At 43.5% G+C, this 122,223-nt stretch overlaps 2 protein-coding genes, 1 long non-coding RNA gene and 1 pseudogene across 13 annotated transcripts; 3 read left to right on the top strand and 1 right to left on the bottom strand.

Moving 5' to 3' along the window:
* Positions 1-37,977: 37,977 nt before the first annotated feature.
* LOC311102668 lies at positions 37,978-40,680 on the top strand. The gene is made up of 3 exons (XR_014610025.1): positions 37,978-38,176; positions 38,558-38,698; positions 38,974-40,680. It is a non-coding gene; the product is annotated as an uncharacterized lncRNA (long non-coding RNA).
* Positions 40,681-43,676: 2,996 nt separating this feature from the next.
* LOC311102890 (E3 ubiquitin-protein ligase HECTD1-like) lies at positions 43,677-84,533 on the top strand. 10 transcript variants are annotated; one of them, XM_084144357.1, is made up of 41 exons: positions 43,677-43,886; positions 46,292-46,574; positions 46,812-47,046; positions 48,668-48,895; positions 50,726-51,007; positions 51,521-51,791; positions 52,088-52,164; positions 53,001-53,099; positions 53,352-53,466; positions 53,617-53,791; positions 54,780-54,918; positions 55,190-55,360; positions 55,528-55,750; positions 55,973-56,236; positions 59,739-59,815; positions 61,007-61,141; positions 61,487-61,633; positions 61,850-61,944; positions 62,049-62,154; positions 64,911-65,045; positions 65,140-65,279; positions 65,405-65,728; positions 65,844-66,010; positions 66,269-66,445; positions 68,430-69,119; positions 70,023-70,244; positions 70,501-70,682; positions 70,962-71,118; positions 71,282-71,504; positions 72,108-72,162; positions 72,873-73,055; positions 73,452-73,668; positions 73,837-74,041; positions 79,075-79,276; positions 79,767-79,904; positions 80,158-80,789; positions 81,040-81,118; positions 81,214-81,307; positions 81,423-81,573; positions 81,891-82,035; positions 83,462-84,533. In XM_084144357.1, the coding sequence occupies exons 2-41, from the start codon at positions 46,435-46,437 to the stop codon at positions 83,597-83,599; spliced, it is 7,635 nt and encodes a 2,544-aa protein (XP_084000483.1). In that variant the 5' UTR covers positions 43,677-43,886; positions 46,292-46,434; the 3' UTR covers positions 83,600-84,533. The 10 variants fall into 10 exon arrangements, with proteins under 10 accessions (XP_084000483.1, XP_084000481.1, XP_084000479.1 ...); XM_084144355.1 differs by having other exon boundaries at positions 68,289-69,119; positions 70,501-70,637; XM_084144353.1 differs by having other exon boundaries at positions 68,289-69,119.
* Positions 84,534-84,703: 170 nt separating this feature from the next.
* LOC311102893 (AP-4 complex subunit sigma-1-like) lies at positions 84,704-88,370 on the bottom strand (annotated as a pseudogene). The gene is made up of 5 exons (XR_014615786.1): positions 88,288-88,370; positions 86,762-86,922; positions 86,246-86,332; positions 86,058-86,127; positions 84,704-84,930 (listed from the first exon to the last, which is right to left on the bottom strand). The product of XR_014615786.1 is annotated as an AP-4 complex subunit sigma-1-like (transcript).
* LOC311102892 (striatin-3-like) lies at positions 87,473-108,523 on the top strand. The gene is made up of 16 exons (XM_084144361.1): positions 87,473-87,940; positions 93,905-94,008; positions 94,199-94,272; positions 94,385-94,466; positions 94,867-95,043; positions 95,354-95,489; positions 95,898-96,039; positions 103,755-103,891; positions 104,367-104,542; positions 104,684-104,731; positions 104,909-105,030; positions 105,264-105,431; positions 105,768-105,908; positions 106,172-106,279; positions 106,676-106,762; positions 106,918-108,523. The coding sequence occupies exons 1-16, from the start codon at positions 87,692-87,694 to the stop codon at positions 107,085-107,087; spliced, it is 2,121 nt and encodes a 706-aa protein (XP_084000487.1). The 5' UTR covers positions 87,473-87,691; the 3' UTR covers positions 107,088-108,523.
* Positions 108,524-122,223: the final 13,700 nt, after the last annotated feature.

The following is a 122,223-nucleotide window of genomic DNA, read 5'->3' as shown; positions in this document are numbered from 1 at the left end:
CTGAGCGGCCTTTCAGGTTATGTCGATATAGGACTCTTTTTACTGTGGATATAGATACTTTTGTACCTGTTTCCTCCAGCATCTTCACAAGGTCCTTTGCTGTTGTTCTGGGATTTATTCACTTTTTGGTCCCATGGTGTTTATACTTGCGTACTATTGTTATTTTTATTTTTTTTATTTTTTTGGGGGGGGGGGGGGGGGGTGGATCAGCTTAATATTGCAGATAGACTGTATCTTCTATCAATGTAATTGTCTGCGTCACTTCCAATCCCCCATGTTTTTTATATATATACTCCCCTTTATTACTTTTCAACCCCGCCATCCTTTCCCTACTTGGAGTTAATTAGTGAACAACAATGCCCAGGCCTCTACTTCCGGTCTATACTTACTATCTACACCTTATTGACACAGTTAATTTTACAATAATTCTATTATATATATATATATATTTTAGCTCCTGAACTTCTTCTACTCTCAACCTTTCCGATCATTTTCATGATGTCCATCCGGTTTGCTTCTATATGCCATATCTTTCTAACTGTGCTCTTTCCCAAAAGCTCCCAACATACAACCTATATACTTATTATGGACATAGTATGCTTACATTATTAGCTATTTTTGTTATTATTTGTTGTTATTTGTTATTAGTCCCATCCTTCAACTCTATTCAATACCTCCCATCTATCTCTTAACACCATCCATATAGGATTTCTAGTTGCCATATATATTTCAACCGTACTGTGATGTTTTACAAAAGTTCTGAACCTTTCTATTCTCATTGCTTCTACAGATTGTAAATTAAAAATAAACATTTTTGCTAAAAGTATTATTATATTATTGATCGATTGACTATGACTTTTCAGATCACCCAGTAATGCTATCTGCAAGGTTAGCTCCAGGTAAATATTGCAATCCTTTAGCCATACTTGCGTACTATTGTTTGTACAGATGAACGTGGTACCTTCAGGTGTTTGGAAATTGCTCCCAAGGATGAACCAGACTTGTGGAGGTATACCATTTTTTTTTTTCTGAGGTCTTGGCTGATTCATTTTGATTTTCCCATGATGTCAAGCAAAGAAGCACTGAGTTTGAAGGTAGGCCTTGAAAGACATTCACAGGTACACCTCCAATTGACTCAAATTATGTCAATTAGCCTATCAGAAGCTTCTAAAGCCATGAAATCATTTTCTGGAATTTTCCAAGCTGTTTAAAGGCACAGTCAACTTAGTGTATGTAAACTTCTGACCCACTGGAATTGTGATACAGTGAATTATAAGTGAAATAATCTGTCTGTAAACAATTGTTGGAAAAATTACTTGTGTCATGCACAAAGTAGATGTCCTAACCGACTTGCTAAAACTATAGTTTGTTAACAAGACATTTGTGGAGTGGTTGAAAAACGAGTTTTAATGACTCCAACCTAAGTGTATGTAAACTTCCGACTTCAACTGTATGTGGTAGTGGTGGAGTAGGGGCCTGAGGGCACACAGTGTGTTGTGAAATCTGAGAATGTATTGTAATGTTTTTAAAATGGTATGAACTGCCTTAATTTAGCTGGACCCCAGGAAGAGTGGGGATCCATAATAAATACAAATACAAACACAAATGTGACCAACCAACACTTTACATGTTGCGTTTATATTTTTGTTCAGTATAATATTTTTTCCCCCCTACACCTGCCATGAGAGACAAGATCTAGACAAGATCATATTACTTTTTTTCTGCTAAGATTGCTACTATTAACAAAAATATGAAATATATACAGTACCAGTCAAAAGTTTGGACACACCTACTCATTCCAGGGTTTTTCTTTATTTTTACTATTTTCTACATTGTAGAATAATAGTGAAGACATCAAAATGATGAAATAACACATAAGCTTGTAACGCCAGGGTAGTGGGTTCGATCCCCGGGACCACCCATGCGTAAAAATGTATGCACATAAAAGTGTCTGCTAAATGGCATATTATATATATATATTTTTTTATTATTATATGGAATCATGTAGTACCCAAAAAAGTGTTAAACAAATCAAAATATATTTTATATTTGAGATTCTTCAAAGTAGCCTTGATGACAGCTTTGCACACTCAATCAATCAATCAATTTTATTTTATATAGCCCTTCTTACATCAGCTAATATCTCGAAGTGCTGTACAGAAACCCAGCCTAAAACCCCAAACAGCTAGTAATGCAGGTGTAGAAGCACGGTGGCTAGGAAAAACTCCCTAGAAAGGCAAAACCTAGGAAGAAACCTAGAGAGGAACCAGGCTATGAGGGGTGGCCAGTCCTCTTCTGGCTGTGCCGGGTGGAGATTATAACAGAACCATGCCAAGATGTTCAAAAATGTTCATAAGTGACAAGCATGGTCAAATAATAATCAGGAATAAATCTCAGTTGGCTTTTCATAGCCGATCATTAGAGTTTAAAACAGCAGGTCTGGGACAGGTAGGGGTTCCATAACCGCAGGCAGAACAGTTTAAACTGGAATAGCAGCAAGGCCAGGCGGACTGGGGACAGCAAGGAGTCACCACGGCCGGTAGTCCCGACGTATGGTCCTAGGGCTCAGGTCTCTCAGTTGGCTTTTCATAGCCGATCATTTAGAGTTGAAAACAGCAGGTCTGGGACAGGTAGGGGTTTCGTAGCCGCAGGCAGAACAGTTGAAACTGGAATAGCAGCAAGGCCAGGCGGACTGGGGATAGCAAGGTGTCATCATGCCCGGTAGTCCTGACGTATGGTCCTAGGGCTCAGGTTCTCAGAGAGAAAGAGAGAACGAGAGAATTAGAGAGAGCATACTTAAATTCACACAGGACACTGGATAAGACAGGAGAAGTACTCCAGGTATAACCAACTAACCCCAGCCCCCCGACACATAAACTACTGCAGCATAAATACTGGAGGCTGAGACAGGAGCGGTCCGGAGACACTGTGGCCCCATCCGAAGAAACCCCCGGACAGGGCCAAACAGGAAGGATATAACCCCACCCACTCCGCCAAAGCACAGCCCCCGCACCACTAGAGGGATATCCCCAACCACCAACTTACAATCCTGAGACAAGGCCGAGTATAGCCCACAGAGGTCTCCACCACAGCACAAACCAAGGGGGGGGCGCCAACCCAGACAGGAAGATCACGTCAGTAACTCAACCCACTCAAGTGACGCACCCCTCCCAGGGACGGCATGAAAGAGCACCAGCAAGCCAGTGACTCAGCCCCTGCAACAGGGTTAGAGGCAGAGAACCCCAGTGGAGAGGGGAACCGGCCCGGCAGAGACAGCAAGGGCTGTTCGTTGCTCCAGCCTTTCCGTTCACCTTCACACTCCTGGGCCAGACTACACTCAATCATATGACCTACTGAAGAGATAAGTCTTCAGTAAAGACTTAAAGGTTGAGACCGAGTCTGCGTCTCTCTTGGCACACTCTTGGCATTCTCTCAACCAGCTTCATGAGGTAGTCACCTGGAATGCATTTCAATTAACAGGTGTGCCTTGTTAAAAGTTAATTTATGGAATTTATTTCCTGCTTAATGCATTTGAGCCAATCAGTTGTGTTGTGACAAGGTATACATAAGATAGCCCTGTTTGGTAAAAAAACAAGTTCATATTATGGCAAGAACAGCTCAAATAAGCAAAGAGAAATGACAGTCCATCATTACTTTAAGACAATGTCAGTCAATCCGAAAATTCTTCAAGTGCAGTCACAAAAACCAACAAGCTCTATGATGAAACTGGTTCTCATGAGGACCGCCACAGGAAAGGAAGACCCAGAGTTACCTCTGCTGCAGAGGATAAGTTCATTAGAGAGGTAGCTCAGTTGGTAGAGCATGGTGTTTGCAACGCCAGGGTTGTGGGTTCGATTCCCACGGGGGGCCAGTATGAAAAAATTAAATCATGTATGCACTAACTGTAAGTCGCTCTGGATAAGAGTGTCTGCTAAATGACGTAAATGTTAACTGCACCTCAGATTGCAGCCCAAATAAATGGTTCACAGAGTTCAAGTAACAGACACATTTCAACATCAACTGTTCAGAGGAGACTGCGTGAATCAGGCCTTCATGATTGAATTGCTGCAAAGAAACCACCACTAAAGGACACCAATAAGAAGAATAGACGTGCTTGGGCCAAGAAACACGAGCAATGGACATTAGACCATTGAAAATCTGTCTGATGAGTCAAGAATGAATGTAGTACAATAGTAGTACAATGAATGTCATGAGGACTTAATGAACACTTGGGATAACTAACATTTATGAAAAAGTGTGAAGAAGATTATAATTTGGTAATAATATATATGATTTGAACCACTAAATAACAGAAGAGAGAGTGGAGGGATGGCAATTGGATAATGAATTACCAATATTACCTAAGTGATTGTTTAGGTAGGTGGTAATATTGACACATGGGCAAATCATGTGTCAAAAGGGGAGTGGTAGGATTAAATAATAAATATATACAAAGGAGAGGACAAAATACAAAAAAAAAAAAAAAAAGATTAGAAATTGAGAGCTGAACATGTATGTGTGAAGATAGTTTATTAACCACACCCGTATGTCAGAGGTTTTGTGCCCCACCGGTGAACTAAAGGAGAAGGTGACCCACTCTATCTAACCAGGAGACTGGGTGTGGATCCAGTCCCTAAAAGAAGAAAAACTGGAAGCAGGCCTGTTGGGAAGGGCCCTACCAAGTCCTATTAGATCCACCTGGGTGCATGTCACACACTGCAAAAAGGTAAACCCAGTTACACCTGACGAACAAACACAGAGTTAGGAGAAAGAACCGATCACCACTAGGGCTCGGGGGTTGGCTCCTTAACGAAGATTCCCTTACCCTGTCTGATCATCCCTGTGTGAGTTCGATAGAAGGTAAAGCAATGGGTTGGCCTCTGGCGTCTGACATGTTCTCAGGGCGAGGGTGGGGATTCACAGGTCTCCTGACGGTAGGTAGCTGTCTGATTGTGGGGGCCATATTCCTAACACACTCAAACCCTCCTGATCAGCCAGAAGTAGTAGTTAACCTAACACAAGTTGATAAAATAATACCGCACAGTCTACGAAGGCATAGGAGACAGCTAGACGTAGGGAAAGGGGAAGTACTAGGGACTGTAGGGACTGTAGGGAAGGACATCACCATATGTATGTCACCATGTACATCCTGGGACTATGTAGTTGCTCATACCAAGCGGGGGGGGATATGTCAATCTCCATACACAGTTTAGGGACAGGTGTAGTATTGTGAAAGTAGGGAATTACCAGAAAATGGCAGTGCGACCCATATAAGGGTAGGTACTGTCTGAAAGTCTGAATTACGCTAAAACAGGTTACAGACCTGAACAAGTGAGATATCCTCTTCAACTGGGGCACCCTATAGAGTAAACCTCTCTGAGGGAGGTAGTGAGACCGGGGCTGTGGTGAAGATAGTGCAAACTATAGACCTGAAGGAAGTAGTACAGGTGGAGACGGGGTGTAGAAATCTTGACCTGTGGTTGGAATGGATTCAGTATACGGCAAGAACTACAGTGGGGAAAAAAAGTATTTAGTCAGCCACTATTTGTGCAAGTTCTCCCACTTAAAAAGATGAGAGAGGCCTGTAATTTTCATCATAGGTACACGTCAACTATGAAAGACAAATTGAGAAAAAAAAATCCAGAAAATCACATTGTAGGATTTTTTATGAATTTATTTGCAAATTATGGTGGAAAATAAGTATTTGGTCACCTACAAACAAGCAAGATTTCTGGCTCTCACAGACCTGTAACTTCTTCTTTAAGAGGCTCCTCTGTCCTCCACTCGTTACCTGTATTAATGGCATCTGTTTGAACGTGTTATCAGTATAAAAGACACCTGTCCACAAACTCAAACAGTCACACTCCAAACTCCACTATGGCCAAGACCAAAGAGCTGACAAAGGACACCAGAAACAAAATTGTAGACCTGCACCAGGCTGGGAAGACTGAATCTGCAATAGGTAAGCAGCTTGGTTTGAAGAAATCAACTGTGGGAGCAATTATTAGGAAATGGAAGACATACAAGACCACTGATAATCTCCCTCGATCTGGGGCTCCACGCAAGATCTCACCCCGTGGGGTCAAAATGATCACAAGAACGGTGAGCAAAAATCCCAGAACCACACGGGGGGACCTAGTGAATGACCTGCAGAGAGCTGGGACCAAAGTAACAAAGCCTACGATCAGTAACACACTACGCCGCCAGGGACTCAAATCCTGCAGTGCCAGACGTGTCCGCCTGCTTAAGCCAGTACATGTCCAGGCCTGTCTGAAGTTTGCTAGAGTGCATTTGGATGATCCAGAAGAGGATTGGGAGAATGTCATATGGTCAGATGAAACCAAAATAGAACTTTTTGGTAAAAACTCAACTCGTCGTGTTTGGAGGACAAAGAATGCTGAGTTGCATCCAAAGAACACCATACCTACTGTGAAGTATGGGGGTGGAAACATCATGCTTTGGGGCTGTTTTTCTGCAAAGGGACCAGGACGACTGATCCGTGTAAAGGAACGAATGAATGGGGCCATGTATCGTGAGATTTTGAGTGAAAACCTCCTTCCATCAGCAAGGGCATTGAAGATGAAACGTGGCTGGGTCTTTCAGCATGACAATGATCCCAAACACACCGCCCGGGCAATGAAGGAGTGGCTTCGTAAGAAGCATTTCAAGGTCCTGGAGTGGCCTAGCCAGTCTCCTGATCTCAACCCCATAGAAAATCTTTGGAGGGAGTTGAAAGTCTGTGTTGCCCAGCGACAGCCCCAAAACCTCACTGCTCTAGAGGAGATCTGCATGGAGGAATGGGCCAAAATACCAGCAACAGTGTGTGAAAACCTTGTGAAGACTTACAGAAAACGTTTGACCTGTGTCATTGCCAACAAAGGGTATATAACAAAGTATTGAGAAACTTTTGTTATTGACCAAATACTTATTTTCCACCATAATTTGCAAATAAATTCATAAAAAATACTACAATGTGATTTTCTGGATTTTTTTTCTCATTTTGTCTGTCATAGTTGACGTGTACCTATGATGAAAATTACAGGCCTCTCTCATCTTTTTAAGTGGGAGAACTTGCACAATTGGTGGCTGACTAAATACTTTTCTTCCCCACTGTATGTCTAAAGAGGACTGTTATGCCTGTGGGACAGCCAAACCAAGGTTAACAACTACTCCGTTCCCCATGACAGGCTTTAATTCTCTGTCAGGTTTATCCTCTATGATTAAATTGTTCAAGCCACCTGGGAATGTGGTGAAAGAGTCTTGTAGTAACTTGCACTATCTGTATCCCCCGATAACAAAGTCACCCCGACCTAGGTTGCCTCCGTTTGAAGTCTCAGGGGATTCTTATTGTTTTTCTAGGACTAATAAGATAGGATACAGGGTAGGGCGTCTTAGCTCCTGCTCCCACACAGAGAATGTCACAACTAAAGAGACCATGACTAATCTCTCCTCTTTGTTGCAGCCAGAGGATTTTAGGGACCAAAACCAGGCCCGTGCTGACATCTGATGGTTGTGTGGTGTTAACAGATTGTGAACTCACCTACATACGCAAACAATCAAACGTGTCAGAGACTGGTGAGTTGTCACGTAGAAAGTAGGACCTCCTCCCGGGATCCTTTGATGAAAGGATATATATTGATGGGATAGGAGTACCTCGAGGGGTTCCAGAAGAATTCAAAGCTAGGAATCAGATCGCAGCTGGGTTTGAATCAAGTATTTTCTGGTGGTCAACAATTAATAAAAACGTAGATTGGATAAATTATATTTACTATAACCAGCAAAGATTTATAAACCACACTCGTGATGCAATAAAGGGATTAGCTGAGTAGACAGCTGCAACTAGCTTAATGACATGGCAGAATAGAATAGCTTTAGATATGCTTTTGGCTGAGCGGGACGGGGTTTGTGTTCTGTTTGGATCTATGTGCTGTACTTTCATCTCCAACAACACAGCACCGGACGGGTCCGTGACCAAAGCGCTTCAGGGACTCAGCACGTTGGCGAACAAACTGGCTGAGAACTCTGGTATTGATAGCTCCATAAACGGTTGGTTTGATAACATATTTGGTAAATGGAAAACTATTATTGTAACTATTCTGGGTGAAGTTATAGCTTCTATGGGTATACTTGTTCTTTGTGGATGTTGTCTTATTTCCTGTGTCTGAGGGTTGGTGAGAAAGGAGATGGAAAAGGTGGTTTCCCAACAGATGGTGAGATACGGCCCAATCCCGGACTCCGACCTAAGGAATGAAGGATATGACCTACCAGGCTTGGTGGAGTGACACTCTAGGGGGTGTCTAAAGGGGGCCAAAATTTACTTCCCTGTTTGTGTTTTATGTTTGAATAATCTTATGTTTTGTGTTCTATTAATCTTGTGTTTTATGCTTTATTAATCAAGTTAACCATTGTGAATGTTTGTCTTTCCTTATGTGAGGGTTTGAAGTTCCTGGGTGACTGGTAGCCAACCGTTTGTAAGTTGGGTGTAGATGGAAGGACTGAGGGTTTTTATTTTTTAGTATCATTATTGCCTATTAATAAAAGTGTGATTCTTTTTGTTTGTATTGTATTTTAATGAGTGAAACCCTGTGTTTTCTTATTTTGGGTTCACACCCAGTGGGTGTGAAAAGGGGGATTGTGGGGTTCTATTTTCTCATAATTGGATCTGTATGTGATGAATAGCTTAGAAGGAATGCATTAATGATAAGCATAGGTTTGTACTATACTGATATAAATTGTTTCACATAACAGGCTGTGATTCATGTGAGGAACGTTAGGGTGTAGGACAGATAAGACTTGTATTTCTTACAGATACGAACACTGCCTCTTTGTTGTCTGTGAACCGTTGTCTGTGAACCGTCCTTGAACTAGGTACTCACAGTACAGTACAGTGGAATGGTGTCTTTTGGGTGCTAACTCCACAGGTTGTTATGATAAAAACTTATGCCTGGCAACAGGGATGCGCCAAGGGGCTGGGACCAGCCGGTGCGCCAACGGATTGGCTGAGTAAGTCTAAACCACGCTCAGTCTCTACTCTGATTGGCCAGCAGGGAGTGGGAAATATCTCTGTCAGAGTATTTGAAGAAGAACCTGTAACAATGGATTAGTTCTCTGAGTGCCCTGCGTGGTATTTCAGTGGACCCGTATATACGAACCTTCATACTTATCATACATACATTTTGCCTATAATAAATTTAGCTTGGATTGAAGATCTCTTGATTCTTATTCCAATACCAGATTTGAATTACGCAATTTCTAACACTGGGTTGTTAGTGCTGGCATCGGATGTAGCTGAGCTTCTAGCTAAATCCAACTCTTTGTTTCGAATCCTCTTCGCTATATTCTGGTTGAAACATGTATTGTTGAATGTCAAAATGTAGCTTTAAAATGCTCCCATCTTCGAATTCATTCGTGTTGATGAGAGGAATCGCTTGAATCTTCTTATTCTTCTTCAGTGGGGTTTATCGGCGGTTGGCATCCAACGTTATGGTGCATTACCGCCACTTACTGTACTGGAGTGTGGGCTAGAGACAGGGATAAACTAAATCCTACCTGCCAACCCCGTTTCTCTTAAAAAAGATAACAAAATATTTGAGACTATATCTAATGACTCTCTACTCGATATACTCTTTAAACTAATTTCCTGTATCCCCTTCTCCCTCATACTAAATCTCATCCTCTCTCTTTCCCTCTGATACTGCCCACACTGTAGCAATACATGCTCCACAGTCTCTATTTCCTGACAATAATCACATTTTCCTGATGGATGCTTTCCTATCATGTTTAATGTCTTATTCAACTGGCTGTGTCCCACCCTTAATCTTGTAAAAATAGCCTCCTCTCTTCTGTCCCTTCCTGCCGTCCTCCCCTCCCCGACTTTCCTCTGTACTAAATAAATGTCTTCCCTTATTATTTCTATTCCACTGCTCCTGCCATCTCTTCACCATCACTGTATATATCAGTCTTTTTGCCTCTGCCTTGCTCATTGACACTTCAACATCAACATCCCCACTACTAAGTGCTTGTTTAGCCTGTTCATCTACTGCCTCGTTCCCCTCCACCCCCACATGGGCTGGAACCCAAGTAAATCTTATCTGAATACCCATCTGTTTAATCCTGCCATGGGTTTGTAGCACCTCATAAAGCAGGTCTTGTCTGCTACGTGAGCTAAAGGACTGGAGACTCATTAACACTGCACTTGAGTCAGAGCAAATAACTACTCTGTCTGGCTTAACTTTCTCCACCCACTGCAAGGCCAACAGTATGGCCATCAGCTCCGCCGTATATACACCCATATGATCTGTAATACGTTTCCTGACTTCGACCCCACATTCCTGCACTACAAATGCTGACCCAGTACGTCCTGTCCTTGGATCCTTTGAACCATCTGTGTAAATGGCCACAAAATCCTGATACACATTTTCCAGAAGTATCTTAAAGAAATCAGCTGGATCAACACCCTCCCTATCTTTCTGTAGTCTCTCCAACACTTCTAGATCAACTACTGGAGACGGGAGTAGCCATGGTGGAATAACTACCGTTGGACTAAACTCCCTTCCATACAGTCCCATCTCCTTTGCCTGGGTATTACCCACCCACCCAAAGATTGTGTTCGGTCTTCGCTGATGTTCCCAGCATGCCTGTAAAATCCCTTTCGCAGGATGAGACACCCCATGTCCTTGTAGGTTGACCCAGTAATTCATTGCCAGCTGCTGTCTCCTAATCTGCAACGGCATATCCCCCATCTTCACCTGTAATGCAGCCACTGGGGACATCCGAAACGCCCCGCTACATATTCTGAGTCCTTGCCCCTGTATGACATCTAGCCTTTCCAGTGAGGTCCGGGCTGCCAAACCATATGCTATACTTCCATAGTCTATTACAGATCGGATCAATGCAACATACATGTTCTTCAATGAGGAACGCCCAGCCCCCCACTCCTTCCCCGTCAGACAGCGCATCACATTTAGCACCTTCTTACACTTTCCCACCACTCTCTCAATGTGTTCTGCCCAGGTCAGTCTAGTGTCAAAGTATACCCCAAGGAACCTGAAGGCCCCCACCCTCTCCAAGTTTCTCCCATATAACCTCAAGCATACCTCATCTCCCACCTTCCTCCTGGTAAAATCACTTGAATCCATTGTGGTCTTCTTCTTTGAGGTTTATTATTAGACTACACTCATAAGGTCTATTGCCGCCACCTACCGTACGGGGTAGTAAAAATCCCCCTAAAACAAAATATGTTTTGGATGAACAAATTCATACTAATTACCAAAGCCATTGTGGTCTGGTCAGTTCTTTCAGTTTTTCCCAAAGGATTGTGTTGTCAGTGTCTGTCTCCCGCCCGGCCAGGTAGGTAGGTCCGGCAGGCCAGGTAGGTAGGTCTGGATGGCCCGCCAGGTAAGTAGGTCCAGCTGGCCGGTCGGCCAGGTAGATATGTCCGGCTGGCCGGCCAGGTAAGTAGGTCCGGCCGGGTAGGTAGGTTCAGCGGGCCGGCCGGCCAAGTAGGTAGGTCGGGCCTGGTAGGTCCGGCCGGCAGGCCAGATAGGTAGGTCCAGCCCGGTAAGCCGGCCAGGAAGGTAGGTACAGTGAGGGAAATAAGTATTTGATCCCCTGCTGATTTTGTACGTTTGCCCACTGACAAAGACATGATCAGTCTATAATTTTAATGGTAGGTTTATTTGAACAGTGAGAGACAGAATAACAACAACAAAATCCAGAAAAACGCATGTCAAATATTTTATAAATTGATTTGCATTTTAATGAGGTAAATAAGTATTTGACCCCTCTGCAAAACATGACTTAGTACTTGGTGGCAAAACCCTTGTTGGCAATCACAGAGGTCAGACGTTTCTTGTAGTTGGCCACCAGCTTTGCACACATCTCAGGATGGATTTTGTCCCACTCCTCTTTGCAGATCTTCTCCAAGTCATTAAGGTTTAAAGGCTAACGTTTGGCAACTCGAACCTTCAGCTCCCTCCACAGATTTTCTATGGGATTAAGGTCTGGAGACTGGCTAGGCCACTCCAGGACCTTAATGTGTGTCACACCCTGGCTATGGGACTCTAGTTGTTGAGCCAGGGTGTGTTTGTTCTATGTGGTGTGTTTCTATGTTGGGGGTTCTAGTTCGTCTATTTCTATGTTTTGCCTGAGTGACTCCCAATCAGAGGCAACGAGTGTCAGCTGTTGGCTGGTTGTCTCTGATTGGGAGCCATATTTGAACTGTCTGTTTTCCCTTTGTGTTTGTGGGTTTTTGTTCCATGTCGGTCATTGTTACCGTAGGACGTTACGAGTCGTTTATTGTTTTGTTTCGTTTCGTGCTTTAATTAAATAAAGTAACATGTTCGTTCAACACGCTGCGCATTGGTCTACTTCTCTCCCTGACGATCGTGACAATGTGCTTCTTCTTGAGCCACTCCTTTGTTGCCTTGGCTGTGTGTTTTGGGTCATTGTCATGCTGGAACACCCATCCACGATCCATTTTCAATGCCCTGGCTGAGGGAAGGAGGTTCTCACCTAAGATTTGACGGTACATGGCCCCGTCCATCGTCCCTTTGATGCGGTGAAGTTGTCCTGTCCCCTTAGCAGAAAAACACCCCCAAAGCATAATGTTTCCACCTCCATGTTTGACGGTGGGGATGGTGTTCTTGGGGTCATAGGCAGCATTCCTCCTCCTCCAAACATGGCGAGTTGAGTTGATGCCAAAGAGCTCGATTTTGGTCTCATCTGACCACAACACTTTCACCCAGTTCTCCTCTGAATCATTCAGATGTCCATTGGCAAACTTCAGTAGGGCCTGTATATGTGCTTTCTTGAGCAGGGGGACCTTGCGGGCACTGCAGGATTTCAGTCCTTCACGGCGTAGTGTGTTACCAATTGTTTTCTTGGTGACTATGGTCCCAGCTGCCTTGAGATCATTGACAAGATCCTCCCGTGTAGTTCTGGGCTGATTCCTCACAGTTCTCATGATCATTGCAACTCCACAAGGTGAGATCTTGCATGAAGCCCCAGGCCGAGGGAGATTGACAGTTATTTTGTGTTTCTTCCATTTGCGAATAATCTCACCAACTGTTGTCACCTTCTCACCAAGCTGCTTGGTGATGGTCTTGTAGCCCATTCCAGCCTTGTGTAGGTCTACAATCTTGTCCCTGACATCCTTGGAGAGCTCTTTGGTTTTGGCCATGGTGGAGAGTTTGGAATCTGATTGATTGATTGCTTCTGTGGACAGGTGTCTTTTATACAGGTAACAAGCTGAGATTAGGAGCACTCCCTTTAAGAGTGTGCTCCTAATCTCAGCTCATTACCTGTATAAAAAACCTGGGAGCCAGAAATCTTTCTGATTGAGAGGGGGTCAAATACTTATTTCCTTCATTAAAATGTAAAATCAATTTATAACATTTTTGACATGCGTTTTTCTGGATTTTTTTGTTGTTATTCTGTCTCTCACTGTTCAAATAAATCTACCATTAAAATTATAGACTGATCATTTCTTTGTCAGTGGGAAAACGTACAAAATCAACAGGGGATCAAATACTTTTTCCCCTCACTGTAGGTCCGGCAGGCCGGCCAGGTAGATAGGTCCGGCTAGGTAGGTAGGTCCAGCCGGCCAGCCAGATAGGTATGTCCGTCCTGGGGTCCAGCAACATTAAGGCAGTTATTAAGGCAGTTATATACAGTTTAAAATATTACATGACATTTAATTTCATAACACTTTACCCAATACATTTAGTGTGTTCCCTCAGGCCACTACTCCACTACCACACAGCTCGGACACCCATGCATACCCCACAAGACATGCCACCAAAGGTCTCTTCACAATCCCCAAGTCAAGAACAGACTATGGGAGGCGCACAGTATTGTAAATATTATTTACAATACAACATCCATGTGTACTTGTGTGTAGAGTGCGTGTCTTATCATGTGTATGTGTGTCTGTGCCTGCGTGTGTCTCTTCACAGTCCCTGCTGTTCCATAAGGTGTATTTTTATCTGTTTTTTAAATCTGTTTCTACTGCTTGCATAAGTTACCTGATGTGGAATAGAGTTACATGTAGCCATGGCTCTATGTAGTAATGTGCGCCTCCCATTGTCTGTTCTTGACTTGGGGATTGTGAAGAGACCTTTGGTGGCATGTCTTGTGGGGTATGCATGGGTGTCCGAGCTGTGTGCTAGTATTTTAAACAGACACCTTGGTGCATTTAGCCTGTCAACACTGAGTTTGCCTTTTTGCCCAAAAATTCATATAAGGTGCTCCAAAGCTTTTTACTATCATTCTTTATCTCATTTATCTTTGTTTCATAGTGTAGTTTATTCTTATTTTTATTCAGTTAAGTCACATGATTTCTCAATTTGCAGTACGTTTGCCAATCGGTTGTGCAGCCAGACAGGTCCGGCCGGCCAGGTAGGTAGGTCCGGTCAGCTTGGTAGATAGGTCTGTCTGGCCAGGTAGGTAGGTCTGGCCAGGTAGGTAGGTCCCGCTGACCAGGTAGGTAGGTATGTTCGGCCGGCCAGGTAGGTAGGACCATCCGGCCAGGTAGGTAGGTCCGGCTAGGTAGGTGGGTCCGGATGGCCGGCCAGATAGATAGGTCCATCTGGCCAGCCAGTTAGGTAGGTAGGTAGGTCCAGCCGGGTAGGTAGGTCCCGCCGGCCAGCCAGGTAGGTATCTGCCAAAGTAACACCCCCTTAACATATAAACACAGACACTGGACACAGACACTTTTAAAATAAATCTGGTAGATCTCAAAAGAGCCTTTTCTTTGCTGAGCAGTTTGTTTTTATGAGTGTGCTGCCTGCCATGTCATCAGAGGAGTCTGCCTGCCATGTCATCAGAGGAGTCTGCCTGCCTGCCATCAGAGGAGTCTGCCTGCCATGTCATCAGAGGAGTCTGCCTGCCATGTCATCAGAGGAGTCTGCCTGCCATGCCATCAGAGGAGTATGCCTGCCTGCCATTTCATCAGAGGAGTCTGCCTGCCATGTCATCAGAGGAGTATGCCTGCCATGTCATCAGAGGAGTCTGCCTGCCATGTCATCAGAGGAGTCTGCCTGCCATGTCATCAGAGGAGTATGCCTGCCTGCCATGTCATCAGAGGAGTCTGCCTGCCTGCCATCAGAGGAGTCTGCCTGCCATGTCATCAGAGGAGTCTGCCTGCCATGTCATCAGAGGAGTATGCCTGCCTGCCATGTCATCAGAGGAGTATGCCTGCCTGCCATGTCATCAGAGGAGTCTGCCTGCCATGTCATCAGAGGAGTCTGCCTGCCATGTCATCAGAGGAGTATGCCTGCCATGTCATCAGAGGAGTCTGCCTGCCTGCCATCAGAGGAGTCTGCCTGCCATGTCATCAGAGGAGTCTGCCTGCCATGTCATCAGAGGAGTATGCCTGCCTGCCATCAGAGGAGTCTGCCTGCCATGTCATCAGAGGAGTCTGCCTGCCTGCCATCAGAGGAGTCTGCCTGCCATGTCATCAGAGGAGTCTGCCTGCCTGCCATCAGAGGAGTCTGCCTGCCATGTCATCAGAGGAGTCAATCTGTGAATAAAGAAAAGTTAATAAGTTATTGCCACGCTTTCACATAGAGGCCTAGTTCAAACCGCAATTTTAAACACAAAAAGGCAAATGGTAGCAGATACAGTGGGGAAAAAAGTATTTAGTCAGCCACCAATTGTGCAAGTTCTCCCACTTAAAAAGATGATAGAGGCCTGTAATTTTCATCATAGGTACACGTCAACTATGACAGACAAAATGAGGGAAAAAAATCCAGAAAATCACATTGTAGGATTTTTTATGAATTTATTTGCAAATTATGGTGGAAAAGAAGTATTTGCTTACAAGCAAAAACTAAAGCAGGATGTACCAGTGACTCGCTAAATACAGAAGTGGTCAGATGACGCGGATGCTAAGCTACAGGACTGTTTTGCTAGCACAGACTGGAATATGTTCCGGGATTCATCCAATGGCATTGAGGAGAATACCACCTCAGTCACCGGCTTCATCAATAAGTGCATCGATGACGACGTCCCCACAGTGACCGTAAGTACATATCCCAACCAGAAGCCATGGATTAGAGGCAGCATCCACCCGGACTAAAGGCTAAAGCTGCTAATTTCAAGGAGCGGGACACTAATCCGGACGTTTATAAGAAAATCCGTTATGCCCTCAGACGAACCATCAAACAGTCAAACAGGACTAAGATTGAATCATACTACACCGGCTCTGACCCTCGTCGGATGTGGGAGGGCTTGCAAACTATTACGGACTACAAAGGGAAACCCAGCCGCGAGCTGCCCAGTGACACGAGCCTACCAGACGAGCTAAATGCCTTTTCTGCTCGCTTCGAGGCAAGCAACACTGAAGCATGCATGAGAGGTAACCTGACTAAATGAATACCGTCCCGTAGCACTCACGTCGGTAGCCATGAAGTGCTTTGAAAGGCTGGTCATGGCTCACATCAACACCATCATGCCGGAAACACTAGACCCACTCCAATTCGCATACCGCCCCAACAGATCCACAGATGACGCAATCTCAATCGCACTCCACACTGCCCTTTCCCATCTGGACAAAAGGAACACCTATGTGAGAATGCTGTTCATTGACTACAGCTCAGCGTTCAACACCATAGTGCCCTCAAAGCTCATCACTAAGCTAAGGACCCTGGGACTAAACACCTCCCTCTGCAACTGGATCCTGGACTTCCTAATGGGCCACCCCAAGGTGGTAAGGGTAGGCAACAACACATCTGCCACGCTGATCCTCAACACTGGGGCCCCTCAGGGGTGCGTGCTTAGTCCCCTCCTGTACTCCCTGTTCACCCACGACTGCGTGGCCAAGCACGACTCCAACACCATCATTAAGTTTGCTGACGACACAACAGTGGTAGGGCTGATCACCGACAATGATGAGACAGCCTATAGGGAGGAGGTCAGAGACCTGGAAGTGTGGTGCCAGGACCACAACCTCTCCCTCAATGTGAGCAAGACACAGGAGCTGATCGTGGACTATTGGAAAAGGAGGGCCGAACAGGCCCCCATTAACATCGACAGGGCTGTAGTGGAGCGGGTAGAGAGTTTCAAGTTCCTTGGTGTCCACATCACCAATGAACTATCATAGTCCAAACACACCAAGACAGTCGTGAAGAGGGCACGACACCACCTTTTCCACCTCAGGAGACTGAAAAGATTTGGCATGGGTCCCCAGATCCTCAAAAAGTTATATAGCTGCACCATCGAGAGCATCCTAACCGGTTGCATCACCGCCTGGTATGACAACTGCTCAGCTTCTGACAGTAAGGCACTACAGAGGGTAGTGCGTACGGCCCAGTACATCACTGGGGTCAAGCTTCCTGCCATCCAGGACCTCTATACCAGGTGGTGTCAGAGGAAGGCCCTAAAAATTGTCAAACACTCCAACCACCCAAGTCATAGACTGTTCTCTCTGCTACCGCACGGCAAGCGGTACCGGAGCGCCAAGTCTAGGTCCAAAAGGCTCCGTAACAGCTTCTACCCCCAAGCCATAAGACTGCTGAACAGTTAATCAAATGGCTACATTGATGGAAGTTACAATCTATCTGCAATATTAAGCTGATCTACTCCCTTAGAAAAATATAAAATAATAATAATGGCTACCCTGACTATTTTAATTGACCCCCTTTTTTACACTGCTGCAACTCGCTGTTTTTTGATCTATGCATAGTCACTTTACCCCTACCTACATGTACATATGACCTCAATTACCTCGACTAACCTGTACCCCGCACATTAACTTGGTACCAGTACCCCCTGTATATAGCCTCGCTATTGTTATTTTGTCTTTTTTTATAACTTTAGTTTATTTAGCAAATATTTTCTTACTCTGCATTGTTGGTTAAGGGCTTGTAACAAATAACATTTGATTTGATTTGGTTAAAAGATAAGCTCTTCGAACTTTCAGACTGCCATTGTTTTGGGGAAAAAGGGTCTATTTCGCCAAACATCTCAAAATGTGTGTATTTTGATGTTTTGAAGTTCTACACCATTTTAATCAGGATAACCTATTATTTCTAATGATGTAAGTTTGGGCAGCGTACTATGCTGTGACCAATTGCTGTTAGTTAAAACATCAAAAATATAACATTTACTCATGGAACTCTGAGGTATTCCCATCAAAAGCTAGCATTTAAAATGTCCGAAATTACACATTACTGTTGGAACTCTGAGGCTGCCCCATTGTTTCCCTATGGGAGAATTGTAAATGGACATGTCCGTCTATTTTGCCACATATCTCACAATGTGTATATTTCGATTTTATTCAAGTCGGACACCATTTTAAGCATGAGAATCTCCTCTTTCTAATGATGTACGTCTGGGCAGCGTACTCCGTTGTCATCAAACGCTAGCCCTGATATACTTTTTGCACTTGGAACTCTGAGCTCCCCCCAATGTCCTGCTATCTCTATTTGACATTGTGTCCATGATTTGACAGATGTAATCTATCATCATAGCTAGTTATGCTAGATAACTGAGTCATTCGGGTCATAAGAAGAAGTTGGAGTGAGGGACATCAGTTTAGTAGCTAGTCAGCACAGGTGTAGCATAGAAGTGATTCCCCCGCCCAAGCCCTCTCAGGAGTATAGTGTGTGATGATCAAGCTAGCATCACTCTGCACTGATCCTTTGGATGGCCATCGGAATTAATTGCCTGAGCTGTCCCAGATAGGCTTACACTTTAGGCACTCTTAGAACGGTGCCCTCCATGGCACTACTCAGCTCTACTTTGTAGGAAATCAAGATTTGGCTATTTTTCAATGTCATTATATACTGTATACACTGAGTGTACAAAACACCTTCCTAATATTGTGTTGCACCCCCTTTTGCCCTCGGAACAGCCTCAATTCGTCGGGGCATGGAGTCTACAAGGTGTCGAAAGCGTTCGACAGAAATGCTAGCCCATGTTGACTCCAATGCTTTCCACAGTTGTGTCAAGTTGGCTGGATTTCCTTTGGGTGGTGGACCACTCTTGATACGCACGGGAAACTTTTGAGTATGAAAAACACAGCAGCGTTGCAGTTCTTGACACAGTCAAACCGGTGCGCCTGGCACCTTCTACCATACCCCGTTCAAAGGCAATTAAATATTTTGTCTTGCCCATTCACCCTCTGAATGGTACACATATACAATCCATGTCTCAATTGCCTCAAGGCTTAAAAATCATTATTTATCCTCCCCATCATCTACACTGATTTAAGTGGATTAAACAAGTGACAGCAATAAGGGATCATAGCTTTCATCTGGTCAGGTCTATGCCATGGAAAGAGCAGGTATTCCTAATGTTTTGTATACTCAGTGTAGGTGTGCTGTTTAAGTGAGGAGTGTCCCCTTTCATATACACCTGACCCTCTCTATTGATGTCTTGCAGGTTTTCCAGGTCATGGTGTAAAAGAGCAGTTTTTTCCCGCAGTGAGAGGGAAGAAGCAGTCGTGTTGTGTTCGTGTTTGAAGTTTGGAATCCGTCAGGCTCAGAGGGAGGCAGAGACCGTGGACTGGAGCTGCTGGAAAAGGAGGGGGAGGAGGGAGGAGAATGGAACAAGCCCACAGTTTGCTCCTGAACGAGGAGGCATGCAGCCAGCTGGGAGAACACCAGAGGGCCGACGAGTTTGTCTTTGAGTGGCTGCGCTTCCTGAAGAAACTGCAGACAGGGTGAGAGGGGGAAGAGGAGGGGAAGGGAAGGAAAGGGAGAGGGGAATGGAGAGGAGAGAGAGAAAGACCCCAGTGGGCGCTTGCAGACAATGGTCTCCCCTGTGACAGAGTTCGGTACATCCCCAAGCAAGGGCTGAGATTAGCCCACCGCTCTTTTCTGTGGCTGTCTCTTTCAGCAGGATGTAAGTCAGTCTGTCTTTCTGGCAATGATTAAAGCAGTGAGTGCTGTAAAGGCTAAATCACGCTCTGCTCGACTGGTTCCGTGTCATGAAGAAAAAATGAACTACACGCACTACAGATTAAATGTTGATGTGATTTGTCTTGCCAGTTGCCATCATCATTTTAAAAAACATCAGTTGCTCAGCGTGCAATACTGTTAGTTTATGAAAAATCCTTTTGGCTATGCAAGTCATGTTGAAAATGAATGCTGCCTCACTGTGAGATCTGTTTTATGTAGTTACTGTCATCTATGTCATGTCTATAAATATTGATGGTTTAATGTTGACTTTAACTCTGTGCTCTTGAATGCAAGACAAATTCTTGTAAATGAACCGAACTGAACTGAGTATATCTCTCCCAGGTGGATGTGAAGATGAATCAGAAGTGTCTGGTAGAACAGTTGACTGTGGTTCTGACTGGTTCTTCGGCCCTCCATCCCGCTGGCTCCTAGCGCACTGCCAGGCCCTGCTCTACAGGGTGGGAGACTCACTCACCTCCAGCCTCACTGCGGACAGGTGCAATGACATCATCCACAGCAAGGAAGACTCGCTCAGCTACCTGCCAACCCGAATAAAAGTACAGTAGCATACTGCAGCTGAATCGTGTCTGGAGGCCAATTACTCAGCCCAGCTGGCCCTTCTCATGGAGCTGGTGTCCCACACGTAAGCCACCCAGACCCCTGCATACGCTGTGTGCTGCAGATGCTGCATCTCCTTCATCCTCAGGACCACACTGGGCTCTCTGCTGGGGGAGAAGGCTCAGATCGCTGCAGCCAAGGAGATCTGCCTGGCCATAGGCAAACAGAAGAGGGCTGTTGGTGAGAGGACGTTTTAATACACCATTACTCATTGAATAACAGGGCAGGGATTGGTTGTTGAAAGATGTGTCACTTCTTGACTGGCACATAGGCTTTTTCCAAATTCTTCTCTCCTTGATTTTTCACGTCCTCTCTCCCTGCCTCCTCAAAACACATTGGTGGATAAGGTCAGAGTGGAAGGACCTAGGATCTTCTCCTCCAATGTAGTGTGAGAAGGAAGGGAAGACGCAAGGAATCTAGGAAAGGCGATTGATAAAAAGTCAATTTGTTTGAGTGGTTAGAAGAATGATGATCTCATACAGGCCTTATGATGTCATTATGTGCATGTCAGCCTTTCAGATTGACAGTAATGCCTCTAAAGTGGTGTTGCTTGGTGGTCATGGTGATGTGTATGTGCATTTCCCCTCCTCCTCAGATGGGTCACCACCACAGACATAGCTGCCAGTCAGCTTGTGTTGGTGTGCACCCTGCTGGAGCTGGGTAGCCTGGTACAGGGTCTGTTAAATGCCGTATTATGGGAAGGCTGTGTGTTTTCTGCTGTGTGTGCAGTTGATGAGAGGGTTGAGTGTGCTATGGACTGCTCCATAGAGTTAGAGAGAGAGAGAGAGAGAGAGAGAGAGAGAGAGAGAGAGAGAGAGAGAGAGAGAGAGAGAGAGAGAGAGAGAGAGAGAGAGAGAGAGAGAGAGAGAGAGAGAGAGAGAGAGAGAGACAGAGAGAGAGAGAGAGAGAGAGAGAGAGAGAGAGAGAGAGAGAGAGAGAGAGAGAGAGATAGTGAGTGACAGTAACAGAGAGAGAGGGAGGGTGGGAGAGAGGGAGAATAGGGAGGGAGCGAGAGTGACAGAGAGGGAGGGAGGGTGGGAGAGAGGGAGGGTGGGAGATAGGGAGCGAGAGTGACAGAGAGAAAGAAGAAAGAAGAGAGAGAGGGATCAGAGATTAATGGGTCACACTCAAATCGCCTGGGCAGCCGACCCAGCATTTTGTGCTAAACAACATTAGTCTATATGAAGAGTTTATATCTACCAATTTTTCACAGTTGTGTTTTTTCATCTGAAATTATTGCTTATGGGTGGGTACCTTCATGTGTGTAGAAAATATTACTGTTCTCAGATTTTTTATTCATAGATTTTAGGTGTGTATTAACATGTTTTTTTGTAAAAGCTATATATCCATTGTTTAGCTGGAATGGAATGTTCATATACTGTATATTTGACTGTGATATGTGGTTGTCTCACCTAGCTATCTTAAGATGAATGCACTAATTGTAAGTCACTCTGGATAAGAGATCTGCTAAATGACTAAAATGTAAATGTTTTGTAAATCTCTTGTTACTGTATTGATTTTTTTGTTAGTTTTTTATATTGATATCACAAATGTATTATTTGTAGAATTCTTTATTAAAATGTTTGTTATTTGTTACATTGGACTGTGTAAAACCTAGCAGTACAACTTATTTCTCTGAGAGTGAGGCGGCTATATAGCGATTTGCAAAATAACATGATTATTTGTCTCTGAAATGAAACCATCAAGTGCTAGATTTCAAACAAATACATAACTGTCGTTGAACAACCCCATGCCATGATTAGATAGTGAAAAAACACCAATCTCTTTCATAAGTTCAATAAAAGGTAATTTACCAACATTTCTGAAAATGGATATATGGCATTTTGGAAAGAAACTTAATTTCTTTAATGCAAGTGTCATGAGGGGATACGAATATAACGGAGCCAGAGGCAGACAGAGCCAGCCTCTACAAGTCTCTACAAAGTCTCACATAAACTAGGTTTTCATCCAATTGGCGACAGATTTCCATGTAAATATTCTAAAATCAGCATAAAGGAAATATGCGCATTTTCTCACCATTTATGTGTTTCCACCAAATCAGTGCTTGATGACGTATTGCACACAAAATATACCAAATAAAAATCTCAAATTCAATGTGTTTCCATCGCATTTTCAACTCTACCGATAGTTTTGCCACAAAAACTGTTGCGTTAAATAGCAAATGTGCCTACTCTAGTTTTAGCACGTGCGCTCAAGCCAACAGCTCGCAGATACAGTGTGGGTAGGCTAGTCTACGTGATGAGATTATTATGGATGAGAGCAATAATATTTGTCATTTGTTTCCCGAATCGTAGTGACTCCAAGTTTACTTCGATATGATGGTTATTATATCAATATTTGCGCATAAAGGCATTTTTTACCAACACAAAAAGATCCCACCATGTCGAACAAACAAATTATCTGTCTGCATTTATGAAATTGTACTGAAACTTCCTGTTTCCATCACAGCTGTGATTTCTTTGTATTTGGTATGACTTTACTCGCATAAAAACTGTGGATGGAAATGTGGTTATAGACAGTCATCAATTCAACCCAACAAACGCTCAATGCCCAATATACTGTACAGTATGTGTGTGCCTGTATGTATTGTTATAACATACTGTTAGACACATTTTAACTGGCTTTTTCTGTGGTGTCCGTCCCTCTCTTCTCAGCCCTGCTGAACACAGTTTTCTCCGTTCTGCTCCACCCCAGTGTGTCAGCACGGTTAGCCGCCGCCTGGTATCTACGCTGCGCAGCTGTGGCCCTGCCTTCTCAGGGAGCCGTGCTGCTGGACCGCTGTGCAGAGAGGCTCAACGCCCTCAAATCCTGCCTTGAGGCCGTGGCCGGGTACAGCGCCGCTATCGCCGCCCTGCTGGGGGCCGTGCAACACTGCTCACTGGGCATCCCCCACACTAAAGGCAGGGTAAGGACTGAGACTGACTTCATCTGGGTAACCTAGCAACAACTATACATAGCCATGTGTATAGTTGAGGTCTTGTAGTTACAGTATTAGTGATTTATGGCTGTTTAATGGCTCCTCCATAGTTCAATTAGATGCTCCACTAAATCAGTGGGAGCTGATGTATTAGTACAGGTATCTAAATGATAAGTGACCGTCTGTTCCCAGGTGGTGATAGGTCTGGCCGAGGACCTGCTTCGTTCAGCCACTCAGAACAGCCGCATCTCCATCCAACACAGGCTGGCTGGCTGCTGCTGTCCGCCCTCACTCAACACGCTAGGTATGTCCATCCTCCACCCTCTGCTGATGTGTGCTGGACCAATGGAAATGTATGGCCTTGTTAAAAAATCTGGGACTTTCTCAGACCTTGCCAACTACTGCTATCTTAAATCTTAAACAGCTGTGTGTGAAAGGGATCCTATCTCAATGAGATGAACCTGTATGAATAAAGGTTAAATAACTTATTATTTAGGTCCAGCGGTGGTTGACCACCACCTCCCCAGGATGCTGCTGCTGTGGAGGTGTTCCTTCCCTCCCTCCATCAGAGACCTGGACATGGAGCTCCGCCATGGGGACCACTTCACCTGGCAGGTCACCCTGGAGGGCCATACTGGAGGGCTGTGTGGTGAGCAACACACACGGACACACACACACATACACACACAGTTGTCTGTTAAGGAGTTTTCTGTTGATGGCCATGTCTATGTTCATTAAGACGTGTATGTTGCTTTTCCATTCCAGCCATGAAAAGCCTGGTGGTTCACTGCAGAGATCTCCTGTTTGATGACGTTATAGGTAGTCTCCTCACGCTTCTTGCCTGTGCTGTGGCTCTGCTCACCAAGTGAGACATCGGCAGGCCTCTGCCATAGGCCATGTTCCAATGGCCATACAGTATGGACCATACTAGCGTATCACTTAGAATACATGCCTATTACATTTATCCATACTAAGTGGTACGCTAGTGTGGATATTTGAACAGAGCCTGTACAGACTACAGAGTACCCTGTCTATCTGAGTATATTCTCACACTTCACCTTCTAACAACTATCACTGATGAAGACAGCCACTTGGCTCTGGTCCTAAGGTTACCATGGAAGCTAAAAGTAACTCCATCCTAAAAGGTGATATCCAGGACGTTTCTGGTGCGTTGTCAAGTCCCCACTTAACCTCTCGAACACTGTAGATGCCTGCTCAAGGACACAGCTAGCCAAACTGCTTCTCCTTCTGAGGACTGATGGTGAATCTCGTTTTCGTTTCTGACTGTTAACGCGAGGCTGACTGAAACCCATCTATGTGAATTGCAGGGTTCCTACTTTGATTAAATCCTATGAATACCAGATTAAAAACTCCTCGGTAGTCTTCAGACTGAGGGTCTATGAGGTCCTGGCTCTGCTACCCCCAAAGACATTTGAAGGTGAGAGCTCTTTTAAACGCTACTCTCAGAGACTTGAATGCTAGTAATAGCTAAGAGGATATTCGTGATAACTTTCATGTCTATGTAAAATCACATTGAGCTTGTGATGTTGACATGAATGCTGGACATATTTGTTGGACATTTCTCTACAGTATATAAAATAACATGGCTTTGTTGTTGAAGTGAGGGCAGTAGCTAGTAGCTTGGTCCTAACCCCAGATATGTAACTCTGATTTTCCCCATACACCCACCCACCCATCCACCCACCCATCCACCCATCCATCCATCCATCCATCCATCCATCCATCCATCCATCCATCCATCCATCCATCCATCCATCCATCCATCCATCCATCCATCCATCCATCCATCCATCCATCCATCCATCCATCCATCCATCCATCCACAAAGAGAGTTTTGGCATCGTGCTGAAGCAGCTGGTGACAGACCTGACTGGGCCAGAGAACTTGGTGTGTTCAGAGCTGACGTTACTACCCCCCCTCAGAGTGGTTGGGTTAAATGCGGAAGACAAATTTCAGTTGAATGCATTCAGTTGTACAACTGACTAGATATCCCCTTTCCCTTTCTGTCACAGTGATGACCTGGCACAACTTGGCCCTGCTCTGCAGGACATGGACCAGCGCTACATAGAAGAACAGGTCTGCCTGAGGCCAAAGGGCGCTGTCACCATAAATTACAAATATAACTAATGTATAGAATCTCTGTCACACTCAATCACTTGGTGCTGTAAACAGTAGAAATGGTATGCATCTATTAGTCCATTTAGATTTGTGAAGGAGGCAGAGGAGAGGAAGGTCTGTCTGTTGGGTATAGTCTAGGCTAGTGGTTCCCAAACTTTTTCACTCAGGCCCCACTTCCATCATTGGGGAACATTCCATGCCCGCACTCCTTTGTCTGTGGTGTCTGTCCTCTGTCCTCTGTCCACCGCTTTGTTATCAGAGCAGCATCTTTATACTGTTTCTTTTCACTCAATGAGGAACTAAATGGTGTTTGTGGGTGGGTGGTTTTCTTGTGAAAGTGAGATTCAGCACTCAACTTCTTTCTCACAGTTCAAGTTACCTTTTTAAGTGTTGGGGACTGTTCATGACTACTCTTTACAGCAGAGATGGGTTTGATGTTTTTGAAAAAGAAGCTCATAAGAGAGCAACAGGCTTTTGGAGAATTTCAATTTAGGAGACTAACTCCCGCACACTGTGTGCATAAAACATCAGGTAAAAATAGAAAAATATTGAGAGAAAAAAAATATTACCACATTGCACATCACGGTGTAGAGACTGAAATGTTCAGATACAAGTTAACTTTGTAACGATAAAGGAGACTGGAGTCAGAGGTAATAGCTTTAATACAGAGTGCTCTGGGTACAAGTAGTCACACCCAGATGCAAAGACTAGTACAAAGTGAAACTTCCTTCGTCTAGAGATTATATATATTGACTTAAGAATGTACTTTAGTGTCACACTTATGTACGTTTCTTATAAAGGGGATGACCTTTATCACAGTGTTGCTTGCTGCTTATGGTAAATGCTCTATCTCTGCGGCATACTCTCCTGTGAGTCTTCTGCATTTTAAATGAAACAGAAGCTTTCAGTCGAATATCAGGAAGTTTGTGGTTAGCTTCTCGAGACATGCAGCTTCATATTTGGTACTTGTGTAAGGGTCATGTCTAGTACACAGGGTGATGGAAATGGAACAAATGGAACTGAAGGAGGAAACAGTGTCACCAGTTAAAGCAAGTTTTTCTAAGGTTGACTGTAGCAGGCCTTATTCAATGATATGATCACACAGAACAATGAAAGGATGTGTGTGTGTTCACTATATCTCCTGGCCTGTCCACTGGACATGCTGGCCTCTTCAGTCGTCCACTGGACATACTGGCCTCTACAATAGGCTAGGTTTTGGTACATTTCAGTTTAGGACACTAACTCCCATACACTGAGTGTGTACATAAAACATCAGGACCCGTATCCACATTGCATCTCAGAAAAGGTCCACGGAATCCTGTTAAAACCTGTTTTAAGACTACAACAAAAAATCCCAGTTCAGAGTAGGTTTTAGGATGATAAGACACTGCCCAGACAAAGTCTGAACCAGGTGTAAAATCAACTCATAAAAGTTTATCTCAGCTGGTAATCTCAACAGTTTGAGGTACAGCAAAGGAAAGATAGTGATGACAATCATAAACATTGTTGCAAATGATGGGGAATAACCAATCGCGATGACACATCGCCAGCTGTGCATACTTACATTTTTACATTTTAGTCATTTAGCAGATGCTCTTATCCAGAGCGACTTACAGTACTTACGGGGAATCGAACCCACAACCCTGGCGTTGCAAACGCCATGCTCTACCAACTGAGCTACATCCCCTGCCGGCCATTCCCTCCCCTACCCTAGACGACGCTGGGCCAATTGTGCGCCGCCCCATGGGTCTCCCGGTCGCGGCCGGCTACGACAGAGCCTGGATTCGAACCAGGATCTCTAGTAGCACAGCTAGCACTGCGATGCAGTGCCTTAGACGACTGCGCCACTCTTCAGACAACCACGGTGAATGTGACTGTAGGTAAAACGTTTTATATAATTTTCGCATGACACGATCACTTAGCCTACTCTGCCTACTTAGCTAATATGTTGACATACATATTTTTTTAACCAATTCTGATGGTTGTTAAAAGCTGGATTTTGATACCGGTATATCAAAACACTTGTCACTCCCGTTTAACAACTCTAAATCGCTTTGGCACAGTTGGAATCAAATCATTTGCAGATAATGTTGCATAAAACCTTTTAAAGGTCTATCATTTTCATTGAACACAATCAATGTTAGCATAGGCCCTAGATGCCTTGAATTGCCCAACTTATAGGCATTCCCAATTTAGGCATATTTTATAACAACATGATATTGAGCTCCAAAGGGATAACTTGAAATAACAAGTTGTAGGTGTCATGCCCTGACTCAGGGGACTCGTATATGTTGAGTCAGGGTGTGTATATTCCTTGTTGTATATATTCTATGTTGTATGTCTAGTATGTATAGATCTATGTTGGCCGGTGTGGTTCCCAATCAGAGGCAGCTGTCGCTCGTTGTCTCTGATTGGGGACCATACTTAGGCAGCCTATTGGCACTGTCTAGTTGTGGGATCTTGTTCCGTGTAAGGTATGTTGTGTGTTCTACCTTGGACTTCACGTTTCGTTTCAGTTGTTGTTTTGTCGTTGTGTTTATAAGTTAATAAACATGTACGTATATCACGCTGTGCCTTGGTCTGACCCGTCATTAAATGAACGTGACAGTAGGTTAATTAAATAATCAAAATATTTTTTTCAGCTTGGTGAGAAGGCAACAAACTGTTGCCGCAATTATTAGAAAATGGAAGAAGTTCAAGATGATGGTCAATAACCCTCGGTCTGGGGCTCCATGCAAGATCTCACCTCGTGGGGCATAAATGATCATGAGGAAGGTGAGGGATCAGCCCAGAACTACACGGCAGGACCTGGTCAATGATCTGAAGAGAGCTGGGACCACAGTCTCAAAGAAAACCATTAGTAACACACTACGCCGTCATGGATTAAAATCCTGCAGCGCACGCAAGGTCCCCCTGCTCAAGCCAGTGCATGTCCAGGCCCGTCTGAAGTTTGCCAATGACCATCTGGATGATCCAAAGGAGGAATGGGAGAAGGTCATGTGGTCTGATGAGACAAAAATTGAGCTTTTTGGTCTAAACTCCACTCGCCGTGTTTGGAGGAAGAAGAAGGATGAGTACAACCCCAAGAACACCATCCCAACCGTGAAGCATGGAGGTGGAAACATCATTCTTTGGGGATGCTTTTCTGCAAAGGGGACAGGACGACTGCACCGTATTGAGGGGAGGATGGATGGGGCCATGTATCGCGAGATCTTGGCCAACAACCTCCTTCCCTCAGTAAGAGCATTGACGATGGGTCGTGGCTGGGTCTTCCAGCATGACAATGACCCGAAACACACAGCCAGGGCAACTAAGGAGTAGCTCCGTAAGAAGCATCTCAAGGTCCTGGAGTGGCCTAGCCAGTCTCCAGACCTGAACCCAATAGAAAATCTTTGGAGGGAGCTGAAAGTCCGTATTGCCCAGCGACAGCCCCAAAACCTGAAGGATCTGGAGAAGGTCTGTATGGAGGAGTGGGCCAAAATCCCTGCTGCAGTGTGTGCAAACCTGGTCAAGACCTACAGGAAACGTATGATCTCTGTAATTGCAAACAAAGGTTTCTGTACCAAATATTAAGTTCTGCTTTTCTGATGTATCAAATACTTATGTCATGCAATAAAATGCAAATTAATTACTTAAAAATCATACAATGTGATTTTCTGGATTTTTGTTTTAGATTCCGTCTCTCACAGTTGAAGTGTACCTATGATAAAAATTACAGACCTCTACATGCTTTGTAAGTAGGAAAACCTGCAAAATCGGCAGTGTATCAAATACTTGTTCTCCCCACTGTAGGTCTAGATTATGAGGTCGAAGGAATTGTCCGTAGAGCTCTGAGACAGGATTGTGTCGAGGCACAGATCTGGGGAAGGGTACCAAAAACTTTCTGCAGCATTGAAGGTCCCCAAGAACACAGTGGCCTCCATCATTCTTAAATGGAAGAAGTTTGGAACCACCAAGACTCTTCCTAGGGCTGGCCTCCCGACCAAACTGAGCAATCGGTGGAGAAGGGCCTTGGTCAGGGAGGTGACCAAGAACCCGATGGTCACTCTGACAGAGCTCCAGAGTTCCTCTGTGGAGATGGGAGAACCTTCCAGAAGGACAACCATCTCTGCAGCACTCCAACAATCAGGCCCTTATGGTAAAGTGGCCAGATGGAAGACACTCCTCAGTAAAAGGCACCTGACAGCCCACTTGGAGTTTGCCAAAAGGCACCTAAAGGACTCTCAGACCATGAGAAACAAGATTGTCTGGTCTGATTAAACTAAGATTGAACTCTTTGGCCTGAATGCCAAACATCACGTCTAAAAAAAAAAATTGGAGGAAACCTGGCACCATACCTATGGTGAAGCATGGTGGTGGCAGCATCATGCTGTTGGGATGTTTTTCAGCGAAAGGGCCTGGGAGACTAGTCAGGATCGAGGCAAAGATGAACGGAGCAAAGTACAGAGAGCTCCTTGATGAAAACCTGCTCCAGAGCGCTCAGGACCTCAGACTGGGGCGAAGGTTCACCTTCCAATAGGACAATAACCCTAAGCGCACAGCCAACACAACGCAGGAGTGGCTTTGTGACAAGTCTCTGAATGTCCTTGAGTGGCCCAGCCAGAGTCCGGACTTGAACCCGATCTAACATCTCTGGAGAGACCTGAAAATATTTGTGCAGCGACGCTCCCCATCCAACCTGACAGAGCTTGAGAGGATCTGCAGAGATTTTTTTTTTTTTTTTTTTTTTTTTGTCATTTAGCAGACGCTCTTATCCGGAGCGACTTACAGTTAGTGAGTGCATACATATATTTTTTCATACTGGCCCCCCGTGGGAAGAATGGGAGAAACTCCCCAAATACAGGTGTGCCAAGCTTGTAGCGTCATACCCAAGAATACTCGAGGCTGTAATCGCTGCCAAAGGTGCAAAGTACTGAGTAAAGGATCTGAATACTTATGCAAATGTGATATTTCCGAATTTTATTTTTTTATAAATTTGCAAAGAAATCTACAAACCTGTTTTTGTCATTATGTGGTATTGTGTGTAGATTGAAGGAAAAAAATCAATTTTAGAATAAGGCTGTAACGTAACAAAATGTGGAAAAAGTCAAGGGGACTGAATACTTTCCAAATGCACTGTAAACCACTAATATAGTCTAATAATTTATCAGTGGAGCTAAAATCCTCTAGTGACACAGAAATGTAAAGTTGAATTATTGTCTGCGTAGCAGTGAAAATCAATGCTGTGCTTTCTTATAACACTGCCAATGGGTAACATGCAGTACCAGTCAAAAGTTTCGACACACCTACTCATTCAAGTGTTTTTCTTTATTTTTACTATTTTCTACATAGTAGAATAATAGTGAAGACATCAAAACTATAATAGTGAAGACATCCAAACTTTTGACTGGTACTGTATATACAGTATAAACTGAACAGTACCGGACCCAAAATCAAACCTTGTGGAACGCCACGTGACATTTATTTTCTCTGAGTTATGTTCACCAAGGGTGACAAAAAACTCACGACTGGTTAAATAGGTCCTAAACCAATGTAGAACTGGGCCGGAGAGGCCAACCCACCTCTCCAGTCTGTCCAGAAGGACATCATGGTCAACAGTGTTCGAATACAGCACTTAAATCTAAGAGTACAAGGACAGAGAGCTGTTTGGCATCTGAGTTGGCTCTAAGATAATTTATCACTTTAACTAAGGCTGTCTCTGTGCTGTGGTGGGCACGAAAACCAGATTGGAATTTTAAAATAATACAGTTGGCACTTAAAAAATAATTGAGCTGTTTGAACACCAGTTTCTCCAGAATGTTGCTTAAGAATGGAAGGTTGGAGATTGGGCCTTCCCCCAACATCAACAATAGAGGATATGTCAATAGAAAGCCCCTTGGTAATAACCAGGTCCAGAGTATGGCCGCGGTTATGGGACGGCCCAGTAACATGTTGGATAAAGTCCATAGAGCTCAAAAGATTCATAAATTAAATGGCCTTGGAGTCAGTCTCTTTGTCAACATGAATATTAAAATCGCCCAACACAATGATTTTATCATACTAGAGTAGGAATAAAATGTCTCTATTCTCAGCACTTACGACCAATTTTCTTTGTGGATACGGGTCCAGGTAAAAAGAGAGAAACATTTTGCCATATTCGATCACAGCTTCTGTCCATCCACTGTCTGTTACGTAGGTGTGTGTCTTTGTCTGTGGTATCTGTCCTCTGCTATGTGATCAGAGCAGCATCTTTATACTTTTCACTCAATGAGGAACTAAATAGTGTTTGTGGGTTGGTGGTTTTCCTGTGAAAGTAAAATTCAGCCCTCAGTTTTTTTTCTTATAGTTCTATTTCCCTTTTTAGCTCAGTTTTGGGGACAACTTCTCTTTATCACAGAGATAGGTTTGACGCTTTTTATTAAACTTGACTGTGTGACTGCAGTTACAATCATTTAGGCTCTACCTCACCCTCTATATGGTTAATCTCCTGTCTCCTGAACAGGACACAGATTCTGGAACTGTTTACTGTGTCTCTGAAGCAGTTGAAGGGTTTCCGGCAGCAGACTGTTCAGACTCACGTGACCGCTGCTCTCTGCAGTGTCCTGAAGGTAAACATTTAGAGCCTGAACTCTGACATCTTGGTAGGCCTGATAGCCTTGCCTTTTGGATTACCAACCTATATAATAGGATGTTTTTTTTATTCTACACACGTTGTCTAAAGGCAAAATGATAATACAAATGTCTTCACACTTACGATGCAAATTTCATCATAGTGATGCACAATTTTAAATGTGTCGTTGTGAAATTTCCTTTGGGATAAACTAGGAGATGTTACTGTGGATATGCCATGCTGTATGAATAAACCCTCCTCATCTCTGTGTGTGTGTGTTCAGCCCCTAGGCTCCAGCCGTGTAGATCTGGGTCCAGAAGAGGTTCGGAGGCCAGCCATGGGCCTGTTGGTAGTTGCTCTGGAGAGCTCTAACCCCCTGCTGCAGTGCATGGCTGCTGAGGGCCTGTCTCGCCTGGTACAGGTGGTCAACAACCATGCATTCCCTGTCTCCATGACCCTGCTCAGCTTCGACAAGTGAGTGGACAACCCCCGACCCCTTACCACACACATACTGGACTGATCTGCCTTTGGCAGTGATATTGTACAATGTCTTGCGCTGTCTTCATTTAGGACTCCATATTAGGGTGCATGCTAAGCTAATGTTGTGACATTTGTGTGTTGGTTGGACAACATTTTATCAGTTTCACAGTGCATTGGACCTCAGATTGATCCTATCTCTCTCCCACCAGGTTGAAGACAGCCCAGGATGCTGTGATCGTACGGGTCATGCCCAGGTGCTGGGTGCCCTGCACCGCTATGTAGAGGGCACCAGCTCCCCCCAGCACCTCAGTGCCTGTGTGGGCATCCTCTTCACCCTCTCCCAAGACAGCACTTCCCCAGAGGTCCAGGTACAGTAGTGATTACCAATCTGATTTAGTTCAGAGCTTGTTTGTTCCTATCGTCACCCACTCAACAGCTGTTGTTTATGGACAGACCCTGTACGTCACTTCCACAGCTCCTCAAAAAGACGTTGAAAAGGTCTATAGGGAAATAAAAGTATCTGTTGGCAACTTGGCAACTGTCTCCGCTTTGTCTGTGTAAGAGGTGGGCGCTGCACTCTCTGTCCAAGGGTGATGGACCTGGCTGGTCCTCTGTACCACGGCTATGTGGAGGCCAGCTTCACCCTGGTGCTGAGGCTGCTGCTCTCTGTCCCCCCACCCATGTAGAGGTCCACCAGAGCCTGGGCCGCTGCCTCAACGCCCTCCTCACTACCCTGGACCTAACCTACAAGGTGAATCCCATACTTAATACAAACACTTTAAAGGATCATCTGATAGAGAAGAAAAAGGCGGGTTTCTATCACAATATGAGGACCTGACCTACAAGGAGACCCAACTCATAGACACACACTGAGTCACTGTAAAGTAGAAATCTTATACCAGAGAAAATACCATTAATTTCTTAGGTACTTAGGTGCCGATTCTATATGTATAGCGATTCGATACTGCAATTTATTTTGCGATTTGTGTTTCCAAACATATTGCTCACTATATGTCTGCTGCAGAGAGATGAGAGAGCATTAGAACATTTGTTTTGATCAGTCATGGGAATAAAAGTGCTGAAGACATGTTCGCTCACTATTAAAAAGAACATGGAGAACAAGCTAAAGGATGAAAAATACCAGAGTTTAGGTGCAGGTATAGCCGACTACCGCTAGCTAACGCTGCCTAGCAAAGAAAATCGATACTTGGAGTCAAAGTATTGATATAATATCGTCCAAAATAATATTGCGATATGTAACTATACATTTTTTCTCCCCATCACTAATATGTAGGAGAGTGTCGATTCGTTAATAGGCGAACGGAGGAGGAGGAGGAAGAGGTGGAGGAGGAGGAAGAGGAGGCTCAAGTGTATCCTACCGTGGAAGAGTTTTGAAAGCCTCCACACGACCTTTGAAACAGCAGTTTTCTCGGATTGAAAAAGCATGCACACATTTAAAAATGATATGCTACTTATCCTTCTGTCTATAAAATGTCTAGCACAACTAGCTAAATTTCTTTTTCCACTTTACACATGTATTTTGGGATTCCACCTCTGTAAACGTAATTTGCCTGATGACGGGCTAGAGAAGAAAGAGCCTCATTTCATTCAAGCGCATTTGTTTCCTCCCCTCCCCTCGACTCCCCTCCTCGACTACCTTTGACCTTTTTCAAAAGGAGGCGAGGAGATGATGGAGAAGAGTACGTGAAGAATCAAGGAAATCCAATTGAGATTCTCCCTATGTCCTACCTAGGTAGCTAATTAGCTAATGTCATTCCTAGCTAATGCTAAGCTATTGAGCTAATGATACCATTAGGCTGGTGTCAGCAATCCCTCAGACACACACTCCAACATAGCCATAGAAATGGAACTACCTAGTTGAACACAGTTCTCTTTTGGAATGTTGATGACATTTTTTTTGGTGTAAAATGTGTCAAACCAGGCAGTCCCAGAGAGTGTTTCTGCAGTGCCTTCCTCTGTAGTGACGGTGTGCATTCTCTCGCATACAGGAGATCTTGTTGGATTATTCTATGTTGGTAGGTTCTTTCCCCTGATTGCAGGAGTTCCTGTGTGACGTTTATCTGTTCTATTTGCTGTTGGCCCTGATCCTACTTTCTTATCAGTGTTTTCTTTGTCACCCTGTTGATTTTCATTTTGGTTGTCCTTTTTGGTTTCTTTTTGTTTCTCTTCTGTGAGTTTGAACTGACCCGATCAGGCATCCACAGCGAGCATGAACCAATGGCGTCCTTCCTTCCTTCCTTCCCTCCCTGACAGCCCTCTACCAGGGGTAGTGCCAAGGATTTGTTTTGCGTCAGTGGCTCTTTTCTCAAAGTCCTCCTCTCTTCACACTGGTCAAGGGGAAAAAACAGTCACTAGTCTCTGTCAACTGCTTTTTGCTCTATTTATTAGTAGTAGTGAGTTCTGCTATCAGTTCTGAGAAATGATGACCATGACTACATGACTATATAAGCAGTAAAGATTGATTGATGACACTGGTCTAAACAACAAACAACATATAATGTAGTCACTGACGCAAGTACAACTATCCTTCCCAGTACCTCTGCTGTCAGATCTTTTCCACACTCCTCTAGCTTGGTCCCAGATCTGTTGGCGCCGTCTTGCCAACTTGTTGACAATGACCTGACAATGATTATAGGGGTTGGCAAGACCATACAAACTGATTTAGGACCAGGCTAATACTCCTCCCCCCTCCTCTAAAGGGGCTTCTGTTTGTTTGATATGACAGGATGATTAACAGTATCATGGCACCAGGGAGGACTAATTTCTAGTCTCCACTCCCAGGGAGCTAATAACACTTCTTCTGTTGCTTGTTGTTTGTCTTCTGCTGTGTAACTCACAGTCTGTTCTCTTTTCTGTCAACCCCTGGTTAGCAGGCCAAATAATTTTGGATTCAGTTGTTGACACACAACTGTGAAAGTAATTGCTTGCTGAAATATCCCTGATATTTCGGTTTCGCTAGCTGCTCACAGCAATTATTATTTTGTATCCGTTCCAGCATGATGTTGAGCTGAACATTTATTAATTATCTATGATAGTGTTTCTACTGGGGTTTTGAACAGAGGAGTAGTCACACTGTTAAGATGGATAGACTGGGTCCTGTAATGAAATGTGATCTGACTCACTCTTAGTTCACTTCTTCTATCCTATGAATTGTTATGTTTCAACCAAAGTGCTAATCACTCCTTTATTATGGGATTCTCCATGTGCTACTATCACTTCAAAACACAGACAGAATGGTCACCCTCTCTACAGGTGTTAGGGTCTCTATGTAGCCCTGATATACTGTGTTGCTTAAGTACGTATTGGTGTCTCTGTGTGTGTGTGTGTGTCTCTGTGTATCTCTGTGTGTGTGTGTGTGTATATGTATGTATGCATGTCTGTGTGCGGCATGTGTGTCACTGTGTGTGTCCCTGTGTGTGTGTGTGTGTGTGTGTGTGTGTGTATATTTTTTTAAATTTTACATTTTAGTCATTTAGCAGACGCTCTTATCCAGAGCGACTTACAGTTAGTGAGTGCATAGATTTTTCATACTGGCCCCCCGTGGGAATGGAACCCACAACCCTGGCATTGCAAACGCCATGCTCTACCAACTGAGCTACATCGCTGCCGGCCATTCCCTCCCCTACCCTGTGTGTGTGTGTGTGTGTGTGTGTGTGTGTGTGTGTGTGTGTGTGTGTGTGTGTGTGTGTGTGCGTGCGTGCGTGCGTGCGTGCGTGCGTGCGTGCGTGCGTGCGTGCGTGCGTGCGTGCGTGCGTGCGTGCGTGCGTGCGTGCGTGCGTGCGTGCGTGCGTGCGTGCGTGCGTGCGTGCGTGCGTGCGTGCGTGTGTGAACCTTTGCAGCTCATACCTGTCTCTGCGTCGTGCTGTGGTGGCATGTCTGAGACAGCTGGCCCAGAAGGAAGCCCTGGAGGTGTCAGAGCACGCTGTGGCCCTGGTCAAGGAGCTGCCGTGCAGGGACAACACACCGCTGGGTAAGACCAACACATACACACACACACACACACACTGAGACTGAGACACAAACACACACTAAGACACACACACTGAGACACACACACACTGACAGACACATACTGAGAGACACACACAGACTCACAAACAAGGCGAGATGTTTATGGTCACTGACCTTTCGACAGCAAATCTATTATCTTTCCGGTAATAATAATAATAATATGCCATTTAGCAGACGCTTTTATCCAAAGCGACTTACAGTCATGTGCGCATACATTTTTACGTATGGGTGGTCCCGGGGATCGAACCCACTACCCTGGCGTTACAAGCGCCATGCTCTACCAATTGAGCTACAGAGGACCACGTAATGCTCAGCATGTGCAAATGGACTTTGAATAATGAACATACATTAAGATGTAGCTTAATAAGCTGTAGAAAAGCCTCATTGGGGCCCGTGTCTCCTCTCCTCCTCAGATGTGACCATTAAGGAGGTGGGCCTGGAGGGGGCTCTGCTCAGCCTACTAGAACGGGAGTCTGACCCCCGTCTCTGTCAGGACATCCAGGAGACCCTGGTTCACATGATGAGTTCCATCGCCATGGGGAAACTGGCCCACTAGCTCAAACTCTGCAAAGACGTCCTGTCTGACTCTGCAGGTGGGTGTGCTGTCAAATGGGGCCCTGGAGCTGTGCCTGTGTGTGCTGGTGCATAAACTACCCTAGCTCAGCACCAAGCTGGGCCGGCAGCCCCAGTGGGGGCCAGGGAGGATCGGCCTGGAGTCTCAGTGACAGTGACTGCAGACTGGTAGTGGCTGCTCTGGGCATTCTGTCTGACCTCATTGGATAGGAAAAGGTGCAATGCCCTCTCACCATTAGAAATTCTTAGTTATATTTGACAAGTTTAAAAGATTGACGTTTCGGCCTTCAATGGCCTTCTTCCTGTCTGACCTGCCATCCATCTGCTCTCCTGAGGGTAAGCCAAGCTGGGCCTGCTTGCGATACTAACCAGGACTGTGGTTAATTAATTCCATCTCAACTCAACTAAGTCAGGAAGTAAACAGCACAGAGAGTAGGTCAAGACCATGATTAATCATTAGATTGATTCATGGAGAATGATTGATTATTTGATCAGTAGTGGCCAATACATGACTCACAAATGGACGAATACTAATTTGTAAATGAATGTGTTAAAGCCCTTTAAAAACAACTTTATCTTGTTTAAAGAATGATCACTCAGATGATAGGTTGATTAAACATTCTCCTCCTCACCACTCTCTTGTCTTTTCTATGGTGCTGTGGTTAACCTGTGGTTAATGGTTAAACCCTGTCTCTTCTCCCCCATAGGTAGTGTGTCCATCCTGCCTACAGTACTATACCTGTTGATGGGGGTGCTGAGGGAGTTGGTCCAGCAGCCCTGTGGTGGTGGGGCTCTGGGCCTGGTGGGAGCTGTGCTCTCCTCCCCTATAAGTCGCTCAGAGAAGAGCTGCGGGGGCCCACCTGCTGCGCTGTGCCCTCAACACCCTGCTGGACTTCTGGGACTCAGGTACGGAGTCAGGGACAAAGCGGAATGGGAGGACACTTCACATTGAAAACAGAATCACGCACACACACAACCATGCACACAACCACACACACACACCCACACACACACACACATACGCAGTCTGTTACGACACAGGAGCCCACACCACAAGGAAAAATTGATCAAACAAATCAGCCTACAGCAAATGTAATGGCCTTTGGTTTGAAAGTCCACACATACGCAATCCCATTTTAAGTTCCTCAATTGCATTCCAAGTTTGGTCTTGGGTTTTACAAGTCAAAATACGGTTCAGAATGCACAATTCCATTATAAATTGTATTAGGTTCAGTCAGATTCTAACTGGATGAATGATTCTCTTTGTGTCCCTGACTCTGTTAACAGATAAGCCCAACCCTGCGGTGGATGAGATCAGTCTGTTGACAGCTCTCACCATCTTCCTGCTGTCTGCCAGTCCTGAGGTCACCACAGCCCAGCCACTGCAGACACGCTGCATAGACAGTCCTGGAGTCTAAAGACCCTGTGGTAACTCAGCACTAAGTAGTTCAGCAGTAATACAAAACTATAGAACAAGGCACCTTTTTAGGACTCCTTGGTGACCCACTGTCTTATGATGACTATAAAAGTATTTTATATAGTCAACTTTTCTACTGTGCAAGTTACTGTTCAAAGTTCCTCGGTATTACATTCTCTTCAAGCATTCAATGCAAATAGGTTCTCCCCACTGATTCTCATATGTAAAGCATATGTAAAGGCTGTATCCACAGCTGACTCTACAACAGCTCTCTATTCTTCCTCAGGTGCTCAGCAGGAGTTACCAGCTGCTGATGTCAGTGTACCAGAGCCAGACGGGTTTAGTGGTGCCCTTCATCCAGGACCTGTAGGGATGTGTGATGGGACACCTCCAGGAGGTGGAGAGGAGGAGGTCCCAGAGCCCCGAGGAGCTCCAGGCCATCCAGGATGGAGTCAGGACCCTGGAGGCTCTGGTGTTTGCTGCAGACGAGACACACCATGAGGAGACTAAGTTACCTCAGACTCCCGACTGCTGTGGTCATTAGTGGTCAATATTATTAGTCAGCTTTTCTAGATGTTGAAGTGGAAAACTATAATAAGTTCCCAGGATAATAGGTGTCAAATCTGGATTGGTTGATATTTTTCTTTCCTTTCCAATTGTTCTGTCTTTCTGTCCCATGATGCATAGTCTTATTTTGGTTGTGTTTTGATCTTTGACCGCCAGGTCCCCAGCTGGTGGCCATTCTCCTTCCCATCCTAATCTCTTGTCTGCTGGATGAGAATGCCCTGGCCTCTGCCCCCATGCCCGCCCGCGCACTGCATGAGTCGTCCCTGCAGGACCTGATGCGCATTGGCCCCCAGCACTCGTCCGTCTTCAAGGCCCTAACGGCCTCCTCGCCCCACATGAAGGCCAGGCTGGAGGCTGCTGTCAAGGGCAACCAGAATAGTGTCAACGTCAAGGCCACACAGCTCCAAGTACCCAACAAGACCTCACCTAGCATTCAACTCAAGACCAATTTTTTGTATTCATTAGTGCAAACAGAAGTGTTTCTTATGGACAAATTCAGGTAGGTCCCTCCCCATTTCGGCCTGTTTGCTTCCTAGTGAATACACACACCCCTGTTCAATCAGTATGGGAAACATTAGCTCACTTCTAACCATAGCATTTTCATTCACATCTAAACTTCACATGGCATCCACATGATTGGATGTCTACAGTATTCGTTTTGTCATATCATTTGAATGGCTGTCATCATATTATGTAGAGGCAGTCTATATATAATACAGACATTTTGCAACGCAAGCTGAAAGAGATGCAGCATACATACACACATATATACACACCGCTGTCATAATTGTAGAGTGTTGAAGGAAAATAAAACTGCATTAACTTCATTCTCCAACACAACTTTGATTTGAATTGCCATAGCAATACAGGTAAAGCAATGTAAACTACCATGTACTGAAAGTTTTTTTGATTTTTAAGACCAATCCAACTGTCTACAGAGCAGTGTGTCCACAGAACAATACAACCACTGCACTGATGTTCTTGAAATGGCATTGCACTTAACATACTGTTTAATGTTGTAGCTACATGTCCAGCCAGCAATCAAAACTTTGTTATTAAGTTAACATTATAATGGTCATAATCTTAGTGCTGTATTATGGTCACTGACTACATTAAAAAGGGCTGCATAGAGATCCATTTAACCAGCAGTCAGTTAGCAGCATCACTTTATCATTACTAGCATAATCCTCTCAGTGTTCATGTTAAGTTACCCTACATAAGTCTCCTGGGTGGCTGAGTGTGAAGGAATGTATGTTAAAATAATTTCTGGTCCAAAGGACACTATTCAGAATTGTGGTTTACGAAATGGATACAAACATCGAAATTCAATCAAATGCAATGAAAATGTAAGTGACACTATGATATTGGATCAGTCAATCGTGGGAAGGTGGTTCAGAAAGTTAACACTACAAATTAAAGAATTTATGCAATAACAAATACATCTGGTAAGCAGTGGCGGCTCCTGAAAAAATTCTCAGGAGGGGCAATTTTTCTGATGATTTAGGTGACCTACACACATTTAAAAAAAAGATATGTCCAGCAACAACATGAAGACAGGGGCAGCATATAAGTCAATACCAGAAGCATTTATTGACTGATCTCAAAAGTGTTGGCTTACCAGGGTTGGTGGAGCCCTCAGTTTCATCTTTGCCTCGCAAAGCTAACTCAAACACTCCGCAAAACTTCACACACTGGATTAGCCGGCTGAGGATGTGGCGGTTCTTGCTAATGTCGTAGTAAATATATTTGTTATAGTGAATATGGAATATGATATGTTGAGTAAAATGTTGTGCTAAGATCTATTTAGGTCAGGAGCTGGTTATAAGTTCTGTTCCTATCCAATAACAATGGACAAAAGGGTCCTATCTTGTCAGCCTTGTCAGCAGGTGGCCAAGGACAACACCCACGCCATAGGCCTCTCAGTTCTTCCAACTCACGAGTTCTTGCTCTGAGGACACACACACACACAAACACACACACACACACACACACATCATCACTGTTAAACACACACACACACACACACATCATCACTGTTAAACACACACACACACACACACACACAAAAATCCCCTCTCTTAGGCTGAACATTTGAAGACAGAGAACCCGACTCAGAGCCAATGCAACAGTGACAGTAGCCTGGAGGTGACCTCGCCCAACTCATCAGGACCAATCAGAAGATCAGAACTACTAGATTGAACCTACTTCATTTATTGCATAAAATGTCTGCACACAATGTTTCGGGGCTCTCTTCAGATAATAATAATAATAATAATAATAATATGCCATTTAGCAGACGCTTTTATCCAAAGCGACTTACAGTCATGCGTGCATACATTTTTACGTATGGGTGGTCCCGGGGATCGAACCCACTACCTTGGCGTTACAAGCACCATGCTCTACCAGCTGAGCTACAGAAAGTGGATACTCATGGATGCGCATTGCAATTGTAAAATGTCAACACAATTGGAGACACCACGTCATTTTTGGAGACATGTTATTGACAGTAAACTATTGTAGATGCGACTGCTAACTAAATAAAACATTTTAGCTGGCTAGCTAATCATCTTAGCTAAATGTGGGGCAAACAATTCAGTTATTTACCGTTAATTTGAGGGATTGGGGTGAAAGAAATCGAGTTACATAGTGATACTTTACGATATACTGTATTGACAATATCGCAATATTTTAGCGCTAGTTGGCTGTACCTGCACCAAAACACCATTATTGTTCCTTCATAGCTTGTTCTCAATCTTTTCACATTGGGAGCCAATTAGTTTTCAGCACTTTTATTTCCATGACTGATCAAAACTCGTTCTCATGGCTTTCTGATCCCTCTGCAACAGACATATGGTGCGCAATAAAATCACAGTATCGAATCGCAATACGTATAGAATCATGAGACTCGCAATGCTGATGCATATATCTTATCGTGAGGTTCCTGGCAATTCCCAGGCCAAGTTCATTTGCCACAACAAATCTCTTCGCTAGCAAACGCGATGTCTTCTCCAAAACGACAATGTGTCTCCAGCAATGTTTACTTTTTTGACGTTCTATGGCATCTCCACTTTCCAAGCATATATGACCACATGTAATATTTTGGTAAGTGATGCAAATAGTGAACTATGTAGGGCCAGGATGTAAAATATATGTAGCTGCAGCAATTTCTCTTATCTGATATGGTAAGTAATGGGGCTTAATGTATAGCTCCCTAAGAGTTTGACGAACGGGTCCGTGAACGCGATTCCAGATATATTTACCTCTGAATAAACTGCCTTTATTACACCATATCCACATCCAGTAAACTTGTGATTATCAACACTAACCTCATCGTTGTGGCGGCGGACAGCTAGCCTGTATCCCTCGTCATCCAGTTGAGTGAGTGGCAATGTCTTTTTTCGTTCGTACCAATTTTTGGAAAATCCTCGGGTGTAGGACTTTCCGCCTTTAGTAGAAACCTGTTGAATTATTAAATTTGGTCTGGGAGGTCCTAATTGTTTCGTTGCCAATTTATCTTAATTTGTTCGCCGACAAAAAGGAACTTCTTTCAAAGACACAATCGAGTTGGACTGAAGCCTAGCCATTTTGATAGTAGTAGTGAATTGATTGAGGCTGCTACCTGGTCTTTTCTTAGTTACGTTCATTCGTGGTTACGTTATGTATGACGAAAGCGCGTAAGTGCAAGCCCACAGACACCCATAGAGAATGTATTGAAAGCTTTGAAATGTGAAAAAAATAGATTTTACATGACAGGCTATGAGAGACTTCTGGGCGATTTTCAACCTGACTGAAATCGCCCAAAAAACGGGCGGGGCCATTTGAAGCACGACTTTAGCCTGATTTGACATTTAGTGGCTGTCAGATCAGACGTGAACACTGATAACTGCTGTTGCCGTGATATAATTTTTTATAAATTTATAAAAATAAAAATAAAAATATTTTTTATTTTTTATTTTTTATAATTGATTAGAAAAAAAATCCCTTCCTTTTCCCGTTTGGCAGTGCGTCGCCCATATCGCCCTATTGAACAAGCCGTCCCTGCTGGTAAGTACATTGTCCTGCTTTCAGCTTGGCTTTTGCTATGGCTGTTTAGCACTTTCATACTGCAGCTGTGTCTGTGAGGATACTGTAAAATAAAACCAAAATGTGTTGTATTCATTGCGTCTTTGTCTATAACATATGTGATGGTATGACAACATACTGTATGCATGTTTTCTGCATTTAGCATTTTATATCTGACTGACTGCAATATTCATGAATGATACCAAGTGAGTATGTAGGTCCACCCTTTACATAGAAAAAGTTATTCTTGAAATGGGGTCTCTGTGCTTTTCCACGTATTGTAGCTAGCGCCCCCTGCATACAGCCGCAATGCTGTCAGCCGGTGAAAAGAGAATACAGTAGGACGCTGCGTAGCCTCGTGATGCATACGACGGAGAGCCCACTCCGTTCCCTCTACCGCTCTCCATTTCGCTCGAATTTGTGTATTGCATTACTGTGTACTTTGACCTTTATGGCTCGGTAAAAAGAACTGGGAAATAAGTCGTTTTTTCCCCTTAGGTTAGATTGTTCCTTTACGCACTATTCTATTTGATCGACCGTCATTTTCTTTTCGTCATCTGCTGAAAGACGGTGAGTGTTTATCTGTTATGTTTGTGCTGTGAACCGAGCGACCCAGCTTTTCCTACATGTTATGACTGACAGAAGTGTTGCGGCCTTGGGCTCTCCTGGAACTGAATCCTCGCGGATTATGTGTTGATGGTCAGGCCATGCATTGTAACATGTTTTGAACTCTTCTGTATTCTCCAATCCTGAAGATATACATGTTAGTAAATATTGTAGCAGTTTCATTGTTTGATTTTAGGCGACTAACTACTGTAGCTAGCTAATCTGACTAGGATGAGCTAGGTACACTAACGTTAATTTAGCTGGCTAAACCTGATGCACAGATCAACCAAAAATAACACGCAAATGTTGGCGTCCTCCTATACAGTCGGCTATGTGTGATATATTCTCACATTGAGCATGAAGTAGTAGTTATTTAATTGATTGTAATTTACTTGTATTAGCCTATAACCGGTTACTTGTTAGCTAACGTTAGTTTAGCTAAATATAGTTAACGTAGTCATCTAACAGTAGCTAGCTAACGGTACCAAGCAGAAGTTAGCTAACTAGCTACGTCGACAACAGCAGGGAATACGTTATTTGTCTTCGTGGATAGATGGCTAACGTTATGTTGATATAACTGTGCTTGCTAGCCAGTACCTAGCTAAGTGTAGCCAGGCCTTATAGCAAATGATAACGTTAGGTTGTTTACGCTAACTAGCTAGTTATGCAGTTCAGCTTGTTTTGTAAGATTGTTATGCTGCTACTTAACTAGGTTGTCTTTCACAACAACTGCAACGTTAACTTGGCTGCAGTGGCAGTAAAAATGAACCATGTCATGATGGAATTAACTAGCTACAGTAGCTAGTTAGTTAGGTCTATATAAAGAACTGTTTACTTGAATATGTTTGCTGTACTTTCTGGTGTTGCTAACAATAATGGATTTGTGACTTGTTTTGTGACATTAGCTAGGTACTTGAATAATGATAATGTCAAAAGTAAAGAGATGGGTTGTCTGCACATTATTAGTGTATCTCTATTGTCAGTTAGACTGTAGATGTAAGATAGATAAAAGTTACCTAGTACTGGGCTATCCTTTTTGGACATTCAGTTTGTGGCTCAAAGGAAATGGAACCTATGCCTTCTGGGAAACAATTCAGTGCGAGTCAGTAGTTGTCAGTCGTAGAAACTCTCTCTGGCAATTTGTGATTAATCTGTTGATAAGAGGATCTACCCCAAGCCTGTTTAGCCTATAGCCATCCAGGCTCTAACAAAGGAGACTGTTCTACTGTTTCAAGTCCTAATGAAAGTAGTCCAACCCCCAACAGAAAATAGTTGAACTCAGTATTGTGTTGAGATGATACCGCCAGTCTGCAGCCTGGCTCACACTAAATATTGGCACCACATCACCCCAGTCCTCTGAACTCCACTGGCTCCCTGTCTCCCAATGCATTGATTACAAAATCCTCTTTCTGACCCCCCTACCTCTCAGACCTTCTTCTCCCCTACCTACCCACACGCGCACTCCGTTCGACCACAGCAGGCCACCTTGTCATCCCTAGGTCAAAGCTCCAGAGCTTCGGCGACAGGGCCTTCTCCAGGGTTGCTCCTAGGCTCTGAAACTCCTCCCTCCAGCCATCTGTAACTCTTGAGTCCTTCACTATCTTTCAGTCCCTCCTAAAGCACCCCCCCCCACACACACACACACACACACACACATACAAGCAAATAAATACACTACCAAGACACTACTCTCTTCACCATACCGAGCAGCACCATATCCAAATCCCAACCCTACCCTCCCCATACACTGATATATCACACTCTTTCCCATCTTTGAACCCACCCCACTCTTTATTCATGGTTTTGTTTAGTCTGATGATTATTTGGACTCCTGTTTTTTATTTGTAATTTTTTTTCTACAATTGTAAAGTGACTTTGGGTCCTTGAAAAGTGATATGCAAGTCCCATTTGTTGTTGTTGTTATTATTATTACATACAGTACCCGTAGAACAGGTTTTGTGCCTCACTTATTTTCCTGAGAAGAAAAGTTTACTGTTGCTTAGTTCTTTATAGCAATTACCATGTTTCAGATGTCACGTGAACTAGCTACAAACCTTTGTTGCTCTTACTTGCCCAACGTAATCCCATTGGCAACTGCAAGTTGAGCCAGTCATGATTAAACTAAACGCCAGCTTTCGCTCTCCCTCTCTCTATCCTCCTCTACCACCTCTCTATACCCCTCTACCCCCTCCCTCTCTCTTTCTCTCTCTCCCCCCTCTTCCTCTCTCTCTACCCCTCTCTCCCCCCTCTAGCTTTCTCTCTCTCCCCCCTCTACCTCTCTCTCTCCCCCCCACCTCTCTCTCTCCCTTTCTCTCTCTCCCCCACTCTACCTCTCTTTCTTTCCCTCTATCTCTACCGCTCCACCCCAGGTGAAGGAAGACTACATGACACACAATAGGGAGCAGTGATTGGACCTGTCAGTGTTTTCTCCGTCCGGCGGATGAGTCCCCAGCTCAGCCCACAGCAGTGATTGGGCTAGGTGCCAGATAGGGAGCTGTAGCAGGGGGTGATCATGGCGGACGTGGACCCAGACACCTTGCTGGAATGGCTCCAGATGGGCCAGGGAGATGAGAGAGACATGCAGCTGATCGCCCTGGAGCAGCTCTGCATGTTACTGCTCATGTCTGACAACGTGGACCGCTGCTTCGAGACGTGAGTCACCAACATACACTGTCATATGTTGATCTCACAAACATCTCAGGCATTAGTCATACTGTTGAGTGGACAATGCTGCGCTTATACAAACTGCCTGTAATGATGGCACAATCCTTTTTATGTAGTTACTGTTGAGCCGTGCACAGATGTTTATATAGCTAGTCCTCTCTTGCAAAATAGATTTTATCTCAATGAGAATAACCTGTATAAATAAAGGTTATATATGTCCTCCAGGTGTCCCCCACGCACCTTCCTCCCGGCCCTGTGTAAGATCTTCTTGGACGAGAGCGCGCCGGACAACGTGCTGGAGGTGACTGCCCGCGCCATTACATACTACTTGGACGTGTCGGCTGAGTGCACCCGCAGGATCGTGGGCGTGGACGGGGCCATCAAGGCTCTGTGTAACCGCCTAGTGGTGGTGGAGCTCAACAACAGGACCAGCAGAGACCTGGCCGAGCAGTGTGTCAAGGTACACTTTTATTTAGAAAAATCGTCCTGACGAAGACCCAATTTGGGCTTGAAACATTCTCCTATTAAACACTTTGGGAGCATTACACCAGTGTGGGGATATTTTTTATTTTTTTGTTCTACTTCATAAAAACAATTCCTTTGCCTTTTTTATGTGATCGACTCTTTGCTTCAGGGCATAAACAGTGCATAAAATTAACACCCGCCAAATGCGGGTATATTTATATTTAGTGCCATTGACGGTATTAACTGTAAAATACCATATTTGGAGGAGGATTTGTTTTTTTGGGGGGAAGTATTACATTTTACAGACTTCACTAGTCACGTTGGCGGGTGGTCAATTTGCAGGGCTCTACAGCAAGAGCATTACATTTGCATTGGTGAATAAAAAAATAGTCAAAAGTCAAGTATGACACCAAGAAATACGAATCCTACATCCCACCTCGCGCAGCAACAGCTTTGTGCGCTGTGAATGAAGCACTGATAAAAGTTGGTCTAATTTACTCATGACCCACAATTCAATGCAAACTGTAGTCAAGTGTCAAACGCTGGTGGCCACGACGTGTCATTAAATCAACATGGCTGCATTTTCGGCATGTGAGACAAAATAATGTTGCTAGCTTGCTAAAAAAAAATTGATAGATGACATTGATTTTAGCGTTGGCAAATTGGCTTAGTCTCGTTCTGAGGAGCCTATAAAACCCAGTTAGCTTCATAAAGATATTTCTTGGAATTCTGAAATGTATTGGAATAAATGACCAAACTATAAAACTAGCTAGCCAGCTATGGGTAAGCTAGCTACGTTAGCTTGCAAGATACATGAATAGCTTTAGGTTGGTTGTTTTTAAGCTCAATTTCAAGATTTCCATCAAGGACGTTGCCTCTCCGATCATCACTCTCCCTCGCTTGGGCAAGGGACATTTTAAGGTATGGGCGGCAGGTAGCTTAGTGGTTAAGAGCGTTGTGCCAGTAACCGAAAGGTCGCTGATTGCAGCCACTGTCTACTACTAGTCACATCCCAAATCTCACACACAGACACACCTGACATTACTCCAGTGGCCCGTTACCACTGTAAAATCCCACCCTTAAAGGGACAGCTGAACATTTTGTCTCATCTGATATTTTGGTTAAAATATGAAATTAAATGTAGCAATATACCACATTACTTCTTACTAATACATTTCTTGTTTTAGAAACATTACAAAACATGGTCATCAGTTCTTTTATGTAATTATGACAGAAAATGATTTTGGCTGGTAGATTTTTTTCATCTACCTGCCACAGTGGCTGGTGGAAGAAAATATCAATTTTAGGCCCTGCAAGAGAACGTTCTCTCTTTACTTGAGACGTTTTTATTCAAATCACAAGATGCATATGAGGAGTTTATTCAAATTAGGTCTTGAATATGTAGGTCATATTTCCTCTTTGTTAGTGTACACAACAAATATCTGGTTTAGGAAGGGTTTTACGTATGTGGTAGAATATTACAGAACATGCTCATACTCAAAAGTAGTCAGGTGCAGAGTCCTCATTGTAAAGTCCATAGTAAAAGAGATGGACCGCACATCATAAATAATGAATGTATTCTTCTGCTGACTTGTATTTGTGGTGTCATTTGTCAGGTGCTGGAGCTGATCTGTACCAGGGAGTCTGGAGCAGTGTTTGAGGCTGGGGGTCTGAACTGCGTGCTGAGCTTCATCCGGGACAGCGGTCATCTGGTCCATAAGGACACCCTGCACTCTGCCATGTCTGTGGTGTCTCGCCTGTGCAGCAAGATGGAGCCCCAAGACGCCTCTCTGGAGACCTGCGTGGAGTCCCTCTCCAGCCTGCTCAAACACGAAGACCACCAGGTGAATGGGACACCCACTCAGGGGTCATCGTGGTTGGTTGGTGGGTGGGTGGGTGGGGGGGGCGGTCATCCATGCACATTGGTGGTGGATTAATGAGTTTTCCCCATTTCTGTGTAAAGTGCTTTGAGCTACTGGAAAAGTGGTATATACAGTGGGGGAAAAAAGTATTTAGTCAGCCACCAATTGTGCAAGTTCTCCCACTTAAAAAGATGAGAGAGGCCTGTAATTTTCATCATAGGTACACGTCAACTATGACAGACAAAATGAGAAAAAAAAATCCAGAAAATCACATTGTAGGATTTTTAATGAATTTATTTGCAAATTATGGTGGAAAATAAGTATTTGGTCAATAACAAAAGTTTCTCAATACTTTGTTATATACCCTTTGTTGGCAATGACACAGGTCAAACGTTTTCTGTAAGTCTTCACACACTGTTGCTGGTATTTTGGCCCATTCCTCCATGCAGATCTCTTCTAGAGCAGTGATGTTTTGGGGCTGTCGCTGGGCAACACAGACTTTCAACTCCCTCCAAAGATTTTCTATGGGGTTGAGATCTGGAGACTGGCTAGGCCACTCCAGGACCTTGAAATGCTTCTTACGAAGCCACTCCTTCGTTGCCCGGGCGGTGTGTTTGGGATCATTGTCACGCTGAAAGACCCAGCCACGTTTCATCTTCAATGCCCTTGCTGATGGAAGGAGGTTTTCACTCAAAATCTCATGATACATGGCCCCATTCATTCTTTCCTTTACACGGATCAGTCGTCCTTGTCCCTTTGCAGAAAAACAGCCCCAAAGCATGATGTTTCCACCCCCATGCTTCACAGTAGGTATGGTGTTCTTTGGATGCAACTCAGCATTCTTTGTCCTCCAAACACGACGAGTTGAGTTTTTACCAAAAAGTTCTCTTTTGGTTTCATCTGACCATATGACATTCTCCCAATCCTCTTCTGGATCATCCAAATGCACTCTAGCAAACTTCAGACGGGCCTGGACATGTACTGGCTTAAGCAGGGGGACACGTCTGGCACTGCAGGATTTGAGTCCCTGGCGGCGTAGTGTGTTACTGATGGTAGGCTTTGTTACTTTGGTCCCAGCTCTCTGCAGGTCATTCACTAGGTCCCCCTGTGTGGTTCTGGGATTTTTGCTCACCATTCTTGTGATCATTTTGACCCCACGGGGTGAGATCTTGCGTGGAGCCCCAGATCGAGGGAGATTATCAGTGGTCTTGTATGTCTTCCATTTCCTAATAATTGCTCCCACAGTTGATTTTTTCAAACCAAGCTGCTTACCTATTTTAGATTCAGTCTTCCCAGCCTGGTGCAGGTCTACAATTTTGTTTCTGGTGTCCTTTGACAGCTCTTTGGTCTTGGCCATAGTGGAGTTTGGAGTGTGACTGTTTGAGGTTGTGGACAGGTGTCTTTTATACTGATAACAAGTTCAAACAGGTGCCATTAATACAGGTAACGAGTGGAGGACAGAGGAGCCTCTTAAAGAAGAAGTTACAGGTCTGTGAGAGCCAGAAATCTTGCTTGTTTGTAGGTGACCAAATACTTATTTTCCACCATAATTTGCAAATAAATTCATAAAAAATCCTACAATGTGATTTTCAGGATTTTCTTTTCTCAATTTGTCTGTCATAGTTGACGTGTACCTATGATGAAAATTACAGGCCTCTCTCATCTTTTTAAGTGGGAGAACTTGCACAATTGGTGGCTGACTAAATACTTTTTTTCCCCCACTGTAAATCCAATTAATCAATTTTCAGCTTAAAGGTCTGGTTGCAAATGATTGCATTGTTATTGATGAAAATGCAATCCATTGATCGACAGGTGTCTGACGGTGCTCTGCGCTGCTTCGCCTCCCTGGCGGACCGCTTCACCCGTCGAGGGGTGGACCCCGCGCCACTGGCCAAGCACGGTCTGACAGAGGAGCTGCTGTCCCGGATGGCGGCGGCAGGGGGCACGGTCTCCGGCCCCTCCTCCACCTGTAAGCCAGGCCGGACCTCCACTGGGGCCCAACCCACCGCCGCCGACTCCAAACTCTCCAACCAGGTGTCTACCATCGTTAGCCTGCTGTCCACGCTGTGCAGAGGCTCTCCCCTCGTCACCCATGTAAGGACATTTTACATTTGGTCTTGTAAAAATATAATACAGTTACAAATCAAAATGCCAATTGTTGGTACAAAATACCTTTCTGAATGTGAGTCTTTAAGGACCAGCCCATATCTCAAAGGGACTACTCCCTGAGATAAGTTTTATTAGATGGCTTTTATTTTATGTCCTCAGCCTTCTTGTCAAATTATTGCAGTTTGATTTTTGGTGGCTGTATCTGGTGTTATGAGCCCTCTGGGACACACTTCTGTATCAGTAAGGATTCATCATTTATTCCATAGCAATTTTATTGGCACAGAATGTTAATGTATGAACTGCAATATCTTGAAAGCTAACAGTAATAAAAAATAAACGTTGAAAGGATCTAGTTTCAGAATATATTAGTGAAGAGAGCTGTATTGTAATGAGAGCTATTCTGAAGTGACAATAGGACTAGTATAAGAGAATAATGGGATAATCATAGAAGCTGTGTTTTTCTTTTGCCTCCTCCCTGTGTATTTCCTGTGTGTATAGGATCTGCTGCGCTCTGCGCTGCCTGACTCCATGGAGAGTGCCCTGCAGGGGGACGAGCGCTGTGTCCTGGACACCATGCGTCTGGTGGACCTGCTGCTTGTGCTGCTGTTCGAGGGCCGCAAGGCTCTGCCCAAATCCACCGCTGGCTCAACAGGACGCATCCCGGGCCTGCGACGGCTGGACAGCTCCGGGGAGCGCTCCCACCGACAGCTCATCGACTGTATCCGCAGCAAAGACACAGACGCTCTCATCGACGCCATCGACACCGGAGGTGGGTGGATGGATAATATCGGGTCAACAGTAATGCACTTTAAATGGAATAGGGTACCATTTGGGACCCAGATATATCCTATGCCATGTGGTTTTTCTGTCTGTTGGTCTGTCTGGAGGTAGTTTAGTGATGTGGCAGAGGAAGTTTGTCCAATCTGGTGTAATGGTGCCTTATTTTTTCCCTAATTCATTTCAGCCGTTTGTTTGCATAATGGTAAATATGTCAAGTTTATGATCAAGTATCAGCTGTTATTGAGCACGCTTATTCAATTCCTGAAAATTGTTCCTATGTTGCAGCCTTTGAAGTGAATTTCATGGATGATGTCGGGCAGACTCTTTTGAACTGGGCCTCTGCATTTGGCACACAGGAAATGGTAAGATGTTAGCTATTTTAGACTGAGTCTCGTATCCCTCCATCTCTTTACAGGGCAATTGTAATAGTTTTTTCAGCCTTGTAACAACAACATGATTACCCAGTACATTATGGTGACCATTAAGTGCTCGAACAGAACAGAATGGTTCATTGTGCCAGAGGAATTAAAGGGATACTTCGGGATTTTGGCAATGAGGCCCTTTATCTACTTCCCCATAGTCTGATGAACTTGTGGATACCATTTTTATGTCTCTGCGCGCAGTTGAAGGAAGTTGCTAACTAGCGCTAGCATAATTGCTTACTGGCGTTAGCGTAGTGACTGGAAGTCTATGGGTATCTGCTAGCATACCCATATACCTATACTAAACTATCTCTCATCTCTCATACTGGACACAGAGACATACAAATGGTATCCATGACTTCATCTGACTCTGGTAGATAAAGGGTAGTTTGACAAAATCCCAAAGTATCACTTTAAGGACAGCATCTCTTCCCTGTTATGCTGCAGGAAGGGCTCAAGGTTCTGTCAATAGGTGTCCATAGCAACAAGCAGCAGCACACACCTGAATGAATGCTGTGTATGCATAATCTGGCCTAATGCAGACGGATTACTAGAGTTTGGTTGAATAATGTCTTGTTTGTCACCTCGAAGCCAGACCACCACACAGGTCTGTCACGTTGTATTCATTAGGCACCAAACAGAAGAAAATGGACTGAAACAAGGAGAGTCCAATAACAAACCTGCTGTTCCAAAATGTTGTAAAAGGTTGTTCTTTGCGTGCCTTAATTATCAGGACCCTGTTGAATAACCCCTGTTTGTTGTGGTTGATGTCCCAGGTTGAGTTCCTGTGTGAAAGAGGTGCTGATGTCAACAGAGGTCAGAGGTCCTCCTCCCTCCACTACGCTGCCTGTTTTGGACGGCCTCAAGTAGCAAAGGTAGTTATGGTCTCTTTAACCTTTAGAGGAAATCTCTTCTAACGCTCTAACTGCTGTTTTTTTCTACCAACATCCCTTGACAAAGGCCCAGCAGCTGGACTGTTGGGCCCTGGTTTATATATTGATTTCAATGAATAGAAAAAAAACGTTTTTGCGTGTGCACACTATCCTCCTCCTGTATATGTTGTTTGGAAATGCAGGCAGACCTATGTATGTTCCCCTAGTAAGCATCATTTTCCTCTGTGTCGATAGACTCTACTGCGACATGGAGCCAACCCTGACCTCAGAGATGAAGATGGGAAAACCCCCCTGGACAAAGCAAGGGAGCGTGGCCACAGTGAGGTTGTAGCCATCCTCCAGTCTCCTGGTGAGTTATAACAATATATTAACAGCTGTGCTGCCGACTGACTTCCATGAAAAGCTTTGGTCGTCAGTGGCTCATGCCCATCATCAGAGAATAAAGAAGGACAGTGGTTATTTGACAACTTGTTGTGTTCTCTTCTCTCCTGTTCTGAAGGAGACTGGATGTGCCCCGTTAACAAAGGAGAGGACAAGAAGAAGAAAGATGTGAACAAAGAGGAGGAGGAGGCTAGTGAACCTAAAGGAGACCCTGAGATGGCCCCCATCTACCTGAAGAGGCTGCTACCAGTATTTGCACAAACCTTTCAGCAAACCATGCTACCTTCTATTAGGTAAACACAACTTTGAATCACTTGACCAAAGGACCTTTGTCTAAGCTCACAGAGATGTATATATTACTGAGGTCCTGAATGCATTTTTATTTGAATAGGGACATATACAAATCCATTAACACAGGGTTTCCCAAACTATGGGTTGTGTGATTTGAAAAGGGGGTCGCGAGAGAAAATTAGCGCTTGGTTCATAGAACCGAGGTTACGCAAGTAACTTCTGGTAGCCGCTAGATGCGGTTGTAATTATTTATTCTTACTATAAATGTGGCTCTATCTTTTGAATGGTTTAAGCTACAAAATATGATGACCCCATCACTGAAAGATACTGTAGGACTCTCAGGAACACGTGCGTACATACTGTTTCCCTCTACTATACCCACATATAGTGGGCCATTAGAACCGAGTGGACAAGACCAGGCACTAAATTAGACTGGGGGGGAGAAAATCATCAACGATAAGTTTATTTTCTACACAGAAGATCATACAACATTATTGCCTGATGATCTTCTGAAGTTCCCAATACCTTTCTGATGCATTTCAGTCACTTCAAACCATACTGTCTTCAGATTGAAATACTTTCAAAAATACTGTCAGACTGATTTGTAAATAAACTGTCATAGCCCAAATTAATGTTGGGTCTCAAAAAAATTTAAATATCAAAATGGGGTAGCCGGCCAAAAAAGTTTGGAAACCCCTGCATTAAAGGTGCAATATGCAGAAATCGCTCCGCCATTTCCTGGTTGCTAGAATTCTAATAGTTTGCCTAATTTCAGTTTATGTGACAAAACAAGCACTCAGTGTATCGTTCAGAGAATCATTGTACCATCTAAACCGCAGTAAAATATATTTTCAATAACCAAAAATATTGTAGTTTCATCTGTTTGAAGCTGGTGTACAAAACCTAAAGCAAAAGAACGGAAAGCATAGAAATACCGCACATACAGTGGGGGGAAAAAGTATTTCCACGTCTTCCCTCTGTCCCTTACAGGAAAGCTAGCCTGGCTCTGATCAGGAAGATGATCCACTACAGCTGTGAAGTGCTGCTGAAGGAGGTGTGTGACTCTGATGCCGGTCACAACCTGCCCACCGTGCTAGTGGAGATCACCGCCACCGTGCTGGATCAGGAGGTATGGCACTACATAACATCCATCTCTTTGTGTATGTGTGTGTTCCACTGTGCTGGATCAGGAGGTATGGCACTACATAACATCCATCTCTTTGTGTATGTGTGTGTTCCACTGTGCTCGATCAGGAGGTGTGTGTGTGTGTGTGTGTGTGTGATCCTCCACTGTTAACAACGTCCACCAATAACCTAATGCCTGTTAAAAATAAATGTAGTTGCACCAGCTTTCTAGTCATCCACAGGCTAAGTTAAATGTGGTGTCTCTTCCTGTACAGGACGATGATGACGGTCACCTGCTGGCGCTGCAGATCATCAGAGACCTGGTGGACAAGGGTGGAGACGTCTTCCTGGACCAGCTGGCTAGACTGGGCGTCATCAACAAGGTGTCCACTCTGGCTGGACCCACCTCAGACGATGAGAACGAGGAGGTGTCCAAACCAGAGAAGGTGTGATAAGAACGCCCTAATGCAGTCCAAATATGCACTGATAGAGCTTTGTGATTTCTGTGTGTAATAAAAAGCGTTCCGCAAAGAAAATGTATTATTTAAATATATTTTGTAATCTCTGGATGAGAGCGTCTGCTACAAGATGTAAATGTCTCTTGATTCACCAGGAGGATGAGCCACAGGAGGATGCTAAAGAGGTGCAGCAGGGGAAGCCCTACCACTGGCGTGACTGGTCCATTATCAGGGGGAGGGACTGCCTGTACATCTGGAGTGACGCTGCAGCCTTGGAGCTCTCCAACGGCTCCAACGGATGGTTCCGCTTCATCCTGGATGGCAAGCTGGCCACAATGTACTCCAGCGGCAGCCCCGAGGGAGGCTCCGACAGCTCAGGTAGACCTAGCTACATACCTTCTCAATTGACCTGGTATGTTATGACTTGAACTTCCCTCAACTAGTTACCTATTCCTCTCCATCTCTTATCAGAATTAAGGCCAGAATGAGCTCCTTCCACTCATGTACATGCAGTTGTAACAAGTGAATAACCGTATTATAATGGTGATAGCACAACCAACATCAAACTGTTCCAATTCCTCTAATGTACTACCTACCCAGAAAGTCGTAGTGAGTTTCTGGAGAAGCTGCAGCGTGCCCGGAGCCAGGTGAAGCCTGTGACAGCCAGCCAGCCCATCCTGTCTGCAATGGGTCCCACCAAGCTGACGGTGGGGAACTGGTCCCTGACCTGCCTGAAGGAGGGAGAGATCGCCATCCACAACTCTGACGGACAGCAGGCCACCATCCTCAAGGAGGACCTGCCCGGCTTCGTGTTCGAGTCCAACAGGGGCACCAAGCACTCCTTCACCGCTGAAACATCACTAGGTCAGTTAGTTTGAACTTCAGTGCATATAGATCATTATAATTCATGTTGTATTTAATTCTGTAGTTAAATGTGCCTAAATCGTTTATAGATTAATCTCTCTCTCATTTATTTATACATCTCATCTCAGGGTTTCCGTTATGAAAATGTGGCACCGGACATTTGACCAGCAGCATTTTAATTTACCGGACATTTGAGAAATGTACCATAACCTGATTAGGGCGTCCACCCACAGTGCTCAGAATGACAAAAATCTGATTTTAGATTATGGTAATTCATTTTAACAGAACATACAAGTCGAGGATGCAATGACGTGTGTCCTTACCGCGCACTTTGAAGATGTTAGAATAACTGTCCACATTTACTTTTCTAGAGTAATGAACAGCAAAATCACTAGCCTATACATAGGTGGCGTGTGAGTTTCATGTTTGGGGAAGCATATTTTCACCTTGCATCTTTATAATAAAGCATTCCATGCATCATCACATTTGCGGACTTATGTAAAATAGCCTACTATTCGTGATTAGTAGATTGGATAGTCATAATTTAAGCTAATATACACTACCAGTCAAAAGTTTTGACACCTACTCATTCAAGGGTTTTTCTTTATTTGTACTGTTTTTTACAGTGTAGAATAATAGTGAAGACATCAACTATGAAATAACACATATGGAATCATGTAGTAACCAATAAACAAATAAATATATTTTATATTTAACATTCTTCAAATAGCCACCCTTTGCCTTGATGACAGCTTTGCACACTCTTGGCCGCTACAATCATGCAGTACTGTGTACAGTCAGTAAGCAGTTTAGCAGTTACTCCGGCAGGCCCCGGTGGCAATAAATTAGTAAAACCAAAAGCTTACCTTGACTTGGAAGAGATCCAGTGTTGTGTTGGATTGTCATAGCCAGCTAGCTAACATGGCATCCCTATGTTTGAGTAGACTAAACTAGCTAGCTGCATTTGCTAGCTAAGTAAAAATAAATGACTAAATATCTCTCTTGCTTCTCCTTCATTTTTGACTTTTCATCTATTGTCTTTCTCTGAGTCAACTACCAACCACATTTTATGCACTGCAGTGCTAGCTAGCTTATGCTTTCATTACTAGATTCATTGGATGGACAACATGTCAGTTCATGCTGCAAGAGCTCTGAAAGGTTGGAAGGACGTCCTCCGGAAGTTGTCATAATTACTGTGTTAGTCTATGGAAGGGGGTGAAAACCATGAGCCTTTTAGGTTTTGTATTGAAGTCAATGTACCCAGAGGAGGACGGAAGCTAGCTGTTCTCCGTCTACACCATGGTGCTACCCTACAGAGTGCTGTTGTGGCTACTTTAGACCTTCATTGCAAAACAGTGTTTTAATCAATTATTTGGTGACGTGAACATAGTATAGTTTTATCTAAAAAGGATAACCTTTTTTTATGTTTCACTGTTAAAAAATAAATAATCACTGAGGATTGTCCTCCCCTTCCACCTCTGAGGAGCCTCCACTGCTCCACGGATATGGTTGGGTTTTGCCTAGGCTACTTTGAAGAAAGGTAAAACATTCCTCATAATATGTAGTGAAACGTTCTGGTTTCAAACAATTAAGTAGCCATATGTTTTCAAAATGCGTACTGCCTCCAGCTCATTGCAATGTGTTGTGTAGCGCGCTTAAGCATTTGAATAGCGAATGGGAAGTGCACTTCAATTATCAGTTGAGAAAGAAAAAGAGTAGGATTTTTTTAATCATGGCCCCAAAATTTATAAGATCCATAACGAATATACACCCGGCAATTTAATTCCACTAAATTATGCAAATTAACCCAAAGACCAATAAGCATGATCGGTCAAATGTATTTACAGCAACTGGATTTTCCATCAATGAATAGGCTAAAAAGCATTTTCTCAATGGGATTTGTTTTCTATTCCCGGACAAATGGCCGGTGGCAATTTTTTATTCATCGGCTTTTCAAAAACAATTGTGGCTAAAAGCCGGCTATTACCGACTAACGAAAACCCTGAGATGGACTATAAATATGTGGTCCTCTGTAGCTCAGCTGGTAGAGCACGGCGCTTGTAACGCCAAGGTAGTGGGTTCGATCCCCGGGACCACCCATACACAAAAATGTATGCACGCATGACTGTAAGTCGCTTTGGATAAAAGCGTCTGCTAAATGGCTTATTATTATTATTATTATTATTATTATTATTATTATTATTATTATAAATAAAAAAAATATGTGGAAACTCCTTCAAATGATTGGATTTGGCTATTTCAGCCACACCCGTTGCTGACAGGTGTCTAAAATCCAGCACACAGCCATGCAATCTGCATAGACAAACATTGGCAGTAGAATGGCCTTACTGAAGAGCTCAGTGACTTTCAACGTGGCACTGTCATAGGCACCTTTCCAGTTTATCACATTTCTGCCGTGCTAGAGCTTCCCCGGTCAGCTATAAGTGCTGCTGTTGTGAAGTGGAAACGTCTAGGAGCAACAATTGTTCATCCGCGAAGTGGTAGGTCACTTCCCCTCATTATTGACTCACTGATATGGCTGAGTTTTTTCTTCTCACAGAATGGGACTGCCGAGTGCTGTAGTGGAACTCACTACCGAGTTCCAAACTGCCTCTGGAAGCAACATCAGCACTAGAACTGTTCGTCGGGAGCTTCATGAAATGAGTTTCCATGGCCGAGCAGCCGCACACAAGCCTAAGATCACCATGCACAATGCCAAGCATCGGCTGGAGTGGTGTAAGCTCACCGCCATTGGACTCCGGAGCAGTGGAAACGCGTTCTCTGGAGTGATGAATCATGCTTCACCATCTGGTAGTCCGACGGACTAATCTGGGTTTGGCGGATGCCAGGAGAACGCTACCTGCCCGAATGCATAGTGCAAACTGTAAAGTTTGGTGGAGGAGGAATAATGGTCTGGGGCTGTTTTTCATGGTTTGGGCTAGGCCCCTTTAGTTCCAGTGAAGGGAAATCTTAACGCTACAGCATACAATGACATTCTAGACGATTTTGTGCTTCCAACTTTGAGGCAACAGTTTGGGGAAGGCCCTTTCCTGTTTCAGCATGACAATACCCCCGTGCACAAAGCGAGGTCCATACAGAAATGGTTTGTCGATCGGTGTGGAAAAACTGCCTGCACAGAGCCCTGACCTCAACCCCATCGAAAGTCTTTGGGATTAATTGGAATGCCGACTGCGAGCCAGGCCTAATCGCCCCGACATCAGTCCCCGCAGCAATGTTCCAACATCTAGTGGAAAGCCTTCCTAGAAGAGTGGCAGCTGTTATAGCAGCAAAGGGGGGACCAACTCCATATTAATGCCCATGATTTTGGAAAGAGATGTTCGATGAGCAGGTGTCCACATACTTTTGGTCATGTATTGTATGTGTATATGTGTGTGTAAAGAAAAATGTAAAGTTATCCTCTACTAGAATGATGTGGTGATGGCCTGCATTTGATGGGGATTGTCTTATAGTTTTTCTTCTCTGTTTGTGTTGTGTTGTACAGGGTCAGAATTTGTGACTGGCTGGACTGGAAAGAGGGGAAGAAAGCTCAAATCCAAATTGGAGAAAACAAAACAAAAGGTGGATGTTTTGTTTTCTAGCAGTGAAGTCCGTCTGCTGTTCAGTGTTTTCACAGGTTGTTTTTTTTTATTAGATTTTTTTAAGCCAGCTTCCTCCTTCCTGAATTTAGAAGATTACTTTGTCTATTGTCACAGGGACACAGTTTTTTTTTTTTGTTGCTTTAGAACACATGACATATTATCCATCTAGTTTAGCCGTCACATCATTCTTCTGTTTAATAAACAGCAGGTAGGCTTGGGCGGTATCCAGATTGTCATACCTTTACACCGGCCTTGTTCCGTGCAGGGATCTTCGGTAATACCGACACTGAACATAGGGGGCGTTATTTTCAAACTCCACTGAGCCTTTGTAATCCGAAGGTTAGCAATGCTAACAATTACATGTAAAATCCCATAGAGAATGCTAACGAGCGCATTGTGAACATTTTATACAGTCTCTGACCTAAACTATTTTCAGGACAGACATCCCAGCTCATGAAGTTATTACAAGTAACTCAAAAATGCTGCTCCCAGTTTACTGCACGCACAAAACTAATATTAGACATATTTTGGAAGAAGCTAACCACTTAGCTAGATAGGTAAGTAGCTACTACATTAGCGAACCAAATGTACAACTACAGAGCATTTGGCACATTTTAGACAGTTCACTTAATAGTTATAAGATATCTAGCTGGCAAACATTTAGTTGTGAATTCCATACTGTAACTAGATCACCTGACTTGTGCTGAACAACAGTGAGTGACTCATAAGGCTCCGGTCTCTCGTCATTGTGTGCTTGTAAACAAACACCACGGGACTGGGTACTACTACTGGTAAGCTTCATGATGAAACATTTATCTGACAGGTGAAATGAAGAACACAATCTTCTTTATCATATTTCACAAGTTGACTGCAGGTATTTACTTAAAAAGTAGCTGCAAATATTCCAATTTGTAAATAACAAAACTTCAAATAAATAGTTTAAACGGTATTGGAAAACCATCCCTTGGCTATTTCCAAATACCCGGTGTACCGCCCAAGCCTAACAGCAGGTTTTATGCTAGTTATCCCTCACGCTTTCCTTAACACCCAGTGAGCCTAGAGCCCCTCCTTGTCTGTTCCTATGTTGTGTTACCTACCTTAGTTGAATGTACTGATTTGTAAGTGGCTCTGGATACGAGCGTCTGCTAAACAGCTAAAACGTCAAATGCAGGTGAAGACCATGGCCAGAGACCTGTATGATGACCACTTCAAGGCGGTAGAGAGCATGCCCAGAGGGGTGGTGGTCACCCTGAGGAACATCGCCACCCAGCTGGAGTCTGCTTGGGAGCTGCATACCAACAGACAGGTAGGGAAAAAAAAGTACATGAACTCTAACCTAAATGTATGTCAGAGTCGGATAACATTATGATTACCAGCAGACGGGTAGGTGGGGGAATCGCCCTGGAGCACTCACACAACACACATTGACATAAACTCATGTCTACTTACACTTTATGGAAAGTGCACCTCAATGCAATTTACAGTAAAATCGGTACATTCATAAAAAACAAAGTAGATATTTTGAATGACTTCCCCTCATTATTGACTCACTCTGATATGGAGTTTTTTTGTTCTCTTGTTTGTGCTGTCTGAAGCTGTAGGCTACAGGTTTGACGCTGTGAAAGTTAAATGTGTTTTGTTTCTGTAGCAGTGTATCGAGGGAGAGAACACATGGAGAGACTTGATGAAGACGGCTCTGGAAAACTTGATTGTGGTTCTCAAGGATGAGAACACCATCTCCCCCTATGAAATGTGCAGCAGTGGCCTAGTGCAAGCACTTTTTACAGTTCTTAATAATGTAAGTAGGATGGGATGGATGAGGTGTACAGGGTAGTACTGTATACAGGAATACGGTGCCATCTGGGCTGCAGAGTTCTCTTCCTTTCTAAGCCTTTTTCTCAACACTGTCTGGGTAACTAACTTCCTCAATGTTGGGACAATAAAGCTTTCTGAATCTGAATATTTTGTGTGATTAGTCCAACTCCTGCTCAATTAATGTTTTTGTCTTTTTCAGAGTGTGGAACTTGACATGAAACATGATTGTAAACCATTAATGGAAAGAATAAATGTATTTAAAACCGCATTCAGTGAAAACGAAGATGATGAAAGGTAATAATTCTGACTTTTATATAATTAATTATTTGTATTAATGTATTGTAGTAAAAAAAAAAAACATCTGCCAGTGGCTCACCTGGTTTTTCCCATTCATTCAGCCGACCCGCAGTTGCCTTAATCCGCAAACTACTAGCAGTCCTGGAGTCCATTGAGAGGTTACCTCTGCACCTGTATGACACCCCAGGCTCCACCTATAACCTGCAGGTGTGTCTCTCCTCCACCACACCTCTCAGTAGTATAGTGGTGGGGGACAGTTGTTTTTGTTTGTTCCAGTGACCTGTAAAACTAATTCTAGGGATGGGCATGAGTAATTGAGTACTCGAACTGACATCAAAACTCAATCTTTAACCAGAGATCACTTTTTTTTTTTTTTTAATACTGTAAAACTATTTGGTTTATCTATTTGGCAGTTTTGGAATAATTGCATCATTTTCCGCTTAGGCTACTTTGCAGTTGCCACAGTCAAAATTGTCAAATAATCAAAACAAAAATAAGCTTTTTGGTTTTAATTTAAGGTTAAGTGTGGTTAAGGTTAGGTTTAAAATCAGATTTTGTAAAAACAGGCAGGGTTTATGACATTGTGTCTGTGGTAACTAACGTTAGTGACGACCCTACTTTGCGAACTGCTAGTGGCATTTAGAATTGGTTAGCCTAGGCTATAATCCCCCTAAATATAGACAGGTTCCACACTGAAAATATGCTAAAACATTAGTTTGATAAAGACATAGTGTATTTTCATCACAATCATTAAGCTGACCATTAAGCTAACCAAACAGATGTCCTGGCCATAATTCATATCCATGCAGTGTTCAATGTAGAATTGTTAATCCATTTAGAAAATTCCAAGGAACAGGCATAATAAACTAAGATTGAACATCTGTATATTGAAAAGACAGATTTTGGTTTGTAATCCTAACAAATTGAGCACTGTTTCAAATTATCACTCTTTGACGCGAGATGCGAATCACTTCGCACTATTCTGTTGTATTTTATTCTGTTATATTACCAGCTTTTATTTTACTATTAAATAGGCGTGTCTTGACTGTGATAAGGGCTTAGTAAATAAGAGCGTCTTGTCTGCTAAATTAACAAAACAATGCTATACTGTTGCACAGCCACAGGCTTCTACAAGCAAGCGCCACTGCTGAGGTGTTACTACCTTTTTGAAGATTGTGTTCCACAATATAATATAACCAGTTGATATTACGGTTTCAATAAATGTATCTTAAATTGCACTTGTTTTTTTTTATTGACTGAATATATACAGTGGGGGAAAAAAGTATTTAGTCAGCCTCCAATTGTGCAAGTTCTCCCACTTAAAAAGATGAGAGAGGCCTGTAATTTTCATCATAGGTACACGTCAACTATGACAGACAAAATGAGGGGAAAAAATCCAGAAAATCACATTGTAGGATTTTTTATGAATTTATTTGCAAATTATGGTGGAAAATAAGTATTTGGTCAATAACAAAAGTTTCTCAATACTTTGTTATATACCCTTTGTTGGCAATGACACAGGTCAAATGTTTTCTGTAAGTCTTCACAAGGTTTTCACACACTGTTGCTGGTATTTTGGCCCATTCCTCCATGCAGATCTCCTCTAGAGCAGTGATGTTTTGGGGCTGTCGCTGGGCAACACGGACTTTCAACTCCCTCCAAAGATTTTCTATGGGGTTGAGATCTGGAGACTGGCTAGGCCACTCCAGGACCTTGAAATGCTTCTTACGAAGCCACTCCTTCGTTGCCCGGGTGGTGTGTTTGGGATCATTGTCATGCTGAAAGACCCAGCCACGTTTCATCTTCAATGCCCTTGCTGATGGAAGGAGGTTTTCACTCAAAATCTCACGATACATGGCCCCATTCATTCTTTCCTTTACACGGATCAGTCGTCCTGGTCCCTTCGCAGAAAAACAGCCCCAAAGCATGATGTTTCCACCCCCATGCTTCACAGTAGGTATGGTGTTCTTTGGATGCAACTCAGCATTCTTTGTCCTCCAAACACGACGAGTTGAGTTTTTACCAAAAAGTTATATTTTGGTTTCATCTGACCATATGACATTCTCCCAATCCTCTTCTGGATCATCCAAATGCACTCTAGCAAACTTCAGACGGGCCTGGACATGTACTGGCTTAAGCAGGGGGACACGTCTCGCACTGCAGGATTTGAGTCCCTGGCGGCGTAGTGTGTTACTGATGGTAGGCTTTGTTACTTTGGTCCCAGCTCTCTGCAGGTCATTCACTAGGTCCCCCCGTGTGGTTCTGGGATTTTTGCTCACCGTTCTTGTGATCATTTTGACCCCACGGGGTGAGATCTTGCGTGGAGCCCCAGATCGAGGGAGATTATCAGTGGTCTTGTATGTCTTCCATTTCCTAATAATTGCTCCCACAGTTGATTTCTTCAAACCAAGCTGCTTACCTATTGCAGATTCAGTCTTCCCAGCCTGGTGCAGGTCTACAATTTTGTTTCTGGTGTCCTTTGACAGCTCTTTGGTCTTGGCCATAGTGGTGTTTGGAGTGTGACTGTTTGAGGTTGTGGACAGGTGTCTTTTATACTGATAACAAGTTCAAACAGGTGCCATTAATACAGGTAACGAGTGGAGGACAGAGGAGCCTCTTAAAGAAGAAGTTACAGGTCTGTGAGAGCCAGAAATCTTGCTTGTTTTGTAGGTGACCAAATACTTATTTTCCACCATAATTTGCAAATAAATTCATAAAAAATCCTACAATGTGATTTTCTGGAATTCTTTTTCTCAATTTGTCTGTCATAGTTGACGTGTACCTATGATGAAAATTACAGGCCTCTCATCTTTTTAAGTGGGAGAACTTGCACAATTGGTGGCTGACTAAATACTTTTTTTCACCACTGTATATGGGGGGGGGGGGGGGGGGGATCCTACGAGTACCCGAACAGTCAAAGGTCAAATGCCCATCCCTAACTAATTCCTGTGTGTGTGTTTTAGATCCTGACGAGGAGGTTGCGTTTCCGTCTGGAGCGTGCGCCTGGGGAGACGGCGCTGATTGACCGTACAGGGCGAATGCTGAAGATGGAGCCCCTGGCCACCGTGGAGTCTCTGGAGCAGTACCTCCTCAAGATGGTACCACCCCCTCTACCTCAACCATGTTTAATCTTCTCTCTCTATCTGTCCATTCAGCATGTTCAGTCTCAGAGTCATCTCCTCTCTCCCCCAGGTGGCCAAGCAGTGGTACGACTTTGACAGATCCTCATTCATCTTCGTCAGGAAGCTAAGAGAGGGACAGACCTTCACATTCAGACATCAGCATGATTTTGACGAGAACGGAATAGTCTACTGGATTGGCACCAATGCAAAGTACGTCTCCTCCCATCGTCTTTATGTGTAAAGACCTGATAATAAGCTAAAGTCTTATTATACAATACAATAAAGTATTTAGAAAATAACCTTGTATTAAACTTGTGTGTTTCCTCTGCCTCTAGGACTGCCTATGAGTGGGTGAACCCAGCAGCCTACGGCCTGGTGGTAGTGACTTCTTCTGAGGGTCGTAATCTCCCCTATGGCCGACTGGAGGACATCCTGAGTCGGGACAGCTCTGCCCTCAACTGCCACACCAACGACGATAAGAACGCCTGGTTCGCCATCGACCTGGGCCTGTGGGTCATCCCCTCGGCCTACACCCTCCGCCACGCCCGTGGCTACGGCCGCTCCGCCCTCAGGAACTGGGTGTTCCAGGTGTCCAAAGACGGCCAGACCTGGATGAGTCTCTACAACCACATGGAGGACTGCAGCCTCAACGAGCCAGGGTAAGTAAGCCTTGTCCCAGTCACAAGGGCCTATATCCAGGAGCTTATGGTTAGAACTCAGGACCCTAAACCTATAAGGCGGATTCTGACAGTGAGTTTGTCTCCTGTCATGAAGGTCCACGGCCACTTGGCCTCTGGACCCGTCCAAAGAGGAGAAACAGGGCTGGAGACACATCCGCATCAAGCAGATGGGGAAGAATGCCAGCGGGCAGACTCACTACCTGTCTCTGTCAGGCCTGGAGATCTACGGCACCGTCAGTGGCGTGTGTGAGGACCAGCTAGGTAAGAGTCTGCGCCTGGGTTCTCTCGGTTTCTTCTGTCTAGGGGATTTGGCCTTGCCACTTCTGCTTGCTCTTTGGGGGTCTAAGATCTTGCCACTGCTGTCAAGAAACATTCAAAACACGAAAGTATTTTAACAACGTGTGTGTGCGTGGAGCACTCTTTTTGCTGAGACACTGGTTGTAGTATGTTTATGAGTCATTATTCATTAGATTTGAACGATGCAAAGCAATCTGACCAATCTCCTTCTCCCTTCTACAGGTAAAGCAGTGAAGGAAGCGGAGGCCAACCTGCGCAGGCAGCGGCGTCTGTTCCGCTCCCAGGTGATGAAGTACATAGTGCCTGGGGCGCGCGTGGTGCGGGGCATCGACTGGAAGTGGAGAGACCAGGATGGCAACCCAGCAGGAGAGGGTACGGTGACGGGGGAGGCCCATAACGGTAAGACACGAGCCCCACTATCTAATAAAACATCCCTCTGTGTGGAACTGAACACCCACACAGCTTGCATAGAAAGCTTTTGTTTTTATATGAAGAAAGTGTTTGTTAAGAAATGTTCTGCTGGACTTAGTCGGCTGACAAGATGATGCATGTTTCAACTGCTAAAGCAGGACATAATGCAGAGCTTTATCCCAGAATAAACCCATACGTCACCCCATCATTATCACGTAGACAGTGGGGAGTGTTTATAATAGTCGTTCAGAGAAATCGGGCTATGTAACTATGACGATTGAACATAGGATGTGCAAAAACTAGTAACAATGGAGTCATTGATAAATATGGTAGACCAACAACAAAACAAATTGTGAACATCAAGTGCATTTATATGCTTTGAGGAGCATACCTCTATTACTAACGCTCGTAGAAAAGTCTCACTTTTGTATGTTAAATGCTGTGGGGTGGTGGGGTCAGCCAGAAGAAATCAACCAGCAGTTGTTCATTATGTCCTTGCATAAAATTTTTTTTTCTATAACCCTGATCAGTAACTTTAAAAACAATGTCTGTATAAGACATTGTACAGGTGGATTGTGGGCGATGCAACTCAACATTTCCAAACGGTCCAGTCTTTGTTCCTGGTTTTCCAACTGAAGGCTTTCTCTTCTGCTTCTGACCTCACACTATATGCCTATTAATTAACCTACTTCTTCTGACCTCACACTATAGGCCTATTAATTAACCTGCTTCTTCTGACCTCACACTATAGGCCTATTAATTAACCTGCTTCTTCTGACCTCACACTATAGGCCTACTTCCTCCTCTTCATCCCTATTGGCAAATAAGGCAATGCTTTATGTTAATGAAGGATAAATAATAACCTTCAAAAGCACTTTATCTAACTGTAGAGGCTGAGCACTGACTACAGAGCAGCCTAGTGTTTGATCAGAGTCAGTGCTACTGCTCTGCTGTGTGACTAGACTGCATTACGTGGGGCTCATCCTCCTATTGCTCTCCTTCCCTGCATTATTTTATTTATTTTAAATTTAACCTTTATTTTTTATGATTAAATACAAGGGGCGTGAAAAGGATTACATATTACCCATCTCTGTATGCCAAACGTCTTTTAAAACCACTCCCATTATCATTTACGTATTTGACTAAACTTGCAAACTGTCACTACCATTATACCCTTTTTGTTATTAGTTTGATATTTTGAAGTGCAACCCTCCCCCTCTCCCCCAACTTACCAGGTAACCTTTTCATACTTGTACAAGCATTTCCTCCTTCGCTATCTGTTAGATCTCTGGGCAGCCATGTTTCCAGTGTGTTTAAATACTTTTTGACTAATTGTCTCCATCAATCAGCTGAGTGCATGTTGATGTCACAATTTGCAAGCACTGAATGGGCTCCATTGCAATTGTATTATATTTACATTGACAAAAATATTATTCAGTTCCTTTTTCTCAAGTGGCTTTCAGCTTTGCATTTGCAAAATTCTACCTTGCTTTGTCATTTTCTGTAACTCATGATCTCTATCTCATTGCTTCACCTGGACCAGAGTAATAGAACATACAGTTTTGTCAAGACATCCAATATCTCAATTTGACTTGCGATTGGTTTAAATATTCAGCACAATGCTAACATACTGACTATCAGCTTCAGCATAGCTGCATAGAATGGCATACTGATGGTGAATAATGGATCTAGTCTGAAGCTGTATTCAGCCCACCTGTAGACAACCATGTTTGTGACAGCAACGTTATCTGGTCCAGTGTCGAGCGGAGCTGCTGTCTTGACTTGCTGTCTGCTCTCTGCTGGGTCTCACTACATTCATATCCTTTTCCAGGCTGGATTGATGTCACCTGGGATGCTGGTGGCTCAAACTCTTATCGTATGGGTGCTGAAGGAAAATTTGACCTCAAGCTTGCGCCAGGGTACGACCCTGAGTCTGCGCCGTCACCCAAACCTGTCTCATCCACTGTTTCAGGCACAGCGCAGTCCTGGAGCAGCCTGGTGAAAAATAACTGTCCGGACAAGGGCGGCTCCTCCTCGGCTGCAGGGGCCAGCTCCTCCAGCCGGAAGGGCAGTAGCAGCTCGGTGTGTAGTGTGGCCAGCAGCAGCGATATCAGTCTCAGCTCCACCAAGGTAGAGCGCCGGGCCGATAGCCTGCTGGAGCAGGGGGGGGTACTAGGGGTTGGTGGTGGCATCCCCGGGGCTGAGGGCCAAGAGCCCATTGTGGTGCTGTCCTCCGCCGAGGCCGGATCCGCCTCCAGCACCAGCACGTTAACCACCGAGGAGGGTGGCGAGCGGAAAGCGGGCGCGGACAGGCAAGCGGAGGCAGACGCCACGGCCATCTCCATGGGACTAGTCAGCGTCAGCTCGCCCGACGTCAGCTCCGTGTCCGAGTCCTCCAGTAAGGAGGCTGCTTCCCAGAGGCCTCTATGTTCCGTGGCCAGCGCCCGTCTGTCCGTCAGCTCTCTGCTGGCGGCCGGCGCGCCCATGAGCTCCAGCGCCAGCGTACCCAACCTGTCGTCACGGGAGGCCAGCCTCATGGAGTCGTTTGTGCGGCGGGCTCCTAACATGTCCCGCACCAATGCCACCAACAACATGAACCTGAGCCGCAGCAGCAGCGACAACAACACCAACACACTGGGACGAAACGTCATGAGCACTGCCAGTGAGTATTCAGCCTCTACTGTCTGCAGGCCAGGGACGCATGGGATACATGCAGCCCTCAGTCCTCAGCCTTCAGTCCTCCTCAGCCTTCAGTGCACATAAAGGGACCACTGCCCAGCCAGCTCACTGGACATTATTGGCATTACTTGTAGAAGGAGCCTTGTAGCTTTGGTTTGAGATTTGGTCACACTTTTACATAAACATAGAGTTTAGCTTCAGCTTGTACGGTAATACATTATCACATTTGTACATTAACCTGGAGTAGTAGTCAACATTAAACTTGTCCTGGCAATGTAAAATTATTTTTAAAAAGTACTGTGAATGAATACATCACAAAAGTATATATCTTTTGTATATTGCGTTCAATATTGATATGATTGCTAATCTGACTCTTGATCACCACACAAAGGGAAGAAACAGGACAGACACTCATCTAGCCAAGAAGAAGAAATACTGGCTTCATATATATGAATGGTGTTCTTGCTTTCTTGCTTCAGTTTTTTTGTGGTTTTCTTTGCTCTAATATTAGGCTATTTTGTTAAACCAAGGAGAATCAAATGCTTCACCAATAAATTGTATTTTTGCTTTGCTGACAGTGTATTTCTGACATTTTCTAATTACAGTTTTGCGTCATCCCTATGTAGAGTGAGCGGTGGGTCGGTAGAAATAATGATCAGTGCATACTTTTATAATGTTGACCTTTAAAAGTAAGATACACTTTTTTTTTTTTTACCTCAAAACATGACTTCCAGTGGTCGGAAGGTGCTGACTGAGGCTTGAATGTGACGAGCATGTGTAGTGGTAGAAGTGCAACCAGCATTCAGTTTGAATTGGAACCAGTCAAAATAATAACTGCTTATTTTTCTGTTTGGGAACTAATCGCATTTTGGGTTTTTGTTTGCAGCTTCTCCTCTCATGGGTGCGCAGAGCTTTCCTAACCTCACCACCACTGGTACCACCTCAACTGTTACAATGTCCACATCCATAGTAACCAGCAGCAATAATGTAGCCACGGCAACCACAGGTTTGTCGGTTGGCCAGCTGCTCAGTAACACTCTTACGACCAGCCTGACCTCTACGTCTAGTGAGAGTGACACTGGTCAGGATGCTGAGTTTTCCCTTTATGGTAGGCTTTACTAGACTTACTATTATTATTCCTGTATTATACAGCTCTCATATCCTCCTCCACTATTCTGCTTCTTCATCATTTAACACTTACGTGTTTCTACTGCCTAACTTCCATCTTGTCATTTCACACTTCTTGACTCATCAGTGTCCTCCTCGTACATTTGGCTAGTGCTTTCTGACTGACACTATATAAAGTGCATTATGATCAGAGTTGTTTCTAGTGAGATCTCACCTGCGTCCTACTCTCCCTGCAGACTTCCTGGACAGCTGTCGTGCTAACACGTTATTGGCTGAGTTAGATGATGAGGAGGATCTGCCTGAGCCAGATGATGATGATGATGATGAGAATGAGGATGACAATCAGGAAGACCAAGAGTATGAGGAAGTTTTGGTACGGTCCAGGGTAAACCTTGGTTTCCACATTCATTTTAATAGGGTAAAATCTGTTGCAGTTTCTATTCATATAAAGTGTACTTGTCGATTGCATGCTTGCACCCCCTTAAAAAAAGAATTGCCTGAAAACCTCCCTATTTCAGTTTGTAAGTTATTGTGGATTTCCAATGTGAAGTGTGTGACTAAATGTATGTGATGTTGTTTTTTCTTTTGTTTTTATGAATGTTTGTTTCTCCTGTAAACGTCGATCTGTGTTGTGTGTAATACCTTGCCTGCCACTCCCAGAGAACTGAGGGCTGTTGTTCATGTCCTGTTTTATCAGGAAGAGGAAGAGTATGAAACCAAAGGGGGTCGGCGTAGAACCTGGGACGATGACTTTGTCCTCAAACGCCAGTTCTCTGCTTTAGTCCCGGCGTTTGACCCCAGGCCAGGCCGGACCAACGTCCAGCAGACTACTGACCTGGAGATACCTCCCCCAGGTACACAAACACGACACGAGTATTCAGTTCAATATTTATGACTGTGGATGGACTTGGATTGTACATGATTACTAGACAAATGGCAAGTCTTTCACACATACTTAAATTGCACCCTAGGGCACAGTGGTGAGCTCTTTCCTCATGTTTTTCCTTGTCCTTGCAGGTACACCTCGATCTGAAGTCCAGGAGGAGGTTGAGTGTGCCCCCTCCCCTCACCTCGCCCTCATCCTCAAAGTGGCAGGGCTTGGAACCACCCGAGAAGTTGAACTACCTCTCTCCAACTACAAGGGTACTATATTTTACTATGTCCAGAAGCTTCTACAGCTCTCCTGCAACGGGAGCATCAAATCGGATAAACTACGCCGGATCTGGGAACCCACGTACACGTAAGTCTGCCTGGCAGGGTGCTAGTTGTTTAGGTGTTTTTAGTTTTTCCTAATGATTCTAACTTGACGCTATGATGAAACCTAAACTGAAAATAGCTGGAATTACTGGCAGATTTTTATTTTTTATTTCATTTAACCTTTATTTAACCAGGTTAGCCAGTTGAGAACAAGTTCTCATTTACAACTGCGACCTGGCCAAGATAAAGCAAAGCAGTGCGATAAAAACAACACAGAGTTACATATGGGGTAAAACAAAACATAAAGTAAAAAAATATAACAGAATATATATATATACAGTGTGTGCAAATGTAGCAAGTTATGGAGGTAAGGCAATAAATAGGCTATAGTGCAAAATATTTACAATTAGTATTAACACTGGAATGCTAGATGTGCAAGAGATTGTGCAAATAGAGATACTGGGGTGCAAAAGAGCAAAATAAATAACAATATAGGGATGAGGTAGTTGGGTGGGCTAATTTCAGAGGGGCTGTGTACAGGTGCAGTGATCGGTAAGGTGCTCTGACAACTGATGCTTAAAGTTAGTGAGGGAGATAAGAGTCTCCAGCTTCTCCTTTTGAGCTCCATTTTTACTTTGTTTTGCAGGATAATGTACAGAGAATTGAAGGATTCGGACAAAGAGAAGGAAAGCAGAAAGATGGTAAATGACCAGTTTCACCCCCCCCCCACCCACCCCCAGTCTTTCTCCTGCCCATTTTTAAAATCTTTGCTGTGAATTTTTTGTGGCTGTTTTCAATGTGTAGCAAAATGCTCCTCCAGTTAGACAGACCTAGTCTGGAAAACCCTACCCTAGGCAACAGTGACTCTTTAGGCATAGAGGAACTACGTCACTAGCTTATCTGCTTGAATACAATTAAAAATAGTAGCTAGCAAGATTGAGATCACTGAGGTTATTTTTTATGAGTGCATTTCGCAAGTGGCTAGTTTGCGTCAACTATCCTCAATAAAACCACTGCAAAGATTTTGCCTGCAAACTTTGGTTTCGAATCGCAACATTCTGGAATGTCTGCATCGTGATTTGTTGGGAGAGTTGTCTATCTGAAGAGGACCCACCATGGAACAAGGAAAACATTTATTTATTTTTTCATCGAAGTTGCCAAAAGAGTCTGTAATTGAAATCAGACCCTAGTCACTGTTGCCTAGGGTCGGGTTTTCGAGACTAAGACAGACCTACTTCACTAACCTTTAAAGCAGCAATGATACTGTGACTAAAAACCCTATTAGTAATAATGTATCTAGAGTAACTGCACGGGCCTCTTTAGTGGTTAAACCAATCTACTGTAATGCATGTCTATTTGCGTTGAGACTTTACAACCAGGAAAGACCAACATTTGGTTCTTCCTGTTGTAGGGTTGCTGGTCTGTAGAGCATGTGGCGCAATACCTTGGCACTGATGAATTACCAAAGAATGACTTGATAACCTACATGCAGAAGAATGCAGACTCCTCTTTCCTGCGCCACTGGAAATTAACCGGCACTAATAAAAGTATTAGGAAAAACAGAAATTGTTCTCAGCTCATAGCTGCATACAAGGTATAGACCGGCATCAAGATGTTGCTTATCTGTCTATATATCTATTTATTTTCCCTTCACTGTTTTGATATCGTTTTCCTTCTTGCTTGACTGTCACTTGTCTAGCCACTTGTTAAACAGTTTTTGCTGTTCTCTTAACTTTATCCAAATGGCTTGTTGGCTGTTCTGTAAATAATGTATTACCATGATTTACATTGTTGTGAATCTGTTCCCTTTCATTATTCTGTTGTTGGACGAACATAATGATTGTGAGAATGCAGTAACTGAATGTATGTGCAGCAAAATAGCCATGTCCAGTTTTATGCTACTGTCTTCGCTGTTAATCAGAGAGTTTGTAAAGTCAGGTAGCTGAAGGAAACATCAGGTTTAAACCACAGTCCATATGATTGCTTGCAGGACTTCTGTGAGCATGGGTGCAGGTCGGGGTGCCTGAGCCCTGGGTCTCTGGGTGCCATGCAGACGTGTGACATCCTGAATGTGGCCAGTGAGCAGGCCCAGGCCAAGGCTGGCTCCAGCCAGAGCACCTGCGGAGTGGAGGACGTGCTCCAGCTGCTCCGCATCCTATTCATCATCGGGGGAGACCCCCACGCCCACACACGCACCTTCCAGGAAGGTACGGATACATACCTAACACCACCTCAGACCACCCTCCCCCAGCACATATCACCTGAATACAAGATAATATGCTACCTTATTTTATTATCCTCTTGCAGTGAAAATGTTACTTGTTAGTGTTCTTAATAACATGTGTTGTTAAACCACTGTTTTTGACAATATGTAGAGGATCTCCAATTCAATGCATCGCCTGAGGAATTCACCAGCAAGAAAGTCACAACGAAGATTCTCCAGCAGATTGAGGAGCCGCTGGCCCTGGCCAGCGGGGCTCTCCCAGACTGGTGTGAGCAGCTTACCAGCAAGTGTCCTTTCCTCATCCCCTTCGAGACCCGGCAGCTCTACTTCACCTGCACTGCATTTGGAGCCTCCAGGTTAGTGCTGCTTGACATTTTAAAGAAAATGGGTGTCTGAGAATGGCGCCGGAGGAGATGGCTGCCGTTTTACGGCCCCTAACCAATTGTGCTATTACAGTTTAAGTCTGAGGTTTACGAACACCTTAGCCAAATACATTTAAACTCAGTTTTTCACAATTCCTGACATTTAATCCTAGTAAAAATTCCCTGTTTTAGGTCAGTTAGGATCACCACTTTATTTTAAGAATGTGAAATGCCAGAATAATTGTAGAGCGAATTATTTATTTAAGCTTTTATTTCATTCATCACATTCCCAGTGGGTCAGAAGTTTACATACTCAATTAGTATTTGGTAACATTGCCTTTAAATTGTTTAACTTGGGTCAAACGTTTCGGGTAGCCTTCCATGAATTTTGGCCCATTCCAACTGACAAGGCTGGTGTAACTGAGTCAGGTTTGTAGGCCACCTTGCTCTCACACGCTTTTTTAGTTCTGCCCACAAATGTTCTATAGGATTGAGGTCAGGGCTTTGTGATGGACACTCCAATACCTTGACTTTGTTTTCCTTAAGCCATTTTGCCACAACTTTGGAAGTATGCTTGGGGTCACTGTCCATTTGGAAGACCCATTTGCGACCAAGCTTTAACTTCCTGACTGATGTCTTGAGATGTTGCTTCAATATATCCACATAATTTTTCTTCCTCATGATGCCATCTATTTTGTGAAGTGCACCAGTCCCTCCTGCAGTAAAGCACCCCCACAGCATGATGTTGCCACCCCCGTGCTTCACGGTTGGGATGGTGTTCTTCGGCTTGCAAGCCTTCCCCTTTTTCCTCCAAACATAACGATGGTCATTATGGCCAAACAGTTCTATTTTTGTTTCATCAGACCAGAGGACATTTCTCCAAAAAGTACGATCTTTGTCCCCACGTGCAGCTACAAAACGTAGTCTGGCATTTTTATGGCGGTTTTGGAGCAGTGGCTTCTTCCTTTCTGAACGGCTTTTCAGGTTATGTCGATATAGGACTCGTTTTACTGTGGATATAGATACTTTTGTACCTGTTTCCTCCAGCATCTTCACAAGGTCCTTTGCTGTTGTTCTGGGATTGATTTGCACTTTTGGCACCAAAGTACGTTCATCTCTAGGAGACAGAACACATCTCCTTCCTGAGCGGTATGACGGCTGCGTGGTCCCATGGTGTTTATACTTGCGTACTATTGTTTGTACAGATGAACGTGGTACCTTCAGGCATTTGGAAATTGCTCAAAAGGATGAACCAGACTTGTGGAGGTCTACAATTTTTTTTCTGAGGTCTTGGCTGATTTCTTTTGATTTTCCCATGATGTCAACCAAAGAGGCACTGAGTTTGAAGGTAGGCCTTGAAATACATCCACAGGTACACCTCCAATTGACTCAAATCATGTCAATTAGCCTATCAGAAGCTTCTAAAGCCATGACATCATTTTTTGGAATTTTCCAAGCTGTTTAAAGGCACAGTCAACTTAGTGTATGTAAACTTCTGACCCACTGGAATTGTGATACAGTGAATTATAAGTGAAATAATCTGTCTGTAAACAATTGTTGGAAAAATTACTTGTGTCGTGCCAAAACTGTAGTTTGTTAACAAGAAATTTGTGGAGTGGTTGAAAAATGAGTTTTAATGACTCCAACCTAAGTGTATGTAAATTTCAGACTTCAACTGTATGTGTGTTTTTTCACATTATTTGTAATTTATTCTGTACATAATGTTTCTGCCACAGTCTCTTATGACCAAAAAGAGCTTCTGGATATCAGGACAGCGATTACTTGCCTCGTATTGGACAAAGATTTTTTCTTCAACGAGTCGGACGCAAGGATATTCTACAGACATCCGACAAGGCCCAAATCCCTGTCATTCGCATGAGAAAGAGACGGAAATATCGTGGACGTAGGTCGGGGTGCCTTGTAAGGATCTGAGGGCGATCGAGTAATCTGCCTCTTCCATCAGTCCTATTAGCCAATGTGCAATCATTGGAAAATGAAATGGATAACCTAAGATCAAGGATATCCTACCAATGGGACATTAACTGTAATATCTTATGTTTCACCGAGTCGTGGCTGAACGATGACATGGATAATATACAGCTGGCGGGATATACGCTGCATCAGCAGGATAGAACGACTGTAAACAACAGCTGGTGCACGAAATCTAATATTAAGGAAGTCTCAAGGTTTTGCTCGCCTGAGGTTGAGTATCTCATGATAAGCTGTAGACCAAACTATTTTTCGTAGCTGTCTATTTACCAACACATGCTGGCACTAAGATTGCATTCAATGAGCTGTATAAGGCCATAAGCAAACAAGAAAACGCTCATCCAGAGGCAGCGCTCCTAGTGGATGAGAACTTTAATGCAGGGAAACTTACATCCGTTCTACCTCATTTCTACCAGCATGTTAAATGTGCAACCAGAGGAAAAAAAACTCTAGACCACATTTACTCCACACACAGAGACGTGTACAAAGCTCTCCCTCGCCCTCCATTTGGCAAATCTGACCATAATTATATCCTCCTGATTCCTGCTTATAAGCAAAAACTAAAGCATGAAGCACCAGTGACTCGGTTAATAAGGAAGTGGTCAGATGACGTAGATGCTAAGCTACAGGACTGTTTTGCTAGCACAGACTGGAATATGTTCCGGGATTCTTCCGATGGCATTGAGGAGTACACCACATCAGTCACTGGCTTCATCAATAAGCGCATCGATGACGTCGTCCCCACAGTGACCGTACTTACATACCCCAACCAGAAGCCATGGATTACAGGCAACATCCGCACTGAGCTAAAGGGTACAGCTGCCGCTTTCAAGGAGCGAGACTCTAACCTGGATGCTTATAAGAAATCCAGCTATGCCCTTTGACGAACCATCAAACAGGCAAAGAGTCAATACAGGACTAAGATTGAATCGTACATCACTGGCTCCGACGCTCGTCGGATGTGGCAGGGCTTGCAAACTTATAGATTACAAAGGGAAGCACAGCCGCGAGCTGCAGTGACACAAGCCTACCAGATGAGCTAAATCCCTTCTATGCTCGCTTCGAGGCAAGCAACACTGAAGCATGCATGAGAGCATCAGCTGTTCCGGATGACGATGTGATTACGCTCTCCGAAGCCGATATGAGTAAGACTTTTAAGCAGGTCAACATTCACAAGGCCGCAGGGCCAGACTGATTACCAGGACGTGTACTCTGAGCATGCGCTGACCAACTGGCAAGTGGCTTCACTGACATTTTCAACATGTCCCTGACTGAGTCTGTAATACCAACATGTTTCAAGCAGACCATCATAAGTCCCTGTGCCCAAGAACACCAAGATAACCTTCCTAAATGACCTCCGACCCGTAGCACTCACATCTGTAGCCATGAAGTGCTTTGAAAGGCTGGTCATGGCTCACATCAACACCATTATCCCAGAAACCCTAGACGCACTCCAATTTGCATACCGCCCCAACAGCTCCACAGATGATGCGATCTCTATTGCAATCCACACTTCCCTTTCCCACCTGGACAAGAGGAACACCTACGTGAGAATGCTATTCTCATTGACTACAGCTCAGCGTTCAACACCATAGTTCCCTCAAAGCTCATCACTAAGCTAAGGACTCTGGGACTAAACACCTCCCTCTGCAACTGGATCCTAGACTTCCTGACGGGCCACCCCCAGGTGGTAAGGGTAGGTAACAACACATCTGCCACGCTGATCCTCAACACGGGGGCCCCTCAGGGGTGCGTGCTCAGTACCCTCCTGTACTCCCTGTTCACCCATGACTGCATGGCCAGGCACGACTCCAACACAATCATTAAGTTTGCCGACGACACAACAGTGGTAGGCCTGATCACCGAAAACGATGAGACAGCCTATAGGGAGGAGGTTTGAGACCTGGCCGTGTGGTGCCAGGATAACAACCTCTCCCTCAACGTGATCAAGACAAAGGAGATGATTGTTGACTACAGGAAAAAAAGAGGACTGAGCACGCCCCCATTCTCATCGATGGGGCTGTAGTGGAACAGGTTGAGAGCTTCAAGTTCCCTGGTGTCCACATCACCAACAAACTATCATGGTCCAAACACACGAAGACAGTCGTGAAGAGGGAACGACAAAGCCTATTCCCCCTCAGGAGACTGAAAAGCTTTGGCCTGGGTCCTCAGATCCTCAAAGTTCTACAGCTGCACCATCAAGAGCATCCTGACATCACCGCCTGGTATGGTAACTGCTCGGTCTCCGACCGCAAGGCACTACAGAGGGTAGTGTGTATGGCCCAGTACATCACTGGGGCAAAGCTTCCTGCCATCCAGGACCTCTATACCAGGCGGTGTCAGCGGAAGGCCCTAAAAATGGACAAAGACTCCAGCCACCCTAGTCAGACTGTTCTTTCTGCTACCGCAGCGGTACCGGAGCGCCAAGTCTAAGTCCAAAAGGCTTGAACAGCTTCTACCACCAAGCTATAAGACTCCTGAACAGCTAATCATGGCTACCCGGACTATTTGCATTGTCCCCCCCACCCCAAGCCCTCTTTTACACTGCTGCTACACTATTATCTATGCATAGTCACTTTAACTCTACCCACATGTACATATTACCTCATTTACCTCGACTAGCCGGTGCCCCCGCACATTGACTCTGTACCGGTACCCCCCTGTATATAGCCTCCATACCGTTACTTTATTTTACTGCTGCTCTTTTAATTATGTTATTTTGATTTTTTACTTATCTATTATTTTTTTAAAGACTTATTTTTCTTAACTGCATTGTTGGTTAAGGGCTTGTAAGTAAGCATTTCACTGTAAGGTCTACACCTGTTGTATTTGGCGCATGTGGCAAATACAATTTTATTTTTATTTGTCTTGCTCTGTACTTTCCTGAAACTGGTGCAACTTCTTCTCACATCCACACACATTTTATGTCTTTGCTTATATATCATTGAGTAGCAAACTATTACAGCTCTCGCATATTACAGGGCCAATTATTGCTGTTCATTTCATTGACTTTGTACTGTACTGTCTGTGTACCTCAGGGCGGTAGTGTGGCTGCAGAACCGGCGGGAGGCAACCATGGAGCGCTCGCGGCCCTCCACCACGGTGCGGAGAGACGACCCTGGGGAGTTCAGGGTGGGCCGGCTCAAACACGAGAGAGTCAAGGTCCCCCGCGGAGACCAGATGATGGAGTGGGCCGAGAGCGTCATGCAGATCCACGCCGACAGGAAATCTGTTTTGGAGGTAAAACACCACACCTGATAAAACCAGATTAATTGTACTCCTGGACTAAAAAGCATGCTCAATGGAGAGTGTGTGAAGGGATTATTGATTGTCATTGGTACCATGAATAAGTGCTCCATGTAATGCTAAATGGTGTGATAAGTACTCATTCATCCAATTCATACATCTTGTAATCTTACAGTACATGTGTTTTTTTCCAGCTTGATAATGTCTTCCCATAATTAATTATTTGATTGGCATGGCCACAAGAGGTCATAGTGACTGGTTATGAGATGTCTATGAGAGGTCATAGTGACTGGTTATGAGATGTCTATGAGAGGTCATAGTGACTGGTTATGAGATGTCTATGAGAGGTCATAGTGACTGGTTATGAGATGTCTATGAGAGTTCATAGTGACTGGTTATGAGATGTCTATGAGAGGTCATAGTGACTGGTTATGAGATGGCTATGAGAGGTCGTAGTGACTGACCAGTGTGTCTCTCTCCCCAGGTTGAGTTCCAGGGGGAGGAGGGTACAGGCCTGGGTCCCACACTGGAGTTCTACGCTCTGGTGGCAGCTGAGTTCCAGAGGACCTCCCTGGGTATCTGGCTCTGTGATGATGACTTCCCAGACGATGAGTCTCGCCAGGCAAGTGCTGCTTCACTGTCACATCATTAAAACGTAGATCTAAACAGTAATATTTGGACTCATACAATTCACATTTGCACAATTGACAATATCCATGAAGTGGCATGTTCAAATTTTCTTAAAGAACAAGATTATTTAAATTTTGTGATTTTATAAACCATGTCAGTGTCACTTTTAATTATTTTTTGGGGGGTTAAGGCCATGTCAATGAAAATACCCTGCTTTTTATTGACTGTGTGTTGTGTACTATCAGGTGGATCTGGGTGGGGGTCTGAAACCTCCAGGCTACTATGTCCAGCGCTCCTGCGGCCTGTTCCCCGCACCATTCCCCCAGGACAGTGATGAGCTGGAGCGCCTCAGCAAACTCTTCCTCTTCTTGGGGGTCTTCCTGGCCAAGTGCATTCAGGACAACCGCCTGGTGGACCTTCCCATCTCACGACCCTTCTTCAAGTTGCTCTGTATGGGTGACATCAAGAGCAACATGTCCAAGCTGCTGTACGCATCCCGCGGGGGCCCTCTCCTCCTCGATCCCACTGAGCAGCACCGCCACTTCTCAGAGATCCAGTCAGAGGCGTCCACCGAGGAGAGCCAGGACACATATTCCGTCGGCAGCTTTGACGAGGACTCCAAGTCCGAGTTCATCCTGGACCCCCCTAAACCCAAGCCCCCGGCCTGGTACCACGGCATCCTGACCTGGGAGGACTTTGAGCGGGTCAACCCCCACCGGGCCAAGTTCCTGAAGGAGATGAAGGAGCTGGCGGTGAAGAGGAGGCTGATCCTGGGGAACAACAGTCAGTCTGAGGATGAGAAGAACACTAGGCTGCAGGACCTCATGCTGAAGAACCCCATGGGCTCCGGACCCCCGCTTAGTGTAGAGGACCTGGGGTGAGCACAGCTACTACCACCACTCTTACTGAGAGCTTCTTAAATTAGTCAGGCATTCAGTGGATACTATCCTGAACTGGAATGACATTTGTGCTAATTACATTGTTTTGTAGGCTATGTATAACCACTTTTGAATTTCTTCACTTTCCTTTTGTCAGTTTCCCATGATGCTGATATAGTATTTGATCTTGACAGCTGTAAAGTTATGTAGTCATTCAACATGGCTAATTTTGAGTCCCTTTTCCCTCAGATTGAATTTCCAGTTCTGCCCCTCATCCAAAGTGCATGGGTTCTCAGCAGTGGACCTGAAGCCCAATGCAGATGACGAGGTAGGTAGAGCACCACTATTGGCTCTGACCTGTTTTATTAATTAGATGAGTGGTGTCTGAGTATGTCCTGTTTCCCTCGCTGTTCATCCATCCAGATGGTGACCATGGATAATGCTGAGGAGTACGTGGAGCTCATGTTTGACTTCTGCATGCACACTGGCATCCAGAAACAAATGGAGGCGTTCAGAGGTATGCCTGTTAAAATGACTGGCAGATTGGATATCTTCAGCGTTAGTCATCACAAACAAGTTTATTTTTCTACTCTACATTTTGGATGTAATGAAATGAATGGTTCCTTTCTCAGAGGGCTTTAACCGAGTGTTCCCCATGGAGAAGCTGAGCTCCTTCAGTCACAAGGAGGTGCAGATGATTCTGTGTGGAAACCAGTCTCCATCCTGGACATCTGAAGACGTCATGAACTACACAGAGCCCAAGCTGGGCTACACTAGGGACAGGTATGATGACCCTCCATCTACTGCAGCTTGTAGAATAGATAACTTCCTCTGGCCAGCTTGGAAATAGGTTCTTTGTCGTTAGATCTCCTTGTATTTACTGTGTTAGTCATGATTTAAAAGGGGCTCAAATGACAAGAACTGAAATGGGAAGGTCGCTGACATGACCAGAACATAACTTATCTTTGTTTCTGGAGGAACATAAGGCCTGTACTCAAGTACCAGTACATCAACTGGCACTATCTAACAGCTGGTTGTTTTCATATCTCACTGAAGAGTCCTTTTTAACGGTTTTATCGGTTCTCTTGTCCTCCCCACAGTCCTGGGTTCCTGCGTTTTGTGCGGGTTCTGTGTGGCATGTCGTCTGACGAGAGGAAAGCCTTCCTCCAGTTCACCACTGGATGCTCCACTCTGCCCCCTGGTGGTCTGGCAAACCTGCACCCACGCCTCACCATCGTTCGAAAGGTAAGGAAGGACTCTCCATGATGCAAATCACTGCTGAGTTTAGGAAGCTATGTCAACCTCGCAGTACAGTAAGCCATCCTAATGAGATTGATATTGACATGTTTCAGAAATTCTACCAGTAGGAATTTGGGGAATGTTTGAAATTAAATGTATTCTGTTTAGCTTTAAAACATAGTATTATATTATCATCCAAGAATGACACTACCTCCATCACTAATATCTGCCACTCCATACCTCTGGGATTATAGAGCAGGGTTCAAACTACACTGAACAAAAATATAAACGCAACATGTGAAGTGTTGGTCCCATGTTTCATGAGCTGAAATAAAAATTTGCACACATTTCTTTACATCCCTGTTAGCGAGCATTTCTACTTTGCCAAGATAATCCATCCTCCTGACAGGTGTGGCATATCAAGAAGCTGATTAAACAGCATGATCATTACACAGGTGTACCTTGTGCTGGGGACAATAAAAGGCCACTCTAAAATGTGCAGTTTTGTCACACAACACAATGCCACAGATGTCTCAAGTTTTGATGGAGTGTCAATTGGCATGCTGACTGCAGGAATGTCCACCAGAGCTGTTGCCAGATAGTTTTATGTTCATTTCTCCATCCTAAGCCGCGTCCAATGTCATTTTAGAGAATTTGGCAGTACGTCCAACCTAACTCACAACCACAGACCATGTGTATGGCGGCATGTAAGTGAGTGGTTTGCTGATGTCAACGTTGTGAACAGTTTCCCATGGTGGGGTTATGGTATGGGCAGGCATAAGCTACGGACAACGAACACAATTGCATTTTATCGATGGCAATTTGAATGCATAGAGATACCGTGACGAGATCCTGAGGCCCATTGTCGTGCCATTCATCCGCTGCCATCACCTCATGTTTCAGCATGATAATGTACGGCCCCATGTCACAAGGATCTGTACACGATTCCTGGAAACTGAAAATGTCCCAGTTCTTCCATGGCATGCATACTCACCAGACATGTGACCCATTGAGCATGTTTGGGATGCTCTGGATCGATGTGTACGACAGCGTGTTCCAGTTCCCGCCAATATCCAGCAACTTCACACAGTCATTGAAGCGGAGTGGGACAACATTCCACAGGCCACAATCATCAGCCTGATCAACTCTATGCAAAGGAGATGTGTCGCACTGTATGAGGCAAATGGTGGTCACACCAGATACTGTTTTTTTTTTTTTTTAAGGTATCTGTGACCAACCGATGCATGTCTGTATTCCCAGTCGTGAAATCCATAGTTTAGGGCCTAATGAACTTATTTCAATTGACTGATTTCCTCATATGAACTGGAACTGAAATCTTTGAAATTGTTGCATGTTGCGTTTATATTTTTGTTCAGTATATAGTTACCGCAAGGTGACTGCAATGCAATTAAACTAATTGTTCCTTTCGTAGGTGGACGCGACAGACTCCAGCTATCCCTCTGTTAACACTTGTGTACACTATCTGAAGCTGCCAGAGTATTCCTCTGAAGACATCATGAGAGAGCGCCTCCTAGCAGCCACCATGGAGAAGGGCTTCCACCTCAACTGAGCATGCCCTGTCTTCCCCATTATGACTGACCAACCCCCCCTGCTGGTGAAGCCTATTGTGTTTTGTTGCAGAAAAATAAACAAGCTGTGCTCTCTGAGATCTCTCTCCCCCCTCCTCCAACCCCACCAACCAACCACCCTCCCTTAAATCTCCCCTGTTCCGTCCTTTCCCCCTGAGAACTTTAGGAAAACAGTCCCATGTTGGCTCAACTAGCTACTGATACAGAAAAGGTCAGGGGCACCCCCACCTTCCTCCGCTCCACTCACTACAGCTCCCTCCCTCCCCAGGGCACACTGCTGCTTGAAGGGCTTAAGCGACTGGAAGCCAGGGCAGACAGTTACCTCATGGTCTACAGTGTTTACTCTCTCTCTCTCATACTCTGGCTGTGAGCATCTGTACGTTCTCTGTAGATTTTAGGGTTTTCCGATTGACACGATCTTCTCTCCACCACCCGGCTGTCAACCCCCTTCCTTTCCCTGCGTGAGGGGAGAACGGCATCTGCTTCTGTAGAGCTAACTGTAGTGTGTTTGGGCATTTCCTTACCAGGTTAAATTTTACTAGTGCCTGCATTGTTTGAATATTAGGATTTCATTTTTCCTTCCTTTTACTTAATCTTACGGCATACAATCATGATGCACATGCTTATTATTTTGTATTTTCATTTTTCTTTCGTCATGTATGTTTTGATTGTTCATTATCCTGCTATAAGGATCAAAGTCCCTGAGTGCATTTCTTGTGTAATTTTACAATAAAGCTATAGAGACAAAAACACTGGTTCTGTGTGCAAGGCACATTTAAAAAGAAAAAAGCAAGCTATGCTTTCCCTTGTATTTTCTTTGTATATTATAAACATTTATTTAACTCAAGTTGCAGTTTGAAGTAAACAGATATTTTCAAATGTGTATGCTCCAAAAAATTAAAATGTTTGCAAAGTATGAAACGTGTTGTTTATTTACTTAATAAAAGACCTGAATAACATATTCCATGCACATTCAAGAACCAAACACAAGACAGGGTTTATGTGTAATACCTTACAGTTCACAATCTATTACTATAGCTGTCTAAAACCTCCCTATTCTATCTTAATAACAATGGATTGTTGACTAAACTCAAGTATGAAGTCCATGAATCATTTGGATGGCAATGTGTCTCCTTTTTCAAAGGCCAATAGTCTTGTCTTGTTCAAACAATTGCTCAATGTGGTTCAGACATCTGGTCCAGAGCTAGTAGAGGTGCCAGGATGCGGTTCTTGTTGGTCTCCACTATGTGCCCATTCTGGATCATCTTATCAAGGATGATGTGCACTTTATCAAGGTTGAACATGATCTGAACTGGAGTTAAAGAAATTAAATGACATTGTAACATTGAATACACATGGAATTCCCTATCACAGTGTAAAGTAGGGCATTTGTTAACCCCCCCCCCCCCCTCAATGAGCCCTCTCCATTAGTAAGAAATTGTTAACCCTGGCTACTCCATTAACAGAGGGGTCAACGTTCACTGTGACAGATTTCAGTCATTGATCATTTAAAAATATATTTTTCAACATTGAAATGGTCAAACTTGCAGTTTAATACATGTACAAAATTATCCTCTTTCCCTAAAATGATTAATTGATTTAAGTTTCAGTCATGGGATTTTTGGGAGGCTTTAACCCCTGCATTAACATGTCTCTCGCCAGTTGAACAACTTAAAAAACTTAGTGTAATCAAATCACATTTTATTGGTCACATGCACGTGTTTAGCAGATGTTATTGCGGGTGTAGCGAAACCGTTAACACCACCGACTGTAGTTGCATTCCACTTCTTATGACTGGTCTGACCCCGGCAAGTCTGACTGAGACCAGAGTCCGACAATGACAGTTGTGTTCATCAGTCTGTGCAGTGCCGTACTAAATGCCAAGCCTCGAATGGCACAGTTGGCTAGCCACATGACAAGCCCCTAATGTGAGGGGTGGACACGCAGACAGCCCCTGCATCTGTTTCAATGACTGACTCATTTCCTCAAACTGATTAATAACAAAACAACTTATCATTTGTAAAGGATACATCCAATTCACTCTGTTAGGAGAGAAAAACACAAAGCAGTTACATGGTTATTTTTATTGTATTTATTTAAAACCTTTATTTTGACAGGGAGTCATGCTGAGACCAAGGTCTCTTTTGCAGATGAGCCCTGTAATTACAAGAATATACACATCAATACAATACAAAAGGCAAAATAGAGATACATTAGGCAAACCAAGGATACATCTGCCAATGGAAAACAACTATTAAATGTGAAGTATTGGCTTCTCTTATGGGGAATGCTCAGTTTAGAGTAATGTGTTTTTGTCCCAGAAAAAGCTGACCTCTAAAATGCTGAGCTATGCACAGGTGGTTGGATAGTTGACATGCAGTAAATCTAGCATACAGCCAGAATGTGCTAAAGTAGTGAATAAAAAGAGAGACTCTGAACTCACATGACTGAAGTACTTGTCAAGAACCTCTACAAAGTTGTGTACCATCTCATAGATCGACAGCTCATTCTGTGGAAAGAAAGACATCCCACAACATGAATCATGAATACTCTCAATAATATAATCTCAACCTTAATCTGATAACTCATACTTTTACACTTATAACAGTAAAATTATGAACTCTCACCTCAGTGTCACTGATACCAACAACTATGAAGAGAGCAGCATACTGTCGATACACTAGTTTGAAGTCCTTGTATTCCACAAAAGAGCACTAGATAGAAAATAATAGTTACTTGGGTGTTTGAATAGCAGAATGAGCTCTGTGTCACCTGTATAAAATGCATGTGGATTGGCAGTGGCACACTAACTCAGCATGAAGAATAGCATAAATTAAATGATACATTAAAGGGATGGATGTAGGTTATTGAACTGGATTTTGTTCTGTCCTGTAGGATCTCGTCTATGCCCCTGTCACCAGTTATGTACGTCTTCTCACTATTGTGTTCTACCCCTGAAAGTAAACAAAAAAAACTAGTTTTTCCAAGCCATTGCATTGCTTGCTTGCTTTTAGGGGTTTAAGGCTGGGTATCTGTAACGCACTTTGTGACAACTGCTGATGTAAAAAGGTCTTTACAAAATACCTTTATTTGATTGATTAAGATTTCTAATAGAGTAAAAATAACATAATTGAGATAGAGACCTCTTATTTTTTGCGTGACAGGCATCCCTTGACAACATCAGCCTCCAGAAAAGGCCTCTTCCCAATGTCCACCCGCTCATAGTACTTAGACAGGCGGGTCTGGCCCTGCTTGTTCACCATCAGGAGGAACTTGATCATGGTGACCTCCTAGTCCAGTGTATCTGCAAAAAATGAAATAGTTATATAAATGGTGCCATAGCAAATCATGCATAAAGTCTTTATGTAATACCCTTTTGTGTTAATGCATTTGTAACTGGACAGTTATTTCCCATTCAGCAAAGTCAGAAGGACTATGGCCAAGCGTTGAATGCGTTCAGTCAAGCTTGAAAACTATTAGGCTACTCACCCTAAACCAACAAAATTTCAGATGCAAGTCAGATCCTGATGCGTCTGACAAGATACACATAAACACTGTAGTCAGTAACACTCAACAACAATGAGCAGAGGTCCATGGTGCTGGATAGAAGGCTCCCTGAGAGTCCCAGGCCTGCCATGCAAACACCTGATTGTTCGTTTTGTATCAATATATATTTTTCGAATAATGTTTATATTCTATTATTTCCTTGGTTCACAATTTGTCTGTGCTGTAACTGTACTCACGGCACACATCCCCAGGCTCCTGTATTTGGATCATTGAGCTGATTTGGATGACAGGAAAAAATAAAAAGGTGAGCTTGTCCCATCATGCAGCGCGGGCCAATTCTTCATCACCCCCGCAGTAAGTAGACTCTCATATCCAAGGATCGGACTAATAGCGGCCGTCAAATCCTTACACTGAGAGCAAATCCAAAACATAGCCCTGTCTCACTACAGCCGCCGAGGAATTTCAGGGAAAGGTATCGTCAAATCCATACGGGAATACTGAACTGAAAAGGGGGAGGGGGGCGAATTCAAGCAGCAAATTGTGCTGGGACTTTCCTCTTCTTAAAAATGGATGAACACCCCGGCGGAGGAGGAGTTGGAATGGCCGCCCCAAGACCTCAGCAACAACCGCAGGGGAATAACAACGCTAATCCCCAAGTCGGTGGTGGAGGTGGCTCAGGGATGGGGCAGCAGCATGACGAGATGCCACGGCCACAGCAGTATACCATCCCCGGTATTCTACATTATATCCAGCACGAGTGGGCCAGATTCGAAATGGAGAGAGCTCATTGGGAAGTGGAAAGGGCCGAACTTCAGGTAGCTATCTATTAGCAAGCTAACTTGTTTAACGTTACCTTAGCTAGTTAGCTAGCTAAATAAACAGAGTACATAATCTTGAGCAACAATGCATTTTGCCTGGATAGTGTGCAACATTTGTTTCACCCCCTTTGCATACAGTGGGCATGCTTCGATAGATAAAAAATGTCTACTGTAGTTTGTCCGCCCAACTTGATTATGTTAGCTATCAAATACCACCAGCTAGCTAGCTAGCCACGGATAACAGGTAGCTAGCTAACGTTAGCTTAGCACACAGAATGGCAAGCTATGTCACTCTTTTTTAAAAAGTGGAACATCATCAGGTTGATGTGTTTGCAATGTCTTACCCGTGATCTTATTAATCATGTTGACTCTTGCTGTTGTGGTATTCATTTAGTAGTTTCATGTTAGAGTCGTTGAACTACAGAATGATCTAATCAAACCGCTGACAGTCAACTAATCTCCGAGACTAGGAGCCATTTTGGTTTGGTCATTATGGCGACGACTTGGCTGGGTCTTCTTGAGTCACGTTAGGTTACGGTCAATCTTGAATAGGAATACATCTCATCTTATTGATCATATCAGCAATGTTTTTAACTGAAAGTGTTTTTTGTTTTTTTTATCAGAAAATCCCATATAGTCTGATGCCAGTCAGATGGCTCGTGCCTGTTGTTAGCAAGCTAACATCAACAAAGCTAGCTAGCTGTCAAGGGCCCCACACAGTCTGACAGTGGCACACACTAGCTAGCTATGCACTTCAAGATCGAACGGTAAAACATCTGTGGCTTTAGACTTAGCAAACTAGCTATCTAGCTACATTACTTTTATAATTGTTTTTTGTGTCATCTTGGCAAGTTGAATTATTTCTATGACATTTTGCCAGGTTTTGTTATAACACGTTTATTATGACATCAGCAAAGTGATAATTCTGTCTTGCAGAGAGGAAAGGGAATGTTGGTTCAGTTTCAGTTTTGTGATTGTAATAATAAGGAATGTGGAAGTGTTGAAATGCCTGGGACAGAGTAGAGTACTGCTTTGTTTGAACACAACCCACAACAAGCCAGGTGAGGTGGAGGCAGATGGGAGGTTATTGACTCCCCTTTTACTGACTTGCTCAGTGACACATGCCTTCAGCATGACTCACTCTGACCACACCAGTCAAGAGATTGAAATGGATAGAAGGCAACACAGTCATCCACATCCCTGTAGTGCTCTGTCAATCTCCCCTCAGGACTAGTGAAGTGACAAAACTACATGCCATGACCCTGTAATTGAATGCCTCACTAGATGGCCAGAAAACGAGCCAGATTTAGGGCACTGTTCAGGGTTTATGTCTAGGTCTGTCTATATATATATTTTTTTTTTTTACATTTCACATAGCCCCTATTTGAAGAGCAATATGATAGATACTTATCTTGTCAACATAAACAAAGTATTAGCCTATGACCTGCCTAATTTGCCAGAACAATATATTGTTAAACTTTTTATTAATAAAACAATATGAATCAGTGTATGCATTCTGAACTTCTGTGTTGGTCACATTATTTCCATTTTACGTTAATGAAGCAAGCTGACATCCTAGATTATTTTGGTCAGCTGCACCTTCACTATTGTTTGAGTTGCTTTGCGGTCCAGCCACACCACTCAAGCAGTCAGCCTTGTTAGCACAAATCACTTCAATGTCCACAGCAGTCACATCAGGCCTGAAAGTATCTGGGTTAAATCAGGCTTTATAGGTCACTGAGACTGCCAGGGCATATTAAGAACCATTCTTATGTTCTCTGTTCTTCCTTTGCCCTGGCTGTAGAAGACAGACAGACAGAGAAATGGCAGCCAGACAGACAGAGAAATGGCAGTCTGACAGGGCACTTTCCTTTCTATTCAGAATATGGCTTGGAAATAAAATGTTTATTAACACACAGTGTTCTATCTGGGTTTTATTTTTGATATGTTGATGCTGAGTATTTAAACACCACAATGTAGGTTTGACAGGATTATGTTATCCAACTGATACCATGTTGTTCTCTCTTGATGAAATTGAAATCACCATCTCAATGTAGGCCTATGTTCATACCTTAGTATTTCTGTGTGTAGTCAGTGTACTATCTCTTATTCACGTCATTCTTTCATTGTGCTTGATTTGGTGGGTGATGTATTTTTCCACTGGGCATCAGGTGTTTCCTCAGGACCCGTATGAGCCAGCTGGTGCACCACTATGTCAGTGCTCTATCCTTAAAGCATCAGTGCTAATTAGTATTACACTGCCATTTTCTTCCACAGTTCTTTCTTGGTTATACATAACATCTATAAGTAGACAAGCTGAAAATAGCTGTTCTACTTAATGGACTACCTTGGCTCCTAAAAACGGTGCGAACTGTGTGAATACATTTTGACAGTTTCAGACTTGTCTGATAATAGGGTATTATTTTTAGGCCAGGGTTGTGAAACCAAGATTGTTGAAAATATGACTTATTTGTTGTTTATTGAAGCAAGGTGGCTTTTATACACAAAAACACAAACAAGTAGACAGACAGGCGAATCCAAAATACAGGCCTAAATGTATCTAAGTGTGTGACTAGGCCTAAGCAGTGTTCCTTTGCAGTGAAGTGGTAGGTATATGATACGTTGGTGACGACAACTCCAAAAGGCAGCCATTATTTCTGCCCCCATTACAGGACAGCTGTACAATGAGGAATGTGTCAGGAGTTGGCCATGTCTATTCCTGCTCCAATACAGCCCATTCCTTTGTCAGCATGTTAATTTGGGTCTGTGAGCTCACTCTGTATCCCCAGTCTGACCGTTACACATCTAAACGCTGTGACCTCACACACATAGCAGCTAGGCCTATACTGGCTTTGCTAACTGCACTGGGATTGGTTCGAGGCGGTCTCAAGGGTGGTCCTTCGGGCAGGGGGGATTCCCAAAGTGGTTTTAGCAGTAGTGATTTAACATTTAAATTAAAATTATGATCATAGTTGGGATTTGATCACTGATTAGTGTACTGTATTTGTATTGCACGTCACTATGCCTGCCATGCTCCTATCAGGGATATTGAAAAGTGAGGTTAACAAATAGACTAATTAGTATGACCTCTTTTAGATTTTAGCTGTATATTAAATCTACACATACAGTGATATTTATTTGAAGAATGTTGTAGCCAGCTGTATCTGCAGAGCTAGTAGCATGCTTGTGTAACAGACTACTCTGGCTGTTGAGCTGGTTCCAGTGTATACACAGCTGTTCGTTCAGCTGAAACCTTCCTTCTCCCTCTAGCTAATGTTGACTGGCCAGACCTCCCATGCTTATGGTCCCAGCAAGACGTTCATTTAGCCCTTTGACTTGCATACCAAGGAAGCAGGCAAATGAGAGAATATCGTACACAAAATATGACTGTTCCTATATCATTCTGTTTAATAGAACTGATCTCAGTTGACTGAAGGGAATCCTGTTGTTAAAATTGACCCCAGTTCTCCATGTTTTTCTGTAGAGAGTTAAATCTCCTACTCCTTCTCTCCTTGAATGTGCTCAATTCTGTCTTATCTTATTACTTTGAGGGAGTGACTGGACCAGGTGAGTCAATGGTTCAGATCCACCATAGTGTTTTCCTAGCAGGTATGATCTAATACCAGAGAGCAAAGAAACTGTTATGTAAACTAGCCGGTGGCCCAATATGTGGAGTCACTATGTCAGAGCCAGGGTACCACACTTTCTCAGTCTCCATGACTACGGAATGGAAATCGGTCTCCAGTTTACCTGCCAATTTACAACTGGGTCGCAATGGGCACCATGACACCCCTACAGTCGAGAGAGGTTTTTAGGGGCAGCTGACTAATATTTTATATAGGTGCAGGAGCTTAAGCAGTAGAACATTTGGAGTGCTGGTACTCTGCTCCGGTGAGCTCCTGCCCAAGTCGAGCACTGCCCCTACAGTCAAGGGGCGGCTGACTAAAAATACCCCCTGCCTGCTACCCTTTTAAACGGCATTGGGTTTCACAGCTGCTCAGTACTCCCTAGCAGTACAGAGTTGAGCAGGAGAAAAGGGCCAGCTAAATAGTTCTGTATGAACTGAACACCCCTACAGGGGTGATGGTGCTAGAGAGGCCTGTGTTACAACCTGGGCCTGCTGCTCTGCTGATCTGAGGATAGTCAGACACACTGCTAATTGCAGTCCTACCCAGACTTGCCAGGTCTATACCAAGGTTTCCCCAATTCATCTGCCTTATATGTTTTTGTTAGTTTAGGTCTATTTTTACTCTTTGAGAGAGAAATGTAATGTGTAGGGTCAATGTTGTACAGCAGTGGTCACCAACCGGTCGATCACATTCTTAGTCGATCACCAAACATTTCCTTTTTCTCTTTTCTTTGTGTTGCGCTGTTGGCGGTAGGTCCACTTGATTCAGAAGCCCTGCACACCGGGTAGGCAAAGTGTTCCCATTTTGAACCATTTCATTTGTCTGAAAAGACAAACTACGCCAACCCGGAGGACCAGGAGATCTGTGGCTAAATCGAGTGCGCCTACTGCGCTGGCCAATCGGATCACCATGCCTACCTACAGCTTCCACTACCCCGGCCACAGCAAAGTTTGATACTAGCCTACGTGAGATTTCATAACTTTTAAAACCATGACCAGAGCGAGACTGTGAAAGAATACAGCAAAGAGCTGCTGTTTTTATGAGTGAGTTTGTCTTTAAGTTTTATTCAGCTCTGTCAACACTGTTTTTATTCAACACTATTACAAAACATAAAACGCACTTCTCTCTACTTCCACTCGCGTTGCAGCTGAAATGAATGAGCAGCCAAGTGTATCGATAGCCCTGCGTTTTTATTATTATTAGCTATTTTAATATCGGAGTATTTCACTTTCTCTGGTCATAGGAACAACATGATTTGTGCCTGAGGCAGTTGCGGTGCGACTCGGGTTTCGCCATCAGATGGAAGACTGTGTCCCCTCTCTCTGGTCAGTCTCACCAAAGGAAAGGAAGGAGAGAGCAGGGACCGTAAGAGGCGGACCCTCTGCTGCTCTATCCCTCCGCTGCAACTAATGCCATGTTCAAAACAACTCGGAACTCAGAAATCTCAGACTTCAGTGCATTCAAGACATCTGGGAACTCTGAAAAAAACGAGATCCGACTGGGATTTTTTGGTGGGAACGGTCAACCAACTCGGAAACTCTGGCATCTTTCGAGAGTTCCGACCTGAAGTTCACTGAAGTCATCATTTGACCTTGTTTTTTTCCGAGTTCCCAGTTGTCTTGAGAGAACCATGACCATCTGATGCAGGTACCATCAGTCCAGTAAAATTCAAAAGCAAATTATTTCAATTTATGCTCAACTGTGCCTCAAGTGCTACACCAACTGATCTATTTTGTTATCAAAGCTCGAGTTTTGAAATATAATGTGGTCTAAGCAGAGCAATATTGGCAGGCCAGGCATATAGCCAATATGCTGTGATAATGTATTAGGCCTACTGCACAAACCTCATTCCTACATAACTGTTTTTATTAGGTTAATGTTACATTTTAATTCATGTTTAAAAAAATATCTCTGCCTTCTTTTTGACTGCAAAAGTGATCTTGACTCAGAAAAGGTTGGTGACAACTGTTGTACAGGGTCAATAGCTGGACTAGTAAGCCCCTACATGGGGTTTGTTTGTGTGCATAATTAAAGTTTAATGTGATACAAAGATTTGATGGAGTAATTATTTGAATGGAATATGAGGACAAGAAGAAGAGTGTGGTAGTACTAGGTGATGTTGTAATCGTTGCTGCCTCTGACACAGTTATTCTGCTGTTTTAATAATTCAGTAGACATGACATGCCTATTTCCTCTGTGGGAAAGAGTAGTGTTTGATACACCACAAAATATGACCTTAATGTGTAGTGCTTTCTAAGTTGAGAATAAAATGTTGACTTTATCGGCAGACCCTAAACCTATTTCTTTTTTTCTCTTTTCTTGTTTCTTTCAGGCTCGAATAGCATTCCTACAAGGAGAAAGGAAGGGTCAAGAAAATTTAAAGAATGATCTAGTTAGAAGAATAAAAATGTTAGAATATGCATTAAAGCAAGAAAGGTGAGTGTATACCTATTACCTATAATTTTTTACATGAGTCAATAACGTCGATACAAGGCCAATTTCAATCTTGGTCTCATTGACCTCAATGCCTGACATTTTATACATTACCTGTACATTTTGTGCATAACTGCAAAGTATGCTTATTATCACATTTACTAATCTCTTTACTTTATCTTTTCTCTACTAGAGCAAAATACCATAAATTAAAATATGGAACAGAATTAAATCAAGGTGAAGTTAAGATGCCCAGCTTTGAATCAGGTACGGACCTCTCCTCTCTGAACTGCAATAAAACTTAATGATGATAAATAGAATATGTTGACATAAAGCTAGTAATACAGCGGTTTCATGAACTTTTCTGTTGTGTTTACAGAAGATACCAAAGACACAGAGGTCCCTGCTGTACCTCAGAATAGTCAGCTGACGTGGAAACAGGGCAGACAACTCCTCAGACAGTGAGTACTCTACTGACAGCACACACAGCTTACAGGGCCTCGCATGCAGCTACCATGCTAACACACTTACTTATAGCTCAAGATGAATTCCCATCCGGGCCTGCATCTCAGAATAGGAGTGCTGGTCTAGGATCAGGTCCCCCTTGTCCATGTCATCTGATTCCTTATAATCTAAAAGGTCAAACTGATCCTAGAGCAGCACCCAGCTCTTGAATTGTTAGCTGCTACTGCACTGTTGGAGCTAGGAACACAAGCTTTTCGCAACACCCGCAATAACATCTGCTAAATATGTGTATGTGACCAATACAATTTGATTTGAGATGCTTTAGGAATACGTGCCCAGGTTTACTTAGTTAGCTAAGTAATTTTTATGTGTAATTCTCTGTTTCTGTCCCAACAGATATCTTCAGGAAGTAGGTTACACGGACACAATACTAGATGTGCGGTCTCAGAGAGTGCGTTCGTTACTGGGCCTGTCCGGCTCAGAGCAGAATGGCTCGGTGGAAAACAAGAACCTGGATCAGATCCTTAATGGAGGGGAGTCTCCAGCCAAACGAAAGGGACAAGATATGAAAAGGTAGGTAGTAAGGCCTCCTCTGATCATGCATACTGCCAATCACTTCAGTGAAGGTCTGAAGGAATTGGTGTTATCCAACTGACACAATGTTGCTCACTTTGCCTGACAACTGAAATCACTCTCTTCACTTTTCCTGGCAACTTCCCAGATAGCAGATTTCTGATGGATTCTGTACATTCTGCCTCTGTGCTCAGAACAGTATGCTCTGAATAGCATTAGATGCATCATCCAGACCTGTGCCATGTATGTGACTAATCAAATCATCCACAGTGACGCATTGCTCTAAATAGTTTTCTACCTGTTTTACTAGGAATCCAGGAGATGTTCTGGAAACATTTAACTTCTTAGAAAACGCAGAGGACAGTGATGAAGATGACGATGAGGATGGAGACCTGATGGAGGATATAGACAGTGGCAAACACACAATAAAAAAGCATAAGATAAAGGTGAAACCCTCTTTGCTACAGACAATTACATCTGGTCATAAGTGAAAAGACCATTCCTAATGTTCTAAATGTACTGCCGCTGTCATCTCTGTGTAAATGGTTGTAATAATGTCTTACTAAGACCAAAGTAGTGCTTAGCTCGACACTAGACTGGTATCCTCAGACCTGATTTATAAATGTTGATATTCATCAAGAGAGAACCTTTAAATGCCTGCTGTGTAAAATAAGTCAACACAGTTAAATTGGTACAAGAGCATATGGAACGGAAATAACAACCACTAGTCTCCTAAAATGGAAAATAAAAGTATTGTGAAGTATACTTTTATTTTACAAGTATTGTATGAACTATATATCTGATAATCCCACTGTGCCAGACCTGGTGACTGACTGTGTTTGTCCTCTGTCCAGGTTGGGAACGAGGGCCTGGCCTCTGACCTTCCAGATGACCCCGACACGGAGGAGGCTCTGAAGGAGTTTGACTTCCTGGTGAATGCCGAGGACGGAGAGGGAGCAGGGGAGGCCCGGAGTTCAGGGGACGGGACCGAATGGGGTAAGAGGATATCAGATACCTAACTCACTAGCTGCTGAGAGCTATCTTATAGATGTAAAGTCCCCTTATAAATCGATAGCCCTGGTTCCCACGGACACAGAGTATATTTTCTGAGCCTGTGTGACATAGGATGTGAAATCTGAAACCACTTGAAGCTGGGATGTCCCTCCTACCATTTCATTTGCTCTTCTGACTGTCCATCATCTCCAGCCACTAACAAAGCACATGCCTGCAATCGTTACATTGTAGCGCAGAGTGGTTTCATCATGGTAGCACATTCAGAGATCGATTTATAGCCATTCATCTAAAATAATTAATAGATTTTTAAACAAAAAACACTTGCTGTTTGTCATAGATGGACAGGATTAATATTAGAGCAAAGGCGAGTTCCTAACGAGTTCAGGAAGCCAAGCTAGAGCTCTGTGAGATGTTCACAGCAATGGGGGCAGATGTTTTGATCAAGAGACCTTGATCAATATATGCAAATGTTCTCTAACACTAAACATACAAATATGTATTTTACAGTTATACGGAAGGTGAAATCTTATAGTTAGTAGTTTTATAATTTGATTGTACTATATTTTGAAAGCGTATGTCATTTCAAGCCTTATTCATACAGTTTTGTTGAATAGGAAATTACATCATCTAAAATACTGTATTTCATATTTGTAGTGTGTACTTGAGCTTGTGTCCTCAAAAGTGACTACACTTCCGCAATTTATAACTATTTTTAGCAAAAAGGTGAGATTTAAACCTTTCTTGGAGTATTCAGCATTACTAGTTATTGTTTATGGCCCTCTCATGATAAATAATAACTTTTGGGGATTACGTAGATTACATTTTCGATTACATTTAGTTACATTTAACTCCCTTGAGTCGATTGACGCACCGGTGTTATATAACAAAAATATCCCCATCAAAATCTGTCAGAGATATCAGTTTCTTTCGCATTGGATGCGTCTCAATCCACCGCATCCGGCAGTGTTGCACCTCCACATCTGCGGTGAAAGGTGGCAGATCTAGAGCAGTATTTGTCAGACCATGAGAAAACGTCAGAACGGTTTGACGTACAAACTAATGGGACCCCACTGTGGAAAGGGGAGATTCTCACGAACACAATGTTGTTCTCCGTGACCCCCACAAGTGTCACAGGACTTGTCTGAAGCTAACCGGTACAGGTTTAAAAAAAACGAATGGAAGTAAGAAGGTAGTTTTGTGCCTACCCAAAAAAAGGGGTTAAATGTGTGTTATATATGTGTGTATATATATACACACACACACACCCACACACACACACACACACACACAGTTGAAGTCGGAAGTTTACGTACACCTTAGCCAAATACATTTAAACTCAGTTTTTCGCAATTCCTGACATTTAATCCTAGTAAAAATTCCCTGTCTTAGGTCAGTTAGGATCACCACTTTACTTTAAGAATGTGAAATGTCAGAATAATAGAGAGAATGATTTATTTCAGCTTTTATTTCTTTCATCACATTCCCAGTGGGTCAGAAGTTTACATACACTCAATTAGTATTTGGTAGCATTGCCTTTAAATTGTTTAACTTGGGTAAAACGTTTCAGGTAGCCTTCCACAAGCTTCCCACAATAAGTTGGGTGAATTTTGGCCCATTCCTCCTGACAGAGCTGGTGTAACTGAGTCAGGTTTGTAGGCCTCCTTGCTCGCATACGCTTTTTCAGTTCTGCCCACAAATGTTCTATAGGATTGAGGTCAGGGTTTTGTGATGGCCACTCCAATACCTTGACTTTGTTGTCCTTAAGCCATTTTGCCACAACTTTGGAAGTATGCTTGGGGTCATTGTCCATTTGGAAGACCCATTTGCGACCAAGCTTTAACTTCCTGACTGATGTCTTGAGATGTTGCTTCATTATATCCACATCATTTTCCTTCCTCATGATGCCATCTATTTTGTGAAGTGCACCAGTCCATCCTGCAGCAAAGCACCCCCACAACATGATGCTGCCACCCCTGTGCTTCACGGTTGGGATGGTGTTCTTCGGCTTGCAAGCCACCCCCTTTTTTCTCCAAACATAACGATGGTCATTATGGCCAAACAGTTGTATTTCTGTTTCATTACACCAGAGGACATTTCTCCAAAAAGTACGATCTTTGTCCCCATGTGCAGTTGCAAACCGTAGTCTGGCTTTTTTATGGCGGTTTTGGAGCAGTGGCTTCTTCCTTGCTGAGTGGCCTTTCAGGTTATGTCGATATAGGACTCGTTTTACTGTGGATATACACTGCTCAAAAAAAGAAAGGGAACACTTAAACAACACAATGTAACTCCAAGTCAATCACACTTCACTGATTGACAATAAATTTCACATGCTGTTGTGCAAATGGAATAGACAACAGGTGGAAATTATAGGCAATTAGCAAGACACCCCCAATAAAGGACTGGTTTTGCAGGTGGTGACCACAGACCACTTCTCTCAGTTCCTATGCTTCCTGGCTGATGTTTTGGTCATTTTTGAATGCTGGAGGTGCTTTCACTCTAGTGGTAGCATGAGACGGACTCTACAACCCACACAAGTGGCTCAGGTAGTGCAGCTCATCCAGGATGGCACATCGAGCTGTGGCAAGAAGGTTTGCTGTGTCTGTCAGCGTAGTGTCCAGAGCATGGAGGCACTACCAGGAGACAGGCCAGTACATCAAGAGACGTGGAGGAGGCCGTAGGAGGGCAACAACCCAGCAGCAGGACTGCTAACTCCGCCTTTGTGCAAGGAGGAGCAGGAGGAGCACTGCCAGAGCCCTGCAAAATGACCTCCAGCAGGCCACAAATGTGCATGTGTCTGCTCAAACGGTCAGAAACAGACTCCATGAGGGTGGTATGAGAGCCCGACGTCCACAGGTGGGGGTTGTGCTTACAGCCCAACACTGTGCAAGACGTTTGGCATTTGCCAGAGAACACCAAGATTGGCAAATTCGCCACTGGCGCCCTGTGCTCTTCACAGATGAAAGCAGGTTCACACTGAGCACATGTGACAGACGTGACAGAGTCTGGAGACACCGTGGAGAACGTTCTGCTGCCTGCAACATCCTCCAGCATGACTGGTTTGGCAGTGGGTCAGTCATGGTGTTGGGTGGCATTTCTTTGGGGGGCCGCACAGCCCTCCATGTGCTCGCCAGAGGTAGCCTGACTGCCATTAGGTACCGAGATGAGATCCTCAGACCCCTTGTGAGACCATATGCTGGTGCGGTTGGCCCTGGGCTCCTCCTAATGCAAGACAATGCTAGACCTCATGTGGCTGGAGTGTGTCAGCAGTTCCTGCAAGAGGAAGGCATTGATGCTATGGACTGGCCCGCCCGTTCCCCAGACCTGAATCCAATTGAGCACGTCTGGGACATCATGTCTCGCTCCATCCACCAACGCCACATTGCACCACAGACTGTCCAGGAGTTGGCGGATGCTTTAGTCCAGGTCTGGGAGGAGATCCCTCAGGAGACCATCCGCCACCTCATCAGGAGCATGCCCAGGCGTTGTAGGGAGGTCATACAGGCACGTGGAGGCCACACACACTACTGAGCCTCATTTTGACTTGTTTTAAGGACATTACATCAAAGTTGGATCAGCCTGTAGTGTGGTTTTCCACTTTAATTTTGAGGTTGACTCCAAATCCAGACCTCCATGGGTTGATACATTTGATTTCCATTGATAATTTTTGTGTGATTTTGTTGTCAGCACATTCAACTATGTAAAGAAAAAAGTATTTAATAAGATTATTTCATTCATTCAGATCTTGGATGTGTTATTTTAGTGTTCCCTTTATTTTTTGAGCAGTGTAGATACTTTTGTACCTGTTTCCTCCAGCATCTTCACAAGGTCCTTTTGCTGTTGTTCTGGGATTGATTTGCACTTTTCGCACCAAAGTACATTCATTTCTAGGAGACACAACGCGTCTCCTTCCTGAGTGGTATGACGGCTGCGTGGTCCCATGGTGTTTATACTTGCGTACTATTGTTTGTACAGATGAATGTGGTACCTTCAGGTGTTTGGAAATTGCTCCCAAGGATGAGCCAGACTTGTGGAGGTCTTGGCTGATTTCTTTTGATTTTCCCATGATGTCAAGCAAAGAGGCACTGAGTTTATAGGTAGGCCTTGAAATACATCCACAGGTACACCTCCAATTGACTCAAATGATGTCAATTAGCCTATCAGAAGCTTCTAAAGCCATGACATAATTTTCTGGAATTTTCCAAGCTGTTTAAAGGCACAGTGAACTTAGTGTATGTAAACTTCTGACCCACTGGAATTGTGAATAATCTGTCTGTAAACAATTGTTGGAAAGATTACTTGCGTCATGCACAAAGTAGATGTCCTAACCGACTTGCCAAAACTATAGTTTGTTAACAAGAAATGTGTGGAGTAGTTGAAAAACGAGTTTTAATGACTCCAACCTAAGCGTATGTAAACTTCTGACTTCAACTGTAGTTTTTTTAATTGTTTATAAATATTTTATATACACTACCGTTCAAAGGTTTGGGGTCACTTAGGAATTTCCTTGTTTTTGAAAGAAAAGCAATGTTTTTGTCCATTTTTAAAATAACATCAAATTGACTCCGGGATGAGGACCTTCTAGGCAGAGTTGCAAAGAAAAAGAGACATCTTAGACTGGCCAATAAAAATTAAAGATGGGCAGTCTGCGATATGGTTTTTTCTTTGTAACTCTGCCTAGAAGGCCAGCATCCCGGAGTCGCCTCTTCACTGTTGACGTTGAGATTGGTGTTTTGCGGGTACTATTTAATGAAGCTGCCAGTTGATGACCTGTGAGGCGCCTGTTTCTCAAACTAGACACTCTAATGTATTTCTCCTCTTGCTCAGTTGTGCACCGGGGCCTCCCACTCCTCTTTCTATTCTGGTTAGAGACAGTTTGCGTTGTACGAGATCTTCAGTTTCTTGGCAATTTCTCGCATGGAATAGCCTTCATTTCTCAGAACAAGAATAGACTGACGAGTTTCAGAATAAAGTTATTTGTTTCTGGCCATTTTGATCCTGTAATCGAACCCACAATTGCTGATGCTCCAGATACTCAACTAGTCTCAAGAAGGCCAGTTTTATTGCTTCTTTAATCAGCACAACAGTTTTCAGCTGTGCTAACATAATTGCAAAATAGTTTTCTAATGATCAATTAGCCTTTTAAAATGATAAACTTGGATTAGCAAACACAACGTGCCATTGGAACACAGGACTGATGGTTGCTGATAATGGACCTCTGCATGCCTATGTAGATATTCCATAAAAAATCATCAGTTTCCAGCTACAATGGCCATTTACAACATTAACAATTTCTACACTGTATTTCTGATCAATTTGATGTTATTTTAATGGACCAAAAAATTGCTTTTCTTTCGAAAACAAGGAAATGTCTATCTCCTAGATTTAGGACCGACACTTAACCTTGTTTCTTATTATTTATTTTTTGACTGTCCTTTTTGCCATTTATGAATGTGTTATTCAATTAATTTCTATGGGCTTTAGTAGTAAAAGCCAAAATCAATATTTTATCAAATACATTTTTTATATACAGTGGGGAGAACAAGTATTTGATACACTGCCGATTTTTCAGGTTTTCCTACTTACAAAGCCTTTAGAGGTCTGTAATTTTGATCATAGGTACACTTCAACTGTGAGAGACGGAATCTAAAACAAAAATCCAGAAAATCACATTGTATGATTTTTAAGTAATCAATTTGCATTTTATTGCATGACATAAGTATTTGATACATCAGAAAAACAGAACTTAATATTTGGTACAGAAACCTTTGTTTGCAATTACAGAGATCATACGTTTCCTGTAGGTCTTGACCAGGTTTGCACACACTGCAGCAGGGATTTTGGCCCACTCCTCCATACAGACCTTCTCCAGATCGTTCAGGTTTCGGGGCTGTCGCTGTGCAATACGGACTTTCAGCTCCCTCCAAAGATTTTCTATTTGGTTCAGGTCTGGAGACTGGCTAGGCCACTCCAGGACCTTGAGATGCTTCTTACGGAGCCACTCCTTAGTTGCCCTGGCTGTGTGTTTCGGGTCGTTGTCATGCTGGAAGACCCAGCCACGACCCATCTTCAATGCTCTTACTGAGGGAAGGAGGTTGTTGGCCAAGCTCTCGCGATACATGGCCCCATCCATCCTCCCCTCAATACGGTGCAGTCGTCCTGTCCCCTTTGCAGAAAAGCATCCCCAAAGAATGATGTTTCCACCTCCATGCTCCATACTTGTTCTCCCCACTGTGTGTGTGTGTGTGTGTATATATATATATATATATATATATATATATATATATATATATATATATATATATATATATATATATATATATATATATATATATATATATATATATATTATTATTATTCTTTATTTACTTGGTATTTACCTAAAGGGGTCATAAAATTCAAATATCCAAATCATCAATAGTATGACTATCTTAAAACAGTTACATATGTCAGCTTAGACTCTAAAGACTTTACTGGTTATACCCCATTTTGCACCATGTCCATTTGGCATAAATGCGGCATGTATAATCTGTGTTAGCCCGCATGGGTGTTGGGTAGAGGATCTGTGGACAGTAGAGGAATACATGTCTATGTGTGGGCCAGTGGTAGATCTAATTGAACTGTAGTGTAGTGGGGGGGTGTATTCTGATCTGCAGCAAGAAAGGCCCACCCTGTGGAATCTCAATTGCGCCAATGCTGCGTCCGCATTCCTCCTCACTTGTGCACAGGATATTCTGAGCCCTTCCCTGGCCCTGCCATACACACCTCACTGCTGCTGCATGCCCTGTTCTAATCACAGCCTCTAGGGTCAGTCACAGTACTCTCAGGCAGCACTAATCTCAACATTACTCTCAGCGCAATCCTCCACAGTGGCTGAGAGAAAGGGTTGCATACAGAGCACCAGTCAGACTCATTAGTCATGAAATGAACCCCATTCTATACATGCTGGCCTATATTTCTTTAGTTTTTGTGCAGGAGTCCTAACCCGTGTAGTTGCTTCTCCTCCGTAATGCTGCAATATGTAACTTTTAGGGCGACCCGACCAAATTCACATAGAAATGGATGTTCTGATAGATCTGTCATTCTCATTGATAGCAAGTCTAAGAAACAGTATGTGTGTTCTATGTGCGCTATTTCTATGCTTCCCGTTCTTAGACAGGGCTTAGAATGTAGATGGTTAAGTTACATTTTTACATTACGTTTTCGGTTTTGTACATCAGCTGAAAATACAATATGTTTTGGTTATAGAAAATATATTTCACTGCGGTTTAGATGGTACAATAATTCTCTACACTGTTCTTGCTTGTTTTGTCACAAACTGAAATTAAGCAAACTATTAGAATTTTATCAATCAGGAAATGGCGGAGCGATTTCTGCATAGTGCATCTTTAACGTTAGTCTGTTTAGGAAATTGTTTCATTGCATGTCTACATTTTTTACTCAAGGCTTTGACTTCTACCTAGGGGAATACTTTACTTTCTACTATGTCTCCTTAAGTGTTAGACATAAAAGCTTGTCTAGCCATGTCAATCAGCTTAGTGTGTGCGCTGCAGTCTTTCCCATTCGGGTGAATGTTTTAGCACCCCACTGAGAGGAGCTGAGATCTTTGTTTACCAAGCATCTTTGTCTCTGTCTAGGTGTGGCCTGTATAGTGTTTACTAAAACCTCCTCCTCTCCTCTCCTCTCCGTCCTATTCTTAGCTGAGCCCTTACCGTTTCCCTCAGGCGGGGGCAAGTCCTTTATCATGGGCTCTGATGACGTGTTGGAGAGTGTCCTGGGACTGGGAGACCTAGCTGACCTCACCGTCTCCAATGACGAGGCCGACTACAGCTATGATGTAAGTACCACGAGTCCTACCTGCCATACCTGAACAACTCCAACCCCCCACACTGAAAACCCCCCTGCCCCTCTCTCTCTCCTTCAACACCTCCCTGCCCCCCTTCACTCTCCTCCTCAACCCCTCTCTGCCCCCCTCTCTCCTCCTCAACCCCTCCCTGCCCCTCTCTCTTTCCTCCTGAATCTCTCCCTGAACCTCTCTCCTCCTCCTCAGCCACCTCACATACACAGAGCGTTGAGAGGGGAAATGTTCTAGCTTTGACAGTTGGTCAGAATCATCCCAAGCATGTCCATTAGGGGCTTCATTAGGAAATGGAGGGGCATACCACACTCAAGTAGTCCTAGTACATAACATCTTCTAGTGCTGTCTATTCCCCCCTAGCTAACTCACCACCAACCTGTCTCTATTTTTCACTCCACACTTGTTTAAAGTTGCCCTTCTCTTCTCCTCTCCTGTCCGGTCTATCTATTTTTAGCTGCCAGCCAATAAGGACACGTTCAGGAAGACGTGGAATCCCAAGTACACACTGCGCAGCCACTTTGACGGGGTCAGGGCCCTGGCCTTCCATCCTGTAGAGCCTGTCCTGGTCACCGTGTCTGAGGACCACACCCTCAAATTGTGGAACCTGCAGAAGACTGTGCCTGCCAAAAAGTAAACACACACACACACACACACACAAACACTTGTTTACATGGTTGGATTAACTTGTCATTCTGGAATTCTAGAATGCATCATTATATTAAATAGGTATGAAAACCCTTTTTAAAGAATTGTTTGTTTCCTCTTCATTAGAAGTGCCTCTTTTGATGTGGAGCCTATATACACATTCAGAGCTCATGTGTAAGTATCTAATTACCAGAAGGAGCAGTGGTAAAAAACACAACTTAATACGGTAAAACTGTAATCCATCAATAAAACTGTTTTGCATATAGCTTTCTCTCACTGTATAATGATGTAAATTATTGTTAGTAGGGAGCATTAAAAGTCACCTTTCTGATACGCCTTTCCTCTCCTCAGGGGGCCTGTGCTGTCCCTGGCTATGACTTCCAGTGGAGAGCAGTGTTACAGTGGAGGGATTGACCACACAATACAGTGGTGGAACATCCCCAGCTCCAACGTAGACCCTTATGACACCTATGGTAAGGTTGGCACATTTAGCATGGCCAATATTCTGTCTATCCTCTGTGCCTTTAGACATTGACCACACTAACAGAAGTCAGGAATACTTTCATTCATCTATCATATTATTGGAATCGACTAGTATACTTTTTCTTCACTTTATTCCAATCACGTCCTTGAGTAATCACAGAGCTGTTTTTCCTTCCTTATTGTATGGGTATGACTGACCCTGTCCCCTCCTCCAACCCCTCAGACCCCAGCGTCCTGGCTGGAACCTGGCTGGGCCACACAGACGCCGTGTGGGGGCTGGCCTACAGCGGCATCAAGAACCGCCTGTTGTCCTGCTCCGCAGACGGAACAGTCAAGCTGTGGAACCCCCAGGAGAAGAACCCATGCATCAGCACTTACAATGCAGAGAAAGGTAAGAACATAGCACTAGACTTAGTATTCCATTAATAAGGCCCAAATAGCTTAACTGAGTTCCATTTGTCTTAGAGCAAAGTTGGAGTTAAATAAATTGTTTTATATTAAATTCTCCCTTCCTTTAAGAGAAATCCATATGGTATGCATCCAAATGCTGTGCACTTCAACTTCCCCAGTAGTGTGATGGAGAGCTTGTTATTCACACGGACATAACATGACAATGGCACTTGTCTATGGCTGGTGTGTCAAGTGGCCAAGGTCAGAGAGTGGAAGTGCAAAAGGCTCTTTAACTGACCGTTGTCTTTGTGTGTGTGTGTCTGTCTGTCTACGACAGAGCACGGCATCCCCACTGCGGTGGATTTCAACGGCTGTGACCCCGCCCACATGGTGGCGTCCTTCAATACGGGCAACGCTGTGATCTATGACCTGGAGACCTCACAGACCGCCATGGTGTTCGCTGGTCAGGGGGAGAGCAGTAAGTCTACAATTTAGACTAGAATCCTAACCTAGTCCAAACCCTAGCCTATAGCCTTTTCTAACACACTAGCGAGACTAACCCTATGCTCTGTGGTAGGACTGGGGAACTTTTTAGCTACTGTTGTTGTTCTCCTGTGACCATGCAAGATATATGATATATCCTCCTAGAGAAGAAGTAAACAGTTTTAACGGTCTTCATTCCAGATGGTGTATTAATAGTGAGTGTAGTGTTGACCCATTCTCTCCTCTGTATGTTTTCAGCTCTGCCTGCAGCCAACCACATCAACAAGGTAGTGAGTCACCCCACCCTGCCTGTAACCATCACGGCCCACGAGGACAGAAACATCAAGTTCTTCGACAATAAATCGGGTAAGTGGACAGGAGCGGACACACTGTTTAGCTAGCTACTCTGACTGACTGACTGACTGACTGTAGCTTAGTGAATAACAGCCTAGATGGGAGAATGACTGTCTGTCTGCCATACCTCTGTACTGACTGTTACGTCTGCCTGTCTGTCTGCCATACCTCTGTACTGACTGTTACGTCTGCCTGTCTGTCTGCCATACCGCTGTACTGACTGTTACGTCTGCCTGTCTGTCTGCCATACCTCTGTACTGACTGTTACGTCTGCCTGTCTGTCTGCCATACCTCTGTACTGACTGTTACGTCTGCCTGTCTGTCTGCCATACCGCTGTACTGACTGTTATGTCTGCCTGTCTGTCTGCCATACCTCTGTACTGACTGTTACGTCTGTCTGTCGTGTAGGTAAAGTGATCCATGCGATGGTGGCCCACTTGGATGCCGTCACCAGCCTGGCTGTGGACCCCAACGGAATCTACCTGATGTCAGGAAGTAAGTTCAAGCAACGCCACTGAATCCGCTACTGCTCACTCACACTGTAGCAAAACGTTTTGTATGGACAAGGGAAGTCTTCTTTTTGGGTTCAGGTAGCTAGTACCTCTGTTTCAAAATGTTTTCTCCCTACTGAACACATTCCTCATCCGTAGGCCACGACTGCTCTATCCGTCTGTGGAACCTGGACAGTAAGACCTGTGTGCAGGAGATCACTGCCCACCGCAAGAAGTCTGACGAGTCCATCTATGACGTTGCCTTCCACCCGTCTAAGGCATACATAGCAAGTGCAGGGGCCGACGCCCTGGCCAAAGTGTTTGTGTAGTAGACCAGTGCTGCTCTGCCAGGTTGAGCTGAGTGTGTAGACACAGAAAGAAAGAATGGACTGCTTCACTGCCTTGTGTAACAAGAGTAGCATTTTATGACACTACATTGAAGCTGCCTCCCTCCACCCCCATCCCTGTTAAACTCAACACAAACCAGGTGCCAAGGGGACTTATGCCAGGCGTGGAGGGTGGAGAAGCGCCCAATCAATTTTATCCTGTTTTCAAACTAAAACAACAACAACATTTACCTGTAATTTACTGTAAGTTAAAAAAGCTGGAGTAAAACAAACTAGTGTATGTAGCCTTTTTGACTGGGTTTGAGCTGAGCTAATATCTGTTCTGTAGGTATAGTTCAGTGACCGAGGGAGAATTTGCGATTTCACCTGATTCATACTACAGGGCTGACCCCAACCATACAGGGCTGGCTCTGATAGTTTCTATTTAACAGGACGTGGCCACAGCCCCTGGTGGGCCGACCGGGAGACCCTGCGGCGTCAGTTCAGTTCACACTAAACATGAGTCAGTCAGGCGTCCACTCAACAACATCATGTAGTGAGAAAAATAATGAATGAAATATAGTCAATCAACTTCACACTTTAGCATTAGTTCCATGACATTTTTGTGTAAAAAAATAAATATAGTTTTTATAATCCTTTTTATATAAATAAAGTCTGTCATAACAGCACTGAAAATTATGTATATAAATAAAAAAAGAAGGGAATATTTATTCCCGGTCTGAACCCTTCATCACAACTCATGCTGTCCCCCACAACCATCATCTTACTGTTCCCACGTCACTGAAAACACTCAGTGAACTCGCCCTTCCTAACCCAAGGATGTGATCTCTTACATTGCTTTGACACGGTCTTGTCACATGAGTAAAGACTATAGGACTAAAAGAAGCACAGTTCATGGCTTCCTGAGAGAGCGCTCTCTTTTAAAATAAACTGCATCATCCTATCACTATGTGATATTTTTGTACACCTTACTGTATTTTAGTTTATTTATCACAGGTTATTAGACATCTTAATGCTATAAATCAGTGCTTTGAAGCAAGCATGGGGTGTAACCGTTTTATTTTTCTTAATTTTGTTTTAAGGGATTGGAATAGCAAACGTAAGATTAATCACGACTCAGTCTTTTGTTTGGTTGTACTTTTCTCTTTTATCCTGCAAAACAATTTTATGTTCAAACATGCTACAATTTATGGTGTAACTAAATACTTTTGTTTGTGTAATGCATGATAAATACAATAAAATATTTTTTCTAGTCTTCCAAAAAAAGGTTCTGGTTAGTTTGTGAGTTTTGATGAGTTTTGTAAGGTTTTTGTTTTACAAACTATGAATCAGCAGATTTTAAAGATTGTACCACATAGCAAAATGCAACTGTTGAAAAGTAATGTATATAAAATGTCTATAATAAATATTAAATGGTGTACCTGTACATAAAGTCTGTGTTTGTAATGCATGCTGAGACTGCATGTAACCTGTTTTGTTGGGTTAATTGTGTTTACGTGATTAACAAAAATCTATTGAAAAGTTGTATATTAAAAATAAATCAGCAGGGGATCAAATGCTTTTTTCCCTCACTGTACAGTGTATATATATGCAAAAGTATGTGGACACACCTTCAAATTAGTGGATTCGGCTATTTCAGCCACACCCGTTGCTGACCGGTGTATAAAATCGAGCACACAGCCATGCAATCTGCATAGACGAACCTTGGCAGTAGAATGGCCTTACTGAAGAGCTCAGTGACTTTCAACATAGCACTGTCATAGGATGCCACCTTTCCAACAAGTCAGTTTGTCAAATTTCTGCCCTGCTAGATCTGCCCCGGTCAACTTTAAGTGCTGTTATTGTGAAGCGGAAACGTCTAGGAGCAACAACGGCTCAGCCGTGAAATGGTAGGCCACACAAGCTCACAGAATGGGACCGCCAAGTGCTGTAGCGCGTAAATATTGTCTGTCCTCGGTTGCAATACTCACTACTGAGTTCCAAACTGCCTCTGGAAGCAACGTCAGCACAATACCTGTTCATCGGGAGCTTCATGAAATGGGGTTCCATGGCCGAGCAGCCGCACACAAGCCTAAGATCACCATGCGCATTGCCAAGTGCCGGCTGGAGTGGTATAAAGCTCGCCGCGATTGGACTCTGGAGCAGTGGAAACTCGTTCTATGGAGTGATGAATCACGCTTCACTGTCTGACGGTTGAATCTGGGTTTGGCGGATGCCAAATGAATGCATAGTGCCAACTGTAAAGTTTGGTGGAGGAGGAATAATGGTCTGGGGCTGTTTTTCATGGTTCGGGCTAGGCCCCTTAGTTCCAGTGAAGGGAAATCTTAACGCTACAGCATACAATGACATTCTAGACCATTCTGTGCTTCCAACATTCTGACAACAGTTTGGGGAAGGACCTTTCTTGTTTCAGCATGACAATGCCCCCATGCACAAAGCGAGGTCCATACAGAAATGGTTTGTCGAGATCGGTGTGGAAGAACTTGACTGTCCTGCACAGAGCCCTGACCTCAACCCCATTGAACACCTTTGGGATGAATTGGAACGCCGACTGCGAGCCAGGCCTAATCGCCCAACATCAGTGCCCGACCTCACTAATGCTCTTGTGGATGAATGGAAGCAACTCCACGCAGCAATGTTCCAACTTCTAGTGGAAAGCCTTCCCAGAAGAGTGGAGGCTGTTATAGCAGCAAAGGGGGGGACCATGATTTTGGAATGAGATGTTCAATGAGAAGGTGTCCACATACCTTTGGTCATGTAGTTTATCTATGCTGTTTCAATGCTTTTGGTTTTGCCTGCTTTGGATTGTTCATGAAATACATAGAAAACCACATGAACCTTAAAATGCACATCAGAATTTTAGTATAGTTACATGATTATGATACACTTCGCCTAAAACATGAAAAGTAAAATTTTCCAAACTGTCAGATATCAAACTTGATGATATGTTATAGTTTTCTAAGTACTTGTGTACCTACAATGCTGTTGCCCTGTTAGCTTCTGCTGTACTGTCCTCTGAACAGGGGCAAGCACTTTATTTTACGTTACTGTTTGTGTTTCCACTGGTATTTAATAGGAAATAATACAACTGGTAGAGAGATAGGTCAGATGAGATCAGCTGAGTAGTGTGGTCGTGTGAAGTGATTAAACAAGGAATAGGAAGAGCATAATCTTAGAAATCTGTTAGGTCACTATGATTATCTTATAGCGGTAACTTGTGGAATAAATTATTACTGAAACAGGATACAAATGGAAAATATAAAGATCCAGTCCATTAAAAAAAATTGGAGGCCCCTTACACTTCAGTGTTGTGATGCAAAAATTCTAGCAAAATGTATAGCGCATAGAATTAAAAAAGTATTGTCGGACATTATTCATTCTAATCAGACAGGTTTTTTACATGGGCGATACATTGGAGATAATGTAAGGCAAGTACTGGAAACAATAGAACACTATGAAAAATCTGGGAAACCAGGCCTACTATTCATAGCAGACTTCGAAAAGGCATTTGATAAAGTACGACGGGTTTATATATAAATGCCTGGAGAATTTCAATTTTGGACAATCTCTTATAAATTGGGTTTAAATCATGTATAGTAACCCTAGGTGTAAAATAGTAAATAATGGCTATTTCTCAGAAAGTTTTAAACTGTCAAGAGGAGTGAAACAAGGTTGTCCACTATCGGCATATCTATTTATTATTGCCATCGAGATGTTAGCTATAAAAATCAGATCCAACAATAATATCAAGGGATTAGAAATCCAGGGCTTAAAAACAAAGATGTCATTGTACGCTGATGATTCATGTTTTCTTTTAAATCCACAACTTGAATCCCTCCACAGCCTCATAGAGGATCTAGATACATTTTCTAACCTCTCTGGATTACAACCAAATTATGATAAATGTACTATATTACATATTGGATCACTAAAAAATAAAAAAATCACATTACCATGTAGTTTACCAAAAAAATTGTCTGATGGTGATGTGGATATACTTGGAATACATATCCCAAATGAAATAAATGATCTCACTCCAATACATTTTAATAGGAAGTTAGCAAAAATAGATAAGATCTTGCTACCATGGAAAGGTAAATACCTGTCAATTTGTGGAAAAATCACCCTGATTAACTCTTTAGTATTATCCCAGTTTACTTATTTGCTTATGGTCTTGCCTACGCCTAGTGAACAGTTTTTAAAATTATATGAGAAAAAAATATTCCATTTTATTTGGAACGGCAAGCCAGACAAAATTAAACAGGCCTATTTATATAATGAATATGAATTCTGAGGACAGAAATGATTAAATATTAAAGCATTAGACCTATCACTAAAAGCTTCAGTTATACATAAGTTATACTTAAATCCGAACTGGTTCTCTAGCAAATTAGTAAAATTGTCTCACCCAATGTTCAAGAATGGCCTTTTTCCCTTTATTCAGATTACAACCTCTCACTTTAAGTTATTTGAAAAGGAAATAATCTCCCAAATATCACTATTTCTAAAACAAGCCATAGAAAGTTGGTTGCAATTTCAATTTAATCCTACAGAAACGACAGAACAAATAATGCAACAAATATTGTGGTTAAACTCAAATATACTAATTGATAAAAAACATTTTATTTTTTTACGTTTAAAAAAGGTATAATCTTCGTAAATGATATCGGTTGGACTGGTGGAGTTATGTCGCACATGCAGCTAACAAAGACATATGGAAATGTCTGCTCTACCCAAAATTACAACCAAATAATTGCAGCATTACCGCAAAAATGGAAAGTGGAAGGGGGAAAAAGTAAGGAACTTGTCTGTCGGCCTTGCATTAAAGAATATAATTGGTTAAGAAAATTGTGATAAATAAAAAAGTATACCAGTTTCATTTAAGGACCAAAGGATTGACAGCCGTCCCATATAGATTGCAAAATAGTTGGGAAGAGATTTTTGACGTACCGATTCCATGGCATAGTGTTTATGAATTGATACGCAAAACGACACCGGATTCAAAACTTTGAATTTTAAAATTTAAATTATTATATAAAATTCTTGCTACCAATAGAATGTTATTTATATGGGGGATACAATCTTCCCAGCTCTGCAGATTTTGCTGCGATTAGACAGAATCATTAGATCATTTGTTTTGGTACTGTCCATTTGTAGATTGTTTTTGGACACAGGTCCAGGAATGGCTAAAGGATTGCGATATTTACCTGGAGCTAACCCTGCAGATAGCACTACTTGGTGATCTGAAAAGTCATAGTCAATCGATCAATAATATAATAATAATTTTAGCAAAAATGTTTATATTCAATTTACGATATGTAGAAACAATGAGAATAGAAAGGTTCAGAACTTTTGTAAAACATCACAGTACAGTTGAAAAATATATGGCAAATAGAAATCCAATATGGATGGTGTTACAAGATAGATGGGAGGTGTTGAATGGAGCTGAAGGAGTGTATACTGTATGTATGTACAGTGAGGGAAAAAAGTATTTGATCCCCTCTCAATCAGAAAGATTTCTGGCTCCCAGGTGTCTTTTATACAGGTAACGAGCTGAGATTAGCAGCACACTCTTAAAGGGAGTGCTCCTAATCTCAGTTTGTTACCTGTATAAAAGACACCTGTCCACAGAAGCAATCAATCAATCAGATTCCAAACTCTCCACCATGGCCAAGACCAAAGAGCTTTCCAAGGATGCCAGGGACAAGATTGTAGACCTACACAAGGCTGGAATGGGCTACAAGACCATCGCCAAGCAGCTTGGTGAGAAGGTGACAACAGTTGGTGCGATTATTCGCAAATGGAAGAAACACAAAATAACTGTCAATCTCCCTCGGCCTGGGGCTCCATGCAAGATCTCACCTCGTGGAGTTGCAATGATCATGAGAACGGTGAGGAATCAGCCCAGAACTACACAGGAGGATCGTGTCAATGATCTCAAGGCAGCTGGGACCATAGTCACCAAGAAAACAATTGGTAACACACTACGCCGTGAAGGACTGAAATCCTGCAGCGCCCGCAAGGTCCCCCTGCTCAAGAAAGCACATATACATGCCCGTCTGAACTTGCCAATGAACATCTGAATGATTCAGAGGAGAACTGGGTGAAAATGTTGTGGTCAGATGAGACCAAAATCGAGCTCTTTGGCATCAACTCAACTCGCCCTGTTTGTAGGAGGAGGAATGCTGCCTATGACCCCAAGAACACCATCCCCACCGTCAAACATGGAGGTGGAAACATTATGCTTTGTGGGTGTTTTTCTGCTAAGGGGACAGGACAACTTCACCGCATCAAAGGGACGATGGACGGGGCCATGTACCGTCAAATCTTGGGTGAGAACCTCCTTCCCTCAGCCAGGGCATTGAAAATGGGTCGTGGATGGGTATTCCAGCATGACAATGACCCAAAACACACGGCCAAGGCAACAAAGGAGTGGCTCAAGAAGAAGCACATTAAGGTCCTGGAGTGGTCTAGCCAGTCTCCAGACCTTAATCCCATAGAAAATCTGTGGAGGGAGCTGAAGGTTCGAGTTGCCAAACATCAGCCTCAAAACCTTAATGACTTGGAGAAGATCTGCAAAGAGGAGTGGGACAAAATCCCTCCTGAGATGTGTGCAAACCTGGTGGCCAACTACAAGAAACGTCTGACCTCTGTGATTGCAAACAAGGGTTTTGCCTCCAAGTACTAAGTCATGTTTTGCAGAGGGGTCAAATACTTATTTCCCTCATTAAAATGCAAATCAATTTATAACATTTTTGACATGCTTTTTTCTGGATTTTTTTGTTGTTATTCTGTCTCTCATTTTACATTAAATACCATTAAAATTATAGACTGTACAAAATGTACAAAATCAGCAGGGGATCAAATACTTTTTTCCCTCACTGTATGTGTGTATGTACAGTGGGGGGAAAAAGTATTTAGTCAGCCACCAATTGTGCAAGTTCTCCCACTTAAAAAGATGAGAGAGGCCTGTAATTTTCATCATAGGTACACGTCAACTATGACAGACAAATTGAGAAAAAAAATTCCAGAAAATCACATTGTAGGATTTTTTATGAATTTATTTGCAAATTATGGTGGAAAATAAGTATTTGGTCAATAACAAAAGTTTCTCAATACTTTGTTATATACCCTTTGTTGGCAATGACACAGGTCAAACGTTTTCTGTAAGTCTTCACAAGGTTTTCACACACTGTTGCTGGTATTTTGGCCCATTCCTCCATGCAGATCTCCTCTAGAGCAGTGATGTTTTGGGGCTGTCGCTGGGCAACACGGACTTTCAACTCCCTCCAAAGATTTTCTATGGGGTTGAGATCTGGAGACTGGCTAGGCCACTCCAGGACCTTGAAATGCTTCTTACGAAGCCACTCCTTCGTTGCCCGGGCGGTGTGTTTGGGATCATTGTCATGCTGAAAGACCCAGCCACGTTTCATCTTCAATGCCCTTGCTGATGGAAGGAGGTTTTCACTCAAAATCTCCCGATACATGGCCCCATTCATTCTTTCCTTTACACGGATCAGTCGTCCTGGTCCCTTTGCAGGAAAACAGCCCCAAAGCATGATGTTTCCACCCCCATGCTTCACAGTAGGTATGGTGTTTTTTGGATGCAACTCAGCATTCTTTGTCCTCCAAACACGACGAGTTGAGTTTTTACCAAAAAGTTCTATTTTGGTTTCATCTGACCATATGACATTCTCCCAATCCTCTTCTGGATCATCCAAATGCACTCTAGCAAACTTCAGATGGGCCTGGACACGTCTGGCACTGCAGGATTTGAGTCCCTGGCGGCGTAGTGTGTTACTGATGGTAGACTTTGTTACTTTGGTCCCAGCTCTCTGCAGGTCATTCACTAGGTCCCCCCGTGTGGTTCTGGGATTTTTGCTCACCGTTCTTGTGATCATTTTGACCCCATGGGGTGAGATCTTGCGTGGAGCCCCAGATCGAGGGAGATTATCAGTGGTCTTGTATGTCTTCCATTTCCTAATAATTGCTCCCACAGTTGATTTCTTCAAACCAAGCTGCTTACCTATTGCAGATTCAGTCTTCCCAGCCTGGTGCAGGTCTACAATTTTGTTTCTGGTGTCCTTTGACAGCTCTTTGGTCTTGGCCATAGTGGAGTTTGGAGTGTGACTGTTTGAGGTTGTGGACAGGTGTCTTTTATACTGATAACAAGTTCAAACAGGTGCCATTAATACAGGTAACGAGTGGAGGACAGAGGAGCCTCTTAAAGAAGAAGTTATAGGTCTGTGAGAGCCAGAAATCTTGCTTGTTTGTAGGTGACCAAATACTTATTTTCCACCATAATTAAAAATCCTACAATGTGAAAAAAAAAAATAATCTCAATTTGTCTGTCATAGTTGACGTGTACCTATGATGAAAATTACAGGCCTCTCTCATCTTTTTAAGTGGGAGAACTTGCACAATTGGTGGCTGACTAAATACTTTTTTCCCCCACTGTATATACAGTGGGGAGAACAAGTATTTGATACACTGCCGATTTTGCAGGTTTTCTTACTTACAAAGCATGTAGAGGTCTGTAATTTTTTATCATAGGTTCACTTCAACTGTGAGAGACGGAATCTAAAACAAAAATCCAGAAAATCACATTGTATGATTTTTAAGTAATTAATTTGCATTTTATTGCATGACATAGGTATTTGATACATCAGAAAAGCAGAACTTAATATTTGTTACAGAAACCTTTGTTTGCAATTACAGAGATCATATGTTTCCTGTAGGTCTTGACCAGGTTTGCACACACTGCAGCAGGGATTTTGGCCCACTCCTCCATACAGACCTTCTTCAGATCCTTCAGGTTTCGGGGCTGTCACTGGGCAATACGGAATTTCAGCTCCCTCCAAAGATTTTCTATTGGGTTCAGGTCTGGAGACTGGCTAGGCCACTCCAGGACCTTGAGATGCTTCTTATGGAGCCACTCCTTAGTTGCCCTGGCTATGTGTTTTGGGCCGTTGTCATGCTGGAAGACCCAGCCACGACCCATCTTCAATGCTCTTACTGAGGGAAGGAGGTTGTTGGCAAAGATCTCGCGATACATGGCCCCATCCATCCTCCCCTCAATACGGTGCAGTCGTCCTGTCCCCTTTGCCGAAAAGCATCTCCAAAGAATGATGTTTCCACCTCCATGCTTCACGGTTGGGATGGTGTTCTTGGGGTTGTACTCATCCTTCTTCTTCCTCCAAACACGGCGAGTGGAGTTTAGACCAAAAAGCTCAATTTTTGTCTCATCAGACCACATTACCTTTTCCCATTCCTCCTCTGGATCATCCAGATGGTCATTGGCAAACTTCAGACAGGCCTGGACATGCGCTGGCTTGAGCAGGGGGACCTTGCGTGTGCTGCAGGATTTTAATCCATGACGGCGTAGTGTTTTACTAATGGTTTTCTTTGAGACTGTGGTCCCAGCTCTCTTCAGGTCATTGACCAGGTCCTGCCGTGTAGTTCTGGGCTGATCCCTCACCTTCCTCATGATCATTGATGCCCCACGAGGTGAGATCTTGCATGGAGCCCCAGACCGAGGGGGATTGACCGTCATCTTGAACTTCTTCCATTTTCTAATAATTGCGCCAACAGTTGTTGCCTTCTCACCAAGCTGCTTGCCTATTGTCCTGTAGCCCATCCCAGCCTTGTGCAGGTCTACAATTTTATCCCTGATGTCCTTACACAGCTCTCTGGTCTTGGCCATTGTGGAGAGGTTGGAGTCTGTTTGATTGAGTGTGTGGACAGGTGTCTTTTATACAGGTAACAAGTTCAAACAGGTGCAGTTAATACAGGTAATGAGTGGAGAACAGGAGGGCTTCTTAAAGAAAAACTAACAGGTCTGTGAGAGCCGGAATTCGTACTGGTTGGTAGTTGATCAAATACTTATGTCATGCAATAAAATGCTAATTAATTACTTAAAAATCATACAATGTGATTTTCTGGATTTTTGTTTTAGATTCCGTCTATCACAGTTGAAGTGAACCTATGATAAAAAATTACAGACCTCTACATGCTTTGTAAGTAAGAAAACCTGCAAAATCGGCAGTGTATCAAATACTTGTTCTCCCCACAATCTTTCTGAAATTATATAAAGCTGATCTACCACCCCCCCCCGCCAAAAAAAAAAGACGTGGAATAAACACCGGCTGGAATGCGGTTTTAACCAATCAGCATCCAGGATTAGTCCCACCTGTTGTATAAGAACATACAGTGCATTCGGAAAGTATTCTTCATACCTCTTGACTCTTTCCATATTTTGTTACGTTACAGCCTTATTTTAAAATGGATAAAATAAAACAAAATCCTCGTCAAGCTACACACAATACCCCATAAAGACAAATCGAAAACAGGTTTTTAGAAATTTTTGCAATTGTATTAATAACAAAAAACGGAAATACCTTATTTACATAAGTATTTAGACCCTTTGCTGTGAGACTCGAAATTACGCTCAGGTGCATCCTGTTTCCATTGATCATCCTTGAGATGTTTCTACAACTTGATTGGAGTCCACCTGTGGTAAATTCAAATGATTGGACATGATTTTGAAAGGCACACACCTGTCTACATAAGGTCCCACAGTTGACAGTGCATGTCAGAGCAAAAACCAAGCCATGAAGTCGAAATAATTGTCCGTAGAGCTCCGAGACAGGTTGTGTCGAGGCACAGATCTAGGGAAGGGTACCAAAAAATTTCTGCAGCATTAAAGGTCCCCAAGAACACAGTGGCCTCCATCATTCTTAAATGGAAAAGTTTGGAACCACCTTCTCTTCCAAGAGCTGGCCGCCCGGCCAAACTGAGCGATCGGGGGAGAAGGGCCTTGGTCAGGGAGGTGACCAAGAACAGGATAATCACTCTGACAGAGCTCCAGAGTTCCTCTGTGGAGATGGGAGAACCTTCCATAAATACAACCTTCTTTGCAGTACTCCACCAATCAGGCCTTTATGGTAGAGTGGCTGGACGGAAGCCACTCCTCAGTAAAAGGCACATGACAGCCCGGTTGGAGTTTGCCAAAAGGCATGTAAAGGACTCTCAGACCATGAGAAACAAGATTCTCTGGTCTGATGAATCCAAGATTGAAGTATTTGGCCTGAATGCCAAGCGTCACCTCTGGAGGAAACCTGGCACCATCCGTGGGGAAACAGCATCATGCTGTGGGGATGTTTTTCATCAGCAGGGACTGGGAAACTGGTCAGAATTGAAGGAATGATGGATGGCGCTAAATACAGGGAAATTCTTGAGGGAAAAGTCTTCCAGAGATTTGCGACTGGGACGGAGGTTCACCTTCCTGCAGGACAATGACCCTAAGCATACTGCTAAAGCAACACTTGAGTGGTTTAAGGGGAAACATTTAAATGTCTTGGAATGGCCTAGTCAAAGCCCAGACCTCAATCCAATTGAGAATCTGTGGTATGACTTAAAGATTGCTGTACACCAGCGGAACCCATCCAACTTGAAGGAGCTGGAGCAGTTTTGCCTTGAAGAATGGGCAAAAATCCCAGTGGCTAGATGTGCCAATCTTATAGAGACATACCCCAAGAGACTTGCAGCTGTAATTGCTGCAAAAGGTGTCTCTACAAAGTATTGACTTTGGGGGGGTGAATAGTTACGCACGCTCAAGTTTTCTTTTTTTTGGTCTTATTTCTTGTTTGTTTCACAGTAAAAAAATATTTTGCATCTTCAAAGTGGTTGGCATGTTGTGTAAATCAAATGATACAAACCACCAAAAAATCAATTTTAATTCCAGGTTGTAAGGCAACAAAATAGGAAAAATGTAGGTAGCACTATAGTTACGCCTCAATTACACTGATAGTGTCATTCCATTTTGGTACACCAGAAGTACATTCATTTCCAATGGAACGCTGCGTTTGCCTTGCAGCATTGCATTGCAGAGGCAGTTGCAGTGCGTTCTGTGTGGTGCATACATTAGATGTATCGAACGTATGCGTCAAACTGTATGCGTAGACGGCTTGACAGAAATGGTAGCAGAAGTTGAATGTTGAACTTTTGTTGTACACATATCCAGATGATGATGGGTACCATTGTGCGCAATTACACTGTAGGTGTGATCGAGGCGTTAGTCAGGAGGAATTCTGTCCAGGGGTGTCACTGGAAAGACAAGAGCACTGTGGTTAGTCAGGAATAATTATTTCCGTGGGGTATAGCATTGTGTTAGCTACATGGAATTCTATACTGTTTTGCTATGGAGTTAGTGGCTAAATGATATGACGGAGACTCAATCAAGCTAGTCGTCTTGACTTCTTTCTTATCTCATTCTCGTTGGCACCAAAAGTTACAATTTGTGGAAAAATCACCCTGATTAACTCTTTAGTATTATCCCAGTTTACCTATTTGCTTATGGTCTTGCCTACGCCTAGCGAACAGTTGTTTAAAATATATGAGAAAATAATATTCAATTTTATTTGGAACGGCAAGCCAGACAAAATTAAAAGGGCCTATTTATATAATGAATATGAATTCAGAGGACAGAAATTATTAAATATTAAAGCATTAAACCTATCACTAAAAGCTTCGGTCATACAAAAGTTATACTTATCTCCGAACTGGTTCTCAAGCAAATTAGTAAGATTGTCTCACCCAATGTTCAAGAATGGCCTTTTCCCCTTTATTCAGATTACAACCGCTCATTTTCAGTTATTTGAAAAGGAAATCATCTCCCAAATATCACTATTTCTAAAACAAGCCATAGAAAGTTGGTTGCAATTTCAATTTAATCCTCCAGAAAAGACAGAACAAATAATGCAACAAATATTGTGGTTAAATTCAAATATACTAATTGACAAAAAACCTTTATTTTTTGACAAAATGTTTAAAAAAGGTATAATCTTCGTAAATGATATCATCGGTAGGACTGGTGGAGTTATGTCGCACATGCAGCTAACAAAAACATATGGAAATGTCTGCTCTACCCAAAATTACAACCAAATAATTGCAGCCTTACCGCAAAAATGGAAGAGGAAAGTGGAAGGGAGAGAAAGTAAGGAACTTGTCTGTCGGCCTTGCATTAAAGAACATAATTGGTTAAGGAAAACTGTGATAAATAAAAAAGTATATCAGTTTCATTTAAGGACCAAAGGATTGACAGCCGTCCCATATAGATTGCAAAATAGTTGGGAAGAGATTTTTGACGTACCGATCCCATGGCATAGTGTTTATGAACTGACAGCAAAACGACACGGGATTCAAAAATTAGAATCTTTCAATTTAAATTATTATATAAAATTCTTGCTACCAATAGAATGTTATTTATATGGGGGACACAATCTTCCCAGCTCTGCAGATTTTGCTGCGAAGAGACAGAATCATTAGATCATTTGTTTTGGTTCTGTCCATTTGTAGCTTGTTTTTGGACACAGGTCCAGGAATGGCTAAAGAATTGCAATATTTACTTGGAGCTAACCTTGCAGATAGCATTACTGGGTGATCTGAAAAGTCATAATCAATTGATCAATAATATAATAATACTTTTAGCAAAAATGTTTATTTTTAATTCACAATCTGTAGAACCAATGAGAATAGAAAGGTTCAGAACTTTTGTAAAACATCACAGTACAGTTGAAATATATATGGCAAATAGAAATCCTATATGGATGGTGTTAAGAGATAGATGGGAGGTGTTGAATGGAGTTGAAGGATGGGACTAATAACAAATAACAACAAATAATAACAAGATAACTAATAATGTAAGCATACTGTGTCCATAATACGTACAGTGAGGGAAAAAAGTATTTGATCCCCTGCTGATTTTGTACGTTTGCCCACTGACAAAGGCATGATCAGTCTATCATTTTAATGGTAGCTTTATTTGAACAGTGAGAGACAGAGTAACAACAAAAAAATCCAGAAAAACGCATGTCAAAAATGTTATGAATTGATTTGCATTTTAATGAGGGAAATAAGTATTTGACCCCTCTGCAAAACATGACTTAGTACTTGGTGGCAAAACTCTCGTTGGCAATCACAGAGGTCAGATGTTTCTTGTAGTTGGCCACCAGGTTTGCACACATCTCAGGAGGGATTTTGTTCCACTCGTCTTTGCAGATCTTCTCCAAGTCATTAAGGTTTTGAGCCTGACGTTTGGCAACTCAAACCTTCAGCTCCCTCCACATATTTTTTATGGGATTAAGGTCTGGAGACTGGCTAGGCCACTCCAGGACCTTAAGGTGCTACTTCTTGAGCCACTCCTTTGTTGCCATGGCCGTGTGTTTTGGGTCATTGTCATGCTGGAATACCCATCCACAACCCATTTTCAATGCCCTGGCTGAGGGAAGGAGGTTCTCACCCAAGATTTGACGGTACATGGCCCCGTCCATTGTCCCTTTGATGCGGTGAAGTTGTCCTGTCCCCTTAGCAGAAAAACTCCCCCAAAGCATAATGTTTCCACCTCCATGTTTGACGGTGGGGATGGTGTTCTTGGGGTCATAGGCAGCATTCCTCCTCCTCCAAACACAGCGAGTTGAGTTGATGCCAAAGAGCTCGATATTGGTCTCATCTGACCACAACACTTTCACCCAGTTCTCCTCTGAATCATTCAGATGTTCATTGGCAAACTTCAGACGGCCCTGTATATGTGCTTTCTTGAGCAGGGGGACCTTGCGGGCGCTGCAGGATTTCAGTCCTTCACGGCGTAGTGTGTTACCAATTGTTTTCTTGGTGACTATGGTCCCAGCTGCCTTGAGGTCATTGACAAGATCCTCCCGTGTAGTTCAGGGCTGATTCCTCACCGTTCTCATGATCATTGCAACTCCACGAGGTGAGATCTTGCATGGAGCCCCAGGCCGAGGGAGATTGACAGTTCTTTTGTGTTTCTTCCATTTGCAAATAATTGCACCAACTGTTGTCACCTTCTCACCAAGCTGCTTGGCGATGGTCTTGTAGCCCATTCCAGCCTTGTGTAGGTCTACAATCTTGTCCCTGACATCCTTGGAGAGCTCTTTGGTCTTGGCCATGGTGGAGAGTTTGGAATCTGATTGATTGATTGCTTCTGTGGACAGGTGTCTTTTATACAGGTAACAAGCTGAGATTAGGAGCACTCCCTTTAAGAGTGTGCTCCTAATCTCAGCTCGTTACCTATATAAAAGACACCTGGGAGATAGAAATC

Source organism: Coregonus lavaretus (assembly GCF_964263955.1).
Source record: "Coregonus lavaretus genome assembly, chromosome: 27".
NCBI classification, from domain to species: domain Eukaryota; kingdom Metazoa; phylum Chordata; class Actinopteri; order Salmoniformes; family Salmonidae; genus Coregonus; species Coregonus lavaretus.
Note: the sequence above shows the minus strand (reverse complement) of the source record. Positions and strands in the feature narration are given on the sequence as shown.

Excerpts from the sequence above, each read along its gene's own strand:
- LOC311102890 (XM_084144350.1), top strand. The coding sequence starts at position 46,435 with ATGGCGGACGTGGACCCAGACACCTTGCTGGAATGGCTCCAGATGGGC. Across the intron at positions 46,575-46,811 it reads GTGGACCGCTGCTTCGAGAC|GTGTCCCCCACGCACCTTCC; the intron begins GTGAGTCACCAA and ends TATGTCCTCCAG. Across the intron at positions 51,008-51,520 it reads GCTCTCCCCTCGTCACCCAT|GATCTGCTGCGCTCTGCGCT; the intron begins GTAAGGACATTT and ends CTGTGTGTATAG.
- LOC311102892 (XM_084144361.1), top strand. The coding sequence starts at position 87,692 with ATGGATGAACACCCCGGCGGAGGAGGAGTTGGAATGGCCGCCCCAAGA. Across the intron at positions 87,941-93,904 it reads TGGAAAGGGCCGAACTTCAG|GCTCGAATAGCATTCCTACA; the intron begins GTAGCTATCTAT and ends TGTTTCTTTCAG. Across the intron at positions 103,892-104,366 it reads AGGCCGACTACAGCTATGAT|CTGCCAGCCAATAAGGACAC; the intron begins GTAAGTACCACG and ends ATCTATTTTTAG.